Source organism: Stomoxys calcitrans, chromosome 5, assembly GCF_963082655.1.
Source record: "Stomoxys calcitrans chromosome 5, idStoCalc2.1, whole genome shotgun sequence".
Classification (NCBI taxonomy): Eukaryota; Metazoa; Arthropoda; class Insecta; order Diptera; family Muscidae; genus Stomoxys; species Stomoxys calcitrans.
The window spans coordinates 36,247,056-36,391,234 of NC_081556.1; the positions used below are offsets into that span (position 1 = coordinate 36,247,056).

Genomic DNA, 144,179 nt, shown 5'->3' on the forward strand with positions numbered 1-144,179 from the left:
CAAAGGCTATGAAAATTTTCAATTTTTGATGCGAAAAAATTTTTCGAGTTGAGTATGCAGTATTGAAGATTATGGCAAAAAAATCGGATTAGTGCAACTCCTAAGTTTTTTCTTCAAAAAACAAGCTCAAAATCGCATAATTAATATCCGAAAAATGGTAAAAAAATCGAGGCGAGTTTGAGATTGCTGTAACATCTTTAGTTTTGCGAATTTCAAAATTCTAAGGACACCGTTGGATTCGTGAGGAAAATCTCTTTCCGTAGAGGTGCTACATGAAGGAATAGTGTAAAGTTTTCCATGAAAAACATTGCAAAAACCAAATCTTTTTTGGCGTAAAAACTCAAGGTCATTTTCAAGGTCAAAAACGTTGTAACTCCTTCATTTTTTCGAATTTCGATCATTTTCCAGAATTCCGCAGTTCGAAATTCGAAAACAATTCGTACAATAAACAAAATTACATAAAATTTCACATTTTATTTTTTTTGCATTTTTTTCGCAAAGGCTAACCCTTTATGAAAATTTTAAATTTTTGATGCGAAAAAATTTTTCGAGTTGAATATGCAGTATTGAAGATTATGGCAAAAAAATCGGATTAGTGCTGTATATGGTTTAGATCGGTCTATATTTGGATATAGCCACCCAAAAAAGACCCATATTTTGTTCTACAAAATTGAACAATGACTTGTACTTATTAGACCACTCAATGTTCGTGTCAAAGCCGGATCATATTCCCATATAACTGCTATGAGGGCATATATTATGCATTCTTGACCGGATTATGAGAAAAGGTGGTTTGTATATATACCCTAGGTGGTGGGAATATATGCAAATCCCCACCATAGGATGGGGTCGTACTAATCTAGCCATCCCGTTTGTGCAGAATGTAGCTGATATATAGACCGATCTACCGATAAAAGGTCCGAAATCCGTAAAAGCTTTATTTATTACGATTTGGCTGAAATTTGAAACAGGAGGCACGTCTTAGCCGCTCTGGTATTCTCGTTGTATTCCCAATATACTTTCGATTTTTTACGACGTGCTCTGTTAAAAAGTCTGCGGACCTCTTTCCCAATGTTGCGAATTTCCCCTGTCATCCATGGTTTTCCTTGGGCTGATTTCCTTTCTCGAAGAGGACAACTATCTTCGAAAGACTCCATTAGGTGCAGTCGTAATACTGTTGACATTGTCGTCAATGTCTTCTATGCTTGAACAATTTAAATAATCTTGTCTTCTTCTGAGTAGTCTTCTGAATTGGTTTTCAACTTATTACTTATTATTATTATTATTATTACCAGTTGGTTTTCAACTTATTACGGAAGCTTATTGGCTTCGGCGCTGGCCGTGCTATTCTAAACCTAATGTAGGGAAGGTCTGAGAAGGAATGGTCCATGGAGACCCTCCAACCTGAACTAGATTTTCCGAACATTTCGTCACATGAAATACCTCCTCCCTAATCCACTTAACAAAGGTAGCGGTGGTACCAATATTAAGTGTTATTAGATCGTTAGTATTCAAGAATTCTGCCAGGGCTTGGCCCCGCTTATTAGTGTTGGTACTACCCCACGAAATGTGGTGAGAGTTTGCATCGCACCCTATTAGTACCTCGATTCCTGTCTGTTTTGCTTTCCTCACCAGCCGTTGCAGCTCCGACTTGGGTGGCGGTGTCGGAGAGTCGAAAGGCACATAAAGTGATGCCAGGTATGCTCCACCGTCTCCCTGTCTCACGGCTGTTGCATCTGACTTTGATTACTCTGGGGAAAATATATAATTCATATTTTATGACAAAAAACGTAGGTCCTCGGCCGAGTACCAGTGTTAGCATAGAATAATTGGAAGTTGATATGGTTCTGTCCCGAAACTTTGTTCCACGTCGTCCATGGCTCCTGAGTTAAAGCAATATGAATCTTGCCCTTGATGACTTTCTCCATCGGAGCATGTGTAGCTCCGGTGGAGGTTTATCTGGATGACCTCAATCATTGCTCCTCTATTAGATGGGCTTCTTGGGATTGGCCACGTCCGTCCGTCCATCTGTCGAAATTTTGCACAAATATATCTTATCAGTGTAGGTCAACTGGGACTGTAAATGAGCCAAATCGGTCCATGCTTTGATATAGCTGCCATCTAAACCGATCTAGGGTCTTGACTTCTTGAGCAACTAGAGGGCGCAATTGTTATCCAATTTGGCTGAAATTACTCATGTGGTGTTTGGGTTTCACTTTCGATAATTGTGCTAAGTATGGTTTAAATCGGTTCATAACCTGATATAGCTGCCGTATAAACCGATTTTGGGTTTTGACTTCTTGAGGTTTTAAAATGTGCAATTCTTATCCGATTTGACTGAAATTTTGCATATAACATTTAGGGATAAATTTCAACAACTGTACCTAGTATGGTATAGATCAGTCCATAAACTGATATAGTCACCATATAAACCGATTTCCCGATTAGCCTTCACGAGCCTCTAGAGGGCGCCATCCTTATCTAATTTGGTTAAAATTTCGCATACATCGTTTGGGTTTTGGTCCAACAACTGTGCCAAGTATGGTCTAAATCGGTTGATAACCTGATATAGCTGCCATATAAACTGATCTCCCAATTTGACACTCTGAGCCACTGGGGGGCGCAATTTTTACTCGATTTGCCTGAAATTTTGGGTGTTGTATTTTTCTATGACTTCTAACAGCCAAGACAATATATTGGAAAATATATATTGAACAAGTTATTCAACAAAATTTGACAAATGCCATTCATGATTGAGGGTATATAAGATTCGGCCCGGCCGAACTTAACACGCTTTTACTTGTTTTAATATTAGGATCTTTGCGTATCCTAGTCTTCTGAATCTTGAGAAAGTCGGTTATGGCTCCATCATCGGGTCCCTGTTCGTAAGCCTGTATTGATTCTACCGTCCCTGCACTGCCTGATGTTACGATATTAGGATCTTTGCCTATACAAGTCTTCCAAATCGTGAGTAAATGGGCTTCTTGGGAGTAGGTTATGGTCTCATCGTCTGCTCTCTGTGCTTTAGGCTGCAATGAGTACTTTTTCACTGCACTACTGGATGTTTCAGCATTAGGATCTTTGGCTGGATTGGTCTTCCCAGAGTACTTGAGCTCTCAACCGGGGAGCTCTCAACCTTCTCCCTTTTTATACCCTCCACCACAGGATGGGGGTATACTAATTTTTTCTTTCTGTTTGTAACTCCTCGAAATATTAGTCTAAGACCCCACAAAGTATATATATTCTTGATCGTCGTGACATTTTAAGTCGATCTAGCCATGTCCGTCCGTCCGTCTATCTGTCGAAAGCACGCTAACTTTCGAAGGAGTAAGGTTAGCCATTTGAAATTTTGCACAAATACCATTTCACAACTACACGTGGTGTTTTGGCATTATATCCGACAACTGTGCCAGGCATGGTCTAAATCGGTTCATAACCTGATATGGCTGCCACATAAACCGACCTTTGGCTTCTAGAGCTTCTAGTGGACGCAATTCCTATTAGATTTGGCTGAAATTTTGAATGAAGTGTTCTGGTATGACTTCCAACAATTGTTTCAAGTATAGTCTACATCAGTCCATAACCTGATATAGACGCCATATAAACCGATCTCCCGAATTGACTTCTTGAGCCTCTAGAGGGCGCAATTCTTATCCGATTTGGCCGAAATTTTGCATAAAGTGTTTTATTTTGACTTCCAACAACTGTTCTAAGTATGGTCTAAATAGGTGTATAACCTGATATTGCTGCCATATAAACCGATCTCCCAGTTTGATTTTTTGAGCCTCTGCAGGGCGCAATTTTTATTCGATTTGCCTGAAATTTTGGAGGTGATGTTTTTCTATGACTGCTTGTGTTCTATGCGAAAAAGTCATTTAAAGAACTTGTTTTAAGATTTATTTATTGAACTGATAAATGCTTTAGCTCTAAGTAAAACATTTAAACATTACAATCAATTATCCAACTTAAATAGAGCTTACAATTAATTTTTTAGTAATCTTAACTTTTTGTTTGTTTTTATCTTATTTAAAAAAAAATGTATTTCTAAAAAAAAATCAAATCTTTGTTGTAAAATCGTGCATGTGGGCGGTATATAAGCTACTGACATTCATACCTACATATTTACCTACCAGTATGTGTGCTGTGTGTATTATCTTTCTCTTGCACACGCACACACACACACACTAGTTCATAGATATGTGTATGTAAATGAAATGTGTTCATGATGTTGTAGTCCTTTGTTTCCGAAATGTTGTTTTATCCCCTCCAAGGTGTGGCTCAAAATTTGCTCCGGCTCAAAAGAAAGAACCCAATTTGGCCAAAACTTGTTCGCTGCATATGTTTTTGCCAAAAAAAGAACAAAATATAAGTTATCAGCCGTTGCCTTACGGAAACGTATCGAGCACCAGCCTTAATTATTGAGATCATGCATCATATACATGGGATTCGGTGAATCACAATCCACAATATCAATGTCATCGTTGTTGGCTGTCCAGCGTATGGTACGAACATCACTAAATCGAGATCTTCGTGGGTGCAAAAGGAAGCGAGAAGAAAAGAAACATTTGAAATAGTCAGATAAGATGAGAAAAGAAGTCTGTATTCATTTTTTTTGAAGCGTTCTTGTTGGTTTGATGGGTTACAACAAAAACAGAAAGTTTAATAACGAGAGAACCTGTTAGATGGCGGTGGCGGTGGTGGTGGTGCTGTACGAGGTGGTGTTCGTCGGGCTCTGAAAAGAAAGAAAGACAGAAATGAGGTTATGGAGAAACAATTAAAAAAGTGCCGAGTGCGGCCGGCCGGAATCTTGGTCGGCAACCTTTATCAGGAAGGATTTTCTTGATGACTCTCGATATAACTGGTGATTTACATTGAAATCTGTTGAGATTTAGATATATCTCCCATATATATATATATATATATATATATATATATATATATATATATATATATATATATATATATATATATATATATATATATATATATATATATAATCGCCCGATTTTTGTTCCTAGAGCCACTGCAAACGCATTTAATGACCAATCTTTGTCAAAAATTTTGCACAACACTTTCCTCGACGACTGCTACACATAACCGAAGTTTTGTCAAAATCGGTTTAGATTTACATATTGACGAACATAGCGTCATATTTTCGGTAGGTAACAATAATCTTGCCATTTGTCAACCGTAGTTATTACCGTTTGCACATATTGGCTCGAAATTTGATACGGATTGGTAATAACCCATCTGAAAACATCCGTCGAGGTTAATCAAAATTGGTTCAGAAATAAATATAGCTCCCACTTTGAACTTATTGGGTAGGTGTAGGGTATTATACAGTCGGCAACGACCGAATTTTGCTTTCCTTAGTGGTTTGGTTATGTATAAGTGCTAGAACATCCCTGTAGGAAATGTCAATAGTAAATCTATACTGACTTGCTATTGACTTTATCGCCTACTGACTACTGACAAATTGCACTCAAGCCCATGCTTTTTTATACCCACCACCGAAGGAAGGGGGTATATTCATTTTGTCATTCCGTTTGCAACACATCGAAATATCCATTTCCGAACCTTCCGACCGACGCTTGATCAGCCTAAAAATCTAAGACGATATAGACATGTCCGTTCGTCTGTCTGTTGAAATCACGCTACAGTCTTTAAAAATAGAGATATGGAACTAAAACTTTGCACAAAATCTTTTTTTTGTCCATAAGCAGGATAAGTTCGAAGATGGGCTATATCGAACTATATATTGATATAGCCCCCAGGCCCATGAAAGCCTCATTTATTATCCGATTTTGCTGAAATTTGGGACAGTGAGTTGTGTTAGGGCCTTAGATATCCTTCGTCAATTTGGTCCAGATCGGTCCAGATTTGGATATAACTGCCATATAGACCGATCCCCCGATTTAGGGTATTAGGCCCATAAAAGCCACATTTACTATCCGATTATGCTGAAATTTGAAACAGTGAGTTGTGTAAGTCCCTTCGACATCCTTCATTAATTTGGCCCAGATCGGTCTAGATTTGAATAAAGCTGCTATATAGACCGATCCTCCGATTTAAGGTCTTAGGCCCATAAAAGCCACTTTAATAATCCGATTTTGATGAAATTTGGAGCAGTGAGTTGTGTTAGACCCTTCGACATCCTTCATCAATTTGGCTCAGAACGGGCCAGATTTGGATATAGCTGCCATATAGACCGATCCCCAGATTTAGGGTCTTAGGTCCATAAAAACCACATTTATTATCCGATTTTGATTACATTTGGGACAGTGAGTTGCGTTAGACTCTTCGACATTCTTCGTTAATTTGGCCCAGATCGGCCTAGATTTGGTTATAGCTGCCATATAGACCGATCCTCCGAATTAGAGTCTTAGGCCCATAAAAGCCACATTTATTATGCGATTTTGATGAAATTTGGAGCAATGAGCTGTGTTAGGTCCAAATCGGAACATATTTCGATATAACTGCTATGCGACATGATGTATGCAATTTTCACCGGATTTTGATGAAAGGTGGTTTACATATATACCCGAGGTGGTGGGTATCCAAAGTTCGGCATCGCCGAACTAAACGCCATTTTACTTGTTCAACCTAACACTAACCTAGCACAGTTGTTGGGAGTCATAACAGAACACTATGTGCAAAGTTTCAGCCAAATCCGATGAAAATTGAGGCTTCCAATTTTCATCCAATCAGGCTATAGACAGATTTAGACCGTACATGGCACAGTTGTTGGAACATTCCATGCAAAATTTCGGGCAAATCGGTCCAAAATTGGGGCTTGTAACGGCTCAAGAAGTCAAATCGGGAGATCGGTTTATATGGAAGCTGTCAGGTTATATAGTGGACCGATTTGAATCATGCGTGATGCAGTTGTTGGAAGTCGTAAACGAACACTACACATAAAATTTCAGCCAAGACGAATAATAAACACTGCTTTGAGAGGCTTCAAATCGGGAGATCTGTTTATATGGGAGCTTTATCAGGTTATAGAATAATTTGGAAAATACTACCAATGGGTGTTGGATGTTATGTGCAAAGTTTTAGTGTAATCGTTTTAAAGTCCCGGATTCAAGGGGCTCAACAATTCAGGTTGAAGGACCACAACTTGACCGGGAACAATAATCAAATCTTAATCGATATGACCCATTTGCAATCCCCAGCGACTTTCAACAAAAAGAAGTATTCGAGCGAAATTTCAAGTGGCATAGTACCTCACAAATGTCGCCAGCATTAGAAGGGGATAACCACCGCTGAAATTTTTTTCAGTTGTTCTCGCTAGAAGGCGGGACAGGCTTATCTCTGCGCTACGGTGGCCTTTAGGAGTGTTGGTGGGTATAAAAGGGGACTAAAGACATTTGTATTATTGACTTACGCTTCTAAATTTTGCCTATTGTTTCTGGAAGTACTATAGGTAGCATTATCCTCATCCATATCGAAGTCTTCTGTGTCTCGACGTTGTCTGGAATTATCGAAATGCCTTCGCAATTAAATCATTTCGCAAAATCCCCATAAACTTACAAGCCTTTCTTTCTGCCTGCCTCACGATTTTTGACAATATTTGCCACTGCCCTTGTAGTCAACGAGACTCGTGATGATAGTTTGGGAGGTGTTCGTTGCCTAGGTTGAGCCGGTTGTGCATCTCGTCTTGCGGGAAGTATGGGTGTGACCGATCTTCTGGAACGTCCATCGCCACGCCTGTTTTGACTGGGGCTACGTTGATCCGGTGTGCGCCAGGTATTATCCTCTTCCTCCAAATTGAATTCTTGGGTACCTTGTCGACGCCTGTGAATAAGAGTATGCCAAGTTTAAATTTCTAAGTGTAGAGATTTCGTTGAAACTCTTAAGAAAAGAGTGTCTTACTAAAGTTCAACCTCAATTTCAAGCAGAATCTTTATGCTCACCATCATAGGATGGGGAGGTATACATGTCTAGTCATTCCATTGGTAACTCCTGGATATATTTATCCAAGTCGATCCAGTCTTATCCGTATTTCTGTCTGTCAAAATGGACGGAGCAGTCGTACGAATCAAGCCATTCACTTGAAATTTTACACAGAAACCTCTTATTGATGAAGTTCGTTGGGGATTACAAATGGTCTAAAGAAGAGCTGCAGAATTGGGACGTCTATAAGGCTGAGCTAAGAAAATACAAGGCCGAGCTGAGAAAGGCTCAGAACAAACCGTGGGTGGAATTCTATAGCTCCGTGGAGGATGCATCTGAGGCCACTAGGCTAAGGAAGATCCTATCCTCAAGACCTTCTGCAAATTTGCACATGAAAATTCTATTAGGGAACGTCTCACATATAAATGAATGCTGTCCCATTCAAGTTTTAAGCCGAGTCCGAACGGCGTGCTGCAGTGGGAACCCTCCAGGGGAGAAGTTTTTATACCCTCCATATACTTATATCGTCATCCAGTTTGTAACACCTTCAAATATGCGTCTTAGATAGCGCAAAGTGTATATATTCTTGATCGTTATGACATTTTGAATCGATTCGTCCTTCCGCCTGTGTGTCGAAAGCACGCAAACTTTCGAAGGAGTAAAGCTAGGCTCTTAAAATTTTGCACAAATACTTCTCATTAGTGTAGTTCAGTTAGGATTGTTAAAAGGCCAAATAGGTTTACCTTTTGATGTCGCAACCATATAAACCAATTTTGGGTCTTGACTTCTTGAGCTTATCCGATTTCCGATTCTTATCCGATTTGGCTGTGGAAAGGTGAAGTTGTCGTTGAGAGCAGACGTGTTAATTTAAGCTCTTAAAAACACATTCCAAATGACGTTAAAAACCATTTTTATACAAAATAAATCGCTTAAGTACATCAAATAATGCACCCTGTGTCTATAAACACTCATACAAACTCTGTACAAACGGTTGTTCAGTAAATAATTGCAAGTAATTTGGACAGAAAATTACCATTTATCAAAGTTCCAACAACAATTACAAATCAAAACACAACAAGTAAAAAGGCGTTAATTTCGGCCGGGCCGAACTTTGGATACCCACCACCTCGGGTATATATATAAACCACCTTTCGTCAAATCCGGGGAAAAATGCATACCTTATGACCCATAGCAGCTATATCGAAATATGTTCCGATTTGGACCAATGGGTCTAAGACCCTAAATCGGAGGATCGGTCTATATGGCAGCTATATCCAAATCTGGACCGATCTGAACCAAATTGACGACGGATGTCGAAGGGCCTAAGACAACTCACTGTCCCAAATTTCAGCAAAATCTGATAATAAATGTGGCTTTTATTGGTCTAAGACACAAAATCGGTCTATATGGCAGCTATATCCAAATCAGGACCGATCTGGGCCAGATTAAAGAAGGATGTCGAACGGCCAAACACAACTCACTGTCCCAAATTTCAGCAAAGCCGGATAATAAATGTGACTTTTAAGGGCCTAAGACCCTAAATCGGCGAATCGGTCTATATGACAGCTATATCCAAATCAGGACCGATCAGAGCCAGATTAAAGAAGGATGTGGAAGGGCCTAACACAACTCACTGTCCCAAATTTCAGCAAAATCGTATAATAAATGTGGCTTTTATGGGCCTAAGACCCTAATTCGGAGGATCGGTCTATATGGCACTATATCCAAATCTGGACCGATCAAGGCAAAATTAACGAATGATGTCAAAGGGCCTAACACAACTCACCGTCCAAAATTTCAGCAAAATCGATAATAAATGTGGCTTTTATGGGCCTAAGACCCTAAATCGGCGGATCGATCTATATGGGGGCTATATCAAGATATAGGACTTATGGACCAAAAAGGAATCTGTGCAAAGCTCAGCTCAATATCTCTATTTCCAAGAATATATATATACTTTATAGGGTCGGAAATGGATATTTCGATGTGCTGCAAACGGAATGACAAAATGAATATACCCCAATTGGGCCGAAGTAACTGGGTGGGCCGCCCCAACCCCAGAACCCCCTTAAATAGGTTTATTGGACGATCATGACAATATGGGACTCAAATGAAAGGTATTCGAGAATAGTTTGCGAAAATCGTCATGAAGGAGAAATAGGCTTTATAATTTGTTGATTTCGGAAGGGGGCGGACCCTCCCGCGTTACCCGAAATCTCCACCCAAAATCAAATGTGGACCGATTGGGACAATATGAGTACCAAATGAAAGGTATTGGAGAGTAGAATGCGAATATGGTATTCAATGTTTGGTCTAAGTACCTTATTTGGGACCAAGTACCCAGCGGGACGCCCCAAACCCAAATTTCCCCCAAACATATATATTTTACGTTCATGTCAATATGGAGCTCAAATGAAAGATATTCGAGAGAAGAGTAGAGTAGTACGAATCTGGCATACAAAATCAGATCGAAGTATAGGGGGTCACCTTACCCTCCAAAAACGTCTCAAATGGGCATATGACCCATCATGACTCTATGGGACTCTGTTTGTTTGTTTGTTCTGTAGAATCACAAACGTCTGAACTGATTTTCTTAAAATTTTCCCAGATTGTGTAAGTTTGTCTGAATGGAAAAATAGGCTATATAATTTTTAGATATGGGATGGAGGTGCTTTTCCTTCCAAAAATAAGTCAGATAGGTTGGTTGGTCCGCTATGACAATATGGCACTCAAATGGACAGTACTTGAGTGTAGAAAACGATTGTGATATCCAATTTTGAAGACAAGTATTTGGGAGTGCGCTATAAAGCACCCCCTAAACTGAATCTCATTTCCGATTATAGCACTATGGAGCTCAAATCAACGGTAGTTGGGAACTTAGCACGCTTTTACTTGTTTATTATATTTAGATAACATTTTTTACATGGACTTCACTCATGCCTTCTTTAGAACAATTTGTTATTGAAACTTACATGGGAGGTTTGGATTTTCCAATTTGTGGTTGATCTCGCTCTCTCGCTTGACCACGATATATTGGCTGATTTCGTTGCGGTTGCATTTGTCTGCTATTGCTAGGGGCCCTGGATTGACTTCGTTCAGGTTTACCCTCATCATCTAAATCGAATTCTTCAGTACCTTGCCTCCGTCTAATGGTGGTAAAATAAGAACAAAAGCCGTAAAGAAGAAATAATGGACAATCGAGTACAAATTTTGTTAGGAGTACAAGGAACTCAAAGAACTTACAAAGGTTTGGCTTTGTTACGCGGTTGAGATTGACCTCGCTCCTGTTGTGGTTGTTGTTGTCGACTACTGCTTACACCTCGCGTTTGACTACGCTCGCGAGCTTGAATAACGGGTCCTTCATTGTCTAAATCGAATTCTTCGGTGCCTTGGCGCCTCCTTTTATATAAGAAACAAATATAATAGGCAATAGTTAGGGGAGGTAACCATAGCATTGGAACCTTAAACTATTATTGAACTTTGACACGCTCTATATTTGATGATATATCGCTTGTTCTTTAAAAATAAAAAATAAAAAAAAAATTCTTAAATGTTAACTCTTACATGGGTGGTGGTCTCATGCGTGGTGTCTCACGTTCATAGGAACTGTGATCTCTTGATTGTCCACCACGGCTTGGACCTGGTGATCGCCAACTATCTTCTACATCAGATTCTGCACGACGTCTGCAAATATTTGAAAGTCAATAGTATTATAGCTGTTTTGTAGGGCTTAAGACTAATAATTACCCCTGACTACGACTCCGTACCGGCGATTGTGATGATTGGCGTGCTCGTATGGGTTCTCTATCAATATCATCTATATCTAAAGTTTCTTCAGTAGCTGAGCGTTTTCTGTATGATGTGATAACAAATAGATATGATTTAAGAAAATAAACTTTTACTTATAGAAAAGTTTATAGTTATTTAAGAATATAATCTTTTTTGAAGTAAATTTTTTTTGCAGTGCGTTTTTGACGTGGCGCACCACATCTTATGATGCAACATTTTCGGTGTCTTCTTTTTGACCCCAAATAGTTTGATGCCATATCTTTTGACGCTGCGTCTTTAAACGCCACATATTATGATGTCACATCTTTTGTTGCAATATATTATGACGGCATATCTTTTGACGCCGCCTCTTTTGACGCCAAATCTTTTAACACCACATCTTTTATTGCAAAATCTTTTGACGCCCAACTTTCGACGCCATATCTTTTGAAGCTACATATTAACGTCACGTCATTTTACGTTGTTTTTTTATGTTTTGACGCCACATATTTTGACGTTATGTATTTATAGCACGTCTTTTATAGACGGCACGTATTTTGACGTCACATCTTTTGATGCCATGTCCTTTGAAGCTACATCTTTTGACGCCACATATTTTGGCGTCACGTATTTTTACGGCACGTCTTCTATCGCCACATCTCTTGATGCCACGTCTTTTGACGTAACACTTTTTGACGCCACATCTTTTGATGCCATATCGTTTGAAGCTATATATTTTAAAGCCACGTCATTTTACTCTCTCACGTCACTTCATTTTACCAAATATTTTTGTGTTTTGACGCCACATATTTTGGCGACACGTATTTTTATGGCACATATTTTATCGACACATCTTTCTATGCCACATCTTTTGGCACCACGCCTTTTGACACCATGTCGTTTGAAGCTACATCTGTTGACGCCACCTCATTTAACGCTACCTCTTTTAAAGCCACATATTTTGGCGTCACGTAATTTTATGGCACGTCTTTTATTGCCACATCTAAAGATACTAATTCTTTTGGCGTCACCTATTTTTATGGCACGTCTTATATCGCCACATCTTTCGACGCCGCTTCTTGTGAAGTCACATCTTTTGACGCTTCATAGGTGAGCCACATCTTTTGACGCAACATCTTTTGAAGCCAAATTTTTTGACGCTATATCTTTTTTTAGACGCATCATTTGACGCTACGTCATTTTACGCTATCTCATTTGAAGCCACATATTTTGGCGTCACGTATTTTATGCCACTTCATTTGACGACACATTTTTTGGTGCCTCATATTTTGACGCCAGCTCAATTACATGGGGCCTACTTTTTTATGAATAGTCCGTACGGCGTGCCGCTTAGCGGCACATTTTGTTAGAGAAGTTTAACATGGCGGGAATCCTTATTAATGTCGCCAAATTTTGTAAAGGGATCAACACCACTGAAAATTTTTTTTCTGATGTTCAGGCCGGCATTTGAACCTAGGAATTCGTCGTCTTAGCGGACATGCTAACCTCTGCGCCACGGCGTGTTCCACATATTATGACTCCACATATTATAACGCCATATTTTTTGATGCCACTTCTTTTGGCGACACATTTTTGGACGCCACATATTTTGAAGCCACTTATTTTAGCACCACATCGTCAAAAAGCCACGTCATCAAATGTTATCTCTTTTGACGTTACATCTTTTGGCGTCACGTATTTTAATGGCATTTTTTTAACGCCACACCTGTTTACGTGAGATCTTTTGACGCTATATCTTGTGAAGCCATATATTTTGACGCCAAATCATTTGACACCACATTTTTTGATGCCATTTTTTTAGTTGATACTACATCTTTTGAAGCAACATCTCAGGTCTTTAAACGCAACAGCTTTTGATGCCATGTCCATTTACGCTACATCTTTGGACGCCAGATCTTTTGACGCAACATTTTTTGACGCCACATCTTTTGACTCGACGACGCAACATTTTTTTGACGCCAGGTCTTTAAACGCAACAGCTTTTGACGCCACGTCCTTTGACGCCACATCTTTGAACGCAACATTTGTTGACGCCGCAACTTTTGAAGCTACATCATTTGACGCGACGTCATTCTATGCTATTTCTTGTGACGCTACATCTTTTGACGCCACATATTTTGATGCTACGTCTTAAAACACCAAATCTTTTGACGCCACATCTTTTGCTACGTCTTTTGAAGTCACATCTTGTGTAGTCATATCTTTTGACGCAAAATCTTTTGATGCCAAATTTTGACGCGACATCTTTTGTAGCTACATCTTTTGACGCACGGCATTTTACGCTATCCGTTTTGCCCCACATCTTTAAACGCTATATCTTTTGACGCCACATCTTTTGACTCTACATCTTTAGGGCCACATCTTTAAACGCAACGTTTTGTAAAGGCTTATCTTTTGACGCAATTACTTCTAATGCCAAATCTTTTTAAGCCACATTATTTGAACCATATCTTCTGGTTCGACATCATTTGACGCCACATCTTTTAACGCCACGTCTTTAAACACAAAATCTATTGACGCCTCATCTTTTGACTCCACATCTTTTAACGTCACATCTTTTAACGCCGCTACCTTTGACGCCCCTTTCTTTTGACGTTACAGCTCTTGATTTCAAATCTTATGACACAATATATTATGATGCCACACCTTCTGACGCCACATCCTTTGACGCTACATCTTTTGATGCCACATCTTCTAACGCCGCATCTTTTGACACTACATCTTGTGAAGCATCATCTTTGATGCAATTTCTATTGATGCCTCATTTTTTGACGCCACATCTTAAGACGCCACGTTTTTCAATTATCAATTTTTTACCTTACTCTGAAATTCAAGAAAAATTTATGCCGAGTTTTTCTATTAACTTACAGTACTGGTCTTGATCTTCTCGTACTACTTGAGCTTCGATCTCTGCCGGAACTTGTACCCCGATCTCGTTTACGGCTACGATCTCCTCTTTCGGCCGCCCGCAAACGCACTCTCTTTATACTTGTTATCTTCCTTTGCAGTGTGATTAGATTCAAACCCACTGGTGTGGCTATGGACCACAGCAGCAAGGTGAGAAAGGTGAAAAACCACAGGGCATTGACGAAATCAATCATATTTCGGCAGAAAAATATGCGATTAGCATCGAAAATATCAAAAAATGGACGACATTTGGCTGTGGTATCGCCCAATTGTGAGGACATGGTTGCCTTGCTGCTGGTCAAATAGGTTTTCAGTCTGGCCAAGGAAGATAATGGAAAGAAAAACAAACAAACCAAAACGTAAACCAGGCATTTAATTACCGTTTTTGTAAGCAATCAATTGGAAAGGGCCAAGGGAATTGTGAATGAGAACTATGATTACCTTTCTGTATAGATACGTGTCTGATTGTCGCATATCTCGCCGGCTGTCTTCTCCAGATACTCCTGTATGTTGCGTAAATGGTTTAGTGTCTGATTGACCTGCTTGGCCCAGGGGTCCCTTTGCAATTCCAATGCTGTCAAATGATAAAGTATTTCGTTTTGCAATTGCTCCAGTGGCTGCAGTATGGAAGCTTGTAAACGTTTTGAACGACTGCCAAGTGTTGTCATACGTGAGGATGTTGCCACGTCTTGTATCTGCAGATAAATGGTTACAAGTTGTGTAGTAGTAGTAGTCGCACACATCGGAACCGGAAGCACCGACAGCAGTAGCAGTAGCACCAATAGCAGTAGCAGAAAAAATACAAAGACAATCAAAACAGTTACAAACATGAAATTATGTTTTCCAATAAGCTTAAGTGAGTGGGAAGAGAATGGAGGGAGGGGTTATCATAACACTATGTTAAAATTGGAATTTTTTTCTTAATCTACTCCTAGAATCCTGCAGCAATATTAACACACAACCACTGGTTCAACTCAAACATTTCTTGCAATAGCCAAACTATTATTTACACCGGAAAATTAATATGAAAATTCGAAGAATGTTCAATTTTAATAGAAATTTTTTAACAGATTCTTTTTTTTCTATCAACCAACTAGCAGGGGATGTCCCCTGTGAATGTACTGCATTGCGATGGCGAATGGAATAGGAATTGTTGGTGGGCCGAACAACCCACATTGCCGAAAAGAAAGACAATAGAGTTGGATAACCTACTGTTCCCATTCAACGCCTTCGCTCTCCTCTGTACACGGTCCAGTAGCTACAGGGTGGTCCAGAAGCTCCAGCCCATACATGGGAGTTGCACTCCATTTTCGACCATGTTAAAGTGGTATAGATGTTTAGAAGATCAGAAGGACTGAAATAACTCTTACACCGTTTAAGGAAGCCTAAGCACTTGAAGGCTTCTTTCGAGACTTCAAATACATGTTTAGCCAAATGGACATTACTTTGTATTTGTATGCCCAGAACATCAAGAGCTTCTGATTGTTCAACCTACAAACCGTTGATAGACAAAGATGATCGTAATGAGTCAGCGAATCATTTGTGTGATAACAAACAGTACTCAGAAATGGCCACCAAATCCTGACAGCGTGTATCATCCATAACCCGCCTCTTGTTCTCAATCTCTCGAAGACTCGGCTTTTAGTCGAATGAGTACGAATGACAGAGATTGCCGTCATACGCAAATGAGTAGATTGGATTCGATGTCTGACTCAACAGATCGTTGATGAATATAAGAACAAGAGAAGGAGAAAGAGAAAGAACAGAGCCCTGGGGTACATCTGCGGTCAATTTATGCTCATTGGATGAGAACCCATCTATAACGACTCGTATAGTCCGATCTCCGAGAAATCTCGTAGTAAATCAAATGAAGCTATTACAGACACCAAATGTGATAGTAGTGCACCGTGCCAGACCCTATCAAATGCCTTGGAGATACCCAGAGCCATAACCTTACTTTCACCACCCTGGTGGATTGAGCGATTCCAAAGTTCCGACAGAAATGTCATGAGGTCTCCCGTAGAGCGATTACTGCGGAATCCATACTGTTGGTCGCAAAGAAGGCCACTATACTCTAAATACCTCACAAGATGGTGATTAACCATACCCTCCATAACCTTGGCAAGAGCGGATCATATCGCAATTGGCCGGTAATGCGCAGGGTTGTTCGCCTCACGAATTCTTGGGTATGAGCTGAACGTTCGCAACCTTCCAACGCTCCGGGAAGACTCCCGCACGGTAGGCAAGGTTGAAAAGGTTGTGTAATGGACGAGCAAGCGTCAAAGAATATTTGGTTTTATTTATTTACGTCTACATTTTCAAGAACCCTTTTAACTTCATGAGTTCCAAAAAAACAACTGGGGCATGAGTCCAGATACATTTTCGATTAAGAGGAGTGGTTGATTGCTTTCCGACAGGAAAGAGTTCCCAGCAAATATATCAGCCAACAGGTTAGCCTTATCAACCGAGTCAGTGAATGTTTGATCATCGTTAACAAGTGTTGGGATAGATGAAGAACTACCCTTTAGCTTTTTCACGAACGACCAAATGCTTTTACTTTCTCGTGTAAAAGCTGGAACCTTATTACGTAGGCGTTGTTCGTAAAGAATGTTTGGCACACGAAGATTTAGCTTGCTTGCTCAATAGTATTGGCATTTTTATCCAAGCGCCAGTTCCTGAATGCCACCTTTTTCGATTTGACAGCATCTCTGCATGTCTGGTTAAACCAACTTATGTCGGTTTAGTCTTTACTTTAGTCTTCCATTTAGAATTATCTTCTCAATTATTTCAGCAGTAGCATTTATATCGTCATCTAGAAAACATAGTTTCCAAGTAAAATGCTAAAAAAAAATCCATTGAGCTCAGCCTAACGTGCTTTTTCGTATAAAGCCGCTTCGGGACTGGGGGCGAAACAGTACGAAGAGCAGAATAGGAAAAATATGACGAAACAATGCAGTGATCGGAGTATTAACTTCATACATTTGAGGGTGTGAAGTCAAGATAAGGTCAGGAGTATTATTTTAGTGCCCTTGGACACATGTGATATGTTTCGGTTCGTTCACTAGTTGCGCCAAACCATTATGCTCAGCGAAAAGCTCAACGTATTGGCCCTTAGGAGTCTTTTGGCTCGAATGGGAAAGCCAGGAGGAGTTGTTGACATTGAAATCCCCAGCGACAATGATTTCACTGCCCGAAAAATCCTCCAAAATATTTGTAAAGGAATCAGAAAGGGCGTCAGAGCCGTTCATAGAAGCCTCCCTTTCTGTGTTCCAATCCCGAATTTATCCCAAGGGGAGTTAAATTCAGCACCCTATCAGTCCAGGTGTTGTCGTCTTTGGAACACTACATCGTTACGTACATGTGCCACGAGGCCTCTGTGCGAAACAAAAAGAGACAGCTTGTGGTAACCAGGGATGTGAAAATCCTGATATTTTTTTTTTGTATATTTAGGTCGCTCTAGCCCCCTAACTCAGACTCCTTCGTCCCGAAAGGTTTCAGGTTCATCAAGTTTGTTGATAATAGGCCGCTGGCTTTCAAGGCCAAATCGTCTGGCCTTTCATTTCTTCTTAGTCCGGGGCGCCCAAACAATGGGGATCGTGCCATCCTTAGAGAAGTCGTTAATAGCCTTCTTACACTCCAAGACTGTTTGTGACCAAGTGCTAGTTGTTATAGCCCAGAGGCACAGTTAACTCCCCCTAAGGGTGTTCACATTCGAGGTTCTTACATAAATATCAAATCACTTGATGCAATCTGTAGTCGTTCGCCGGATATCTGTCAGCTGGACTGTATTTTGGTAAGACAGTCACACTGTGGTCTCACTTGTATGGAAAGAGTGGCCAGAATAGGTAAAAACCTAATTTTTTACCCGATTTTGCTGAAATGTGGAACGGTGAGTTGTTCTATACCTACCAAAGTCCAAACCGAATATGGTCTAAATTAGACTATATTTCGATACAGCTACTATATAGACCGATCAGCCGACTTTTATGCCGTTCGCCACCACAGTGGTTTGTGCTTTGTTTGCAACGCTAAGAAGGAGAAGAGCTGGACCCATTGATAAGTATACCGATTGAAGCAGAATCACTTTCTGATTCGATTTAGTCATGTCTGTCCGTCCGTCTGCCCGTTTGTCTGTCATCCGTCCGTCCGTCTGCCCGTTTGTCTGTCCATCCGTCTGTCCGTCCGTCTGTCCGTCCGTCCGTCTGTCCGTCCGTCCGTCTGTCCGTCCGTCTGTCCGTCCGTCTGTCCGTCCGTCTGTCCGTCCGTCTGTCCGTCCGTCCGTCTGTCCGTCCGTCCGTCTGTCCGTCTGTGAGTTCATGTATTCTTGTAATCAAAGTGCAGGCCGTATTTGTTGTCCCATCATCACGAAATTTTGCACACATTACTTTTTTGGCCCAAGGACGAACGCTATTGATTTTGGAAAAAATCGGTTCAGATTTATATATAACTCCCATATATATGTAACGCCCGATTTGCACTTAAATCGCCGTAGTAGCTACAATTTTCAACCGATCTGCACAAAATTTGGCACGAATTGTTTTGTTATTGATCTAAACATTTGTGCAAAATTTGAAAAAAATCGGCTCAGATTTAGATATAGCTCCCATATATATGTATTGCCCGATTTGCTCTTAAATGGCCGTAGTAGCTACAATTTTCAACCGATATACACAAAATTTTGCGCGGACTGTTTTGTTACCGGTTTTAACATATCTGCTAGATTTCATCAAAATCGGTTCAGATTTAGATATAGCTCCCATATATATGTTTACATACATTTTTATCGCCGGATTTGCACTTATATACCCGTAGCAACAACAACTTTCAAACGATTTGCTTGAAAGTCGGTTCAGATTTAGATATAGCTCTCATATACATATATATTCATATATTGCCCGAATTTATAATTGTAGGGTATTATATAGTCGGCGCCGCCCGACTTTTGCCTTTCCTTGCTGGTTAGTCTTAAGCCCATTATTGCCAAATTTATAACCAGATTTCGCTGAAATTTGAAACGGTCAGTTGTACTAAGCCTACTGATGTCCGAACAGAATATGGTCCAAAGCGGACAATTTTTTGAGGGGGTCTCAGGCCCAATGGCCCCCACCCTGGCTACGTCCCTGAGGGGAGCTATATCTAAATATGGGCCGACGTTGTTGAAATTTCGCACACGTATTGGAACGTCAAATAAAATATATCGTGGTGAATTTTGTAAAGATCGGACCAATACTGTGTAAAAAATATATAGGGGAGCATTAAAAGGTCATATCGGGTAAAAGGTGTATTGGGGAACTATATCTAAATCTGATCCTTTTTTTATAAAATTTTGCAAAATTTTGTCAAGATCGGACCAAAAGTGTTGCAACTACGGCCTTCAAATGCCATATCGGATGAAAGATATACATGGGAGCTTTATCAAAATCTGATCCGTTTTGTCCCAAAATTTATAGCGTTCGTCCTTGGACCACAAAGAAACTTGTTCAAAATGCCATGACAATCGGACAACAAATGCGATCTGAACCATGATCACAAGAATACATAGACAGACAGACAGACATGGCTAAATCAGAAAGTGATTCTAAGCCGATCGGTATATCTATCAATGGGTTTAATACCATGTATTAGAGTGGTGGTATAGGGTAGAAAAAACCAAAAATAAATTTTGCCCGAATTTTTATACCCACTACCAAAGGATGGGGGTAAACTTCGAAATATTCGTCTAAGACCCCATAAAGTAATAATATTCTCGATCGTCTCGAGGTTCTGAGTCGTTCTAGCCATGTCCGTCGATCCATCTGTCGAAATCACAATAGCGATCGAGCGCATAATGTTAGCCGCTTGAAATTTTGCACAGGTACCCAATATTGATGTGAGTCATTGAGGATTGCAAATGGGTTCAGATTTGGATATAGCTCCCATATAAACCTATCTCCCGATTTGACTTTTTTAACCCCTAGAAACCGGAATTTGGGTCCAGTTTGACTGAAATTTAGCATGTAGTGTTCTTTTATGACTTTCAACAGCTGCATTAAGTGAGGTCCCAATCCGCCCATAACCTGATATAGCTCCCATATAAACCGATCTCCCTATTTGACTTCTTGAGTCCTTACAAGCCGCAATTTTTTTCCGATTTGACTGAAATTTTGCATGTAGTGTTCTTTTATGACTTTCAACAACTGCGTTAAGTGCGGCCCAATTCGGTCTATAACCAAATATAATTCCAGTATAAACCGATCTCCTGATTTGACGTCTTGAGCCCTTACAAGCCGATTTGGCTGAAATTTTGTATGTGGTTTTCTGTTGCAGCTCCTAACAACTGTGCCAAATACAGTCCAAATCTATCTATAACCTGGTATCGCTTTCATGTAAACCGGTCTCTCGATAGTCCTTGTTCGGCTCCTAGAAGCTTTAATTTTTGCTGTTTTAACAGAAGTTTGGTATGTAGAATAAAATAATGCCCTTCAACTAAATGTATTTTGTATAAATTTTTACCAGAATCCATGGTGGTGGGTTTCCAAGATTTTTTTTTATCTTTACTTTATTAAAATTTTTCTCAGTGTATTTGGAATTTCTGAAAATGTCTCTAAAGATATTATGTTACCATTTGAAATGATGTGGACAGTTTGTATGTTGTGTTCGTATGCTGGGATTGCATTTCAGAGTATACCATGTAAAAAAGATCTTCCATATCAGCTTTGGCTTGTAATAATAGTCCCTTCGTTGAGGTTGATATACCCAAAGATTCCATATGCACACACACACACACCCACCCACACATGCGAATTAGTTTATTGATACAACACAAATATTGGTTTAGGGTTGGTGCTCCTCATTTGAGAGTAGACCTTCAATACCTATGTATGCGCCATAGGTTTCATTAAATCCCTCTGTCCATCTGTCCGCCTGTTTGTCACAATGCCATAATGTTTGTTGTAACTAGAAAAACTATTGGAGCAATTACATGCCAATACATGGTTCCAATCCTGTCATGAGCTACAGATGCGTTGTCACCAAGATTGCTTTCAATGTTTGTGTTGAGTTTTAATTGTGAAACGGGAAGGAGGGGGATTAGAAAAAATGTATTTTACTAAACATTTAGTGTCACCAGGAATTTTTGTATATAAAAGTAGAATAGGTAAAAAGACATAAAGGTCGCCTGGGTCGAATTTTGAATTTCCATTTCGTCGAATATATGTATGAATTTACCATATTTAGTCAAATCAGCTACATCGAAATATGGTCCAATTTGGACCAATACCGGTATGGATGGCGAGGGCTTTAACAATAATCATTTTCAAAATGTCAGCGTATTAGGGCGTCTATGATCGATTCTGCTCCAGCTCCCACTTCAGGCTCTAGGAAACTCCGCATCACTGGAGATGGTGGCCCTACAGCCACTTGGTCCCCAATTTTAATGTCAGATTCATACTCTACAGCCGTTTGAGTCCATATTGTGGCGATCGAACAAAGCGTTAGTTAAGGGGCCAAGGGTCAAATTTTTGTATCCGTTTCGTATTCAATATTCTACTCTCAAATATCATTCTTTTGATGGCCATATTTGGATTTTTTTAAAAGGCCGGCGCTCCAGATATTTGGGATCAAATTTGGATATAAGATTTGTTATATTTTCTTAAATATCTTTCATTTTATATCCATACTCCCACATTGTACATATAGGGTAGGTTTAGGGTATTACACAGTCTCGGCACCGCCCGACTTCTGCTTTTGAAATTTTGTACAAATATTTCTAACTGATGTAGGTCGTTGGGGATTGCAAATGGGTCATATTGGTACAGATTAGGCTATAGCCCCCATTTAAACCGATCCCCCGATTTGAGTTCTTAGCTGAAATTTGGAACAATGACTTGAGTTATGACTTCCAATATCCATGCCAAGTATGATATGAATCGGTCAATAAACAGATATAGTCCTCATATAAACCGATCCCCCGATTTGAGTTCTTGAGCCCTTAGAAGCCTCGATTTTCATCTGATTTGGGTGAAATTTGGAACAATTACATAGGTTATGACTTCCAATATCCCTGCAAAGAATGATGTGAATCGGTCATTAAACAGATAAAGCCCTCATGTAAACTCATGCCTGGATTTGACTTCTTCAGCCCTTAAAAGCCTAAATTTTCACCTGACTTGACTGAAATTTGGCCCAAAAGCCTATCTTTTGTCTTACAACATCAGTGCCAAGTTTTATCCGAATGGGCCAATATGGTGATATAGGCTCCCCTGAACTAAGCACGCCGTTTGATCTCAGCGCAGTAAGTCGTTAACTTAAGGTCCAGAGCCTGTGTGAGAGGGCTGCTATCTAAAGTGGGCAGACACACTAGAGTAGTGATTTGGTCATCCCTAACGAGTGAAAAAAGACTCCATTTGTAGCCACTCCACCGGAATGCCAACGCTACGTTATGACTATTCTTAGCTTCGTTGCTCACCCATAACCTTACCGGCAGGGGAAGCCCCACCAGTAGCAAAGCTACCACCGGCATCGCTCTTGCGTTCATAGCATTTACTGGGCCCCCTCATTGCGACGAGGTGACAGTCACCGAGGGGGTCTCAGATTCAGTGTTTGCAAATTTGCAAATGTTTCATTTCTTACTTTTTCAGTAACCGTTTGATCTCAGCGCAGTAGGTCGTTAACCTAAGGTCCAGAGCCTGTGTGAAGGGCTGCTATCTAAAGTGGACAGGTACACCAGGGTAGTGATTTGGCCATACCTAATGAGGGAAAACAGACTCCATTTGTAGCCGCTCCACTGGAATGCCGACGCTACGTTGTGGACTTTTCTTAGCTTCGTTGCTCACCCTCAACCTTACCGTTTTGGGAAGCCCTACCAGTAGCAAAGCTACCACTGGCATCGCTCTTAGGTTCATTGCATTTACTGGGCCCCCTCATTGCGACGAGGTGACAGTCATCGAGGGGGTCTCAGATGCAGTGTTTGCAAATTTGCAAATTTTGCCCATGAACATTCCACTAAGGAACAGGGGCAAACTTCTCTCATATGAATGAGTGCTGTCCGATTCAAGTTTAAGCTCAATGATAAGGGGCCTCCATTTTATAGCCGAATCCGAATGGCGTGCGACACCTCTTAGGAAAGAAGTTTCACATGGCATAGTACCTCACAAATGTTGCCAGCATTAGGAGGGGAAAACCACCGCTGAAAATTTTCTTCTGATGGTCTCGTCAGGATTCGAACCCAGGCGTTCAGCGTCATAGGCGGACATGCGAACCTCTGCGCTACGGCGGTCTCCATATCCATATGACTTCCAATATCCATATCAAGTTTGATCCGAATCGGACAATAATGAGATATAGCCCCCATGTAAACCGTTCCCCGGATTTGACTTCTTCAGCCCTTAAAAGCCTTCACCTGATTGGCTGAAATTCGGCGCAAAAATCTATTTTATGACTTACATCATCAGTGGCAAGTTTTATACGAATGGGTCAATAGGGTGATATAGGAACTAAGGAACAGGGGCAAACTCCTCTCATATGAATGAGTGCAGTCCGATTCAAGTTTAAACTCAATGATAAGGGGCCTCCTTTTTATAGCCGAGTCCGAACGGCGTACCGCAGTGTGACACCTCTTTGTAGAGAAGTCTTACATGGCATAGTACCTCACAAAACCAGCATTAGGAGGGGAAACCACCGCTGAAAATTTGAACCCAGGCGTTCAGCGTCATAGGCGGACATGCTAACCTCTGCGTTACGGTGGCCTCCAGGTTCAGTGTTTACCTATAATATTTTGGTTGCCCAGCGGTAGACGTTCTGGACATGCCTTAAGGAAGGCTTCGTTCGGGGATCCACTGTGGATTACAGTTCCCTTGCGTTTAATAATGGGCCCAAGGTAACTCAGCTTGCATACGCTCCCTAAACTTTTCTCAGTTGGACATGCCTTCAGAAAGTCTTCGTTCAGGCACATCGTAACAAGAGCCATTGCGGATTCCAGTTCCCTCGTGTGCGATAGGGCCCCCCAAGTAGAAGGCCTCACTATTATTTCCTTCGGTCTTCTTGTCTGCTTCTTGAACAAGACGAAGACTTTGCGATACTTTTAATAGCCCTCTGTCGTGCCCTCTTTCCACGCCTAATTGCCTCAGGTTCAGTGTTTCCCTATAATATTTTGTATTGCGCAGCGGTAGCCGTTTTAGACATGCCTTGAGGAAGGCTTCGTTTGGGGACTTCATAATTAGACCCACTGCAGATTATAGTTCCCTTGCGTTCTATAATTGGCGCAGGGTACCTCAGCTTCTGTATACACCCCCTAAACTTTTCCCAGTTGGACAAGCCTTCAGAAAACCTTCGTTCAGGCACACCGTAACAAGATCCACAGCGGATTTCAGTTCTCTCGTGTGTAATATTGGAGGCCACCGTAGCGCAGAGGTTAGCATGTCCGCCTATGACGCTGAATCCTGGCGTGACCATCAGAAAAAATTTTCAGCGGTGGCTTTCCCCTCCTACTGCTGGCAACATTTGTGAGGTAATATGCCATGTAAAACTTCTCTCCAAAGAGGTGTTGCACTGCGGCACGCCGTTCGGATTCGGCTATAAAAAGGAGGCCCCTTATCATTGAGCTTAAAACTTGAATCGGACTGCACTCATTGATATGTGAGAAGTTTGCCCCTGTTCCTTAGTGGAATGTTCATGGGCAAAATTTGTATTTGTTTGTGTGTAATATTGGGCTCCGGATTCTTCTCCCAGTACGTCTTTCTTGAATTTCTGTGCGACCTCCTTCTTCCTGACTTGTGCTTAACCCTGAACCATAAACTGTAATGGAAAACTCATACCGAAAAGGAGCAATGCGTGTAGACTTTCGGTTTGAGACTTAAACCGAGTCACTGCTTGTCATTGTTCAAATTTTTCATAGCAATTAAATTAGATAAATTAATTAATTTTCTCTATAGTTGTTAATGTGGGTATTTCAATTCCATTTCAAAAAAATGTGGGTTAGATTTTCACTTACCTGCAATGCCACCCGCTGCATTTGATCAATGAATGTGGCTAAATCTTTTTCCGGCGTTGGAGCTCCTATTGTGGCTCGATAGTTGGTCAAATTAAATGAAGAAGTCTGCAACATGCTCTCCAAAATGTCCTGTATGGTCTGAGTCAAGGACAGCAGAGTGCGTTCGGACACATCGATAGCATCAATTGCTTGGGTGACTTTGGGGAATTGTTTCAAATTGGATATTGCGGTTGTATTAACGAATGCATCCAATTGAAAGACATTGTACGATGCTTCATTTTTTTCACAACCTCTGTGTGTGAGAGAGCCACAGCGAGAGAGAGAGAGAGAGAGAGCAGCCAAGGTAATTTTTTGAGACCCCATGGGAATTTTTTTTTTAATTTACAATAACACATCAAAATGGGTGGTCGAATGTCAACATCAGTGGTTGTTGTTAGTGTTTTTGTATGGCAGCATGTGGACATTGTTATAATGAGTATCATAAAATGTTGTGGTTGTCGTTGTTGTTGTCGATGATGAGAGTTATTTGATTGTGATTAGTTTAAAAGACATAATTAAGCCAGCTCAGTTGAGTACGAAGACAGTAGCAGATATGTACACAGAGATAGGAAAAAGCATTAGAGTGGGGGTTGGGGGGTTCTCAAGAGCATTGGCATCATTATTTTAGTAGATTGCCAGATAATTGAGAGCAAGAGTAAAGGGGGTTTTGATCATTTTAATTATTGGAAATCTGAGTTTTGAAAGTAAATGGGGGGGGGGAGGTTTCAATGGCTTTCATTGGCTTAATTTGAGATAGGTCCTTGGTGCTACAGATTTTTTCTTTGTTATTTGTTGTTGGGATTTCTATAGCCGTGGCTGATAATCAATCGCCATCCTTCAATGGCCAACACCCACGTGGCAGAAAAGCTAATTGTATTTTCATAAAGGATATTCCATCTAAAGGAGTTCTAACGACCTTGGGGCAGGGTTTGATCGGGCAGGCAGTGGTGGGGCCATACACATTTATAGCTTGCTTAATATGGGCCACAGAAAAGAAGGAAACACGTACAGTATCATTGATAATTGGCATGTATTCACACTTCTAAGGAGAAAAGGAAATAGATTTACCATTGAGAAGTTAATTGTGAAGGTGCTATCATTGGTTTATAGCCACACATACATACTCGTACATAATTCATTTTGTTCATACAATTAGGCAAAGACAAACAAGCAACAATTGATTCAATTAGCAAGCATTTAATGGGAATAAATGTTGGTTGTGCTACAAGGATATATGGATACATGGATGGATGATTGAATAACGAACTAAATTTCTATGGGAAAATTTTTGAAAATTTGAAAAAAATTTCTAAAAAAAATCTAAGACAATAAAAAAACAAGTAAAAGCGTGCTAAGATCGGCCGGGCCGAATCTTATATACCCTCCACCATGGATCGAATTTGTCGAGTTCTTTCCCGGTATCTCTTTTTAGATAAACAAAGGATAGAAGAAAATAATTGCTTTGCTAATTGAATTGAATATTGGAGACCACAGTAGAAGTATATGTGTAAATCGAATGAGAATTAGGCCTTTAGGGGGCTCAAGAAGTAAAATAGGGAGATCGGTTTATAGGGCAGCTGTATCAGGCTAAAGACCGATTCAGACCATATTGGACAAGTATGTTGGAGGTCATGGAAGAAGCCGTTGTACAAGATTTCAACCAAATCAGACAATAATTAGAACTTCTTGAGGCTCAAGAAGTCAAAATTCCAGATCGGTTTATATGGTAGCTATATCAGGTTATAGACCGATTTCAACCATATTTGGTACAGTTTTTGGAAGTCATAACAAAACAACTCATGCAAAATTTCAGCCATATCGTATGGGAATTGTGCCCTCTAGTGGGTAAAGAAGTCCAGATTCATGATCGGTTTATATGGCAGCTATATCAGATTATGGGCCGATTTAAACCATACTTAGCACAGTTGTTGAAAGTCATAGCAAAATACGTCGTGCAAACTTTCAGTCAAATTGGATAGGAATTGCGGCCACTAGAAGCTCAAGAAGTCCAGATTCAAGATCGGTTTATATGGCAGCTATATCAGGTTATGAGCCGATTTGAGCCATACTCAACACAGTTGTTGGAAATCATAACAAAACACCTCATGTAAAATTTCAGCCAAATCGGATAAGAATTGGATCCTTTAGTGGCTCATGAAGTCAAGATCCCAGATCGGTTTATATGGCAGCTATATCAGATTATGAACCGATTTAAACCATACTTCGCACAGTTGTTGGAAATCATAACAAAACACCTCATGCAAGTTTTCATCCAAATCGGATAAGAATTGGGTCCTCTAGTGGCTCATGAAGTCAAGATCCCAGATCGGTTTATATGACAGCTATATCATTGGCCACCTATATGCCCAATTTACAATCCCAACTGACCTACACCAATAAGAAGTATTTGTGCAAATTTCAAGCAGATAGCTTTACTTCTTCGAAAGTTAGCGTGCTTTCGACAGACGGACGAAAGGAAGGACGGACGAATGGAAGGACGGACGGACGGAAGGACTTAAGGACGGATGGACTTAAACTGTCATGATGATCAAGATATATATACTTTATGGGGTCTTAGACGTATATCTCGAGGAGTTACAAACAGAATGACGAAATTACTATACCCCATCCTATGGTGGAGATACATTATGGGATACATTCTTTTAAGGTACCAGTTACACCGCAATTAGTAAGCTTTGTTTCACATGACGTATTTTTGTTAAGACTAACAAAATGTTTCTCAAATTGCTTATTTTGATCAGCCAGCGTTCACTGAAGGCCACCGTAGCGCAGAGCTTAGCATGTTTGCCTATGAGGCTGAAAGCCTGGTTTCGAATCCTGGCAAGAACATCCTAAAATTTTTCAGCGTTTGTTTTCCCCTCCAAATGTTGGCGACATTTGTGAGGTACTGTACTATTTGGTATGGCAGCCATGTAAAAACTTCTCCACAAGGAGGTTTCGCACTGCGGCATGCCGTTCGGATTTGGCTGAAAAAGTAGGCGCCTTGTCATTGAACTTAAAATTGAATCGGACAGCACTCATTGATATGTGAGAAGTTTACCCCTGTTCCTTAATGTAATGTTCATGGGCAAATTTGCATTTGCATCGTTCATTGCAGGCGAAGTTCAGCTTTTTCGCACTATTTTGCACTTTTTGGTATCAAAAATACTAATTTTGAGTGAATCATTTAGTCACCCATTGTATATTTTCTTCTTGTACTTAGATGCCAAACTTCAGACCTCTGGGTCCATATGTAAAGAAAGTACCAAATGGTACCAATAAGTATGAGTTGTGAATAGATTATTTAGTCACCCATCATATTTTTCCTAGTTGAACCTGCATGTCACATTTCAGATCTCTAACTACATCTGTAAAGAAAGTACCAAATGGTACCAATTTTGGTACCAAAATGTATGAAATTTTAACAGATAATTTAGTCACCTATCATATATTTCTTAGTTGTACCCACATGGCAAATATCAGACCCCCAGTTCCATTCATGAAGAAAGTAGCAAATGGTACCAATTTTGGTACCAAAATGTGCGAATGGTGAATAGATCATTTAGCTACCCATCATATATTTCTAAGTTTTACCTACATGCCAAGTCTCAGACCTCTAACTCCATCTCCAGTCCACCAAACTGCTGAGGCGTAAGTAAGTATTGGTCTAATCAAGCTTTTGTAATGCCAGTGGCCTTTTCTCGGGTACATGCCCCATTTCGAGCCTGCGACCGTCTACATAGTGCCCAGCATCTGTGAGCCTTCTCAGTACGCTACTGAATGTGAAACTCCCAATTTAGTTTCCCATCCATGATCACTCCCAAGTATTTGACCTTGTCAGACATCGAAATCGTTTTATTGAGGAAACGTAGTGCGTAAAAATGGCCCACTGTCGTCTTCCTCGTGCACAGGCATATTTAAGTCTTCTCTGGGTTAACATTGAGACCTCTGGGTCTAGCTCAGTCATATGCCATATGCAAGATCCTTTCGGCCCTTCTGCATAGTATTATAACATCGCTTGCGTAGGAGACGGGTTCAAATCCCTCCTCCGTCAGCATCCGTTAAAGGTCATTTATGGTGGTCACCCATAGGAGTGGCGATAAAATGGCCCCTGTGGCATTCTCTGCGCCACTTTCTCCCTTATATTTATGTCATGGGCCCGCAATTTATCCACCTGTTCCATAGCTCATGGTTTTCCAGTCTCTAAGGACCGGGTCCACCCGGTACTGGTCTAAGGTTTGGATCAATGACACATTGACCGACACGGTCCGCCCATTACTAAAAGCCCCCTCGATGTCAATGCAAACCGCCAATGTGTATGTCTTGGCATCGAAGGATTTTTCTATTTTATGCACAACCTTGTGCAGAGCAGTCTTCACCGACCTTCCCTTGACATAGGTATCCTGTTTGTATTTAAGCAGTTCGCTGGATGTCCCGCATTTTATCAAGGTGTCCACAATGTTCCATTGTTTGTAGTAGAAAGGACATAAGGCTTATGGGTCTATAGGCCTTTGGTGTCACATAACTTGCCTTGCCGGGCTTGGATATCTCCTTGCCTCCTGCCAGGCTATCGGAGTATATGCATGTCCTAGGCACGCTGTGAAAATATTGGCCAGATGAGGCGCCAGAAAGAACGTAAGGCTTATAGGCCTTTGGTGTTGCATAATTTGCCTTGCAGGCTTTGGGTATAAACATCACCCTTGCCTCCTGCCAGGCTTTCGGAGTACATGCAGGTCCTAGGCACGCTGTAAAATTATTGGCCAGATAGTCGGCCTCCTTTTGTAGTAACGCCAGAAATATTCCAACAGGTCCAGGTGACTCAAATGGTTTGAAGCTCCTCAAGGCTCCTTTGACCATAAATTCCGTTATGATAAACGTTCGATCAACCTCATTATTCGAAAATTCCGGTGTCTCCGTTAGTCCCGTCATATCCTGTGGAAAATGCGTTTTCATCAAAAGCGTCAACATATCTTTTGGTGTTTCTGCTCTCACTTCCATGTCGTCTATTAACATTTCAGTTTGGACATGGGTTTTTGAGATAAACTTTTTCATCTTGACGGCGTCAATAACGCTTCCTTGGCCATAAATTTTTCTTTTTTCATCTTGGCGGCGTCAATAACGCTTCCTTGGCCACAAATTCTGCTATGATAAACCTTCGATCAACCTCAAGTTTCCGTTGTCTCCGTGGGTCCCGTAGTATCCTGTGGAAAATTCGAATTCATCAAAAATTTGATTTCATCAAAAACCTCAACATGTCCTACGTTGTTGCTGTTATCCCTCCCATGTTTGAGACATGGGTTTCTGAGAGAAACTTTTTCATCTTTCCGGCGTCAATTACGCTATCGACCTGTTCGCAGAAAAGCTTCCAGATGGCACGTTTTGGCGCTCTGGTAATCTTATTGTATTCCTTGAGCCGTGTGTAATACACAACCCAGTAAACTTCCGATTTTTTAAGACGTACTCTGTACTCAGTCTGCGTACCTCTATCCCAATATTGCGAATCTCGCCGTTCATCCAGGGTTATTCTTGGGCTGATTTCCCTTCTCGAAGAAGACAACTATCTTTGAAAGACTCCACTATTGCAGTCGTAATGCTATTGACATAGTCATCAATGTCTTCTATGCTTGCACCACCTAAATATTTTCTAAAAAATAAATATTTTACCTTCTTCCTTTGGTTAGAGTAGCATAATTTTAAATCTTTGCCATTTACTTACTACTACATGGGCTTTTCTAGCTTTTCTCTACTCCACACACATCCGCATACACTAAATGGTCAGTCATAATGGAAAAGTCCTAAGTGAACATACCTTATTGCTGTGGCTAAGCTAACATTAACAATGGCACGATTCACACCATCCGGTCGCAATAGTTCCCCTATAATGCCCGCCTGGGGTTCCTCCTTATAGATGTAGCCCGGTTTGTCGAATAACTTACCCAGCAACTCATAGCCATCATTATTCGTCTCATACTGTGTAAGTATGGTGGCAGGTGGGGGTGCAATTCTATCCATGCGATTGCCCATATTATCACCTGCATCATACAGCGGCTTACAGAGAAACACCTCCGCATTGCCACCAATGGCCAAGGAGGTGATGCCAAAGATGACCACACCAATGCAACTCATGCATATGATGATCACAGCTGTAAAGAGTATAACGCCGGCCTTAACATTGGACTCGCACAGGAAGCAGCAGTAGGACATGACCATGAAGAGCAGAATCCATACAATGGCCATGCCGGCCACCCAACCGATGGTCCAATAGTTATTGGACCAATTTTGCAGTTTATCATAGTGCGGTCTCACCGAGTCCCAGACACCGTCCAGACGGCCCAGCAGGACATTTATGGTGGCTGTTAACATTTGTGCATTTGTGGTGGTGCGATGGCGTATGCTTTCCAATTGTTCCAGGGTATCTGTAGAGGAAACAAAAAACAAAAAAATTTATGTTAATAAAAAATTTATGATTTTTTTTAACCTATTTCTTATCAAGAAAAATTTTTATATATAAAAAAAATGTTTGCTTTTACTTTGGTTTGGGGTTAAAAAGTATTTTTTCTTCTAAAATAAATTTTAAAGAAAATCCTTGAATTTTTATTAGATTTTCCAATGAAATAATTGTATAAAAAATTTCTTTGGTGGAGCGGAAGTGTTTTTATTTCGCTCCTCAAATAAATATATCCGTATCTCGGAATAGGTACTACCTATTACGAAAAAATGCTTAAGCCTTTTTGGAGGAGGCTCAAAATGAACTCCAAGGACCCCTTCAGCTGCGGTGGTGGCGTCGTACCGCAGCATGTTGTCCTCTCCTCCTATAGGTGTGGGTGCCTTGGCACCTGGAGTCGAGAGTTATGCTTCAAGCCGATAACAAGTCGTCAAACTAATTAATGAGGAAGAGACGGATAAACCAGAGGGATGCACAGTTCGTCCCCAGCCTTTAAGTAAAGGGGGTGTTTCCGACTCGAATTCAGACAGCGACAGTGTCAATGAGGCAGTAATTGCAGCCGAAACAAGTGATGAGGGCAACGGGGTGACGGCAGAGGTGAGCAATGGCTTTGCTATGCTAACAAGCAGACCGGGAATGCGATCCAGGGCACGACAAAGGAGACAGAGGAGTATGCACCGGCAGCGCAATCGGTCGAGAGTAGAGAAGAAAAAGAGCACCCCGCTTTCAAGTACTCTGGGAAGACTCAAAGGTCTCACTGTTAACCCAGAGAAAACTGAAATATGCCTGTTCACGAGGACGACGAAGATGGGCCAATTTGATGTACCACATTTCCTCAATAAAACGATATCGCTATTTGACAAGGTCAAATACTTAGGTGTGATCTTGGACAGGAAACTGAATGGAAAGTGTCACATTTGGGAGCGTACTGAGAAGGCTCACAGATGTTGGGCACTTTGTTAACGGGCCACAGACTCGAAATGGGGCCTGAATCCGAGGATAGTCCACTGGCTCTACAGGAGCATGATTAGACCAAAACTTAGTTACGCCTCACTAGTTTGGTAAACTGCTATGGAGAAAAAGTGCAACGTTAGGACTGTGAAACAAGTTCAGAGAACATGTTGTCTTGGCATAGGCGGTGCGATGAGGACCACGGCCACTAGGAGATTTGAGACTATTCTAGATATCCGACCCATTGACATACAAATTAAGTGTGAGGCAGCCATTGCGGCTATGAGACTTAAGGCGATGGGAGAATGGATTGAGGATGGGAGCAGCTCATACCATCGCGGTATAATCGAGGCGGCGATGAGAAACCTGGAAGGAAGGGAATAGGTTTCCAATCGGATAACTGGGATGAACTTTGAGGTCGAGTGCGACGCACAGCTGCCATTGGCACAGTCTTGGATTGACGGAACCCTAGTATTGCCATCTGCAAGATCATGTTACACGGATGGATTAAAGCTAGAGGACAGAGTGGGCCTGAGGGTTTACATTGAGAACCCTGGGACTGAGATCTGTTTCAGACTGTCTGACCACAAAACGATCCTGCAGGCGAAGATACGGGCGACCACGGAATGCGTGAAGTGGTGTGGTGCTAACGCAAGGACGTTGAGTATAAACATCTTTACGAACCGTAAAATGGCCATAAGGGCAATAACAACAATGAGGGTAAGTTCACAAACAGTCTTGCAGTGTAAGAAGGAGATTAACGCCTTCTCTTAGGATGGCACAATCCGCATCGTTTAGGTGCCGGGCCATAACGGAGTAAGGGGGAACGAAATGGCAGACGATTTGGCAATGAAGGCCTGAGGACTAGCGTCAATAAACTTGGTAAACCCGAAACTTTTCGTGTCGAAGCAGTCCGATTAAAGGGCGTGGGCGACGAATGCGCATGCAACCCTGTAGAACAGCGAAATTGTCGATGGGATGGCGAAATTTCTATGGCGGGATACAGATCGTGAGAAGACGAGGCTATTACTGAAAGGAAGTAAAAAGGAGGTCAGTATAGCTATTGGTATCATAACGGGACACATAGGACTACAAGCTCACTTATGAAAAATCGGTGCGGCAAGTGATAGCTTGTGTAGGGCATTAAGCCCCTGAAAGCCGAAATTTTTTTTTGATTTGGCTGAAATTGTGCATTTAGTGTTCTGTTAAGACTTCCAACAGCTGTATTAAGTACAGTCCGAATCGGTCGATAACCTGATATAGCTCCCATATAAAGCGATTTGCCGGTTTTATTTCTTGAGTCCTTACAAGCCGCAATTTCGGTCCAATTTGGGTGAAAATTTGGCATGCAGTGTTCTGTTATGATTTCCAACCACCATACGGTCTGAATCCGTCTATAACCTGATATAGCTCCCATATAAACCGATCTCTCGAATTGACTTCATGAGGCCCTGAAAGCCACAATTTTTGTCCGATTTGGCTTACATTTATCCAATGCTGTTCTGATATGCCTTCCAACTACTGTATCAAGTACTGTTCAAATCGGCCTATAACATGATATAGCTTTCATATAAACCCGTCTGTCGATCATCCTTCTGCGGTTTGCTGGTTTGACAGAAGTTTGGTGTAGATTAAGTTATGTCCTTCAACTAAACTTCTTATACCCTACACCACTACTGTGGTACAGGATATTAAAACTTAGTGAATTTGTTTGTAGCACCCAGAAGGAAGAGAGATAGACCCATTGATAAGTATACCAACCAACTCAGAATCACTTTCTGATTCGATTAAGCTGTCCGTCTGTCTGTCTGTCTATCTGTCTGTCCGTTTGTCCATGTTAATTTGTGTACAAAGTACAGGTCGCAGTTTTCATCCGATCGTCTTTAAATATGGTGCAGGCAGGTTTTTCGACCTAGAGACGAAGTTTATTGAAATTGGAAAAAATCGGTTCAGATTTGGATATAGCTCCCATATATATGTTCGTCCGATTTACAGTAATAATGCAATAAAAATGTCATTTGTTAACCGATTTTCTCGAAATTTGGCAGGAAGGATTTTCTCTTGACTATTGGTGTTACTTGTGAATATCATGACAATCGGTTCAAATTTAGATATAGCTCTCATATATTTACTTATCGCCCGATTTTAACTTCTAGACTCACAGCAAGCGCATTTATTAACCCATCTTACCAAAATTTTGCACATCGCTTTCCACGACAACTGCCACAGTATCTGAGCACTTTGATCGAAATCGGTTCAGATTTCGGTATAGCTGTAATATATTTGTTCGTCCAATATCGAGAAATAAGTGCTGATTTTTTAACCGATTTTCTCGAAGTTTGACAGGAAGGAATTTCTTATGACTCTAGATATTACTGGTGAGTTTCATAGAATTCGGTGCAGATTTAGATATATTGTAGCTGTCATATATGTATATCGCCTGATTCTCACTTCTAGGATCACTGCAAGCGCATTTTTTGACCAATATTTCCAAAATTTTGCACAACGCTTTCCTCAGCACTATCCTCCACATTATCTGAGAAGCTTGTTTGAAATCGGTTCAGAATTAGATATAGCCCCCATAGCCAAGATTTTGGGTAATTTTGCTTGTTTTTTAAAAAAGGTCCTTGAATTTTTATTACTTTTTCCCAATTTTCCACGAATTTTCTTTTGTCATTCAATTCATTTTTGAAAAATTTTCTTTATAGAGTTTAATTTGCACCACAATTTGTTGTAAATAAAATTTCTTTATTTCATGTTTTAAACAAGGCATCTCGCACAATCCTTGAACATTCCATATAAAATTAATGAATCATCCCCTTAGCCCTGTTAATCCTTAAACAGTTTAAAAAATCAACTGCACTTGATAAACATTTTGGCATTTCCTTAATCTCACAGCATCACACTCGACAATCCTTGCAATTGACTTTATCGTAAGTGTGTTGTAAATGCCCGTTATCCTTGCACCAGTTGGTCTGTTTGCTCTGAATTCTTTGCGATTTTACAATTTCATTTCAATTTGTTTACTCTGCTGCTGGAGTCTTGGTCAGCAACAGAAACTTGGCTCAAATATTTATTTATCGTTGTTGTAATACTTACAATTCCGTTCGTATGCCGTATCCAGTTTGACTTGCTGGGGGAAATTACTGAATATCGAACGTGACATTCCAACTTCCGATGTTAAATTTTTAACTGTGGCCCCAAATTCAATCTCACCCAAATATCTCATGCGAAATATGGTTTGATCCTCTTGCAGCTGAATGATGATGATGAATGAGGACGAGAGCGGGCAGTCATACAGATGAGAAAGAAGAAAAAGAAAATTATCAAATGAATTGAAACATAAACAAGTAAAAGGCATTAAAATTGGTCTGGACGAACTTAGGATGGGCACTGTCATTGATCTTACCTATGAACATGTTACCTCTTTTTAACCAAAGAATTTTGTTTTGCGGGAATGACCCTATCTGACCCCCTATTCGGCACAGCTGTTAGGGGTTCTAATACAAGTCACTGTGCCAATTTTCCTATAAATCGGATTGTAAATGTGGCTTTTAAAGGACCAAGATTTAATATGGGTCTTTTAAAGCCACAATAACTCAAATAAGCAGATTTATGGGGCCAGGACTTTAAATCGGGAGAGTTTATATGGGGGCTGCAGCCACAGATGATCCAATATTGGCCATGCGCAATACGTCATCGAAATCGGATAATAAATGCGCTTTTCATGTGGCAAATGTAAATTTGCCCATGAACATTCCATTAAGGATCAATGGCAAACTGTCCGATTCAAGTTTAAGCTCAATGACAAGGTGCCTCCTTTTTAATGCCGAGTCCGAATGGCGTGCCGTAGAGCGACCGAAACCTCTTTGGGAGAAGCTTTTTGAAGTTCTCGCCAGGATTTGAACCCAAGCGTTCAGCGTCATAGGCGGACACGCTAACCTCTGCGCTTCGATGGCAAAGACCTTAAATTTGAAGATCGGTCTCCATGACAGCTATATCTAATTATGATACGAGTTTGATTATTTAGTCGCCTCCGTAGCCGAGTTAGTAGTGTGCTCAGATTACCAGTGCGGTGGTCGTGGGTTCGATTCCCCACCAGAAGCCTGGTCTGTCGCTGCTGTGGTATCACCATTGACTAAAACTTTTTAGGTGTTTACAATACACTGCTATTTTGTTTAGAATAGACTGCTACTTACGTCCATTATGATACCACAGTAGCGACAGACCAAGGCTTCTGGCGGGCATCGAACAAACGACCCCTGCACTGGTAATCCAAGCACGCTACCAACTCGGCTACCATGGCGCTTTTTATGGGAGCTAAATCAGGTTTTAAACCGGTTCAGACAATATTTGGTATGCATGTTGAGGGTCATACAGGAAGTCATTGTGCGAAATTTAAGCCGAATCAGTGCATTCAACTAAATCTGGTTTAAAACCGGTTCAGACCATATTTGGTACGCATGTTGAAGGTCATATAGGAAGTCGTTGTGCAAAATTTCAGCCAAATCAGTGCATTTGGGAGATCAGTTTATATGGGAACTGTAAATTGCAAATTTTGCCCATTAACATTCCACTAAGAAACAGGGGCAAACTTCTCACCTATCAATGAGTGCAGTTCAATTCAAGTTTGAGCTCAATGATAAGGGGTCTCTTTTTTATAGCCGAGTCCGAAAGGCGTGACGCAGTGCGACACCTCTTTGGAGAGAAGTTTTACATGGCATAGTACCTCACAAATGTTGCCAGCATTAGGAGTGGAAAGCCACCGCTGAAAATTTTTTCTAATGGTCTCGCCAGGATTCGAACCCAGGCGTTCAGCGTCATAGGCGAACCTGCTAACCTCTGCGCTACGGTGGCCCCTGTATGGGAGCTGTATCAGGTTTTGAACCGATGCAAGCGATAGACAAGTAAGAGCGTGCTAATTTCGGCCGGGCCGAATCTTATATACCCTCTACCATACCCTCTTATTGAATAAGAACTGTTGTGCTATTGGAGCTTTATCAAGTTGTAGTCCGATTCGGACCATAAATTAATGCTGAGCACTGTAGAAGTCATTGTGTAACATTTCAGTTCATTCGGATAAGAATTGCACCTTGTAGGGGCTTAAGAAGCAAAATCGGGAGATAGGTTTATATGGGACCTGTATCAAGCTATTGATCGATTCAGACCATATAAGACACGTATGTTGAAGGTCATGAGAGATTTGCGCCCTCTAGAGACTCAAGAAGTCAAGATTCCAGATCGGTTTATATGACAGCTATATCAGGTAAACTTAGCTTACATGTCGCTAGAGGCAAAACCACAGATTTCAGTATCCCTTGAATGTGTAGTGTAGTTCCTAATACCGCAAGCTCGTCCGCTTTACAATTCTTAGGGATATCTCTGCGGCCCGGCACCCAGAACAGGAGAATTTTTAACCGATCAGCCATCTCGGTGAGAAATCTACGACAGTCTAGGGCAGTTTTTGTGTTAAGAAGTACGTACTCCAGGGGTTTAGTGGCTGCCTGGCTGTCTGAGAAGATATTTATGCTAATCGTCGTTATGACATTATATCTTAGCCATTCCACCAGTTTCCTAATTGCAAGGATCTCCGCTTGATACACTCTGCAGTGGTCGGGTAATCTTTGCTATATGACCAGTTTTAGATCTGAAGAGTACAGTCCAAAGCCTACCTGGTAGTCTAGTTTGGTATCATCTGTATAGAAGTCTTATAACTTCTATTACCAGGGATATCGTACTTCCAATCAGTTCTATCAGGAATAGTGATACAGTACTTCTTATCAGAAAGCGTCTCAGGTAGTGTGTAATCTACACTGCCTGGAACATCGGACATTGTATCAAGGATAACACAGTGTCCGTAGCCGCCACATGAGCAAAGAGCTAGCTCCTTTAGCCTCACGGCAGTGCATCAGATGGTGTCGTCCTCATTGCGGCTGTGATGCACAAACAAACCATCCTATGGATCAGGCAGTGTGTAATCCACAATGCCCGGAATATCGGACATTGTATCAAGGATAACACAGTGTCCATAGCCGCCACATGACCAAAGAGCTCGATACCTTAGCCTCACGGCAGTGCATCAGATGGTGTCGTCCTCAGTGCAGCTGTAATGCACAAACAAGCCATCCTATGGATCCGGTTGAGTATCGAACAGTAGGTGGACTTTTGAAGCGCCGTCCACCAGACCACAACACCATATAGTATTATAGGTTTGACAACTGCAATATATTGCCAATACATGACGTGCGGTCTAAACCCCCAACTTCTGCCAATGGCTCTCTTGCTGGTGTATAGGGCAAGATTTGCCTTTGTTGCTCTTTCCAAAATGATGGATTTGAAGTTCAATTTCCTGTCCAGCTAAACACCCAGGTAATTAGCGCTTTCTGTAAATGGAACATTCTCTCCTCCCAAGGAGGCAGGTGCCACTGTAGGCAACTTGTATCTCCTGCTGAATAGAAATACTTCTGTCTTGCACTGGTTTACGCCTTTCGGTAGCCCAGTTCGCTGTTGCACGTGGATCTTCCTGTCGTATATCTCTTAGAGTGCTGGAAAACTTTTCCCTAACCGCAATTAGCACGTCATCAGCATACCAGACCACTTTTACACCTTTTTCTTGCAGAGACTATAATATATTGTTAATGGCTATATTCCAAAATAGAGGAGACAGTACACCTCCTTGAGGAGTTCCTCTGCTGATCCACCTGCCTGTTTAGATCCACAGATCCCAAGCCTGCCGTAATGCATCTTTTAGTAAGTAAGTTATTAATAAACTTTCTGACATTAGAGTTGATGCCTAGAAACTCCAAATCCTTCATGATTGACATCGGTGTTACATTATTGAAATCACTTTCAATGTCAAGAAATGCAACCATTGTACATTCATTGACAGTGAGAGAACCTTCTTGGTCGTGAAGGGCTGTTTCAGTAGATTTGCCTTTACCATATGAATGCTGCAGCCGCGCACAGGCGATCTCCAGGGATCTTTGCCCTAAGATATGTTTCTGTCAACCTCTGAAGAGTCTCAAGCATAAAGGATCACATATTAATAGGACGAAAATCGTTCGTCTTCGTGTGTTAAGGTTCTCCTGCTTTCTGAATGAAGTTGGCCTTCGTGTACCTCCATCCCACAGGTATGTACGACATTCTGATACAGGCAGAGTATATCTCCCTAAGCCAGGTCATCAGGCAAGCTAGTCTGTCAGACACAGCTGTAATTCAACCAGTGATAGATCATTAGGGCCAGGCGACTTAAAGGAGTCGAAACTTTTTATCGCCCAAAGGATTTTCGGGTCACACACAATTTCCCCAATAGCCTGCGACGAATGCATACCATTGACAACCTCTTCTGGCGCCACGTTGTCCGTTGGAGAATTTCCCGGCAAATGTATATCAACGAGTAGTTCTAGACATTGTCAACACATTCTCTGACTTCTGATTATACCCCAACGTAATAGGTGTCGAGGACAAAATCTTCCTTAGCCTAGAGGCCTCAGATGTATCCTCCACGGAGCTGCAGAATTCTACCCAGAATTTGTTCTGAGCCTTTCTCAGCTCGCTCTTATAATTCCTTAGCTCAGCCTTATAGATGTCCCAATCGTGTGGTGCTCTTGTGGCTTTTGCTCTGTTAAAGAGAGTTTTCTGCAGTCCTTCCTTAGACCAACCAGCTCTGGGTCCACCATGGTGATCGCTGTTTGCCGCTTGGCTTGACTCTAGGGCATGCTGACACAAGCGAGTCATTCAGGGCCTTCGTAATCCCCTTCACCTCTATATCTATATCCTCCATAGTTTCCACTTCCTTTTCTAGCCTGGCAGGGATAGACGTGCAGAATATGTGCCGAAATTAATCCCAATCCGCCTTTCTTCTGTTTAGCCGAGGGACCACTACTTCAGTATTTTCTCCAAGGCTGAAACTAATTTAATGAAGATCAGAGAAGCTGTGATCATGCAATACTTCCCAGTCGCATATTCTTCCACTTATATCTTCCGATACAAAGGTAATATCAAGTACCTTCTGCCTGTTCCTGGTAATAAAGATTGGTTTATCCCCTTTATTACAAATCACCAGATTGCAACTTATCATATATTCGATATGAAGCTCACCCCTTTTGTTGAGATCCCAACTTTCCCCTATCTGGTGATGTGCATTAGTATCACTTTCAACAATGTGGCTGTTCTTCCCTGCAGAAGCGGCCGCAACCAGCAACTTAAGGCGGCATCTCAGAATTGTGTTCCATATATATGGAAGCAAGCCAGTAATGAGACTTGTTTATTTCAACGCTGGTTCATGAATAAGAACCATGATTCCAGAATAAGAACCACGTCAAATCCCCCTGCCATCAGGAGCACCTTTACAATGGTAAAGATTTATCTGCAGAAACCGGACCATAGTCAGGATTCAGAACTTCCATCACTGTTGTGTTAGCCTCGTCTTCTGATTTCGATAGGAGTTCATCCTTATAAGTTTCGATAGACCTTGTCACGATGAGCTTCCGTAAGTATCCAGGTGCTGGTGAGAAAGCTGTGGAATTACTCTTCCACAGGACACTGGACATTTGTGGTGTGGATGATTCTTCACTAGCTGCAGCTGTCGATGTACTTTTTGAGTTCCTTGCTTCCCCGCTGGCGCACACCTTGAGCTCAGTCCAGCTGGATAACCCACCCACACTGGACTTGTCGGGTCCCTTTTCCATGCCACCCCCTCCTGTCTCGATTGTGGCAGGGGATTTTCACTCTCCTGCAATCGGCCACACTTTAGCGATGTGTTCGATAGTTCCTCAGGCAAGTGTTCAGCAACAACTGCTGAGTCGTCTCCTGATTCCCCAAACCCATCGCTTCTATTTCAACTTTCAGTTTCAACTTGTTGAATCCATAGGATGCAACTCCTTTAGACTTGTTGAGAGACAACAAGACAGTCGGAGCTTAGTACGAATACTGGATGTTTCCGGTCACCATCAGCCTCATATTATCTTTCAACCTTCCAGTCGGTGGTTGAAAGATTGGGATTACATTCCCTTAGTCTTCCAAGTATGGATTGCGGATCTGAGGGAATCCTTAGTTTCCAAGCATTCGCCATTGTTCGAGACGAAATGTCTTCTTTCTTGAATAAATCTAGTGCTGCACCTGGTCAGATCTCAGCAATCTTTTTTAGCGCACAACGATACATTTCAATTGAGGGTTGATCGCCGAAGGCAATTGGCCTGTATCGGCCTCGAAACCAGCCTGCATAGTCACAAACTGGAGGAGACCCAGGAAATTCCTTAAGGACATCGGAGTATTCTGATGACAGTCCGTTGACTATCCCACTTCAATTGTTCCCAGGTATGCAGCCCTGTTCTTCTCCTTGCCATTACAAAATTGTCCCTAGCGACATTAGCAGAGGTTGTTGGACCCATCTTACTATTGTTTGCCCTAGTTCTTTTAGGCATGGGATTCCCTCCAGGTGACCGCAACCTTTTGGCTGATTGCTGTGCAGTTTCCGAATCTAGACTAGTAGTCTTTGAGGTAGCCTTTGCAGCGAATTGTCGAACTCAATTTAGAGAGTCTCTCCCCCTGTTAGTGAGAGTCTTAGGATCATTCGTACCAAACCCCTCAATAAACCTGAGAGCGATGCGCCTTCTATTATTTAAACCTCCTAAAGAGTGCGTTGCGAGTGCGGGGGAAGGCCGATGGTCTAGGCAAATTATAGGCATGAGAAGATAGAATAGGTTCGGCCTTGTCCTTGAGACTCGAACCCGGTGCTGACCAGTCGTCAGTCGGCTAGTGGAGCCTGGAACAGCCGCTCTACCAGTCGAGGTTTCAGTAGCAGATAACATGCTACGGCCTAATACCACCACCGCAGCTGTTGGGTCTTTGGAGTCCATGAAAAGCCTACAACCGGGCTCTGAATTTGCCGTTCCACTGGAAACAGACGCAGATCATCAACCGCCTAATGGGTAACTCTATCGCAGCTATCCTTGAGTGACTTAAATTTCTCTTCCAAAAATAATGACCTATTACGAATTACAGAAAACTTCTTGCGGAGTGAAATAACAATACGTCTGCTCCCCTCAACGGTTCAAACAAGTTTGGTTGATATTTGGTATCAACTAAGGTTGTTTTGTATAAATTTTTAGCAGAGTCCATTGTAGTGGGGTTTCAAGATTTGGTCCGGCCGAACTTCCGCGCTTTTACTTGTTTTCAAGAATCATGTGTTTCTGTGATAATTCAAGTATAGAATAAAATTTTGTTTACTCACCGTTTTGAGAGCATCAATAATGCCATTCTCTTCAAAACTTCGTATGCGCAACGTATCACACAGTGGTCGGTCACGATACGTGCATTGGCGCTGCAGCACAGACAATTGTATTTGAAGTTCTTCCATGCGTGCGGAAGCCTCTTGGGAGATTTTCAAGGCTCGTCCAACAGTCTCCTGCAGCATAAGGACACGATAGATGAGTTCGGCATTTGCTTGAAAAGAAAGTATGAAGAATATGCATTTATTTAAAAAAAAAGAACATAAATCACCATAGAATTTTCTTTGGGAAGTGCCCCCTATAAAATCAACCATAAATGTGACTTATGCTAGGGAAATTGTAAAGTTTATCGATATTTTAATGGAAATGAACCGCGAAAATGCTTGAAGCCAAGAACGGTGTGTGTGAAAATACTGTTTATGGGATATCATTCCGGATTTAGTAGGTCAACTAGAATTGATTTATTTGTTTGAAATAAAAGGGAAAACAAAATTGAAGAGTAAAAAATATACAAAATGCCTTGAACAACTTTTGGTTACTAAAAACTACAAACAATTACAACTATTGACTACTTTCACCACCTTCCATTGCCAATAATTATATCCTACACCACTACTGTGGTACAGGGTATTATAACTTAGTGCATTTTTTTGTAACACCCAGATGGACAGACAGACGGACGGACAGACAGAGAGTCAGACAGACAGATGGACAGCTAAATCGAATTAGAAAGTGATCCTGAGTCGATCGGTATACTTATAAATGGGTCTAGATAAGTATGCCGATCGACTGACTGTCTGTCTGTCCGTCCATCTGTCTGTCTATCTGTCCATGTTAATTTGTGTACAAAGTACAGGTCGCAGTTTTCATCCGATCGTCTTGAAATTCGGTATGGGCGTGTCTTTCGGCCTAGAGACGAAGCCTATTGAAATTGGAAAAAAATCGGTTCAGATTTGGATATAGCTCCCATATATATGTTCGTCCGATTTGCAGTAATACTGCAATAATATGGTCGTTTGTTAACCGATTTTCTCGAAATTTGGCAGGAAGGATTTTCTTATGACTCCTGACATTACCGATGATTTTCATCGAAATCGGTTCAGATTTGGATATAGCTCACACATATATATATCGCCCGATTTTCACTCCTTGGGCCACTGCAAGCGCATTTATTGACCAATCTTGCCAAAATTTTGTACAACACTTTCCTCAAAGACTACCACAATGTTTGAGAAGTTTGCTCGAAATCGGTTCAGATTTAGATATAGCTCCCATATATATGTTCGGCCGATTTTGTGAAAAATTGCAATAAAGTGCTCATTTGTTAACTGATTCTCTCGAAATTTGGCTGGAAGGATTTTCTTATGACTGTCGACATTACCGGTGATTTTCATAGAAATCGGTTCAGATTTGGATATAGCTCATACATATATAAATCGCCCAATTGCAACCTCTAGAGTCACAGCAAGCGCATTTATTGACCAATCCTGCCAAAATTTTGCACAACTCTTTCCTCGACGACTACCACAATGTGTGAGAAGTTTGGTCGAAATCGGTTCAGATTTGGATATAGCTCTCATATATATGTTCGTACGATTTTCAGTAATACTAGAATAAAATGGTCGTTTGTTACCCGATTCTCTCGAAATTTGGCAGGAAGGATTTTCTTATGACTTCCGACATTACCGGTGATTTTTATAGAAATCGGTTCAGATTTGGATATAGCTCACACATATATATATATATATATCGCCCGATTTTCACTCCTTGGGCCACTGTAAGCGCATTTATTGACCAATCTTGCCAAAATTTTGCACAACTCTTTCCTCGACGACTACCACAATGTGTGAGAAGTTTGGTCGAAATCGGTTCAGATTTAGATATAGCTCCCATATATATGTTCGTCCGATTTTGAGAAATATTGCAATAAAGAGCTCATTTGTTAACTGATTCTCTCGAAATTTGGCTGGAAAGGTTTTCTTATGACTGTCGACATAACTGGTGAATTTCATAGAAATCGTCTCAGATCTAGATATAGCTGTCGTATATCTATATCGCTCGATTTTCACCAATCTTGGCAAAATTTGTACAACGTTTTTTTCGACGACTACCACAATATCTGAGAAGTTTACTCGCAATCGGTTACGATTTAGATATAGCAAATTATCCAAAATCGTCAGATTTTGTATAATTTGCAAAAGTGTTGTCATTTGTCAACCGTAGTTATAACAGTTTGAATATATTTGCGGGAAATTTGCTATTGTTTAATAACCCATCTGAAACATCCGCCGAGGTCCATCAAAATTGCTTCACAATTGGATATAGCTCCCACATTGTACTTATAGTGTAGGTGTAGGGTATTGTCCAGTCGGCACCGCCCGAAGTTCACCCATCCTTACTAGTTTATTTCAATTTTTGGCCCCAACAGTAAAAAAATATCAATTCAATTTTTTATTACTTACCCAAGCTTAAGGTTGCCAAAGAATCATAGGCCAACTCAATGCCAGTATGTGCTGAAATTTCCGCTTGAATTGGTTCCCCAAGTAAAACATCCACATCTGACGGCCGTTGAGATATGAAATGGCCCAGAAAAACAAACAAAGAAAGAAACGAAAAGAAGAGAGGAGAACAAAACACAGATGCATGATGATAGATAGCATTTACACCACGAAAGACGCTCATCTACGGTACATGGACCATCACAAGCAGTAAACACCATAATGCCAATATCGGCTATAAAACACACCCAGAAAACTTTGTAGCTCCTGGTGATGGCCACAATATTACCATGTATATGGCTTGTAATAAAAAATAAAATAAAAATAATAAAGTTATAAAAGTTTTAAAATAGTTTTTTTTTCAAGGGGATTTTTTGACCAGGGCTGCCAAGGTTTAAACAAAATTAAATAGAAACTTGTTTTCATCTATTTTGTTAAATAATATGGACAAAATTTCCCTTGAATATGAAATTTTGTGTAGATTTCCCTTTGGTATGAAAGAATGGGAAAATTTTTCCATAGAAATAAAATTTTGACATAATATAGCAAGAAATGAAATTTCTACAAAATTTCCCATGGAAATGATATTTTGATGATATTACACTTGGAAATTAAATTTTGATAAAATTTCCTATAGAAATGAATATTTGATCAATTTCTTTCAGAGATGACATTTAGCCAAAATTTCCTATAGAAATAAAATTTTGACAAAATCCCCATACAACACAATTTTGACAATAAATTCCGTTCCCTCATGTTGATGCATTTCCCTTTAGCAAAGATTTTATGTAAACATTTTCTTTATGATAAAATTTTTTTTTTATACTCCTACCCTCCAGTATAGGCCTCCGTAGCGCAGAGGTTAGCATGTCCGCCTATGACGCTGAACGCCTGGGTTCGTATTCTGGCGAGACCACCAGAAAAATGGTCAGCAGCGGTTTTCACCTCCTAATGGTGGCAACATTTGTGAGGTAAAAACTTTTCTCCTAAGAGGTGTCGCACTGCGGCACTCCATTCGGACTCGGAGGTCCCTTATCATTGAGCTTAAACTTGAATTGGACTGCTCTCATTGATATGTGAGAAGTTTGCCCCTGTTCCCTAATGCAATGTTCATGGGCAAAATTTGCATTTACACCCTCCAGCATAGGAAGGGGGTATACTTATTTCGTCATTCCGTTTATAACACCTCGAAATATTGATCTGAGACCCAACAAAGAATATAAAATCTTGATCGTCTTAGGTAAGGTTAGGTTGAAAAGAGGGTGCAGATATTAATCCGCTCTATGCCACTGTGGACATACACCTATGCCAATAATCGGCTTGTTGTACGCTCTAAATACAAAAACAGTAACCTCGAAAAAGAAAATCTAATTAAGGAATTCCGTGCTGCTTACAAAATCCTTAATTGTTTTTCATGCCACTCCCCTAAGTTGGTTCATATCTGGTACAGTGTCCCCACCTAAGTGCTGGTATCTGTTAGACGCGAAAGCCGAGCAATGCTCCAACGTCTCATCATCTTTCCCGCATGCCCTACATTTGCTATCACTTGCCGCACCGATTTTACACAAGTGAGCTCGACCGAAAGGCTTCTGGTTAACCAAGTTTATTGACGGCAGTTCTCAGGCCTTTACCGCCAAATCATCGTCTTGACATTCCAAGTCGATTTAACCATGTTTGTCCGTCCGTCTGTCGAAAGTATGCTAACTTTCGAAGGAATGAAGAGATTTTGTACAAATACTTCCCATTGGAGTAGGTCGGTTAAGATTGTAATTGGGCCATATCGGTCCATGTTTTCATATAGCTGCCATATAAACTGAAGCTTGGATGTAGAATACTTGGGCCTCCAGACGACGCAATTCTTATCAGATTTAGCTGAAATTCCAACAACTGTGCTTAGTATGATCCAAATCGGTTCATAACCTGATATAACTGCCATAGCAACCGATAACAGATCTTGACTTTTTGAGCCTCTAGAGGACGCAGTTCTTATCCGATTTGGATAAAATTTCGCATGAGGTGTTTCGATTTCCAATAACTGTACCAAATAGGGTCTGAAGCGATTCATAGCCTGATATAGCAAACATATAAGCCTCTAGAGGGAGCAAGTCGTATCCGATATGATGTACAACGACTTCTCCTATAGCCTTGAATAAACGTGCCAAATATGGTCTGAATCGGTCCATAACCTGATATAGCTGTCATATAAACCGATATTTCGATTTTATTTATTGAGCCTCTGTGGAGGCTGAAAGTTTGTTAAAATTTTGCACAGTGACTACTACTATGGTCTCCAACATCCATACCAATTATGGTCCGAATCAATTTTTATACCCTACACCACTACTGTGGTACAGGGTTCAAATTAAGATATGGCTCCCGTATATATATAGGTATATCACCCGATTTAAATTTAGATATGGTTCCCGTATGTATATAGGTATATCAACCGATTTTAATTTCTGGAGCCGTTATCAACGCATTTCTAAAAAGATTTTTACTAAATGCCTTTTACCTTGCCTTTTTTCTAAGATTTTTATTATGTGTACCGAATCGGTTCAGATTAAGATATAGCTCTTGTATACATTTTTGCCCGATTCTGACAAATATTGGAATAATTTGGTCATGACTTCCAACAGCTGCGCCAAGTACAGCCCAAATCGGTCTATAACCTGATATGGCTTCCATATAAATCGATCTTCCGATTATAATTCTTGAGTTTCTATAGGGCGTAATTCTTATCCGATTCGGCTGAAACTGTGCATAGTGACATCCTCTATGAGCTCTTACATAAGTGTCAAATATGGTTTGAATCGGTCCAAAACCTGATATAGCTCCCAAATAAACTGATCTTCTGAAACCCTTAGAGGGCGTAATTCTTATCCAAGTCGGAATCTTTTCACAGTGACATCTCCTATGTTCAGTGTTCTAACGCAGGTGTCAAATATAGTCTGAATCTGTCTTTAACCTGATATAGCTTTCATACAAACCGATCTTCCGATTGTACTTCTTGAACCTCTAAACGGCGTAGTTCTTTTCCAATTCGGCTGAAACTTTGCACAGCGACATCCCCTGTAAGCTCTAACACACGTGTTCTGAATCATATAAACCGATCTCCCGATTGTATTACTTGAACACCTAGTGGGCGTAATTCCTATCCGATTTGGCAGAAAATTTGCACAATGACTTCAGCTATGGTCTCCAACTTCTAACCCAAGTATGATCCGGTTTGGTCCATAACCTGGTATAGCTCCAAAAGCAGAGCTACCCATTATCCTTTGTCATACCCACCACCGAGGGATGGTGGGTATGACAAATATCCATGTTTGACCCCATTGAGTATATAAAGGGTGATTTTTTAAAAGCAATCGGAAAGTTCTTCAAACAAAAAATTCAGAAAAATGCACGAAATCTTTATTTAAGTCGACAGTACGGTCCATATACGGTCCGTGACTACGCCCCAAATTGTCCATCCGCTTAGTTCAATTTTGGCATACTCTTTCCAACATTTCAGCCGGTATCTCACGACTAAGTGCTCCAATATTGTCTCCCAATGCGTCTATTGAGCGGGCTTGTCTGTATAGACATGAGTTTTAACATAGCTCCCAAAAAAAATGGTACGATGGCAGCCAATTGACCGGTCTCGGGACCGTGAAATAAAATGTTTACCAAACTCGTCCCTGAATAAGTTCATTGTTACGCGTGCGTTGTGGCATGTGGCTCCGTCTTGTTGAAATCACATGTCATGCAAGTCAAGCTCTTGCATTTTGCGCAGAAAAAAGTTGGATATCATCTAACGGTATCGCTCACCATTCACAATTCACGTTACGATTCGCATCATATTTGAAGAAGTACGTTCCAATGATGGCACCAACCCATAAACCGCATAAAACTGTGACGTTTTTTGGATGCATTGGTAGCTCTTGCAATGGTTCTGGCTGAACTTTACTTCAAAATTCTGCTTATTAAAGCACCCATTGAGCCAAAACTGCTCTTTGTTTATAAAATTGAAGATGAACGCGACGAACTTTCTTAACAGAGAATGCATTTTGATAATGACATTCAATTCGGAGTGGCAAGGAAGCACAACAGAGATGAGATGACTTATGCAGTCATCGAACTCGGCTGTGCATCTGGTAGGATTCCACCAGATCGTCGGTCCCAGGTGAGGTATTTGGTAAACGATTGGATTCTCGAAATCTTAAGGGAGTCCACCCCTGCGAATTATGAGCTGCAAGGATAGAGGGGACATCTTAACGCTGCGCTTTGCGTCAGAGGAATGTATTGATATCGTTAAAAAGTTTATTGGAAGTATCAACACTCCCTGGGGCGCAAACCTCGACCTTGTGAGAGAGATGGACATCCCTCAGCTCACAAAGGTGATGGTCTCCATTAAGGATGTGGGTGGCGGAATCGCGACGGAACGCATGATGGAAGTCTTAAACAAGCAAAACCAAGATTTGGTCATGGAGAAATGGCAGGGTTTCCACAGGAAGGAGAAGGAGGAAGGAACTTTCCTTGTGGTTGACATTAATCAAGTCTCCGTGACAAGTTTGGCGAAGACTAAAGGCATGGTGTATTACGGGGCCACGTCAGTTTTTTCAAGATTGGGAAGACAAGGATAGGTAAATATCCTCATATTGAGTCATCAGGCGGTGCAGTGGGGGGACACTCAACAACGCCTAAAGAACAGGTTGCTGAGTGAATGAGGGGGGATTTGAAGCCGTCTGCTATGCAGAAGATGTTATAATACTTCTAAGGGGTAAGGATCCGAACCTGTTATGAAGAAGGCTCTATAGGGTCTTGCATATGGCATATGACTGGTTTTGACCCAGAGGTCTCAATATTAACCAAAGAAGACTGAAATATGCCTGTTCACGAGGAAGACGATGGTGGGCCAATTTAACGCACCACGTTTCCTCAAGACGATATCGTTATCTGCCAAGGTCAAATACTTAGGTGTGATCTTGAACAGGAAACTGAATGGGAAGTGTCACATTTGGGAGCATACTGAGAAGGATCACAGTTGTTGGGCACTATGTAGACGGGCCGTAGGCTCGAAATGGGTCCTGAATCCGAGGATAGTCCACTGGCTCTACAGGAGAGTGATTGGACCAATACTTACTTACTTCTCAATAGTTTGGTGGACTGCTATAGAGAAAAAGTGCAACGTTAGGACCATACAAAAAGTTCAGAGAATATGTTGTCTTGGCATAGGCGGAGCGATGAGGGCCACGCCGCCTAGGGAACTGGAGACTATTCTTGATATCCGACCCATTGATATACAGATTAAGTGTGAGGTAGTCACTGCGGCTATGAGACTTAAGGCGATGGGATAATGGATTGAGGATGGGAGCAGTTCATATTATCGCTGTATAGGAAGGAAGGGAAAAGGTTTCCAATCGGATCCCTGAGACGACATTTGAGGTCGATTAGGAAACACTGTTGCCAGCGGCACAGTCTTGGACTGACGGAATCCTAGTATTGCCGTCCGGAAGATCATGTTACACGGATGGATCAAAGCTATGGGACAGAGTGGGCCTGGGGGTCTACATTGAGAATCCAGGGACTGAGGTCTGTTGTAGACTGCCTGACCATTATACTGTCCTACAGACGGAAATCCGGGCGATCACGGAATGCGTTAGGTGGTTTGGTGCTAACGCGAGGACGTCGAGTGTGAACCTCTTTACGGACAGTAAAATGGTCATAATAAGCAACAACCAGGACAGTAAGCTCACGAACAGTCTTACAGTGTAAGAAGGATGCCTTCTCTGAGAATGGCAAAATCCGCATGGTTTGGGTGACGAGCCATAACGGATTAAGGGGAAATGAAAGGGCGGACGATTTGGCAGTGAAGGCCAGAGGACTGCCGCCAATAAACATGGTTCACCCAAAGACAACGCAGTCCAAGTTAAGGGGTTGGGCGACAAAAGCACATGTAATACTGTGGAACAGCGAAACAGTCGATAGGACGGCGAAAATGCTTTGGGGTGATCCGGACCGTAAGAGGACGAGGCTATTAATGGAAAGAAGTAAGAAGGAGGTCAGTATAGCTATCTCAAAATAGTGCTATATTTGAAAATTGTCCAAGTTTCTTAGCTTAAAGTTTTTATAATATGTCAACTCTGTCGCTTTCACTCCTTTTTTTTTTCTTTGCAACTTTCTTACCTTCCAAATCTTTGACAACTTTTTCCACGGACACATGAAAACCATTATCAAGTTTATGCTTTATTTGTAAATGGGTGTCCTTTAGAAATACCTCCATGTCATGCACTGTGGACTTGATCATTTCGGGAGTCATTTCCACGGTGCTGGCCAAACGGCTGTTGGCATAAAAAATACACAAATCACTGAGGCTGTAATAAAAGTAAACCAAGAAGAAAACAAAATCTTTAAAGCAGATCATCAACAGCAAGTTAAATGGAATTGTTGTCAAGGGAGCAACAAGCAGTCGACCATGGTTTTAAAACCAGCTTACCTTAAGAATATGAAAACTATCCATAATGTGGTTATGGAGGCATTTTTACGACATTGCAGACTCTCCTCCAGGGACTCATTTGTCATGGCAGCATTTCGGGCAAATTCCTCATCATCGCCTGGTCTACGGCTGCAGCAGCACCAACAGCAGGAAGCCAATATGGGTACCAAAGCCAAGATCACAAATATGCTCATCAAAGCTATAAAGCCGGATTCGACTTTTATGGCCTTTCATTGCAAGTTGCACCAAAAAAAAAAAAATCCCCAAAAGAAAGAAACATATATAGGAACACCCGTAAAATGGTATACCAACTACAAAAGTACCTACATTTGTGATAAACTCATATATGGTGAAATTCGAGTGTAGTAACTGCCTAACTTGACCTAGATTAAAATATAATTTTGTTAAATATTTTTAAAATCTTGTATTAAATGGCCGAACTTACCTAAGGGCAATTCATCGGGTGTTATCACTCCCAAAAATTGACTTATAAGACTGAAAATCATGGACCCACTACTTATGTCCATACCCGGTATGGTATAGGAATAATATGTCCCCGTTGTGGTGGCTACTGTGGGCAGTGTTTCATTGTTGTAGGCCATTTTAAAGTTCTGTAAATAAAAATGAAGAGGTTTAAAGTTTTTTATAAAAAGGTTTTGGTAAGTCCATTGTGTTCGCCCTGGAAGAAGTTAGAAGAGAAAAGAGGACGGAGCAACACAGATAGAGATACTCTAGAGGCTAAAAACCATATTTGGCACAGTTGTTGGAAGTCACAACAAAACATGGCATTCAAAATTTCAACTAAATCGGATAAGAATTGCTCCCTCTAGAGGCTCAAAAAGTCAAGACCCCAAATCGGGTTATATGTTAGCTATGTTAGGTTATGAACCGATTTGAACCATATTTAGCACAGTTGTTGGAAGTCATAGCGAAAAACGTCGTGCAAAATTTCATTCCAATCGGATAAGAATTGCGCCCTGTAGTGGCTGAAGAAGTCAAGTTCCAAGATCGGTTTATATGGCAGCTGTATCAAAACATGGACCGATATGGCCCATTTGCAATCAAAACCGACCAACACTAATAAAAAGTATTCGTGAAAAATTTCAAACGACTTGTTCGAGAGTTAGTGTGCTTTCGACAAAATGCCATGCAATTTCGAGGAGACAGAATGACGAAATTGGTACACCCCCATCTTATGATGGAGGGTATAAAAATAAAACTAGCAAGAAAATCTCACCGGTGAGATAATGGCCTAGTCAGCCTATTCAAGCCTCTACAGAAATTCAGAATGACGAGAGGACTAAGTGCCTGAAGGGAATCCAGGAGCGAAAAGAGATAGGGTGAAAAAAAAGTGACAAAAATGTGTTCGACCGTCTCCTTGTCATCGCACATCCTGCAGAAATCGTCTCTCAGAGTCGCCTAACACAACTTACTGTCCCCAACTTCGGCGACATCGGACAATAAACTCGCCTTTTATGGGCCTAAAACCTTAAATCGAGAAATCGATCTATATGGCAGCTATATCCGAATCTAAAACGATCTGGGCCAAATTACAGATAGATATTGAGGGGCCTAACACAACTCACTGTTCCAAATTTTGGTGACATCGGACAATAAATGCGCCTTTTATGGACCTAAAACCTTAAATCCAGAGATTGGTCTATATGGCAGCTATATCCGAATCTGGACCGATCGGGGCCAAATTGAAAAAGGTTGTCGAGTAGCCTAACACAACTCGCTGTTCCAAATTTCGGTGACATCGGACAATAGATGCGCCTTTTATGGACCTAAAACCTTAAATCGAGAGATCGGTCTATATGGCAGCTATATCCGAATCTGGACCGATGGGGCCCAAATTGAAAAAGGATGTCGAGTAGCCTAACGCATCTCACTATCTTAAATTTCGGCAAAGTTGGACAATAAATGCGCCTTCTTTGGGTCCAAAACCTTAAATAGGGACATCGGTCTATATGACAGCTATATCCAAATCTAAACCGATCTGGAACAAATTCAAATGGAATGTCGATGTACTTAACACAACTCACTGTTTCGAATTTCAGCGAAATCGGACAATAAATGCGCCTTCTTTGGGCCCATAACCTTAAATTGAGACATCGGTCTATATGGCAGCTGTATCCAAATCTGAACTGATCTGGGACATATTCAAATGGAATGTCGAACGACCTTACTCAACTCAATATCTGATATTTCGGTGAAATCGGACAATAAATGCGCCTTTTATGGGCCCAAGACCTTAAATCAAGAGTTCAATATATATGGCAGCTATATTCGAATCTAGACCGATCGAGACCAAATTGAAGAAGCCTACCACAACTCACTGTCTCAAATTTCAGCAAAATCGGATAATAAATGTGGCTTTTATGGGGCTATGACCTTAAATCGGCAGATAGGTCTATAATGGGTCTATATCAAGATATGGTCCGATATAGCCTATCTTCGAACTTAACCTTAACTTAACCCCGGAAACAAAGGATGACTTGTTTGCGCCTCATAGCCGCACTGAGGACGACACCTTCTGATGCGCTGAATTTAATGCTACCTCTAATACCTCTGGACATTGTGGCTAGGCAAATTGCTGCGACCACTGCCGTGAGACTAAAGTAACTTTCTCTTTGGTCTTGTGGCTCTGTTATCCTTGATACTAAGTCCTATGTTCCAGGCAGTGTGGTTTTCGCCCTGCCTGAACTACTTTTTGATAAAAAGTACTGTACCACAATTCCTCACAGAACCGATTGGAACTACGATAACCCTGGACATGGAAATTAATAGACTTCTATACGGATGGTTCCAAACTAAATGACCAGATGGACTTTGGGGTGTACTCCAAAGTTCTAGAACTGGTCATAACGAAATGGGTACCAGACCACTGCAGTGTGTATCAAGCGGAGATCCCTGCAATTAAGAAAGTGGTGGAACGGCTAAGATATAATGACATCACGACTATTGGCCTTAATCTCTTCTCAGACAGCCAGGCAGCCATTTAATCCCTGGATGACGAATTTCTGAACACAAAAACCGCCCTCGACTGTCACAGATCTCTCAACGTGATGACTGAGTATTTTAATATTCACCTGTTCTGGGTGCCGGGCCACAGAGATATCCTAGGGAATTGTCAAGCGGACGACCTTGCGAGACTAGGAACTACCCTAGACATTCCAGGGATATTGGAATCTGTGGGTATAACTCTAGCAACATGTAGGCTAAGTTTTCAGGGCCGGTTCATTGCCCGGTATAGCTCCCATAAAAACCGATTTCGGATTCTACCGATCGTTTCGCTGTTCCACAGGATTGCATGCGCATGCGTCGCCCACACCCTTTACTCGATCTGCATCGACCCGAAAGGCTTCGGGTTAACCAAGTTTATTGATGGCAGTCCTCTGGCCTTCACCTCCAAATCGTCTGTCCTTTTATTTCCACTTACTCCGCTATGGCCCGGCACTCACACGATGCGGATTTTGCCATTCTCAGAGAAGGCTTTAATATCCTTCTGACACTGCAAGACTGTTTGTGAGCTCACCGTCGTGGTTGTTATTGCCCTTGTGGCAATTTTACTGTCGGTAAATATGTTCACACTCGACGTCCTCGCGTTAGCACCACACCACCTCACACATTCCGTGATCGCCCGGATCTCCGCCTGCTGGAACGTACAATGGTCAGGCAGTCTAAAACAGATCTTAGTCCCTGGGTTCTGAATGTAAACCCCCAAGCCCACTCTGTTCCCTAGCTTTAACACTATCCGTGTAACACAATCTTCCAGATGGCAATACTAGGGTTCCGTCAATCCAAGACTGTGCCATTTGCAACAGTGCGACGCACTCGACCTCAAGTGTCATCTCAGGTATACGATCGGAAACCACTTCCCTTCCTTCCAGGTTTCCTATCGATGCCTCGAATATACCGCGATGGTATGATCTGCTCCCATCATCAATCCATTCTCTTATCGCATTAAGTCTCATAGCCGCAGTGGCTGCCTCACACTTAATCTGTATGTGTATGGGTCGGATATCTAGACTAGTCTCCAGTGCCCCAGTGTGCGTGGTTCTCATCGCTCCACGTATGGCAAGACAACATGTTCTCCGAACCTGTTGTATGGTCCTTATGTTGCACTATTTCTCCATAGCAGTCCACCAAACTACTGAGGCGTAAGTAAGTGTAGGTATTATCACACTCCTGCAGAGCTAGTGGACTTTCCTAGGATTCAGACACCATTTCGAGCCCACGGCCCGTCTACATAGTGCCCAACATCTGTGAGGGTTTTCGGTACGCTGCTGAATGTGACACTTCCAATTCAGTTTTCTGTCCAAGATCACACCTAAATATTTGACCTTGTCAGATATGGAAATCATTTCGTTGAGGTAACGTGGTGCATCAAATTGGCCCACCTTCGTGAATAGGCATTTTTCTGTATTCTCTGGGTTAACATTGAGACCTCCGGATCTAGCCCAGTCATATGCAAGACACTTTTGGCCTTTCTGCATAGCTGGTTCGGGTCCTAACCTCTTAGAAGCATTATAACATAGTCTGCGTAGCAGACGGGTTCAAATCCCTCCTCAGTCAACATCCGTAATAGGTCATTTATGGTGGTCACCCATAGGAGTGGCGATAAAATGCACCCTGTGGCGTGCCCTGTGCCACTTTCTGCCTTATATTTATGCCATGCGACACACAATTTATCCACCTGTTTCTTAGCATATTGTTTAACCAGTCTCTAAGGACTGGGTCCAGCCGGTACTGTTCTAAGGATCCCTTGACACGTCACGGGATAGCTGTCAGCACCACACAGAACGGAACATTGAAGTCCGATCTGTATGGTGTTCATTGCTATCACGAGAAGCTTGGCTGCGAGTTACCGGGCGCGTCCATAGGTTTTGGATAATGGATTGTTACATACGGAGTAGTTGCAATGGCAGTCGCGAACAATCAGCGGTATCGAGCGGAGAGTCTTAGTGAGAGGTCAGGCGCCACCGGCTCTTGCACAAATACTGAGTGCCTATGATGCTCGATATGACAAGATGAGTTATTGGCGCTTTTAAATTACCAATGGATACACGATTCCGCGCCGATCGGTGGTTTGGACCGGAACGAGCCGCTCACCTACAGGAGCTTAAAGAGGATCGCCACCTTCACATGAAAAACCTTCCCTTGACATAGGCATGCTGTTTGTATTTGAACAGTTCGCTGGATGTCCTACTCCTTGTCATGGAGTTCACAATGTGTTCCATGGTTTCGAGTAGAAAGGACGCATGGCCTTCGGTGTCGCATAACTTGCCTTGCAGGGCTTGGGTAGAAATACCACCCTTGCCTCCAGGATTTCGGAGTATATGCAAGTCCCAGACACGCTGTGTAAATATTGGCCAGGTGGGGATCCAGATAGTCTCCCTCTTTCTGTAGTACAGGCATTACTAATTTTCATCAGGTCCGGGTTACTTAAATGGTTTGAAGCCTCTCAAGGCTTCCTTGACCATAAATTTCTGATTATCCCAGGATTCCGGTGTCTCCGAGAGTCCCTTCGTATCTTGTGGAAAATGCTTTTTCATCAAAAGCCTCAACATGCCCTCAGTTGACACTGCTCTCACTCCCATGTCGTCTACTAAAGTTTCAGTTTGGACATGGGTTTTTGAAAGAAACTTTTATATCTTGGCGGCGTCATTAACGCTATCGACCTGTTCGCAGAAAAGCTTCCAGGTGGCAAGTTTTGCCGCTCTGCTAATCTTATTGTATTCCTTGAGCCGTGTGTAATACACATCCCAATAAACTTCTGCCTTTTTACGACGTGCTCTGTTAAATAGTCTGTGGACCTCATCCAGGGTTTTTCTTGGGCTGATTTCCCTTCCCGTACAGTACAGTCGTAATCCTGTTGACATTTTCGTCGCTGCTTGGACAATATAAATTATCTTGCCCAAGTCTTCTTCTCAATAGTCTTCCGAATTTTGTCCAGTTGGTTTTCAATTTATTCCGGAAGCTTATCGGATTCGGCGCTGGCCGTGCTATTTTAAACCTAATATAGCGATGGTCAGAGAAAGAGTGTTCCATGGAGACCCTTCAATTCTGAACCTCATCGATCAGATTTTCCGAATATATTGTCGCATGTAAACCTCCTCCCTAATCCTATTAACAAAGGTAGTGGTGTTACCAATATTAAGTGTTATTAGGTCGTTAGTATTCAAGAACTCTGCCAGGGCTTGGCTCCGCTTATTAGTGTTGGTACTACCCCACGAAATGTGGTGAGAGTTTGCATCGCACCCTATTAGCACCTCGTTTCCTGTCTGTTTTGCTTTCCTCACCAGCCGTTGCAGCTCCGACGTGGGTGGCGGTGTCGGAAAGTCGAAAGGCAGATAAGCTGATGCCAAGTATGCTCCACCGTCTGACTGCCCCACCACTGTTCCATCCGACGTTGACAACTCTGGGAAAAATATATAATTAAAATTTTTATGACAAATAACGCAGGTCCTCGGCCGAGTAGCAGTGTTAGCATAGAATAATTGGCAGTTAATATGGTTTAGTCTAGAAACTTTGTTCCGGGTCGTCCATCGGTCCATAATTAAGGCCATATGAATCTTGCCCTTGTTGATTTTGTCCATCAGAGTGTATCACCGCAATCATTGGTCCTCCAGTAGATGGACGTCTTGGGAGTTGGTGAAGATCTCTTCGTCTGCTCCCTGTTCTATAGACTGCGTTGACTTTCCTGTCACTGAACTGCCTGATGTCATCGTATTAGGTTCTTTGCCTAGTCTAGTCTTCCGACTTTTTATAAAGTCGTCGGGTCCCTGTTCGTTAAGCTTTATTGGGTTTCCATTCCCTGTACTGCCTGATGTTTCAATATCAGGATCTTTGCCTATCTTAGCCTTCCAAATCTTAAGTAAATGGGCTTCTTGGGAGTAGGTGATGGTACCATCATCGGCTCCCTGTTCTTTAGGTTGCATTGAGACTCCGGTCGCTGCGCTGCCTAAAGTTTCAATGTTAGGATCTTTACATATCCCAGTATTCCGAATCTTTAAGTAGGTGATGGGTCCGTTTTCGGATTCCTGTTTGTTGGGCTGTGTTGGGTCTCTCGCCACTGCACTGCATGATACTCTTTCGAAATATTGAGAGATGCCGTCGGGTTCCTGTTTGTTAGGCTGTGTTGTGTCTCTCGCCACTGCACTGCATGATTCTCTTTCCAATATTGAGAGATGCCGGGATTGTCTCGTTGTCGGCTCCCTGTTTGTTGGGCGGTGTTGAGTCACCTGCCACTGCACGGCCTGATGTCGCAGAACGAAAATTTCTTCCCAATCTTGAAAAAGACAGAATGGTCTTAATCGTTTCATAAACTGATATAGCTCCCATATAAACCGATCACCCGATTATCCTTCTTGAGCCTTTAAAAAGCGCAATTCTTATCCAAGTTTGCTAAACTTTTACACAATGACTTTCACTTTGTTTGCACTTCACTTTTGCACTTAACTCCCGTCTGAAACCAAGGAATTACATCTTTTCCCTTTTGGTGTTGTTGTATGAGATGCTTAACCTCTTAAGAGTTAATGTATACATATTTGGTACCAAACATTAGACTTTAGTTTTTTGAATATTGGTTAGGGTGGGCCTGGAAGTCTACATTGAGCATCCAGGCATTGAAATCTGTTTCCGACTGTCTGACCATAACACAGTTCTGCAGATTGAGATCCTGGAGATTACGGAATACATGAGGTGATGTAGTGTGGTGTTAACGCATGTAGGACCTCCAATGTGAACATTTTTATGGACAGTTAGGTGTTGTGGCCATTTGGGCCACTGTACATCATCACAGTTTGATTAAGTGAATCTGAATACGAAATGTCACAATAAACCCTAACCAAAGCTGTTAAACATTGAAAAAATGTTTAACTCAATTAAAATTTCCTTAAAATGACAGTCGATTTATTTCAATATTGTGATTTGGGGTCTACGAATGGTCAATCGTTCGTATCAAATGACAGCATAATTTAAGCTGCAGAGCAATTGAAGTCTAGTTGGACAAGTGGTGTGTGTGTTGATTGTTTATAACAACCATAAAATGACATTTGGCAGTATGGCCTTTGCCTAAAAGGGTGAAATAAATGTTCACAAATAAAAAAAATACTTAAATTTCCAAATGACCAAACCTCATCAAAAAAACTTTTCGAATTCAATTATTAAATTTGAGTTTGTTTTTCCACTGACCAAATGGTCAGTTTTAATGCTAAATGCAATGAAGGTTTTTGGTGGTCATCAGAACATACAATCGGGATATGCCAAAAATATCCCGCTGTACAACATGTCCTTGTTCATGCGGTGGCTGTTTTATTCAAATTTGTGGTTCGTACTTATGGATGCTCCAATTGTAGTTGTGGCCAATGCTAATGCTATCTGCCACCAGCAAATTGAATGAAATGAACAATTTTATGCTGTTTATTTTCAGCTTCAGCGACATCACTTAGCAATTAGTAAATTTAATTGAATATTTTTGAGCTGAAGTAGAATGAATAGCAGAAATTCTAAATTGTTGCGATTAGTAGAGTAGAAAACTAATGAGCGGATTTTGGAGCATTTACAGAAGAGATTGAAGGTTCAATTGTATCAGCATGCCATATATAAACCTGTGGGATCTAAAAGTCATTTTCATTGTAAAAACACAAAAACCTTGACAAACTTAAGCGAAAGACTATGGTCCTATTAGACGGACGTTTTTTTATACCAAAGACTCTAGTGAGGTTATTAGAAACATATCTTAGCGCAAAGATCTCTGGAGATCTTGTGTCTCGGTAACAGCTTGGGGAGCTCCCAATGGTCGTTATGACATCAACCTTAAGTTAACTGTATGAAGTAAAGAAGGAAAATCTTCCAAGTAAGTCGGAAAATCTTCCAACTCGAGTAGATTGTAAAGCACACATCTAAATTTGAACAGGGCTCTTTAGTAGATTCAGATGTGTGCTTTACAATCTACTCTAGTTTGGATGGATGTAAACCACCACGATCCACGTGACATCGTCCGCTGATGGTATTTCTCGGTCGAAATTGAAATCACGATACGCATAGCCAGTCAAATACTTCTAACAACAAAACACTTTTGCTGACCTTTATATGTTTTTTGCAAGGTAAGTTATGCGACACAAAACGCCTACAGACCTAAAAGCCTTACGTCCTTTCTACCATGGAACGTATTGTGGACACCATGATAAAGAGTAGGACAACCAGCGAACTGCTCAAATACAACCATCATGCCTATGTCAAGAGAAGGTCGGTGGAGACTGCCGAGCATGAGGTTGTGCACAAAAGAGCAGAATCGATACCAAGATGTACACATTGTCGATTTGCATTGACATCGTGGGGCGTTTAATAATGTGCGGACAGACACATTAATCCAATCCTTACAGCAGTACCGGGTGAACCCGGTCCTAAGAGACTGGATAAACCATATGCTTAGGAACGGGTGGATAAATTGAGTGTCCCATGGCATAAATGTAAGGGGAGAAAGTGGTACAAGGCACGCCACAGGGGGCCATTTTATCGCCACTCCTATGGGTGACCACCATAAATGACCTATTACGGATGCTGACTGAGGAGGAATTTGAGTCCGTCTGCTACGCAGACTATGTTATAATACTTCGAAGGGGTAAGCCACTCCTAAAAGTTAACACCCTAAATGACCTATTACGGATGCTAATTAAGGTGGGATTTGAATCCGTCTGCTACACAGACGATGTTATAATACTTCTAAGTGGTAATGATTCGTACCAGCTATGTAGAAGGGCCGAAAGTGTCTTGCATATCGTATATGACTGGGCTAGACCCAGAGGTCTCAATGTTGACCCAGAGAAGACTGAAATATGCCTGTTCACGAGAAAGATGAAGGTGGGCCAATTTGAAACACCACGTTTCCTCAATCAAACGATTTCAACGTCTGACAAGGTCAAATACTTGGGAGTGATCTTGGATGGACAACTGAATTGGAAGTGTCACATCCAGGAGCGTACTGAGAAGGCTCACAGATGTTGGGCACTATATATGTAGACGGGTAGTAGGCTCGAAATGGTTCCTGAATCCGAGGATAGTCCACTGGCTCTACAGGAGCGTGATAAGACCAATACTTACTTACGCCTCAGTCGTTTGGTAGACTGCTGGAGAAAAAGTGCAACGTTAGGACCACAAATTAGATGAATTGTGTGTCCCATAACATCAATATAAGGGAGAAAGTGGTACAAGGCACGTCACAGGGGCATTTTAACGCCACTCCTATGGGTGACCACCATAATGTTAACCCAAAAAAGACTGAAATATGCCTGTTCACGAGGAAGATGAAGGTGGGCCAATTTGACGCACCACGTTTCCTCAATAAAACGATTTTAATGTCTGACAAGGTCAATTACATGGGAGTGATCTTGAGCAGGGAAATGAATTGGAAGTGTCACATTCTTTAACGTACTGAGAAGGTTCACAGATGTTGGGCAATGTGTAGACAGGCAGTAGGCTCGAAATGAGGCCTGAATCCAAGCTATGGAGAAAAAGTACAACGTTTAGACCATAAATTGTGTGTCCCATGACATCAATATAAGGGAGAAAATGGCACAGGGCACGTCACAGGGGGTCATTTTATCGCCACTCCTATGGGTGACCACCATAAATGACCTATTACAGATGCTGGCTGCGAAGGGATTTGAACCCGTCTGCTACTCAGACGATGTTATAATACTTCTAAGAGATAAGGATCCAAACGAGCTACGCAGAAGGTCCGAAAGGGTCTTGCATATGCCATATGACTGTGCTAGACCCAAAGGTCTCAATGTTAATCCAGAGAAGACTGAAATATGCCTGTTCACGAGGAAGACGAAGGTGGGCCAATTTGAAACACCATGTTTCCCCAATAAAACGATTTTGATGTCTGACAAGGTCAAATACATGGGGGTGATCTTGGATTTGAAACTGAATTGGGAGTTTCACATTCAGGAGCGTACTGAGAAGGTTCAGAGATGTTGGGCATTATGTAGGGGACGTAAGCTCGAGATGGGGCCTGAATCCTTGGATAGTCCACTGGCTCTACAGGAGCGTGATTAGACCAATACTTAGTTACGCCTCAGTAGTTTGGTGGACTGCTATGGAGAAAAAGTGCAACATAAGGACCAGGGCGGTTTTTGTGTTCAGAAACACGTTCTACAGGTATTAAATGGCTGCCTGTCTGTCTGAGAAGATATTTATGCCCATTTTTTGTTTTGAGATTAAATCTTAGCCATTCCACCACGTCCTTAATTGCATGGTCGGGTAACCTTTTCGATATGTTCCAGTTCCAGATCTTTAAAGTGCAACCAAAGGCCACCTGGTCGTCTAGTTTAGAACCATCCGTATAGAAGTCTAAGTAACTTCTATTATCAGGGATATCGTAGTTCAAATCGGTTGTATCGAGAATAGCGGTACAGTACTTTATATTAAAAAGCGGTTCAGTTAGGGTATAATCCACAGTGCACAAGACATTGTAACACGAATAACACAGTGTCCGTAGCCGCCTCATAACCAAAGAGAAAGCTCCCTTAACCTCACGGCATTGGTCGCTGCAATTTGGTTAGCCACAATGCCCAGAGGCATAAGATGTAGCATTAAATTAAGTGCATCAGATGGTCGTCCTCAACGCGGCTATGATGCACAAACAATCCTTCATTTGGATCCGGTTGAATATTGAACCATAGGTGGACTCTTGAAGTGCCGTCCACCAGATCAAAATACCATATAGCATTATAGGTCTGACAAGGAGAATAATGCAACTTGAGGACTATACAACAGGTTCAGAGAACATCTTGTCTTGGCATAGCCGGAGCGATGAAGACCACGCCCACTAATGCACTGGAGACTTTTCTAGATATCCGACCTATTGATATATACATTAAGTGTGAGGCAGCCACTGAGGCTATGAGACATAAGGCGATGGGAGAACGGATTAGGGATGGGAGCAGCTCATACCATCGCGGTATAAACGAGGCGACGATAGGAAATCTGCAAGAAAGGGAAGAGGTTTCCGATCGGATACCTGAGATAAACCTTGAGGTCGAGTGAGAAGCACTGCTGCCAGCGGCACAGTCTTGGATTGACGGCCTCGTCAGACTGCTATGCCACCAAAAGCTTACATGCTTCCACCTACCCACTAATTAGTGAGCAGTGCAATGGTAGAAGCATGTATTTGTCATCTGGAATATCATGTTACGTGGATGGATAAAAGCTAGAGGACAGTGTGGGCCTGTGAGTCTACATTGAGAACCCAAGGACTGAGATCTGTTTTAGACTGCCTGACCATAATACGGTCCTGCGGGCGGAGATCAGGGCGATCACGGAATGCCTGAGGCGGTGTGGTGTTAACGCGAAGACTTCGAGTGTGAACATCTTTCCGGACAGTAAAATTGCCTTAGGGTCAATAACATCCAGGAGGGTAAGGTCAGGCACACTCTTGCAGTGTAAGAAGGAGATTAACGCCTTCTCTGAAGATGGCAAAATCCGCATCGTTTGGGTGCCGGGCCATAACGGAGTAAGGGGGAATGAAAGGTCGAACGATTTGGCAGTGAAGGCCTGAGAACTGCCGTCAATAAACTTGTTTATACCAAAGCCTTTCGGGTCGACGCAGTCCAACTTAAGAGCGTGGGAGATTAATGCGCATGCAACCCTGTGGAACAGTGAAACGGTCGGTAGGACGGCGAAAAACCTATGGGGTTATCCAAATCGTGAGAAGACGAGGCTATTACCGAAATGAAGTAAAAATGAGGCCAGTAAAGCTTTTGGTATCATAACGGGACACATAGGACTACGAGCTCACTTATGTAAAATTGGTGCGGCCAGTGATAGCATGTGTAGGGCATGCGAGGAAGGTGATGAGACGTTGGATCATTTCCTATGTCATTGCCCACCTTTCGCTTCTAACAGATACCGGCACTTAAGTGGGGACACCACACCAGACAAGAACCAACTTAGGGGAGTTGTATGCAAAACAATTAAGAAATTTGTAAGTAGCACAGAATTCCAAATTTAAATTTTTTTTCGATATTACTTTTTTAGTTTTTAGAGCGCACAACAAGCCGTTTGCTGGCTTAGGAGTATGTCCATAGTGGCATGGGTCAATTAATATCTGCACCCTCTCTGCATCCTTACCAAACCTACACACTTATCAATATTACCACAGAACCGCATACATGAGGACTTTACTATGAGCCAATTGTCTGGGGAGGTCGTTTGCGTATTCAGAAAATAATAGAACTCTATTATCAAACCATGTGGCACTCCGTTGGGCAATGATAATGGCTTCGATTTTCTATTTCCAATGCACACGGATTGCAGCCTATTACTAACGTAGGGAATTTCACAGCCGTTTTGCTGAAATTAAAAGAAAAACTCTGGAGCTTGGTACATAGATTCAGATGATTGACAGAATCGAAGGCTTTGGAATGGGCAAGAAGTATCAGAAAAGCAACCCTATTTTCATCTTTCTCACTTCTTATGGATTCTGAAACTTTAGGCAAAGCACTGATGCAACTGTGATCTGCTCGAAACACACTCTGCGTATCAGACAGCAGAGATGCCCGGTTGAGATATTCAGACATTTGTTGGTGCACAATTTTTTCAAATACTTTTAAGAGGTAACAAAGAAAGGAAATCGCCGGGATTCAGTACCAGATTTAGGGATAGGAATTATATTGGTTTGTTTCCAAATGGTTAGTTAAGTACTAGAAATCGGAATGGAATTAGAAAGGTATGTAAAGCAAGGAAGAAGGTGGGGAAGAATTATGCGAATAAATTTTGAGTCTATACTATCTAGGTCCACAGCATTAGACTTAGGTTAGGTTAGATTAGGTTGAAAAGAGGGTGCAGATATTAATCCGCCCCATGCCACTATGGGCATACACCTAAACCAGTAATCGGCTTGTTGTGCGCTGTTTGTGACCTTACCGTCCTGGTTGTTATTGCCCTTATGGCAATTTTACTGTCGTTAAAGAAGTTCACACCCGGCATCCTCGTGTTAGTACCACACCACTTAACGCATTCCGTGATCGCCCGGATGTCCGCCTGCAGGATCGTATTATAGTCAGGCAGTCTAAAACAGAACTCAGTCACTGGGTTCTCAATGTAAACCCCCAGGCCCACTCTGTACTCTATGTAACATGATCTTCCAGATGGTAATACTAGGGTTCCATCAATCCAAGACTGTGCCGATGGCAGCAGTGCCTCGCACTTGACCTCTATGTTCATCTCAGGTATCCGATCGGAAACCTCTTCCCTTCTTTCTAGGTTTTCTATCGTCGCCTTGATTGTACCGCGTTGGTATGAGCTGCTCCCATACTCATTCCATTCTCCCATCTTCTTAAGTCTCATAGCCGCAGTGGCTGCCTCACACTTAATCTGTATGCCAATGGGTCGGATATCTAGAATAGTCTCCAGTGCCCTACCGGGCGTGGTCCTCTTCGCTCCGCCTACATGTTCTCTGAACCTGTTGTATGGTCCTTATGTTGCACTTTTTCTCCATAGCAGTCCATCAAACTACTGAGGCGTAAGTAAGTATAGGTATTATCACGCTTCTGTAGGGCCAGTGGACTATTCTCGGATTCAGGCCCTATTTCGAGTCTGTGGCTTGCCTACAAAGTGCCCAACATCTGTGAGCCTTCTCAGTACGCTCCTGAATGTGACGTAGTGTCATAATTCAGTTTCCTGTCCAAGATCACACCTAAGTATTTGACCTTGTCAGATATCAAACCAATTTAACGTGGTGCGTTAAATGTAAGCCAGTTTAACGTCTTCCTCGTGAACAGGCATATTTTAGACTTCTCTGGGTTAACTTTGAGACTTCTGGGTCAAGTCCTGTCATATGCCATATGCAAGACCCTTTTGGCCTTTCTGCATAGCTCGTTCGGATCCTTAGCCTTTAGAAGTATTATAACATCGTCTGCGTAGCACACGGGTTCAAATCCCTCCTCAGTCAGCATCCGTAATAGGTCATTTATGGTGGTCACCCATAGGAGTGGCGATAAAATGAACCCCTGTGACGTGCCTTGTACCACTTTCTCCCTTATATTTATGCCATGGGACACCTAAGTATTTGACCTTGTCAGATATCGAAATCGTCTTATTGAGGAAATGTGGTGCGTTAAATTGGCCTACCTTCGTCTTCCTCGTGAACAGGCATATTTCAGTCTTCTCTGGGTTAACATTGAGACTTCTGGGTCTAGTCCAGTCATATGCCATATGCATGACCCTTTCGGCCCTTCTGCATAGCTCGTTCGGATCCTTAGCCTTTAGAAGTATCATAACATCGTCTGCGTAGCACAAGGGTTCAAATCACTCCTCAGTCAGCATCCGTAATAGGTCATTTATGGTGGTCACCCATATGAACCCTTGTGACGTGCCTTGTACCACTTTCTCCCTTATATTTATGCCATGGGACACACAATTTAACCACCTGTTCCTTAGCATATGGTTTATCCAGTCTCTAAGGACCGGGTTCACATGGTACTGGTCTAAGGATTGGATTAATTTGTTGGTCCGCACATTGTTAAAAGCCGCCTCGATGTCAAAGCATACCGCCAGTGTGTACGTCTTGGCATCGAAGGATTCTTCTACTTTATGCACAACATCGTGCAGGGCAGTCTCCACCGACCTTCCCTTGACATAGGCATGCTGTTTGTATTTGACCAGTTCGCTGGATGTCCTACTCTTTATCATGGTGTCCACAATACGTTCCATGGGTTTGAGTATAAAGGCCTGTAGGCCTATGGTGTCACATAACTTGCCTTGCCGGGCTTGAGTATAAACACCACCCTTGCCTCCTGCCAGGCTTTCGGAGTATATGCAAGTCGTAGGCACGCTGTGAAAATGTTGGCCAGACGAGGCGCCAGATAGTCTGCCTTTTTCTATAGCAACGGCAGAAGTATTCCATCAGGTCCGGGTGACTTAAATGGTTTGGAGCTCCTCAATGATTCCTTCACCATAAATTCCGTTATTATATACCTTCGTCAACGTCCAACGTTCAAAGTCATTATTCCAAGACTCCGGTGTCTCCGTGAGTCACTTCGTATCCTGTGGAAAATGGGGTTTCATCAAAAGCCTCAACATGCCCTCAGTTGTCACTGCTCTCACTCCCATGTCGTCTACTAAAGTTTCAGTTTGGACATGGGTTTTTGAAAGAAACTTTTATATCTTGGCGGCGTCATTAACGCTATCGACCTGTTCGTAGAAAAGCTTCCAGGAGGCACGTTTTGCCGCTCTGGTAATCTTATTGTATTCCTTGAGCTGTATGTAATGCAAATCCCAATAAACTTCCGCAATTAAAAAGCATTAGACATAGTCATTGAAAAACTTTTCATTGCTGACACACCAAAATTCAAAACTATTATCCTTATTCATGTTATCGCTATTAGCAAGAAAGGATATGTCTGTCTGTATGGTGGGAATATCGATAAAACACTCATTAAGTTCTTCTATATCTCCATGGTGTGTAAAATAGACCTAGATTTCCCAACTCCAATCTCATATATGACTTTCCATAAGCATTTTGTTTCTGCTGCAGAACTGAATTTCGATGAATAATATTCAAGTTTTGCTCCTTTGATCGTCCTATTAACTATTCTTCTTGCAGTACGAAATTCATCATGAAGCTCAGGAGTTCTGAAACGCTGCCATTTAGAGTATGAAAGGTCTCTCTCTCTCTCTAATGAAATTTGAATTCTAGGACTAAACCAAGGTTTGATATTCGAACTGATATTTTATCTCTTACAAGGACAATTGCATCGTTAAGTTTAGTTTTTTACAGGATCATGTAACAATTATCCTGTAAAAAAACTAGTCTGTCAATCAACAGTGATAAGTGTGTAGATTTCGCTCCAATTCACCTGACATATGTATCCTATCACGCAAGACTGTTCTATTCATGTCGTTCTGTCTATTCGTTCGTCCATCTGTCTGTGGAATTCATAATAATGGTCGAACGCGCAAAGCTAGCCGCTTGAAGTTTTGCACAAGGACATTCCAATTGGGTTGAAATGTTGCACGTAGTGTTCTCTTATGACCTCCAACAATCGTGACAAGTAAGGATCAAATTGGTGTTTAACCTGCTGTAGCTCCCATTTAAACCAATCTCCCGATTATTCGTCAACGGCCTCAAGAAACTGCTATTTTGGCTATTTTGGAAGAAATTTTGTATGTAGGTACACATGTGTCCTTCAACTAAGTTTAATTGTGCAAATTTGTAGTAGTTTCCATGGTGGTGGGTTCCAAAAATTTGGCCGGTCGAACTTTGCAAATTTTTACTGGTTATCTCTAAGCCTAGATAAGGTTAATGATCAGAGAAGCTGTTGTCATTCAAGCTATTCATTTGGCTTATCCTTCCGCTAATATTCCGCAAAAAACAAAGATACCATCTAGTATCTCCTGTCTGTTTCTGGTCATGTCGTAAAAAAACAAATGCGAATATTTTACAACGTTTCCTGTCAACCATAAAAATTATTAAAAATGCCCCAAAACCAAAGTGTCACGTACATTAAACGCTTCAATTCTTCGAAATACCAATCGCCTGGGACACAAAAACATGAATTTTTTGTTATAAAAACATAACAAAGCCCCCCTCTGGCCACGGCATAAATAATAAAATCAAGTAAAATCGTGTTAAGTTGTGCCGTGCCGAAGAGCGTGCCAAGTTCGGCCGGGCCGAATCTTATATACCCTCCACCATAAATCGTATTTGTCGGGTTCTTTGCACGGTATCTCTTTTTAGACAAACAAAGAATAATGGATAAAAATTGTTATGTCATTGGAAATATATGATTGAAGACCAAAGTAGAAATCATTGGGTTATATTTCAGTCCAGAAGAATTGCGTCTTGTAGGGGCACAAAAAGCATAATCGGTTAGTCGGTTTATATGGAAGCTGTCTCAGGCTATAGATCGGTTAAGACCATATTGTACGTGTATGTTGAAGGTCATGGGAGAAGAAGTTGAACTAAAAATTTCAGCAAAATCGGATAAGAATGGCGCCTCTTGTGGATCAAGAAGTCAAGATCCCAGATCGGTTTATATGACAGCTATATCAGGTTATGTACCGATTTGCATCATACTTAACACAGTTATTGGAAGTATTACCCAAATACTGTAAAATTTCAGCCAAATCGGACGAGAATGGCACCCTATAGAGGCTTAAGAAGTCAAGACCCAAGATCGGTTTATATGGCAGCTATATCAAAACATGGACCGAATTGGCCTATTTACAATCCCAACCGACCTACACTAATAAGATGTATTTATGCAAAATTTCAAGCGTCTAGCCTTACTCCTTCGGACGGACGGACGCAGGAGCGGGCAGACGGATGGACATGGCTGGACACAGAGCTGGACATGGCCCGCTTCGCTGCGCCTTCTTTAACTCTCTAATACCTATTTAGGGTGGCGACATTTCGCCCTGAATGTGGATAACGTGCTACTGTAGCCTATGACGCTGAACGTCTGCGTTCGAATCCTGGCGGAACTTTGGACAAAATTTAAAGCGGTGGTTATCCCGCCTTAATGCTGGCAAGGAGGAGGGTCAGCCATCATCCGATATCTAAAAATTATATAGCCTATGTTTCCTTTTTTTGATTCTACGGAACAAACAAACAAACCGAGTCCCATATAGTCATGATGGGTCATATGCCCATTTGGGAAGTTTTTGGGAGGTGGGGTGACCCCCTACACTTCGATCTGATTTTGTTTGCCAGATTCGTAATCTACTCCCGAATATCTCTCATTAAAGCCCCATATGGATATGGACGACCAATTTGTCTGTTTTTGGACATTTTGGTGTTAGGGAGACTTCCTGGGTACTTGGATCCAATTTTTAATACTAAATTCGTATTCTGCTCTTCAATACCTTTCATTTCATATCCATATTGTTTTTATCGGTCCACTTGTGATTTTTGGGTAACGGGGAGGGTCCGCCCCCTTCTGATATCAACAAATTATACAGCATATTTCTTCTTCCTGACCATATACGCAATCTACTCCCGAATACCTTTCATTTGAGTCACATATTGTCATGATCGTCAAATAAACCTATTTTAAGGGGTTTTTGGGGCTGGGGCGGCCCCCCAGGTACTTGGACCCAACTTTTATTATGAAATTCGTACTCTACTCTTGAATACCTTTCATTTGAATTCCATATGGTCCCGATCGCTCCACTTTTAATTTTGGGTAGTACTTTTGGGGTAAGGGGGAGAGTCATAATCTGTGAAAATTTTCAAGGTAATCGGTTCAGCCGTTTTTGAGTCTATACGGAACAAACAAACAAACCGACAAAGAAACACAAATTCAATTTTATATACAAGAGTATGGGGTCTCAGACGAATATTTCGAGGTGTTACAAACGGATTGACGAAATTAGTAAACCCCCCATATGGTGCAGGGTATAAAAAGCCGTTAAACCCGGCCGGATCTATATGGCAGCTATATCCAATTTTGGACTGATCTGAGCCAAATTGCAGAAAGATGCCGAGGGGCCTAACACAACTCCCTGTCTCAAATTTCAGCGAAATCGGACATAAATGCGACTTTTATGGAGCCAAAACCTTAAATCGGCGGATCGGTCTATATGGGAGCTATATCCAAATCTGGAAAGATCTGGGCCAAATTGAAGAAGAATGTCGAAGGGCCTAAAACAACTCACTGCCCAAAATTTACCAAAATCGGACAGTAAATGCTCGTTTTATGGGCCCAAGACCTTAAATCGGCGGATCGGTCTATATGGCAGCTATATCCAAAGCTAAACCGATCTGGGCCAAATTGAAGAGGGATATCAAGGTGTCTAACACAACTCACTGTCCTAAATTTTAGCGAAATCGGACAATAAATGCGACTTTTATGGCCCAAAACCTTAAATCGAGAGATCAGTCTACATGGCAACTACATCCAATTCTGGACCGATCTGGCCCAAATTGAAGAAGAATGTCAAAGGGTCTAACACAGCTCACTGTGCAAATTTCGGCGATAATTGGGCAATAAATGCGCCTTTTATGGGCCCAAGACCTTAAATCGAGAGATCGGTTTATATGGCAGCTATGTCCAAATCTGAACCGATCTGAGCCAAATTGCAGAAAGATGCCGAAGAATCTGACACTACTTATTATACCAATTTTCGGCGAAATCGGATTATAAATGCGACTTTTATGGGCCCAGGACCTTAAATCGAGAGATCGGTCTATATGGCAGCTATAGTCAAATCTGAACCGATCGGAGCCAAATTGAAGCAGTACGTCAAGTGGCCTAACACAACTCACTGTCCCAAATTTCAGCAAAATCGGAAAAAAATCTGGCTTTTATGGGTCTAAGACCCTATATCGGCGGATCGGTCTATATGGGGGCTATTTTAAGATGTAGTCTGATACATCTGGCTTTTATGGGTCTAAGACCCTACATCAGCGGATCGGTCTATATGGGGGCTATTTTAAGATGTAGTCTGATACAGCCCATCTTCGAATTAGACCTGCCTATGGACAAAAGAAGTACCTGTGCAAAGTTTGAGTTCAATATCTCTATTTTAAAACACTGTAGCGTGATTTTAACAGACAAACGGACAGACAGACGGACATGGCTAGATCGTCTTAGAATTTTACGATGGTTCGAAATATTTTTACTTTGTAGATTCGGAAGTGGATATTTCGATGTGTTGCAAACGGAATGACTAAATAAATATACCCCCTATCCTATGGTGGTGGGTATATAAGCGTGAACAATAAAATTTGCTTTGAGGCAGATTGGAAAATATTGGTCAGAGACAGACATTTGATGAATGGAATTCGATTTCATTTTGTTTGGACATCCTTGAATTTGGCAATGAACAATTGCCAGAGGGTTCGGATGTGCCTGTTGGTAAGGGTGATGTTCAAGCAGGGGCAATGTTTAGTCTTAAAATTTTTTAAAATGGTTAATTCTATTAACAACATGAATTGCAACATGAATGACAGCGAGCATGGCATTTCTATTAAAACAAACGTAGTTAGGCGGCAAACCGATGGACAAATGGTCGAATACCCAAATGCCTAAATGCCTTTTTGCTGTTGTGGGGTTTGGAAGTGTTAACAATTGCCAATGATGGCCATTTTGGCTTAAAACAAATATCATGTCGTAAAGGTTTTAAATCATCCATTTCGTTCAAAGTGTTGAGTGCTTGCTGGTGGTTGCTTGAAATGTTCGTCGCGTCTGGCTTGTCCCATGGTTTCACTGACCTTTGGTAACATAGATTTTCGCTTTTGTTAACTTTTTGTTTTTTTTTTCTACTTTTTTGCATTTGTGCCCAAAAGTTGACTCAGTCCAGAGGTCAGTTTTTATGTTGAATTTGGTAAAACCGCGGTAAATATTTTCTTTGCTTTGGTCGATGGCAACTTGAGAACTAACAAAGGGCGCCAAATAAATCTCTTTGACATTCAAAAGGGGCAAAAGTGTGTCAAGGAAGTTTGATGGGAAATTCATTATGGTTTGGGGGTTGCAAAAGGGCATGTAAGACAATTGTTTTTGACCAAATTAAAAGCGCATAAAACACGGCTTGGAGACTAAGACTAACGGCCTCCAGAGGAACCAGAAATATATCTAGGAGATGGGCTTATATTAGGAGCTATATGAGGTTTTTGACCGAGTCGGGCCATACTTGGTACATGTAGAAGAAAAAACTATCGTTCAAAATATCAGCCAAATTTGTTAGATCTGAGCCGTCTATAGGCTCAAGAAGTATAGTCAGGAGATCGGTTTACTTGGGAGCTATTTCTGAACATGGACCGATTTGGTCCAACCAACTTTTATTTATAAGAAACTAGCTGAAGCGGGGCCGCTCTGCTGCACCTTCTTTTATTTTATATGGAACAAAACTATCCTTTAAATATTTATTTTCGACAATTAAGAGCTTTTAAAGAATTACAATGCTTCGAAAATAGTATGTGCCTTATCTGAATCCCATATGATCTATATTGGTGTCTGAATTCGCTCAGAGGGTTTAAGGTCATTTAAGTTTGGATGTTTGATGTAGCCCATTCTTAATAGGCCTTTATATGGATACTGACAAGAACCCCAGGGTGGTGGTTGGTGGGTTTAGGGGGTGGTGTGCACCAATAGAAACTTGGTTCCGAAAGTAGGTACGAATATCGTGCTCTACTCCCAAATACCTTTCATTTTAGCCCCATATTGCCATGGTTGGAAAAATTTCTCCAATTATGTTCAATTTAGGGGTGTTTTCTGGTGTGAGTAGGTCCCCCAGACACTTAAGTCCCCCAGACACTTTAAAATATCAGCATCGTGCTCTACTCTCAAATAACAATTTATTTCAACCACATATTGCCATTGGTTTTGAGGAGGAGTTTGCAGGAAGAGGAGTCCCCCCAACCACATGGCCCCAAAATTGGTTATCAAATTCGTTTGCTAATCTCAAATACCTTTCATTTGAGCCACATATTGGCATGGTTGAAAAATTTTTAACCTTTGAGGAATGTTTTGGCGAAGGGGTGATGCCCTAAATACATGGTCCAAAATTTGGATATCAAATTCGTATTCTACTCTCAAACATCTTAATTTGAGCCCCATATTGCGATAGTCAGTAAAAAATTGCTGTTTGTGGGATATTTTTGGAAATGTGTAGACCCCCAGAAAATTGGTCCTGAAAGTGGGTATCAATTCTTGCTCTGCCCTTTCATTTAAGCTCCACATTGGCATAGTCGGTAAATATGCCCGATTTAGGGGTGTTTTGGGGAGTGGGGTGGTCCCCCAAATACTAAGCCCTGAAAATGTATCAGCAACGTGCTCTATTCTCATACATTTGAACATCATATTGCCATTAACCTCAAAATTGGATATCAAATTCGTTGTCTAATCTAATCTAAAAACTAATCTAAAAACTTTGACTATCGAGCTCCACTGTCTTGAAGATCCAAATTGTCTTGGTGAGCAAATAAGTCCTAATTGGGGGGTTGTTGTGGTGGTGGGACGTCCCCTAGACAGTGGGTCCCGAATGTTGAAGTCAGATTTATGGTCTACTCCCAAATACCTTTCATTTGAGCCCCATTTTTCTATAGGCGGCAAACATGACTGGTTTGGGGGGTGTTTTGGGGGATGGGGTGGCCACTCAGTGACTTGACTTTGAAAATATATATCAGATTCGTGTTCTACTCTAAAAAACCTCTTATTTGAGCCTCATATTGCAATGGTCATCAAACACTTCCTATTTGGGGGTGGGTGGCCCATAGACACTTTTCCCAAATATTGATATCACATTTGTGCTCTACGCCCAAAGACCTTTCATTTGAATCCCATATTGCTATGGTCGTAAATTCCTGTCCCCTTTGGGGGATGTTCTCGGGGATGGGCGGACCCTCAAACACTTGGTCCCACATCTGGATATCAGATTCGAATTCTACACTCAAATACCTTTTATTTAAGCCCCATATTCCCATGGTCAGTAAATAAGTCCTGTTGGGGGGGGTGTTTTGGGGAATGGGTGGACTCCCAAAAACTTGGTCCCACATTTGGTTATCAGATTCGTATTATCCTCGCAAATACCTTTCATTTGAGTCCCATTTTGCCGTGGTCGGTAAATATGTCCGATTTAGGGGTGTTTTGGGGGTTGCGGTGGTCACCCTAACACTTGGTCCGACAATTGGATATCAGATACGTTTTCTTATTCTAAATACCTTTCATTTGAATCCCATATTGTGGTGATTGGTCTATATATATATTTCGTTGGGTTTAGGGTGGGGCAGTCCCCCTAGGTACCCCATCCAAAATTTGGATATCAAAATTTTTTTTTAGGGTACTATATGAGAGCACACAAAATTTCGCTTAAATCGCATCACCCTTTCCGAGATCTGGCATTTCTGAAAATTAGGGTAAGGGGGAGGGTCCGCCCCCCCTTTAGATATCAAAAAATGTAGTACCCACCACAGTATCATTATGCATAATCTGTAAAAATTTGAAGAAAATCTGTTCAGCCGTTTCTGAGTCTATAAGGAACACACAAACAAACAAACACAAATTGGTTTTTATATCTAAAGAAATTTTCGTTCACACTTTCAGGCGCCTAGTTTTACTCTTTCAAAACTTAAGGTGCTTACGACAGATGGACGGATAGACATGGCTAGATCGACTTAAAATTTCCTGGTGATCAAGAAGATATATACTTTATGGGGTCTTAGGCAAATATTACGAGGTGTTACAAAAGGAATGACGGAATTAGTATAACTCGCCCCCCATCCTATGGGGGAGGCTATAAAAACTGTTGCTTGCATCATTACTGAATGGTTCCACTTAGAAATTTCTCATTTGGCTTAGCCATGTTCGTCTGTCGTCATATCTTTTCGGTGCCGTTTGTCCATCTGAGGTGTTTTTGTAGTTAAGGGGGAGATCTCATTTGTTACTCAATCATCACAAAATTCTTCACATACAACTTTTTTCGACCAAAGAGAAAAGCTATAAATTTTAGTAAAAAAAATCGGTTTAGATTTAGTTATTGCTCCTATATGCATACATATTTCGTCCGATTAGGTTAGAGTAGGTTGAAAAGAGGTTGCTGATCTTAATCCGCCGTATGCCAATATGGACATACACCTTAGCCAGTAATCGTCTTGTTGTGCGCTCTAAATACTAAACAAGTAAAAGCGCGCTAAGATTGGCCGGGCCGAATCCTGGGAACCCACCACCATGGATTCTGCTAAAATATGGGAACTATATCTTCTTATACACCGATTTGGACCGTGCCTTGTTGAGAGTCATAATAGAACACTGTGTACAAAGTTTCAGCCAAATCGGATGAAAATTGAGGCTTTAGCGGGCTCAAGAAGTCAAAGCGTAAGATCGGTTTATATGGGATTTATATGTGGTTATAGACTGATTTTGACCGTACTTGGCAAACTTATTGTCTCTGGAAGAAAAAGACGTAAACATGGTCGCGTATGCTGATGACGTAAAAATAGCCTTTAGCGGAAGTTTCCCAGCAATCTAAGAGATATACTTCAGGAAGTTCTACGTGCAACAGCAAAGTGGGTTACCGAAAGTGGTCTAGGTATAAATTCGTGCAAGACAGAAGTAGTTCTTTTCAGCAGGAGATACAATTTGCCTACAGTGGAATCTGTCTCCTTGGGTGGAGAAAATGGTCCATTTACAGAAAGCGCAAAATACCTGGGTGTTTTGCTAGACAGGAAATTGAACTTCTAATCCAACATCTTTGAAAGGGCAAGAAAGGCCTGCAAGAGAGCAATTGGCAAAAGTTGGGGATTTACACCTCATGTCATGCATTGGGTATATACTGCAGTTATCAGACCTATAATGCTATATAGTGTTGTGGTCTGGTGGACGGCGTTCGAAAAGTCCACCCACTGCTCAATACTTAATCGGATCCAAAGGTTGGCTTGTTTGTGCATCACAGCCGCACTGAGGACGACACCATCTGATGCACTGAATTTAATGCTACATCAAATGCCAAATTGCAGCGACCACTGCCGTGAGGTTGAGTCGATCTGAATGGTTTAACGGTAGGAACTAGAAGGCATCTTCCTTCATCTTCTGTTCCTGTGGTATCACAATGGACAAAAACGAAAGTGAATGTGATGGCAGACTGCCACTTAAACCTTACCTAACCTAACCTGGCACACATCTTGTAAGTCATAACGAACTATATGTGCAAATTTTCAGCTGAATCAGACAAAAATTGCGGCTTCCTGGGGCTCAAGAATTCAAATCGCGAGATCGGTTTATATGGGAGCTGTATCATGTTATAGACCTATTTCGAGCGTACCTGGCACAGTTGTTGAAAGTCATTACGAATACGTTGTGCAAATTTTCAGCTAAATCGGACAAAAATTGCGGCTTGAAAGGAATCAAGAAGTCAAATCGGGAGATAAGTTTATATGGGATCTATTTCTAAATCTGAAACGATATGGCCCATTTGCAATTCCCAATTACCTACATCAATATGAAGTATCTGTGCAGATTTTCAAGCGTCTAGCTTAACGCGTTCGATCGCTATCGTGATTTCGACAGACGGACGGACGGACATGGCTAGTTCAAATCAGAATTTCGATTTCGATACCCTCCTATCGAGGAGGGTATAAAAATGGTGGCATGGTTAGCATAAATATCGTCTCTGACACCAAGACAGCGACTAAATTTCTGGAGAACTTATTTCTGAAGTCAAAAAGCAGCACCTGAAGTCATGGATCTCCCAACAACACAGTTAGAAATTTATTTGCTCTGGATGCCGAGCTACAGAAATACTACAGGCAAATATAAAAAGGACACTGACAACACTGGAATCCTATTAAGAATTTCTGCAGGAGCTTTGATAAGGTTGTGTAGGAGGAAACAAAGAACGTCTGATGTGTGTCTGTCTGTTTGCACTGGCAAACAGAAAAGTTACCCTTTAGGTTCTTATTTCTATGAAGACCTGTAGGAATTAGCGAAGCAGAACAAGCAGAACAAGAACAGAAAGATTTTTTCCTTCTACTGTTTTTGTGTCATCGCCATGGCCTTTTATTGTCTAAGTGAGTGAGTCTGATTGCTGGCTGTCACTAAGAGTTAATCAACCCTTCTTTAAGCTATTCAACAGTTTGTCCAAAAGCCCCTTTGCTTAAAAAATGATCCCAACAAACGTGTTATTAATTTTATTTGCCAACAATCAATTGTCGGACAGAGTCAACATTTGTGATTTTTGGGTCTATTCATTCAAGGGGTAAACCATCACATGTGTGTGTGTGTGTGTGCGTTTGTTTGTGTTTTATATCCCTGCTTTATTGGCTGAAATGTTTCTAATGACAATGGTTTTTAAATTTAACCCTAACCCACTCTACATAGCCTTGTTGAAATGATGGTAGAGGGGTTTTTTTATTTGTTTTGAGTTGGCGGTGTGTGGTGTAGTTGAGGAGTAGAGTAACCTTTTGCTTTGGCGCTCGCACATTCTTTGGACTAGTCATTCTCACACACCTTCAAACAGAAACCTTAAAAGTTATATGAGAGTGGGAGGTGATTGGTTGAGTAGGCAAGTGTGTGAGAGAGAGAGAAAGAGAGAGAGAGGCCTCCGTCTCTGTGTATTCAAAAAGATTTGTTTACTTGGGAAGCAACAAATAGCCTGTTACGCTTTTATTTTTGTTATTTTGGGATCTTTTGTTTTCTTGCCATCATCACTGATTTCCTTGGCCATTGGGTGTGTGAGTGTGTATGGATGTAATTGTTTATGCTTGAAGTGGGTGTTTTGTATTGTGGGTGATGTTACATTTTTATTCATTGTCTGTGTGTGTGTGTGTGGTGTGTGCGTGTTTTCTTTACGGCCAAAGGCCCTTGGGGTATCTTTGCAGTTTTGTGTGTGTGTTTTATTTTGTTGCCTTTGGGTTCAAAATTAGCGCAAACCAATAATGGTGAATGCTCGCTCCATAAAGCCATGGCGAATAAAAATGTATAAGAAAAGAAGACAAACATCAGCAAAAACCAAAAATAAAACAGAAAACAGAAAACCACAGACAAAGACAATAAAATAACAAAAGCAAAGAATACAATCCAAAGCAATCCCAAAACTGGGTCATTAAAAATTCAATACAAGTCGAGGTAGTTTTCATGTCTTAAGGTTTTCTCGTTTGGCGTTTATGCTAACGCTCGCTCATCTCTCGCCCTCGCTCTCTTGCCAAGCCAATTTTCTTATTCAATGGTCACACAAAATGGTCAGGGTGTATAGTAAATGGCAAATGGTATAAGCCAACAGGAATTGGCTCTAATAAGCAGCATTTCTTAAATGTGTTAAAGTTTTTCTTTGCAATATTTTGTGTGGTTTTCTTTTTACTCCTTGGGGTTGTTTGTTCTTCTTATTCTGCACAACAAGGACATTTGCAAAAAATGTTTTTTTTTCACTTTTATTTTCGTTTGGGTTAAAGAAACATGTTTTTGGGTTTTCCAGATTTAATATTTAAATTATGGTAAATATTTATTTTTATCTTTTAGGAGTTTATTTTGGCAAAAAGTTTACCGAGAACAAGGTGAGGGATGATTTTCTTTCCTTTTTCACAGGAATTTGTGAAGATATTTTTCGCACATTTACTGTAACTAACTTGATTATGACTATGGTCTGTGGTTACTTATTCTTGTCCCTTGTTATAGAGGGATAATGGTATTCCTAATCAAGGGTATAATTCCATAGTATTAAAAGTATTTGATTGAAGGAAAACATTTTGTTGTCCTTTTTTTGGGGAGTGACAATGGGAATAAATTGAACCAGAAACTGTATGGGTGTGAAGAAAAAACATTAGTTTTAGATTTTGTGTAAATGCAAATTTGCCCATGAACACTACGTTAGGAAACTGGGATGAACTTGTCACATATCAATGAGTGCTGCCCGATTCAAGTTTAAGCTCAATGATAAGGGGCCTCCTTTTTATAGCCAAGTCCGAACGGCGTGCCACAGTGCGATACCTCTTTGTGGAGAAGTTTTTACATGGCCGCTATACCAAATGGTACAGCACCTCCCAAATGTCGTTAGCATTAGGAAAGGATAACAACCGCGGGAAATTTGAATGATATTCTCGCCAGGATTCGAAACTTGGTGTTCAGCGTCATATGCGGACAGTGAGTTGCGTTAGGTTCTTCGATAACTTTCTTCAATTTGGCCCAGATCGGTCCAGATTTGGATATAGCTGCCATTTAGACCGATCTCTCGATTTAAAGTCTTGGTGCCATAAAAGGCACATTTATAATTCGATTTCGCTGAAATTTGACACAGTGACTTATGTTAGGCTTTTCGACATCCGTTTCGTATATGGTTCAGATCGGTATATATTTGGATTTGGGTACTTAAAAGCCCAATATTTTGTTCCACCAAATTGAGCAATGACTGGTCCGAATCGGAACATATTTCGATAAAGCTGCTATGGAGACATTCGACACGTTCAGCCATGCCAAACTATTTGAGGACATCGCCAACACGTCCCTCCAGCCAGGCCTGAAACGCGGTGTAGCGAATTATTTGTATGGTCGCTAGTTATTTGTGGAATTTAGGGAGTAGAGTGAAACCGTGAGTTCCTCAAGGTGGGCTGAACTAACCTCTACCTATCCTCCATTAACCCCCCCCCCCCCCCCCCAAATGACTGACTTCCAATAACTGTATGGCGTACATCGGTATATAACCTGATATAGCTGCCATATAAACCGATCTGGGATCGTGACTTCTTGAGCCTCTATCCGATTCTGCTCAAATTTAGTACAACGGCTGATACATATGGTCTGAATGGATCAATAGCTTGATACAGCTCCCATATAAACCTATCTCCCGATTTTGCTTCCTAAGCCCATACAAAGAGCAATTCTTATCCGAATGAACTGAAATATTACACAATGACTTCTACAATGTTCAGCATTCATGTATGGTCCGAATCGGGAGGTATAACCTGATATAGCTCCAACAGCATAACAGTTGTTGTTCAATAATCTTTGCTTGCCTAAAAAGAGATACCGCGCATAGAACTCGACAAATGCCATCCAAGGTGGAGGGTATATAAGATTCGGCCTGGCCGAACTTAGCACGCTCTTACTTGTTGAAGATATCTGCCACTATTCCTTCAGCCACATTGTACACTACATACTCGCATGAGGTGCGTAATGAGCTGAAAGTGATGGTCGATGAAGAAATTTTTCTGACCATCAAGTGTCCCAAATCACTCGGCGTCAAATTTGACAGCTCTTACATATTCTCCCCACATGCCACACTAATTTGCGATAAAGTCAAAAGTAGAAACAAAGTCCTCAAGTCACTTGCCGGCAGCACTTGGCGTGCAGTCAAAGAAGCCTTGTTGACCAGGTACAAAGCAATTAGCCGGTCTGTGGTAAGTTATGCAGCGCCAGTGTGGTTTCTTCAGCTATGCAACATGCAGTGGAATTATATTCAGATATATCAGAATGCCGCCCTTCGAACTGCGACGGGCTGTCTCCCCAGATCTCATGTGGACCACCCCCATCAGGAGACAAATACCCTACCAGTGCGAAGACATAACTACACGCCTTCTTAGCAATATCTCTTGGGCTGTTATCGCAGAGACCATCCAAATCATCATCTTGTGAATAGATATCCTTAAGGTAGATCTACATGATCTAGAGCGTGAGGTGCAGCGCTGCAAGAGAGAACCTCTAGATCAAGCGGCATATGATGCGCGGCTAGACAACATTCATACAGACACGGCAGCAGATGCGGTAAATAGCTACCGCATGAATGTAGTCCTAGGATAACGACCGCCTCTAGGTGCACCAGAAGAAATAGACCTCCCCCGGCAAACCAGAGTAGTTCTGGCCCAATTTCTTTCCGGCAGATGCAGCCGCCTCAGCTCCTACAGAGCAAGAATTTGTGGCGACGAGCAAGATCTATGTCGTGATTGTGACCAGGGACCCCACAATAAACGCCACATATTTAGCTGCCCAGCCAGACCCACTCGACTCAGACCCAGATCCCTCTGGACACACCCCATCTTAGCCGCAGAGTTCCTGGATCTTGACACTCAACAGAATCAAGCAGACGAAAGATAGAACACAACAAACTGCTATAACAGCAACAACGATCGGACAAAAAATAGATCTGTACTTTGTATACAAATCAACATGGACAGACAGACATAGCTAAATCGAATCAGAAAGTGATTCTGAGTTGATTGGTATACTTTTCAATGGGTTTAGCCCTCTTCCATCTGGGTATTACAAACAAATTTACTAAGTTATAATACCCTGTACCAATGTAATGGTAAATCTTTTGCATTTTTTACCCACCACGAAGGATGGGGGTATATTCATTTTGCCATACCGTTTGCAACACATCGAAATATCCATTTCCGACCCTATAAAGTATATATATTCTTGATCAGCGTAAAAATCTAAGACGATCTAGCCATGTCCATCCGTCTGTCCGTCTGTCTGTTGAAATCACGCTACAGTCTTTAAAAATAGAGATATTGAGCTGAAACTTTGCACAGATTATTTTTATGTCCATAGGCAGGTTAAGTTCGAAGATGGGCTATATTGGACTATATCTTGAATAGGCCCCATATAGACCGGTCCGCCGATTTAGGGTCTTCCATAAAAGGCGCATTTATTGTCCGATTTTGCTGAAATTTGGAACAGTGAGTTGTGCTAGGACCTTCAACATTCTTCATCAATTTGGTTCAGATCATTTCAGATTTAGATATGGTTGCCATATAGACCGATCCTCCGATTTAGGGTCTTAGGCCCATAAAAGCCACATTTATTTTCCGATTTTGTTGAAATTTGAGACAGTGAGTTTTCTTGGGCCCCTCGATATCTTTCTTCAATTTGTTTCAGATCGGTCCAGATTTGGATATAGCTGCCATGTAGAGCGATCTCTCGATTTAGGGTTTTGGGTCCATAAAAAGCGCATTTACTATCTGATGTCGCCGAAATTTCGGACAGTGAGTTAAGTTAAGCCCCTCGACATACTTTTGCAATTTTGCGCAGATAGGTTCAGATTTGGATATAGTCGCCATATAGACCGATTTCTCGTTTTAAGGTTTTAGACCGATAATAGGCGCATTTATTGTCTGATTTTGCTGAAATTTGGTTAAGTGAGTTGCGTTAGGCTCTCCAACCTCCCTGTTTAGTGCAGCATAGATAGGTCCAGATTTGCATATAGCGGCCATATATACCTTTCTCCTTATTTAAGGATTTTTTTCCATAAGAGGTGAATTTATTAACCGATTTCACTGAAATTTAGCACAATGACTGGCATTAGACCCCTCGACATTCGTACCGAGTATAGTTAAAATCGGTTTACATTTCGATGTAAGACCGATCTCTCAGTTTAAGTTCTTGGGCCCATAACATGCGCAGTTTTTGTCCAATTTCGCTGAAATTTTGTATAGCGAGTTGTATTAAGCTCCTCGATATCCCTGTTCAATACGACCCAGATAGGTCCAGATTTGGATATGGCTGCCATATGTAACGATCTCCCGATTAAAGGTTTCAGGGCAGACGAGTTGGCGCTGAAGGCCAGAGGACTGCCGTCAATGAACTTGCCCGAAGCTTTTCGGGTTGACGCAGTCCGAGTTGAGGCAGTGGGCGACGAATGAGCATGCAACATTGTGGCACAGTGAAACGGTCGGTAGGACAACGAAAATCCTATGGGGGGATCCAGATCGTGAGAAGACGAGGCTATTACTGACAGGAAGCAAGAAGGAGGTGAGTATAGCTATTGGTATCATAACGGGACACATAGGACTACGAGCTCACTTATGTAAAATCGGTGTGGCAAGTGATAGCATGTGTAGAGCATGCGGGGAAGATGATGAGACGTGGAGCATTTCATTTGTCATTGTCCGGCTTTTGTGTCTAACAGATACCGGCACTTAGGTGGAGACACCATACCAGACATGAACCAACTTAGGGGAGTGGTATTGAAAACAATTAAGGACTTTGTAAGTAGCACGGAATTCCTAACTTAAAATTTTGTTTTTAGAGGTTACTTTATAGTTTTTAGAGAACACAACAAGCCGATTACTGGCTTAGGTGTATGTCCATAGTGGAATGAGGCGGATTAATAGATGCACCCTCTTTTCAACCTAACCTAACCTAATATTGTTGTAAATCGTTGGGGAATGCAAATGGGTCCTATCGATTCAGATTTAGACAAAGCCCCCATACAAACCGATCTCCCGATTTGACTCCTTGAGCCCTTGCAAATCGCAATTTTTGTCTACTCTGACTGAAATTTTGCATGTAGAGTTCTGTTATGGCTTCCAAGAACTGTGCTTAGTACTATCTAAATGGGTCTATAATCTGATACAGATTTAAATATAGCTCCCATATAAACCGATCTCCCGATTTGACTTCTTGAGCGCTTGCAAGTCTCAATTTTTATCCAATTTGGCTGAAATTGGTCATGTAGTGTTCTGTCCTGACTTCCAACAACTGTGCCAAGTATGGTTCAAATCGGTCTATAACCAGATATAGCTGCCATCTAAACCCTTCTTCTGTTTTGAATTCTTAATCCCCTGGAAGTCAAAATTTTTGTCCGATTTGCCTGACATTTTTCAGATAGTGTTCTGATGCACCTTCCAATAACTGTACAAATGAATAATTCAAGTCAGTCTTTATACTGATATAGCAATTTTTGTCCTATTTGGCTGAAATTTTGCAAGCGTGTTCTGTTATGACTTCCAACAACTGTTCTTAGTACGGTTACAATCGTTCTATAACCTGATATAGCTTCTATTGGGTTGCCCAAAAAGTAATTGCGGATTTTTCATATAGTCGGCTTTGACAAGTTTTTTCACAGCTTGTGACTCTGTAATTGCATTCTTTCTTCTGTCAGTTATCAGCTGTTACTTTTAGCTTGCTTTAGAAAAAAAGTGTAAAAAAAGAATATTTGATTAAAGTTCATTCTAAGTTTTATTAAAAATGCATTTACTTTCCTTTAAAAAATCCGCAATTACTTTTTGGGCAACCCAATATATAGACCGATCTCCCGATTTCACTTCTTGAGTCCTTACAAGCCGCTCTTTTTTCCAATTTTGATGACACATAATAACTTCGCCCAGAGAGACGTATTCATATAGAATATAATTTTCGATGTATTCTAAAATGGTAGGTGAGCAACACATGTTTTTGTTCTTCCAGTGTAGAAGAGATTGACAAACATAAATTTCTTATTACCTTTTGAGTATAAGAGTATAACAGACTGTACAAGGCATACGATAGGGAAATCAGAACAAATTGTAAATCCTAAAATCAATAATCGAAACTGAAAGTTAAATCAAAAACTATAAAAAAAAAAAAAATTATTCATATTTCGGTTTTACTTGAGTTCCTTGACCCATGACTACAGTCAGTTTTCAAAAGTTTTAAATAATGGCTGTTTTTAATGGCCATAGTGGACCACGCCCTAGGAGAATTAAAATGTCTTCAAAGTTTTTCTTATATAACTTTTTTGTTACATTTTTCTTTCATATCCATACACCACCTTTTATTATCCAACTTTATATCCTGGCAGGCAACAATTGGCAGTTTTGTTTCACAAGTTTCGTTTTCCACGTTTCACACATTCACTAGGAAAAATTTTTATTTCCTTTTACTTTGAAATTTGTTTTATTTTTTATTTTTTTTTTAATTTTTTAATTCGTTAATCGAAAATTTCGTAAATACATTTTTCCCTTGTTGTCCTTTTGGTTTTTTTTTTTTGTCAGATTTCTTTAAAGAAGTTTCTGTAATGTTTGCCTTCAAAACGTTTAAGTTTTTCAGCACTGACTTGAAAGCAAGAAAAATTGATTTTTTTTCCTTTGGATGGGGAATTTTTTTTCTTAGTTTTTTCTTCTGTCTTCCCAGACTTTAATGCTATTGTCCGCTAAAAGCCAGCCATAGGTTTAAATGCCTTTAAAGTCTCTTCGAAACTAAAGTGAAAATTTTGCATATTTTTGCTCAACCTTATAGCGAGCACTCAAAGGGAAAAAATAGTGAAAACTTAGAAATTCCAAGTTTTGTTTGATTCTACTTACCTTCCACCCTGGGTTTGGTTAAATGGACAAACGACTATGAGTTTTCGAATGAATGAATGAAATTTGTTTACTTTTGTAGTATTTAACGCATTTCTAGTATCACCCACTTAGGCACAGGCCTATTCGTATTCCCTCTTTAGAGGCGGCTGGCCCCCAAGTTGTGTTGTTTGTGAATTTCTTTTGGTGCAAATATTCGTCCATCATAGTAGGCAACCGGCAAATTTGTGGTTTTGTTTTGTATCATTGTTTGTTTCACAACACCTACCATGTGCTGGATTTGTATACCCACCACCATAGGATGGGAATATACTAAACTAGTCATGCCGTTTGTAACACCCTTCGAAATATTCGTCTAAGACCCCATAAAGTGGATATATTTTTGATTGTCTCGACGTCCCAAGTCGATCTAGCCTTGTCCGTCCATGCGTCCATTTGTCGAAATCACGATAGTGGCCGAATGTGTAAAGCTAGCCGCTTGAAAATTTGCACAGATATTTAAAATTAATGTAGGTCATTGAAGATTTCGAATGATCCATATCGGTTCAGATTTAGATATAGCTCCCATATAAACCGATCTCCCGATTTGGCACCTTGAGTCCTCAATTTTCGTTTGATTTTACTGAAATTTTGCATGTGGTGTCCCGTTATGACTTCTAACAAATGTGCCAAGTATAAACCGATCTTCCGATTTAACTTCTTGAGCCCTTAAAAGCCGCATTTTTTTACCCACCACCGAAGGATAGGGGATATATTCATTTAGTCATTCCATTTGCAACACATCAAAATATCAATTTCCGACCCCACAAAGTATATTTATTTCGGATCGTCATAAAATTCTAAGACGATTTAATGACGTCCGTGTGTCTGTCCGTCTACCCGTCTGTCCGCCTATCCGTCTATCCATCCGTCTGTTGTAATCACTCTACAATCTTCAAAAATTGAGACATTGAGCTGAAATTTGGCATAAATACGTCTTTTTTGATGCACCCTGGTTAAGTTCTTGAACGGGCCAAATCGGACCATATTTCGATATAGCTGCTATATAGACCGATTTTCCGATAAAGGGTCTAATGCCCATAAATGCTTTATTTTTCATCCGATTTCGCTGAAATTTGAAATAGTGAGTAGTTTTAGGACTCCCGACATCCGATCCAAATATGGCTCAAATCGGACTATATTTATATATAGCTGCCATATATACCGATCTGCCGATAAAGGGTCTGAAGCCCATAAAAGTTTTTTTTTAATACCCGATTTCGCTGAAATTTAAAACAGTGGGTAGTCTTAAGCCTTCTGATATCTGACCTAAATATGGATAAAATCGGACTATATTTAGGTATAGCTGCCATACAGACCGATCTCCAGATAAAGGGTCTAAATCCCATAAAAGCTTTATTTTTTAGCCGATTTCGCTGAAATTTTGAACACTAAGCAGTTTTACGCCTTCTAACATAGGACCCAAATATGCTGCAGATTGGACTTTATTTTGATATCGCTGTCATATAGACCGATCTGCCGATAAAGGGCTTGAAGCTCATAAAAGCTTTATTTATTACCCGATTTTGTTGAAATTTGAAATACAAAATTCAACAGTGAATTATATTGGGTTGCCCAAAAAGTAATTGCGGATTTTTCATATAGTCGGCGTTGACAAAATTTTTCACAGCTTGTGATTCTGTAATTGAATTCTTTCTTCTGTCAGTTATCAGCTGTTACTTTTAGCTTGCTTTAGAAAAAAAGTGTAAAAAAGTATATTTGATTAAAGTTCATTCTAAGTTTTATTAAAAATGCATTTACTTTCTTTTAAAAAATCCGCAATTACTTTTTGGGCAACCCAATATTTATTACTAGCCGAACCGGGCCCGCTCCGCTGCGCCTTCTTTAACTTTCTAATATATTTTTAGGGTGGGGATACTTCGCCCTGAATGCGGATATTCGTGTTATTGAAGCCTATGATGCTAAACGCGTTCGAATCCTGGTGCGAACATCCGACAAAGCGGTGTTTATCCCTTCTTAATGTTCGCGAAATTTGCCAAGCATGGCCATTTAAAAATTTATCCCCAAAGAGGTGTCGCACTGCCGGACGCCGTTCGGATTCGGCCATAAAAAAAAAATCCCTTATCATTGAATTTAAACTAGAATCGGAAACCACTCATTGATGTGTGATAATTTGGCCCTTCCCGATTCCTTCCTTAGGGTAATGTTCTCATAAGGGGGGGATGGCACCTCAGACATTTCGACTCAAATATGGATATCAAATTCGTGCTGTACTTCCAAATCCCTTTAATTTGAGACCCATATTGCCGTGGACATGAACCGGACGCAATTTTGGGCCTGGGGCGGCCTCCGCAACTTTGCACTGAAAATAGATTTCAAATTCGTTTTTATTCCAAACAGAAATGAAGTTCAGTTTAGGGGGTGCTTTTTGGCTCCAAAATTGGATATAAAATTCGTTTTATACTTTCAAATACCTTTCATTTGAGTCCCATATTGTCCTAATGGGTCAAATAACCATTTGACGTATCTTTTTGAGAGGAAAAGCGCCACCTAGATTTGAACGCAAATTTTAATGTCATATTCGTAAATGGCTCCCAAATACCTTACATTTGAGTGCCATATGGCCATGGTCGGCTAATTTGCCCATTTGGGGATGGGGCGACTTCCCATTACTTGGACCTAACGTTTTATCCCATATTTGTAATCTACTGCCTAATACTTTTCACTTGAGTCCCATATTGATATGAACTTCGAATATACCTGTAAAGAAAAGTTTTTGGGTTGGGGAGGCCCGCTGGATACTTGGCCCCAAATTTTAATACCATATTCGTTTTCTGGTCTACAATACCTTTTATTTGATACCCTTATTGTGCCCATCGGACCATCTTCGAATATGGGTGGCGTTTTTTGGGTCAGGGGGAGGGTTCGCCTCCACCCGATATCTTAAAATTATGAAACCTATGTTTAATTCCGGACAAACGTACACAATCTATGAAAATTTTAAAAAAATCGGTTCAGCTAAATATTATATAGTAATAATGGGTCCAATGGCGTTTTTGGGCGGTGGCATGACCCCCTATACTTCGAACTGATTTTATATGCCAAATTCGAAATCTACTCCCGAATACCTTTCATTTGAGCCCCATATTGAAATGAATGGCCTATATGTCCGCTTGGGGAATTTTTGGAGTTGGATCGCCCCGATTGGTACTAAGACCCAAATTTTAATACCATATTCGTATTCTACTCTACAATACCTTTCATTTGATACCCTTATTGTGCCCATCGGACCACTTTCGAATAAGGGTGGTGTTTTTTGGGTTAGGGGGAGGGTCCGCCTCCACCCGATATCTAAAAATAATATAGCCTATGTTTCATTCCAGACAAACGTACACAATCTATGAACATTTTAAGAAAATCGGTTCAACAAAGTATTATATAGTCATAATGGGTCTAATGGCGTTTTTGAGCGGTGGCATGATCCCCTATACTTCGATATGATTTTGTATGCCAGATTTGAAATCTTCTCCCGAATACCTTTCATTTGAGCCCCATATTGAAATGAACGGCCAATATGTCCGCTTGGGGGAGTTTTGGAGTTGGGGCGCCCCGATGGGTACTTAGACTCATATTTTAATACCATATTCGTATTCTTCTCTACAATACCTTTCATTTGATACCTATATTGTCCCGATCGTTTCACTTTTGAATTTGGGTTTTGTTTTTGGCATAAGAGGGAGGGTGCGTCCCCCCTTTCGATACCGAAAATGTATATAGCCTATGTTTCCTTCCAGACCAACCTGCACAATATACGAAAATTTCGAGAAAATCGGTTCTGCCGTTTTTCAGTCTATGCGGAACAAACAAACCGAGTCCCATATATCCGTGATTTGCTAATGTGCCCATTTTGGGCGCTTTTGTGGGGGTGCGTGGGGGTGACCCCCTATACTTCGACAGATTCGTTATCTATTCCTTTATACTTTTCATTTGATACCCATATTGTTCTTATCGGTCCACTTTTGATTTTAGGTAGTGTTTTTGGGGATAACGGTGGGGGGTCTGCCCACTTCCGTTATCAATAAATAATAAAGCCTATTCCTACTTCCTGACCATATTCGTAATCTACTCCCGAATACCTTTCATTTGAGTCCCATACTGTCATGATCGTCAAATAAAAATATTTTAAGGGGTTTTGTCGCTGGGGCGGTCCCCCAGGTACTTGGACCTAACATTTATTATGAAATTCGTACTCTACTCTTGAATACCTTTAATGTGAATCCCATATTGTACCGATCGGTCCACTTTTATTTTTGGGTAGTACTTTTGTGGTAAGGGGGAGGGTCCGCCCCCCTCCCGACATCAAAAAATTACAATCTGTGAAAATTTCAAGGTAATCGGTTCAGCCGTTTTTGAGTCTATATGGAACAAACAAACAAACCGACAAACAAGCAAACATACAAATAAACATAAATTGAATTTTATATGTAAGAAGAAGAAGATAAGATACCACTCACTATCCGTGTCGAATTTGGGTGCCTAAGTTATCCAATTTTCACCGGATTGTGACGAAAGGGGGTTTTCATATATACCCGAGGTGGTGGGTATCCAAAGTTCGGCCCGGCCGAACTTAATGCCTTTTTATTTGTTCCTGATTTGGCTGAATTGTTGTGTTATGACTTTCAATAACAGTGCCTAGTAAGGTCAGAATCGGTCAAAAACCTGATATAGCTCCCTTATAAACCGATCTCCCGATTTGAATTCTTGACCCCTTACAAGCCTCAAATTTTGTCCGATTTGGCTGAAATTTTGCTTGTATTGTTCTGTTAGACTTCCAACAATTGTACTAATAACGGTCGGAATCGGTCTATAACCTGATGTAGCTCCCATGTAAATCGGAAGCTTTACTTTGGTCTCTCGAAATTTGGAATGTAGAATAAAACTATTTCCTTCAACTAAATTTATTTTGTATTAATTTTTAGCAGAATCCAGTTTGGTGGGTTCCCAACATTCGGCCCGGCCGAACTTACCACGCTTTTACTTGTTTCTCTTCTCTTTGTTGTTATCGACAGGTTTTTTTTCTTCATTTCTGCTTTTTAGAATTTCTATTCGTCTTGGGTTTTGCTTGTATCATCCATTGCTATGAGTTTTGCTTCCGCCTTTTAGCCCAGCAGTTTAGTAATTTTTTTAAGAATCTAGTTACACTTTGCTTCTTAAAAATTTAAGCCTATTAGACTCCAGCCAACAGCAACCCACCAACTGAAAGGTAATTTAAGGCCTTTAGAAATGGTGGGAAAAAAGCATTCTTAGAGCTAAATATTGCTATAACTAAGGTTTTTTCCTTTAGATCCTAGGGGAAAGTTGAATGTCATGTGGTTATGGAGAGAGTCAAAGGGTAAATGGCTCAAAAGATTCGCAAACTATAGAGACACTAACCATTTAATGGTTCTTATAGAGTGGGTTAGACTTTCAAGAGTTATTATTGTGGGGTTATGTAAGTTTTTTACACCCTACACCAAAGGGTGGAGGTATAGTAATTTTGTCATTCCGTTTGTAACACTTTGAAATATTCCTATAATTATATAAATTCTTGATCGTTATGACATTTTTAGTCTATGTAGCCATGTCTGTCCCTCTGTCCACCGTCCGTGCGTCCGTCTGTCTGTTCGTCCGTCCGTCCGTCCGCCTATCGAAAGCTCTTTTACTTTTGAAGAAGTAGAGCTACTCGCTTGAATTTTTGCACAAATGCTTCTTATTAGAGTAGGTCGGTAGGGATTGTAAAAAGGCCATATCGGTCCATGTTTTGATATAGCTGCCATAAATACCGATCTTGAACCTTGACTCCTGGAGCCCCTTGAGGGCGTAATTCTTATCCGATTTGGCTGCAAATTTGCATGAGTTGCTTTTTATGGCTTCCAACAACTGTGTTAAGTATAGTAGAAATCGGTTCATTACCATATATAACTGTCATATACCGACCTGGGGTCATGACTTCTTGACCCCATAGAGGGCTCAATTATTATCTGATTTGGCTGAAACTTGGCACGACGTGTTTTGTTATGACTTCCAACTACTGTGCCAAGTGCAGTCCAAATTGGTTCATTTACTGGTATAGCTGCCTTATAAACAGATTTCGTATCCTGATTTCTTGAGCCGCAAGAGGGCGCAATTATTAAACGATTTGACAGATATATTGCACGTAGTGTTTTGTTATGACTGCCAACAACCGGGTCAATAATGGTCTAAGTGGATTCATAACCTGATCTAGCTCCCATATTAACAGTAATCCAGATTATACTTCTTGAGCTTATAGAGGGCGAAATTCTTATCCAATCTTGGTGACATTTTTCACAATGACTTCCACTTTGGTCTCCAACAGCCAAACCAATTACTCCAATAGCACAGCAATTCTTATCCATTATCATTTTCATTAACTTGACAAATGCGATCCATCGTGGAGGGTATGTAAGAATTTAGCACGCTTTTACTTGTTTTTATATCCAGCACCGAAGCATGGGGTATATTCATTTTGTCATTCCGTTTGCAACACATCGAAATAACCATTTTCGAATCTACAAAGTACAAATATTTCGGACCATCGTAAAATTCTAAGACGATCTAGCCATGTCCATCCGTCTGTCCGTCTGTCTGTTGAAATCACGCTACAGTCTTTAAATAGAGATATTGAGCTGAAACTTTGAACAGCTGCTATTTTTGACCATAAGCAGGTTAAGTTCGAAGATGGGCTATATCGGACTATATCTTGATATAGCCCCCATATAGACCGATCGGCCGATTTAGGGTCTTAGGCCCATAAAAGCCACATTTATTATCCGATTTTGCTGAAAGCCACATTTATTATCCGATTTTGCTGAAATTTGGTACAATGAGTTGCGTTAGGCCTTTCGACATCCTTTGTCAATTTGGCTCAGATCGATCTAGATTTGGATATAGCTGCCATATAGACCGATCCTCCGATTTAGGGTCTTAGGCCCATAAAAGCGACATTTACTATCCGATTTTGCTGAAATTTGGGACAGTGAGTTGTCCTAGGCCCTTCCATGTTCTTCGTCAATTTGGGTCAGATCGGTAAAGATTTGGATATAGCTGCCATATAGACCGATCATCCGATTTAAGGTCTTAGGCCCATAAAAGGCGCATTTCTTGTCCAATGTCGCCGAAATTTGGGACAGTGAGTTAAATTAAGCCCCTTGACTTACTTCTGCATTATGGCACAGATCGGCCCACATTTGGATATAGCTGCCATATAGACCGATCTCTCGGTTTTAGGTTTTGGGGCCATAAAAAGCGCATTTATTGTCTGATGTCGCCGAAATTTGGGACAATGGGTTGTGTTAGGCCCTTCGATATCATTCTTCAATTTCCCTCAGATCGGTCCAGATTTGGATATAGCTGCCATATAGACCGATCTCTCGATTTAATGTTTTGGGACCATAAAAGGCGCATTTAATGTCCGATGTTGCCGAAATTTAGGACAGAAAGTTATGTTAAGCCCCTCCACATATTTCTGCAATTTGGTCTAGATCGATGAAGATTTGCATATAGCTGCCATATAGACCGATATCTCGATTTAAAGTCTTGTTTTTTGATAATTTTTTTTTAGCAATTTCAAACAAAACAACAAATATTACCCATGAACATTCCATTAAGGAACAGAGGCAAACTTCTCACATATCAATGAGTGCAGTCCGATTCAAGTTTAAGCTCAATGATAAGGGGTTTCCTTTTTAGAGCCGAGTCCAAACGGCGTACCGCAGTGCAACATCTCTTTGGAGAGAAGTTTTACATGTCATAGTACCTCACAAATGTTGCCAGCATTAGGATGGGAAAACCACCGCTTTACATTTTTTCTGATGGTCTCGCCAGGATTCGAACCCATTGTCATAGGCGTACATGCCAACCCCTGCGCTAGGGTGGCCTGTTATCAATTTCATTGATTTGAATATTGCTAAGGCTACCTTTGAGCTTAGAGTGGAACTCAAGCCTTTGACAGAACATTTCCATATTTTAGCTGATTGATGTTTTTACTACGTTTTCAATTTCATTTCATTTCATTGTAATGCAAATTGAAAACGCTCTGCTATTACGTTTTTATTTATCTTATTCCCTATACCTTTTGTATTATCATTGCGTTTGTAATGGCAGTCAACAATTTAATTTGAATTTTGTAGCTGTGACTATGCCAGCGTGTTGGAGTACCTGCTGCACTTTTAGCCATTTCTAATTTTTTCCCCCAATGCGATTTGTTTTCATTTCCGTATCCTTTATAATGCAACAACAATGACTGAATGGCGTAAGCAACGATATGAATGGTGGGGGAATAAAAAAAATGAACAGAGTCCCCTGCAAGAGCTTCGTTTTGCATTGTGCTGGCTGGTAATATTGACAGTGCTGTGAATCCTTTTCGAGGTAGGAAATAACTAACAAATGTTTTGTATTTCATTTTTTATGGCAGGTGTGCACAGTCGATAGAAGAAGATAGGCTTTGGTTTAGTCATAGATGAATAAAGGCAGAAATGAATGAGTTACATATTGAGAGACAGGGCGAGTTGTTGAACCTCCACCGAAAGCATGAGAAGTAGAATGGGTCAATTTCGACGATAGTCACAATCGTAATCAAGGACAAATTATAAATTTTTTTTTTCGGGAAGTCATGGGTTTTTAAATAAAAATCTAGCTTCTGGATTTAAATGACAAAATTGAAAGTTTATTTAATATTGGCTCAAACCAAAAGTTGGTCGTTAAAAACCGGAAGCTCGACTTCCGACTACTCGACTCTCTACTCCACTTTCACTACAGGTAGGTAAGGCGAGGTTAGGTGCCGTTAGCTTTAACTGGCAGTCTGCAATTAGATTAACTTAGACATTTTCATGATACCACGGGAACAGGAGGAGGAAGATTCCTTCTAGATCCAACCATTAAACCATACAGATCGCTTTAAAAATCCCAACAACTTGGGAATGTTCACATCCGCTTAGTCAGACAAGTCCTCAAAGAGGAAGTTCTTCTGCTTGCCCTGGGAATTGGAGATAGAATTTAAACTGTTCAGACATCTCGTTGAGAGATCTGTGACAATCTAGGGCGATTACTTGCTAAGCATGCTTTGTTCGGCCGGGCCGAATCTTGGCCCGCACCACCATGAATTCTGCTAAAATCCGATTTCGACCGTACTTGGCACAGATGTTGAGAGTCATAACAGAACACTACGTGCGATATGGCCCATTTACAATACCCAACGACCTACATCAACATTAATAACCTGTGCAAATTTTTAAGCGGTTAGCTTTACGGACATGGCTAGATCGACTCAAGATGTCCGGTCATCAAGAATACTTTTTGGGGCCCTAGATCAATATTTCGAGGTCTACAAAACGGAATGACTAGACTATTATACCCCCATCCTATGGTGGTGGGCCGAATCTTATATACCCTCTATCACCGATCGCATTTGCCAATTTGTGTGCGTGAACTCTATTTAAGGACAAACAAAGGATAATGGAAAATTACCATGCTATTGGAGCTTTATTAGGTTATGAACCGATTCGGGCCAAATATCATTTAAAAGTTGCGCCGTATAGAGGCGCAAGAAGTATAATCGGAAAATCGGTTTCCACGAATAAAGGAAATGCGCAACCGAAAGTTGCCTAGGTATAAATCCGTGCACGACAGAAATAGTTCTCTTCAGAAGGAGAAACAAGTGGCCTACAGTGGCACCTGTTTCCTTGGGAGGAGAGAATGTTCTATTTATCAGGGTGTTTTGCTGGACAGGAAATTAAACTTCAAATCCAAAGTTTTGGAAAAGGCCAACAGGGCCACTCCTGCCCTATACACCTGCAAGAGAGCCATTGGCAAAAGATGGGGATTTAGACCGCACCTCATGCATTGGCCATATACCGCAGCTGTCATACCTATAATGCTAAATGGTGTTGTGGTCTGGTGGACGGCGCTTCAAAAGTCCAGCTACTGTTCAATACTCAACCGGATCCAAAGGATGGCTTGTTTGTGCATCACAGCCGCACTGAGGACCACTGCTGCGACCACTGCCATGAAGCTAAGTTAGCTTTCTCTTTCGTCATGTGGCGACTACGGATACTAAGTTAACCTGGATACGATGTCCAATGTTCCAGACAGTGTGGATTACACCCTACCCTACCAATTTTTGACAAAAAGGACTGCACCACTTTTCCTGATAGAAACAATTGGAACTACGATATCCCTGGCAATAGAAGTTACATAGACTTCTATACGGGTGTTTTCTAAAGACCTATTACTGATCATACCGAAAAGGTTATCCGACATCCAGGCAGCCATTAAACCCCTAAATAACGTATTTCTTAGCACAAAAATCGCATTCGACTGCAGCAGAACTCTCAACGAGATGGCAGTTCAAAATTCACCTGTTCTGGGTGCCGTGCCACAGAGATATCCCAGGGAATTATTGTTGTTGTAGCAGTTTGTTGTGTTCTGTCTCTCGTCTGCTTGATTCTGTTTAGTGTTATGATCCAGGAACTCTGCGACTAAGATGGGTTGCGTCCAGAGGGATCTGGGTCTGAGTCGAGTGGGTTCGGTTGGACAGTTAAACAGATGACGGGCATCGTGTGGTCCTTCGTTACAATCAGGATATACTTCTTGCACCTCGACATCAATCCGTCCCCTGTAGAAGTTGAGGCGGCTGCATCTGCCGGAAGGCAATTGAGCCAGAACTACTCTGGTTAGCCAGTGGGGTTAATTTTTTTGGGTGCAATGGGTGCCGGTCGTTCTCCAAGAAATACATGCACCCGGTAGCTATTTAGCGCATCTGCTACCGTGTCTCCATGAATGTTGTCTAGACCCGCTTGATATGTCGCTAGATCTAGAAGTTCTCTATTGTAGCGCTAAACCTCACACTCTAGATCATGTAGATCTACTTAAAGGATTCTGGTCGGTGGATATCTATCCACAAGTGATTTGAGGACCTTGTTTCTACTTTTGACTGTGGCATGCGGGGAGAACATGCAAGAGCTGTCAAATGTCACATCAAGTATATTTTGACACTTGATTTTCGGAATTGTCACTCCATCGACCATCGCTTTGAGCTCCCTACGCACCTCATGCGTGTATAAAGTGAACAAAGTGGCTGAAGATTTGGTGGCAGATATCTTCGAATTTCTTGCAGCGAAATAATAGGCAAATTCGTTGAGGTAGATGTAGATGTCGTCAATGGGTGGGGAACCTGATGTCATGATCCTACAATCGTCCGCGTAAGATACGACCTCTATGCCGACTGAAGGCGGTGGATTGGAGGATAGGTAGAGGTTAAACAGTGTCGGAGATATCACTCCGCCTGTTTCACTCTACGGTGTTTCGATTTCTTATCCCTAAATTTCACATATGACTGTCTGGCTGGAGGAGCAGAGCAGTTGTTGTGCTATGCAGTCTTCAAAATCCATGCTGATGCTCGGCGAGTGGAAATTCTCCAACGAGGCTCAAGCGTCTTGGCTACTGGTGAGAGTAGGGACATCTGTCTGTACCACTCCCACGTACTCAGATCCTTTCCAGGCTTCAGTAGCGGTATCACTTTGCCCATCTTCCAGATACAATCCCATGGTAGCCGGTTGTACGCACCAGATTGACCCAATGGAATCTTTCATGGGCAAGGGCGGCCTCCTCGACATGAAAGAGGCACATTCCAGAGTGCCTTCTCCGCACTCTTCTGTTCCGTGACAGACCATTGCATAGAACCCTAGACCCTTGTGCTGTTCGGTTTGCCAGAACCGCCTCCATCATCGGTCGGTGAGGTGCAACCAGTGCATGGAGTTGGTACATTTCCCATCTTGCTCTAGTCTTACATCACTACGGGAGTATAGTCACACTGAATATGTGGCAAGGTGCTGTGTGAATATAGACAGCAGTGGGTTACAAGCGTCGTCGTCGCCGTCGCCTTTTGGGTCCTCGTCGTCGGATTATGTGACCGCCCGACATCTCCCGTTCGGCAATTTATGCAACAGCAGCATCCCAGCCCCAATATTGCCAGGAAAGTGTATCATTTTTGCAATTGAATTACAATGGTCGCCGTAGCAAGAGAGACGAGATTGTGGATTTTATGAGTCGGAGGCCACCGTAGCGCAGAGGTTACCATGTACGCTTGGGTTCGAATCCTACCGAGACCATCAGAAAAATTTTTCAGCGGTGGTTTTCCTTTCCTAATGCTGGCAACTTTTGTGAGGTACTATGCCATGTAAAACTTCTCTCCAAAGAGGTATCGCAATGCAGCACGCCGTTCGGATTCGTCTATAAAAAGGAGGCCCCTTATCATTGAGCTTAAACTTGTATTGGACTGCACTCATTGATATGTGAGAAATTTGCCCCTGTTCCTTAGTGGAATTCCAGGAGACAACGCTGACCAACTCCTGCAGCTTGCACAGTTGTCACGCATACAATGTGCTACGTAAGGTTCGCTCAAGGAACTGAGGAGAGAGATTGGTCTTCGTGAAACACCGTTCCATGCAGTATAGACCCATCTCGCCTACGCCTGGCGCTAGTGACCCCTCCATGGACTGGAGATAGCAGTGAGGTCCGGTACTGCCTATACTGTATATAGGTTGGTGGTCGTGTCCCAATTAAAGGCCAAGCTTACAAGTCAAACATAAGTGGGCTACTATATGGCCATAAAAGTCTGGTTCTAGGAGACTTTAATGCTCATTACGCTTCGTGGCATTCTCCCCCAGGTAACGACCAGCATAGGTTTTTCAGAGCAGATTGAATGCTCCACGTTTTGCATGGTGAATGATGATGCCCCCACTAGGATTAGAAGGAACCTGACAAGCCTTCACTTCTTTGGGATCAGACCACCTCCCCATAATTCTCACCATCAATCGACCACCCGAATTTACAACCTCTAAGCGCCGAAAGTTTCTCAATCAAAATAAGGCCGATTGGGTCGGCTTCTGGGAGTACACCAATCGCCGCTTCAGTGAACTGACAACCCCTCTAATGTGGTAGTTGCTGAGTGAGTGACGTAACCTGACAAGCCTTCACTTCTTTGGGATCAGACCACCTCCCCATATTTCTCACCATCGATCGACCACCCGACTTGATAACCTCTGAGTGCCGGACGCTTATCAATTAGAAGAAGGCCGATTGGGCTGGCTTTAGAGAGTATACCAATCGCCGCTTCAGTAAACTGACAACCCCCTCTTATGTGGTTGTTGCTGAGAGAAAAGTCCTAGACATCATTAACGCAGCAGCCGCTCGCTTTATACCAGCCTGTAGAATACCCCAAGTGGGGCCCAATTTCTCTGCGCAAGCGGTGGTACTCGCAAACGAGCGTGATGGGATTCGTTGCTCGGACCCCACTAAACCCAGAAGCAAGCTGCTGTTTTTGGAAATTAACAGGGTAGTCAACGAACATAAGCGGAATTTGTGGTTGGAACACTTGGAGCAATGTAACTTAAGAGGGCGGAATCTGGAAATAAACAGGGTAGTCAACGAACCCTAGAACACTTGGAGCAACGATACTTGGGCACTGGTTTAGGCAAGCTGTGGTCTACTATGGGACGACAGGACCTCCGATCCGAAGAGGTGCACCAGGTGGTTCAAATGCCAATTTATTATGCATACCAAGAGTGACAGGGCTAAGAGGAGATCCATACGTCATATCCGTGGTCTCCAAGCCGGAAAGCAGCCATCGCAATTTACAGTGGGCGAAGTTACGAATGTCATCCGTGGCGCCAAGTCGTCCAAAACCGTTGGACCCCACGGAATCTCTACACTGATGCTGAAGCATATCGATCGACCTGAAGTCGAGTACCTTACCACTATGTTCACCCAGAACAGTTTTGTTAAACAGTTTAACACTATTGTTGAAAAGTTTGAACAAAACATCTCGTACAAAATTTTAGTCAAATCGGATAAGTATTGCGCCATCTGGAGGCTCAATAGGTCAGTACCCAAGATCGGTTTATATGGCAGCCATGGTTTATCTTGAGCAGCTGGAACCAGCAATTTTTGTCCGATTTGGCTGAAATTTTGCATGGGGTGTTCTGTTGTGACTTCTAATAACTGTTTTTAGTATGGTCCAAATGGGTCTTTAACCTGATATAGCTCCCATTTTTTCAACATAGTGTAAAATTTTAGCCAAATCGGACGATGTGTTCTGTTATGACTGGAGGCCACCGTAGCGCAGAGGTTAGCATGTCTGCCTATGACATTGAACGCCTGGGTTCGAATCCTGGCGAAACTATCAGAAAAAATTTCAACGGTGGTTTTCCCCTCCTAATACATTTGTGAGGTACTATGCCATGTAAAACCTCTCTCTAAAAGAGGTGTCGCATAGCGCCACGCCATTCGGACTCGTCTATAAAAAAGAGGCCCCTTATCATTGAGTTTAAACATGAATCGGACTGCACTCATTGATATGTGAGAAGTTTGCCCCCGTTCCTTAGTGGAATGTTCATGGGCAAAATTTGCAATTTTGTTCTGCTATGACTTCCAACATCCCTGCCAAATAGGGTCCAAATGGGTCTTTAACCTTTTATAGCTCCCATATATACCGATCTCCTGATTTGAGTTCTTGAGCCCCTGGAAGCCGCAATTTTCGTCCGATTTGGCTGAAATTTTTCATGGAGTGTTCTGTTTTGACTTCCAGTAACTGTTTTTAGTACGGTCCAAATCGGTCTATAACCTAGTATAGCTCTCATATAAACCGATCTGCTGATTTGACTTCTTAAGCCCCTGGAAGCCACAAATTTCGTCCGATTTGGCTGAAATTTTGCACATAGTGTTCTGTCATGATTTCCAACAACCGTGCCAAATACGGTCCAAATGGGTCTGAGTACGGTTCAAATCGGTGAATAAACTGACCTCCTAACTTCCCATATAAACCGATCTCCCGGTTTAACTTCTTGAGCCCTTACTAGTCGCAATTTTTTTCCGATTTGGCTGAAATTTTGCATGAGGTGTTCTATGACGACTTTCAACAACTTCAACTTTCAAGTACGGTCTAAATCAGTCTATAACTTGATATCGCCCCCATATAAACCGGTTTCTCGATTATCCTTGTTTGGTTCCTGGAAGCTTTTTTGCAGGTTTGACGGAAGTTTGGTTTGTAGAATAAAACTACGCCCTTCATCTAAATTTAGTTTGTATACATTTTTTGCAGAATCCCTGGTGGTGGTTTCCAAAGTTTCGGCCCCGGCCGAACTTAGCCCGCTTTCACTTGATTTACCCTCATCTAATGGTGGAGGGTATAAAAAGCTCTGACAAAATCTTATCGTTTGGATTTCTATAGCCTCTTCTGTCAGGCTGTGAGATTTTCCCTATATATGCCCCATAGTGCGATATTACTATTATCCATGAGGGTCTATGATTTCTCCTAGGTATCCTGCTTCTTCTACGTCCTAACTGGACAAGCTTACTTAAGGGCTGGTGTCATTTCATCTTCATTGATCCAGTTATGAATCGTTCTCAGTCAATTGACGCCTTCAAGTCCCCTCAATTTGGTTATTTTGATGTTCCTTAATTGAAATCTGAAGCCCAACCATATTCACTTGTTTGTTTGTTTATTCGAAACTCCCAAAAAGTAGCCTTCCTTCTGAACTTACTGTAGTTCACTTGACAGTTGGGATCCTCATGATTTTGTTTGCCATCATCATCATCATCCTCATCGCTGTCATCATTTGCTTTAACTGGATTTTTAATATCGCCTGGTGAATAGATGCATGAAGGGAATACACTGCACTTCAGTGTCTGTTGGCGTTGCATCACGGGTATTATTTATTCAGCACGGCCCATGGTGCACCAGCAATTGCTGCAGCAGCACTGGAGTAAAGGTAATAAAAGGATAAAACGATGTCATTTCGCCTATTACATTTTGTGTTGGCTTTTTGTGCATGATAGAATGAATGCGTTTTTTCATTCATTCCGGCTCGCCGACTATATGAAAATCCAGGCCTCTAAAGTAAGCCTGTATGTTTTCCAGGAAATAAACTACACTCTAGAGGTGGGCTTGAGGCAATACAATGTCTGTGTGGGTTCTTCTACAGGGCTGGCTCGGTTGTTATAGGGTGGCATTTTTTAAGGGTGATGACATTTTGTTTGGAGGCCATCGTAGCGCAGAGGTTAGCATGTCCGCCTTTGACGCTGAACGCCTGGGTTCAAATCCTGGCGAGACCATTACAAAAAATTTTCAGCTGTGGCTTTCCCCTCCTAATGCTGGCGACATTTGTGAGGTAGTATGCCATGTAAAACTTCTCTCCAAGAGGTATCGCACTGCGGCACGCCGTTCGGACTCGCCTAAAAAAGGAGCTTAAACTTGAATCGGACTGCACTCATTGATATGTGGGATGTTTGTCCCTGTTCCTTAGTGGAATGTACATGGGCAAAATTTGCATTTGCAAGGGTTCAAGAAGTCAAATCGGGAGATCGGTTTAAATGGGAGCTTTATTTAAGTTTGAAGCGATATAGCCCATTTGCAAACCCCAATGACCTGTATCAATATTAAGTATCTGTGCAATATTTCAAGCAGCTAGCTTTACGTGTTCGACCGCTATCGTGATCTCGACAGATGGACGGACATGACTATATCGACTCAGAACGTCAAGACGATCAAGAATATATACTTTTTGGGATTTTGAACTAATATTTCGAGGTGTTACAAGCGGAATAATTGGATTAGTATACCCCCATCCTATGGTGGTGGGTATAAAAAGTATTTTTGCGAAATACCAAGCTCCGAGCCTTACACCTTCGAAAGTTAGCGTGCATTCCTCAGACAGACGGACGGACATGGCTAAATCAAGTTAAAATGGCATGACCAGAGTTGGCCTGTTGGAAACTACGACGTATGTGACATACATTTCCGACTTATATTATGTACGTCGTAACGCTTGCCAGAAACCAGTAAGGAAAGGCTATAATCCGGCGGTGCTGACTGTAGAATACCCAATACCTACCCTATAAGTACAAAGTGGGGAACAATATCTAATTCTGACTAAATTTTGATGAACCTCGGCGGATGTTTTGAGATGGCTTATTAAACAATCCTTATCAAATTTCGAGCAAATATATTGAAACTGGTGTAACTACGGTTGATATATAACAACATTATTGCAAATTTCCCAAAATCTGAGGAACATGTATATGGGAGCTATATCTAAATCTGAACCGATTTCGAGCAAACTTTAGAGATATTGTAGTAGTTGTGATAAAAGTGTTGTACACAATTTTGTCAATATTGGACAATAAATGCGCTTGCATTATCTCTGGAAGTGAAAATCAAATGATGTACATAAGTGTCAGCTATATCTAAATCTGAACCGATTTTGAGCAAATTTCTCATGGTGGTTGAGGAAAGCGTTGCTCAAAATCTTGTCAAGATTGGTCGGTGTTTATCCCGTCTTAATGTTGATATACATTGCCATGCATAGTCATTTAAAAGATTTTCCCCAAAGAGGTGTTGCACTGCGGAACGCCGTTCGGACTCGGCTTTAAAAAAAGGACTCTTATCATTGAGTTTAAACTTGAATCGAAAAGCACTAATAGATGCGTGAGAATTTGTCCCTTCTCGGTTCCTAGTGCTAATGTTCTTCCTTAGGACAATCTTCTCATTAGTGGAGTGATGGCACCTCAGACATTTCGACTCAAATATGGATATCAGATTCGTGCTGCACTTCCAAATCCCTTTAATTTGAGCCCCATATTGCCATGGCCGGTAAATATGAACCGTTTGGAGGTTGTTTTGGCTTCAAAATTGGATATCAAATTTGGTTTCAACTCTCAAAAACCATTCATTTGAGTACCATATTGTCACATTGGGTCAAATAAGCCATTTGACGTATCTTTAGGAGGAAAAGCGCCACCTAGACTTGAACACTGTGTACTTGGATCCAAATTTTAATACCATAATCGCTTTCCGGTCTCCAATACCTTTCATTTGATACACTTATTGTGCCCATAGGACCACTTTCGAATGTGGGTGGCGTTTTTGGGGTAAGGGGGAGGGTCCGCCCCTACCCGATATCTAAAAATTATGTAGCCTATGGGGGGTGACCCCCCATACTTCGATCTGATTTTGTGTGCCGATTCGAAATCTACACCCGAATACATTTCATTTGAGCCCCATATTGAAATGAACGTCCAATATATCTATTTTGGGTAATTTTGGGATTGGGGCGACCCGATGGGTACTTAGATTAAAATTTTAATACCATATTCGTATTCTACTCTGCAATACCTTTCATGTGATACCTATATTGTCCCGATCAGTCCACTTTTGATTTTGGGTTGTGTTTTTGGCATAAGGGGGAGGGTCCGTTCCCCTTCCGATATCGAAAAACTATACAGCCTATATTTCCTTCCAGACCAACTTACACAATATGCGAAAATTTCGAGAAAATCGGTTCTGCCGTTTTTCAATCTATACGGAATTAACAAACCGAGTCCCATATATCCGTGATTGACCAATGGGCCCATTTTGGGCGTTTTTGTGGGGGTGGGTGGGCGTGACCCCCTATACTTCGACATGAATTTGTATGCCTGACTCGTTATCTACTCCCGGATACTTTTCATTTGATTCTCATATTGTCCTTATCGGTCCACTTTTGATTTTGGGTGGTGATTTTGGGGTAACGGTGGAGGGTCCGCCTCCTTCCGTTATCAATAAATTATAAAGCCTATTCCTACTTCCTGACCATATTCGTAATCTACTCCCGAATTCCTTTCATTTGAGTTCCATATTGTCATGATCGTCAAATAAACCTATTTTAAGGGGTTTTGGGGCTGGGCGGCTTCCCAGGTACTTGGACCCAACTTTTATTATGAAATTAGTACTCTACTCTTGAATGCCTATCATTTGAATCCCAAATGGTACCGATCGGTCTACGTTTATTTTTGGGTAGTTCTTTTGGGGTAAGGGGGAGGGTCCGTACCCCTTCCGATATCGAAAAATTATACAGACTTTGTCAGGCCAACCTACACAATCTGTGAAAATTTCAAGGTAATCGGTTCAGCCGTTTTTGAGGCTATACGGAACAAACAAACAAACCGACACAAAGCGAATTTTATTTATAAGATGTGGCAGCTTTATCTAAATTCGAACCGATTTCGACGATTTCCCTGTAGTATTAGAGGGCAAAAGAAAATTCTTCCTGCCAAATTTTGATAGAATCGGTTAACACATGACCACATTATTGGAATATTTGTCCAAATCGGACGAACATATGTATGGAAGCTACATCTGACCGATTTTTTCTAATTTCGGACAGACTGAAAGATAGGCCAACGGACGTAGCTAAATTGAATCAGAAAGTGATTTTGAGTCGATCCGTATACTTATCAATGGGTCTTTCTCCCTTCCATCGGGGTGTTACAAATAAATGCTCTATGTTATAATACTCAGTACCACAGTAGCGGTGTACGTTATAAATTCTGTGCTGCCATGAAATACTCAAATTTTGCCAGTGAGTCGGTTTAAGACACTGCCATTCCATTGAAACCTCACTTTATTTTAATTCACAGATTCCTGTCACTCTGCAAAGCAACACCCCTATTGATTGATGGGGGAAATCTTGTAACTGCGTCATTTTCCCAGCGGTTCATCAAGCCTTAGTTTAAGATATTCTTCCATCAATGAGATAACCTGCTTTCCTTTCGTTGCAACAGTAAATGTATAATTTTACTAGGAGGATTGTGTGTATAAAGTAATGAATTTTCTAAAAGATGTTCTGCCTCTGCCTGGGGCTTTTCTATTGGGAAAAAGTCTCACAAAAGAAAAAAACCTGAAAAGGAGGATGTAATTTATTCGTAGTAATAGAAAATAGGGCATAACTATTAGCCATAGAATACACTTGACTACAAGGAAATATTAGCTGTTGTGATTTGGATAAAGGTTTTGCTTAATACAACTGTGTAATGCAGTGTAGCAATGTGTCTTACTATGTACTAGGTGTCGTATAAGTACCAATCTGTATATGAAGTATACGCACCCCCGTAAAACTAATGTTAAGTTAAATACAATAAAAATGCCATCTGGAAGATCTTGTTACACGGATGGATCAAAGCTAGAGGAAAGAGTGGGCCTGGGGGTTTACATTGCGAACCCAGGGACTGAGATCTGTTTTAGACTGCCTGACCATAATACAGTACTACCGGCGGAGATCCGGGCGATCACGGAATGCATAAAGTGGTGTTGTGCTAACGCGAGGACTTTGAGTGTGAATATCTTTACCGACAGTAAAATTGCCATAAGGGCAATAACAACCAGGATGGCAAACTCCGCATCGTTTGGGTGCCGGGCCATAACGGAGTAAGGGCAAATGAAAGGGCAGACGATTTGGTGGTGAAGGCCAGAGGACTGCCGTCAATAAACTTGGTTAACCCTTTCGGGTCGACACAGTCCGAGTTAAGGGCGTGGGCATGCAACATTGTGGAACAGCGAAACGGTCGGTAGGACGGCAAAAATCCTATAGGGGATCCAGATCATGAGATGACGAAGCTATTACTGAAAGGAAGCAAGAAGGAGGTGAGTATAGCTATTGGTATCTTAACGGGACACATAGGACTACGAGCTCACTTATGTAAAATGGGTGCGGCAAGTGATAGCATGTGTAGAGCATGCGGGGAAGATGATGAGACGTGGAACATTTCCTTTGTCATTGCCCGGCTTTCGCGTCCAACTGATACCGGTACTTAGGTGGAGACACCATACCAGACATGAACCAAGTTAGGGGAGTGGCATGGAAGACAATTAAGGATTTTGTCAATAACACCGAATTTTTAGTTTAGATTTAGATATAAAGGGTGATTTTTTTGAGGTTAGGATTTTCATGCATTAGTATTTGACAGATCACGTGGGATTTCAGACATGGTGTCAAAGAGAAAGATGCTCAGTAGGCTTTGACATTTCATCATGAATAGACTTACTAACGAGCAACGCTTGCAAATCATTGAATTTTATTACCAAAATCAGTGTTCGGTTCGAAATGTGTTCATTCACCGTAACGTTGCGTCCAACAGCATCTTTGAAAAAATACGGTCCAATGATTCCACCAGCGTACAAACCACACCAAACAGTGCATTTTTCGGGATGCATGGGCAGTTCTTGAACGGCTTCTGGTTGCTCTTCACTCCAAATGCGGCAATTTTGCTTATTTACGTAGCCATTCAACCAGAAATGAGCCTCATCGCTGAACAAAATTTGTCAAAATTTGAACACATTTCGAACCGAACACTGATTTTGGTAATAAAATTCAATGATTTGCAAGCGTTGCTCGTTAGTAAGTCTATTCATGATGAAATGTCAAAGCATACTGAGCATCTTTCTCTTTGACACCATGTCTGAAATCCCACGTGATCTGTCAAATACTAATGCATGAAAATCCTAACCTCAAAAAAATCACCCTTTATATAGCTGGTATATAGACCGATCCCTCGATTTAAGATCTTGGGCATATTTATTGTCCGATTTTGCCAAAATTTGGGACAGTGAGTTGTGTTAGGTCACTCGACATCCCCCTTCAATTTGACTCCGATAGCTGCAGATTGGGATGTAGCTGCCATATAGACCGATCTCTTGATTTAAGGTCTTGGGCCTATAAAAGGCTCATTTATTGTCCGATTTCGCCGAAATTTCCGACAAAGAGTTGTGTTGGGCTCCTCGACATCCTTTTATTTGGCCCATATCGGTCCAGATTTGAATATTTTAGGCCCATAAAAGGCGCATTTATTGTCCGATTTCGCCGAAATTGGGGAAAGTGAGTTGTGTTAGGCTCTTCGATATCTTTCTGCAATTTGGCCAAGATAGGTCTGGATTTGGATATAGCTGCCATACAGACCGATCTCTCGATTGAAGGTTTTGGGCCCATAAAAGGCGCATTTATTGTCAAATGTCGCCGACATTTGGGACAGTGAGTTGTGTTAGGTCACTATATATCCTCCTTCAAATTGGCTCAAATCGGTCCAGATTTGGGTATAGCTGCCCTGTAAACCGATCTCTAGATTTAAAGTTTTGGACCAAAAAACAGCTCATTTATGGTCCGATGTCGCCGAAATTTTGGACGCTAGTTTTTATGAGGCGCCTCGACATCCTTCTTCAATCTGGGACAGATGGGTCCAGATTTTAATATAACTGCCATATAGACCGATCTCTCTATTTTAAAGACTAGGTTCCATAAAAGTCGCATTTATAATCCGATTTCGCTGAAATTTGATGCAGTGACTTATGTTATGCTTTTCGTCATCCGTGTTGTATATGGTTAAGATAGGTCTATATTTGGATATAGCCACCTAAAAACCAATATTTTGTTCTAAAAAATTGAACAACGACTTGTACTTATTAGAGACCACCCGATGTCCGTGCCGAATTTGGTCCGTATCTGACCATATTTCGATATAGCTGCTATGGGGACATACATTTTGCATTTTTGACCGGATTGTGATGAAAGGTGGTTTATATATAAACCCTAGGTGGTGGGTATCCAAAGTTCGGCCCGGCCGAACTTAACGCCTTTTTAGTTGTTTTCTATGTGTTTCACTTGACGAATATCATCATATCGTTTAAGTGAAATACATATTTATAACTTTACTTCAAGTACCATTGCCATCGTCATCGCCATCATCATCATCATCAGCGAGTGAACTGATGAGGACTTTTTCGAAGAAGTGTGCCAAGAACGTCTGGCAAAAAAATGTGTTCAACAGCTTCTTAGCATGATGATATGTTAAGAATTTCCACAACATCTATAGGTGCTTGAAGTTTTGCTTCAAGTGAAAAGTGAATGTAAGCGCTTTGAAAATAAGCAACCCGTGTATGAGACCAGTTGGAGCTGGTGAAATCAAATTTGTCATCATAGTGCCATAGATGGGAATGTCTCTGAGTTAAATGAAATTTAAAAGAATATCATAACCTTGCTGGGTAATGAAAGTCTCTTTAAAAACAAGTTTTGTTTCATTTCTCCTCCGAGTCACCTTGATCTCTTGTTTTTGAGTTTTATTATAACTTGATCCTTAAGAAATCCTTTGCATTTGCAATGTTTATCCTTAATTATGCATTCAAGTCTGCTGGCAGTTTATTTACCATGACTTTGTGTCTCTTTGGCAATGACAACACATTTAACATTTAGGATTCAAAGGATTTCGCTGCAAACAAGCTGCAAGCTACCAGCCATTGTCTTGGTTTACCCAAGAGGTCTTTTAATAAACCGACATGACATTTGCATATAAAGCCCAAGACAGTGGGGTGTATTTTGAATTGCAATTGTGATGGCCTCCACAAATGTCAGAGATTTGGTTTGTAGGGTTTGTGGGCTGAACTTTAGTTGGGGCTATAGCCTTTGGCTCAACAACAAGCCATGGCCAGCATAAGTTTATGCTAACTTCTTTCGAATTCAAAAGGCATTGTTTTTTTTGGTAAATTTTGACCAACAAAATTTTGGTAGCCACCTTGGAACTTGCTGTTAACCGAAGAAAAACTTAAGCAATTGAAGCGAATGTTCAAACTAGTAAAACCAAATAGCCAAAGTTCTTTAAGAAGAAAAATCCTCCTTTGTCCGAGATGGCTTTAACTTGACATTTAGCTTTAGCTTTTTCAACCGCATGAGACAGAAATAAATGGCCCATATGGTGGCATCATTTATTATGGGCACCTCCAAACACCACAAAGGACCAATGGCCCATGAAATATCAATACCAAGCTATAGGGCCATAAATGTTCATGTGTCAAAGACAACATTATACCAATGGCCAGGAGACTTCATTCCCTTAACTTTTCCTATTTGCTCATTCCACTACAAAGTGACAGGCAGCAAACTTGACCCTCATCCACTCCTTTGGGGAGTTGAATAGTTTTTTCCTCCTCACTTTGCTCTTTTCATTTTTCTCTTGGTGTCTTCATAAAATTTTCCACATAAAATTCAATTGTATGATATTTTGCGACATTTAACAGTTATCAAGTTTGTCACAACATAGGGTTGGGAGTCTTCGACCAACTTTAATTGAGACGTGACTTTTTGGGTTAAAATTTGTTTTGGGCAATTGCTTCTAAGTTACAATGACACATGACACTTTGTAACTGCATGATGAGTTTAATATTTATGAGCGTCGAAATGGCGATGATGGTTGACGTACAATAGTAGGAAGCAACAATGTAGCATTTACAGAGCTTGAAATAATATAAAAAGAAAACCAATCCAATCGTATTTGCAGTAAAACTTGTGCAAGCTTCACAAATTTCTAAACCCTTAAATATCAAAAAATTGACGGCAACCTTGAAGAATTCTAGGATGAGTTTTCCAATTTTTTCTAAATTTCAGAATAAAGACACTTACAACTGGCATATTCCCCACGTGTCCTACACATGCTATCACTTGCCGCACCGATTTTGCATAAGTGAGCTCGTATGTGTTCCGTTATGATACCAAAAGCTATACGTCCTCCTTCCTGCTTCCTTTCAGTAATAGCCTCGTCCTCTCACGATCCGGATCACCCCATAAGATTTGAGCCGTCCTATCGAATGTTTCGCTGTTCCACAGTGTTACATGGGTTTGTCGCCCACGCGCTTAAATCGGACTGCGTCGATCCGCAAGGCTTCGGGCTAACCAAGTTTATCGACGGCAGTCCTCTGACCTTCAGTGCGAAATCGTCTACCCTATCATTCCTCCTTACTCCGTTATGGTCCGGCACCCAAACGATGCGAATTGGGCCATCCTCAGAGAGGGCTTTTATCTCCTTCTTGTTGGAGTATCAATCGACTTTGAATAATTAACTTTATTATTTCTTTTATTATATTCACATAGATAGCATTGATTTTCAATATATTATACATGCTGTCAATTCTAAAGAATATTTTTTCATTCTCAAATAAACCTTTGTATCATTCAATTCTTATTAACTCAATTCCACATATATAGAAGCATTTCCAATAGGTTATGGGCCCAGCGCTATGGAGTATTTAAGAACATCTTTCGCGAAATTAAACGAGGACAACTACCATTTGTGGAAATTTAAGTTATAGTTGATTCTACGTAAGGAAGGTTTGTGGGAATTTGTAACAAATCCGGTCCCAAGCGAACCAGACGAAATTTGGAAGAAAAAGAATGAGGAAGCCACGGTCATTATTGGTTTATCCGTGGAAGATAGTCAACTTATGCTCATTAAAAAGGCTGGAAGTGCCAACGAATCCTGGGGAATATTGCGTTCTCATCATGAAAAGGACACGCTCGGAAGTAGCGTACGTATTATGAGACAAATTTGCAATTTGAAATATTCAATGGATGGTGATATAAATGAGCATATAATGGAAATGAAACTATTGTTTGAAAAACTGGAAGCTGTGGGTGAAAATTTTTCAGAAAGATGGCTAGTAGCAATGCTACTGAGTAGCTTACCACCGTCATTCGATACGCTCGTCACAGCTTTAGAAGTTCGGAAAAAGGAAGAACTTACAGTGAAAGTCGTGGAAACTTCCTTGATTGAAGAATGTTTGAAAAATAAGGAAAATGTAGCTTCGAATTCAATACTTAAGATTTCAGACCGTGAAGGCGAACATCATGTGAAACGTTGTCATTTTTGTAAGGCAAAAGGTCACCTTAAAAAGGATTGCTGGAAGTTCAAGAAAGCAAAGAATAACTATAAAGTCAACGAAGCAAAAGAAGTTAATTCATCAGAGGGAAACTTTTGTTTTTCAACTGGAAGTGATGCTTCATCGTGGGTAATCGATTCTGGTGCAACTTGCCACATAAGTTCACAATGCTCGTTTTTCTCATCGCTGGATGCAAGTGTTCGAGAATTAGTGACTGTTGCAAATGGTGAGTCAGTTTATTGTGAAGGCAAGGGAACTTGCGTTGTTCAAACTGTGAATTCCAAGGGCGAAAGTTTTAACATAACTATACATGATGTGCTGTTCATTCCGTCTTTTCAAGGCAATTTATTGTCTGTCAACAAAATGTTAAAGAAGGGCTTGAAGATAGTTTTTGAAAATTCAAATGCAAGTATCGTAGCGAAAGACGGAAAGGAAATTGGTTTTGCGGAAAGTATATCAGGGCTTTTTTATTTGCGTCAAAAACAAAAACAAAAAGCTTTGACTGCCTCATGTGATATGAACAAATGCCAACATTATTGGCACAAGATTTTTGGCCATAGAGATATCGAAGCACTGAAGGAAATGCAGAAACAGAATCTTGTAAGTGATATGAAAATAAGAGATTGTGGCACAAGCAAACTTTGTGATGTCTGTGTCACATGTAAAATGTCCAAGAAGCCTTTTAATAAGAAATCTGAGAAAAACTCAAGTCGAGTTTTGGATTTGATTCATACCTGTGATGAAGATGAACGCGAAACAGCTGAGAGAAGATCTGAAAGGAAAACTAAAGGTAACCCTCCTGATAGATATGGATACAGCGTACGCGCCGATGACAACTTAATTGAACCAAAGGCATATAAGCAAGCTTTAGAATCCCCACAACGTAAACAATGGATCAGTGGTATGGAGGATGAAATGTCATCTCTAAAGAAATTAGAAACGTGGGATCTGGTTGTACCCCCAGAAAATGCCAATATCGTCAGTTGTAAATGGACGTATAAAATAAAAAGAAATGCCGATGGAAGAGCCCATATATTTAAGGCACGACTGGTGGCTCGCGGTTTTTCTCAAAAGTATGGGGTTGACTATGACGAAGTATTCGCTCCTGTTGTCAAACAGACAACCTTTCGAACCCTTTTATCTGTAGCAGGTGCAAAGAAAATGACAGCGGTTCACTTCGACTTCAAATCAGCGTTTCTAAATGGCGATCTTGATGAATCCATTTACATGGAGCAACCTGCAATATTTGAAGAAGGCGGAAAAAATCTGGTATGTAAATTGAAAAAGAGCATATGTGGTCTTAAGCAGGCTGCGCATGTTTGGAATGCAACCCTTCATAATGTCTTGTGTAAAGGAGGGTATAAACAATCTGTTGCGGATCCTTGTCTTTATACAAAATGCACCAACGAGGAAGGGATCATATATATTCTTGTATACGTTGACGACATTTTAGCTGTTTCAAAAAGCAAATCAGATATTAGAATGTTTGAAAAACTGATTCAATCGCATTTTGAGATAAGTAATCTCGGAAATGCAAAACACTATTTGGGCCTCGAAATTTTTCAAGACAAGAATTTTAACTTTTGCATACGCCAACGAAAATATATTACTGATATATTGAAGGAATACAGTATGGAAAATACAAAAGAATCAAAATATCCGTTGGATCCTGGCTATGGAAAAACCGAGTCTAATCTTCTGATAGACAACACCAAATACCAAAAATTGATCGGATCGCTTTTATACCTTAGTGTTAATTCAAGGCCGGACATTGCTGCGAGTGTTTCCATACTTGCGAGAAAAGTAAGCTGTCCCACTCAGGAAGATTGGGCAGAGTTGAAACGCATCCTGAAGTACCTCAAGGGAACAATAAATCACTTTTTAAAGTTAAGTTACAACAATTCTGAGGACAACATATTGATTGGATACGCCGATGCGAATTGGGCCGAGGATAAGATAGATAGGAAGTCCAATTCTGGATATGTGTTCCAAATAAATGGTGGTTCAATAAGCTGGGCTTGCAGAAAACAAACTTGTGTTTCACTGTCCTCTACGGAAGCTGAGTTTATTTCCCTTTCTGAAGCTTGCAAAGAAGCAATCTGGCTAAGACGGCTATTGAGTGACATGAAGATAATTCAAACTTCACCAACAATAATCTACGAAGACAATCAAAGCTGCTTGAAACTTATTAAAGAAGAAAAACTCAGTAACAGAACGAAACATATTGACACAAAGCTCCATTTTGTAAAGGATCACATCAAAAAGAAAGATGTTGAATGCAATTACTGTCCAACGGAATCTATGGTGGCGGATATAATGACTAAACCTTTAAAACCACCTCTATTTGCAAAATTTCGAAAATCAATTGGCGTTGAACTCGATTGAGGAAGGGTGTTGGAGTATCAATCGACTTTGAACAATTAACTTTATTATTTCTTTTATTATATTCACATAGATAGCATTGATTTTCAATATAAAGGGTGATTTTTTTGAGGTTAGGATTTTCATGCATTAGTATTTGACAGATCACGTGGGATTTCAGACATGGTGTCAAAGAGAAAGATGCTCAGTATGCTTCGACATTTCATCATGAATAGACTTTCTAACGAGCAACGCTTGCAAATCATTGAATTTTATTACCAAAATCAGTGTTCGGTTCGAAATGTGTTCATTCACCGTAACGTTGCGTCCAACAGCATCTTTGAAAAAATACGGTCCAATGATTCCACCAGCGTACAAACCACACCAAACAGTGCATTTTTCGGGATGCATGGGCAGTTCTTGAACGGCTTCTGGTTGCTCTTCACTCCAAATGCGGCAATTTTGCTTATTTACGTAGCCATTCAACCAGAAATGAGCCTCATCGCTGAACAAAATTTGTCAAAATTTGAACACATTTCGAACCGAACACTGATTTTGGTAATAAAATTCAATGATTTGCAAGCGTTGCTCGTTAGTAAGTCTATTCATGATGAAATGTCAAAGCATACTGAGCATCTTTCTCTTTGACACCATGTCTGAAATCCCACGTGATCTGTCAAATACTAATGCATGAAAATCCTAACCTCAAAAAAATCACCCTTTATTATACATGCTGTCAATTCTAAAGAATATTTTTTCATTCTCAAATAAACCTTTGTATCATTTTAATTCGTGTGTGTTCTTATTAACTCAATTCCACATATATAGAAGCATTTCCAATACTTCTTACACTCCTTGGTGACTGTAAGAATGCAAAAAAAAAAAAAAACATATAAAAAGGCATTAAGTTCGGCCTGGCCGAACTTTTGATACCAACCACCTCGGGTATATATGTAAACCACCTTTCATTCCGAATCTATACCGATCTGGACCAAATTGACGTAGGAAGTCGAAGGCCTTGACACAACTCACTGTCCCAAATTTTAGCAAAATCGGATACTAAATGTGGCTTTTTGGGCCCTAAGACCCTAAATCAGAGAATCGGTCTATATAGCAGCTATAACCAAATCTGAACCGATCTGGGTCAAATTGAAGAATGATGTCGAAGAACCTAACACAACTCACTGTCTCAAATTTTAGCAAAATCGAATAATAAATGTGGCTTTTATGGGCCTAAGACCCTAAATCGGTGGACCGGTCTATATGGCAGCTATATCCAAATCTAGACCGATCTAAACCAAATTCAAGAAGGATGTCGAAGGGCCTTACACAACTCAATGTCCCTTATTTGTAATCTACTGTCTAATAATTTTCATTTGAGTCCCATATTGACATGAACTTCGAATATACCTGTTTAGAAAAGTTTTGGGGTTGGGGAGGCCCGCTGGATACTTGAACCCAAATTTTAATACCATATTCGTTTTCTTGTCTTTAATACCTTTCATTTGATACCCATGTTGTGCCCATCGGGCCACTTTCGGATAAGGGTGGCGTTTTTGAGGTAAGGGGGAGGGTCCGCCTCCACCCGATATCTAAAAATTATATAGCCTATGTTTCCTTCCAGACAAACGTACACAATCTATCAAAATCGGCCTAGACTTCGATCTGATATTGTATGCCAGATTCGAATTCTACTACTACCGAATACCTTTCATTTGAGACCCATTTTGAAATGAACGTCCTATATGTCTGTTTGGAGGAATTTTGGGGTTGAGGCGACCCGATGAATACTTAGACTCAAATTTTAATACCAAATTCGTATTCTACTCTCCAATACCTTTCATGTGATACCTATATTGTCCCGACCGGTCCACTTTTGATTTTGGGTTGTGTTTTTGGCATGAGGGGGAGGGTTCGTTCCCCTTCCGATAACGAAAAATTATATAACCTATGTTTCCTTCCAGACCAAACTACACAATATGCGAAAATCTCGAGAAAATCGGTTCTGCCGGTTTTCAGACTCGTTATCCACTCCCGCATACTTTTCATTTGATACCCATATTGTCCTTACCGGTCCACTTTTGATTTTGGGTGGTGTTTTTGGGGTAACGGTGGAGGGACCGCCCCCTTCCGTTATCAACAATTTATAAAGCCTATTTTTAGTTCCTGACAATATTCATAATCTACTCCCAAATACCTTTCATTTGAGTCCCATATTGTCATGATCGTCAAACAAACCTATTTTAAGGGGTTTTGGGGCTAGGGCGGCCCCCAGGTACTAAGACCAAACTTTTATTCTGAAATTCTTACTCTACTCCTGAATACCTTTCATTTGAATCCCATATTGTCCCTATCGGTCCACTTTTATTTTTGTGTAGTACTCTTGGGGTAAGGGGGAGGGTCCGCCCCCCTCCCGATATCAAAAAATTATATATCCTATGTTTCCTTCCAGACCATCCAACTTAATCTGTGATAATTTCAAGGTAATCGGTTCAGCCGTTTTGAAGTCTATGGGGAACAAACAAACAAACACAAATTCATTTTTATACCCACCACCGAAGGATGGGGGTATATTCATTTTGTCATTCCGTTTGCAACCTCGAAATATCCATTTCCGACCCTATAAAGTATATATACTCTTGATCAACGTAAAGATCTAAGACGATGTAGCCATTTCCTTCCGTCTGTCTGTTAAAATCACGCTATAGTCTTTGACAATAGAGATATTGAGCTGAAACTTTGCACAGATTCTTTTTTTTTTCATAAGCAGGTTAAGTTTGATGATGGGCTATATCGGACTATATTTTGACATGGCTCCCATATAGACCGATCCGCCGATTTAAGATCTTAGGCCCATAAAAGCCATATTTGAGACATTGAGTTGAGTTAGGCCGGTCGACATCCTTCTACAATTTGGCCCAGATTGGTCCAGATTTGGATATAGCTGCCATATAGACCGATCCGTCGACTTTGGGTCTTAGGCCTATAGAAGCCACATTTATTATCCGATTTTACTGAAATATGGGACAGTGAGTTAAGTTAGGTCACTCGATAGCCTTCTTTAATTCTACTCAGATTGGTCCAGATTTGGTTACAGCTGTCATATAGACTGGTCTCTCGATTTGGCCCTATAAAAGACGCATTTATTGTTCAATGTCACCGAAATTTGGGACAGTCAGTTGTGTAAGGCCCCTCGACATCTTTCTGCAGTGTGCCCTAGGTCGGTTAAGATTTGGATATAGCTGCCATATGGACCGATCCTCCGATTTAGAGTCTAAGGCCCATAAAAGGCGCATTTCTTGCCCAATGTCGCCGAAATTTGGGACAGTGAGTTAAATTAAGCCCTTTGAAATACTTCTGTATTATGGCACAGATCGGTCCAGATTTGGATATAGCTGCCATATAGACCGATCTCTCGGTTTTAGGTTTTGGGGCCATAAAAAGCGCATTTATTGTCCGATGTCGCTGAAATTTGGGACAGTGAGTTGTGTAAGGCCCATCGACATCCTTCGATAATTTGGCTCAGATCGGTCCGGATTTGGATATAGCTGCCATATAGATCGATCCTCCGATTTATGATGTAAGGCCCATAAAAGCCACATTAATTATCCGATTTTGCTGAAATTTGGGACAGTGAGTTGTGTTAAGACCTTCGACATCCTTTGTCAATTTGGTTTAGATCAGTTCAGATTTGGATATAGCTGTCATATAGACCGATCGCGCGATTTAAGGTTATGGGCCCATAAAAGTCGCATTTATTGTCCGATGTCGCCGAAATTTGGGGCAGTGAGTTGTGTTTGGACCTTCGACATCCTTCTTCAATTTGGCTTAGATCGGTGCAGATTTAGATATAGCTGCTATATAGACCGATCTCTCGATTTAAGGTTTTGGGGCCATAAAAGGCTCTTTTATAATCTGATTTCACTGAAATTTGAGACAGTGACTTATGTTAGGCTTTTCGACATCCGTGTCGGAACATATTTCGATATAGCTGCTATGGGGCATAAGGTATGCATTTTTCACCAGATTTTGACGAAATGTAGTTTACAAATATGCCCGTGGTGGTGGGTACCCAAAGTTCGGCCCGGCCCAATTTAACGCCTTTTTAATTGTTTTTAATCATGTATTTTGTTATTAATTTGCCTAATAATTGATTTGTACGCAGGACAAGAATATACCTTTAGCAACATTTTAGCAGAAAGAACTACTCATGACGTATTTTTCGCAGTTTGGTGATCATGTGTAAAGACTTTTCACTGTCCTTGTATGTAAATTCACTAATCCAAATAATTTGAATATGATTGAAGTTTCAGTTTCCTTCTACTTTTCTCCTTAATTTAATTGAATTTTTAATTTAGTATCAATCATGCAAAGCACTCAATTAAGGCCAATTACACAAAAACATGCATATCAATTAAGTTTTTTTTTTCGCCCAACTTGTTTCTGTGAATGGTCTTTCTTTTGCATATTTAGCACATTTTCTTCTACTTCTTTGATTTTCCTTGTATAGTATCAGCAATTTATTTTTTATTTCTCTTAATAGCTTACCATTATTTCTTATTTGTTTGTATTTCCCTGGGCCAAAATGTAAGTGTGATTACTCAAGTGTATCCAGTAATTGAAATTATTACCTCAGTAAATAGATTGGCTTAGTTATTGTGCAATAGTTTTACTAAGATAACTGCATGACTGAGCCAAGTTAGTTACAAAATATTTACCACAACGTAAACTATTCGGACCAGCAACCATTCTTGTTGCAGATTTTATATAAAAAGCTTTTCTATGAATTTTAAAAATGCAAAATTAAATCAAATTTGCATTTAATGTAATAACTATCTGAAGGAGGATATTTTGTTGATGCATATTTGTATATGCACATTAGAGTGTCCGAAAAAACAAAAAGTATTTTTTTTGAAATGAATGAAAGATATATTATGGCTATGGGTTGACGATAACTCGTGCCAACATGACGTCCAAAGTTGTATGAGGTGTTTTTTAAGAAATCCAGTGATTATTTTGGCATAAACTTGGTATACAAAGGAAACATTTGCAGGGAATTTACCATAGCAACCTAAACGGTACCCTATACCACTAGCAAATTGCAAATTTTGCCCCCGAACATTCCGTAGTGACAGGGGCAAACTTTTGTACATATCACTGAGTGCAGTTCGATTCAAGTAGAAGCTCAATGAGAAGGAGCCTTCTTTTTATAGCCAAGTCCGAACGGCGTGCCGCAGTGTGACACCTCTTTGGAGAGAAGTTTCACATGGCATATTACCTCACAAATGTTGCCAGCATTAGGAGGGGAAAACCACCGTTGAAAAATTAGCTCTGATGGTCTCGTCAGGATTCGAACCCAGGCGTTCAGCGTCATGGGCGGACATGCTAACCTCTGCGCTACGGTGGCCTCCACCCCAAACTACTACTGCGGTTATCACAAAATGTGCGGTTTGACTTAGAAATTTCTTTTGATTCGTCTTGGCCATGTCCGTCTGTCCGCATATCTTTCCTGTGCGGTTTGTCCGTCTATTGTTTTCTCTTCCCACCACCATAGGATTGGAGTTGTGCTAATCTAGTCATTCCGTTTGTAACACCTCGAAATATTGATCTACGACCCCCTAAGTTATATACTATTCTTGATCGTCTCGACATTCCGTCCCGTCCGTCCGTCTGTCGAAATCACATTAGCTGTTTCAAACGTAAAGCTAGCCGCTTTCTTATAGATTTAGGTCGTTGGGGAATACAAATGGGTCATATCGGTTCAGATTTTAATTTAACTTTCATGTAAACCGATTTTCCGTTTTGACTTTTTAAGCCCCTACAAACCCTGCTATGTGTTCTGCTATGACTTCTTTCATTTCCTTATTTTATATGAGGCCTATACTGGCACGGCCAGGAAATATGTTTTGTTTGGTGGTGCTGGTACCGCCTTTCAGATATTTCGCCCCAATGTGGATATCATATTGGTGCTCTACCCCCAAATACCTTTTATTTGAACCTTATATTGCTATGGTCGGTAAATATGTCCAGCATCGGTGCATTTTTGGGGGTGTGGTGGACCCCCATATATCAGATTCGAGCTATAGTCTCAAATACGTTTCATTTGAGCCCCATATTGTCATTGCAAATTGCAAATTTTGCCCTTGAATATTTCACTAAGGAATAGAGGCAAACTTCTCACATATCAATGAGTGCAGTCCGATTCAAGTTAAAGCTCAATGATAAGGGGCCTCCTTTTTATAGCCGAGTCCGAACGGCGTGCCGCAGTGCGATTCTTCTTTGGAGAGAAGTTTTACATGGCATATTACCTCACGAATGTTGCCAGCATTAGGATTGCCATTATTGGTTTATATTTCCATTTGGCGGGATTTGTAGGTGGTGCGGGCGCCCAAGATATCCCACCCTAAATAAGAATACCAAATTTCTGTTTTTGAGTTATTAAAAACCAACCAAATTTGGCTTAAATCGCTCCAACCATCTCCGAGGTCTGTCGTTTTTAAAAACAGGGTAAGGGGAGGATCCGCCCATTTAAGTTTGGATATGCGATCTACTTCATTCTCTTGGTTTTGGTGGTAGTTTTGAGTTGCCAAACCCTTTGCCCTGAAAGTGGAAATCATATTCTTACTCTACTCCCCAAACACTTGGCCATAAAACGGATATCAGATTTGAGCCCCTTTTTGCCATAGTCCACATATATGTTCCGTTTGTGTGGTTTGTAGGTCAGGGCGGCCACCCACGCACTTAGCCCCGGAAAAATGTCAGCATAGTGCTTAACTCTCAAATTCGCTTTATTTGAGCCCCAATTGCCAATGGTTTAGGGGGAGTTTATGGGGTGCGACGATCCCCAAACACTTCAAAATTGGATATCAAATTCGTTTTCTACTATCATGTACCTATTATTTGGGCCACTTATTGAGATAGTAGGTAAACATGGCTGCTTTGAAGGGAGTTTTGTTGGAGCACCCATTATGTCGAGCATTTTGAATGTGGTGATCACGATATTTAGGGCTACAGGTCTCGCTCGGAGGCCACTGTAGCGCAGAGGTTAGCATGTCCGCCTATGACGCTGAACGCCTAGATTCGAATCCTGGCGAGACCATCAGAAAAAATTTTCAGTGGTGGTTTTCCCCTTCTAATGCTGGCAACATTTGTGAGGTACTATGCCATGTAAAACTTCTCTCCAAAGAGGTGTCGCACTGCGGCACGCCGTTCGGACTCGGCTATAAAAGGGAGGCCTCTTATCATTGAGCTTAAATTTGAATCAGACTGCCATCATTGATATGTGAAAAGTTTGCTCCTGTTGCTTAGTGGAATGTTCATGGGCAAAATTTGCAATTTACAGGTCTCATTCTGACCCACACTTGTTAATGTTATTTGTATTCACTACCACTTGGGATACCACATTTTTATACCCTCCACCATAGGAGGGGGGAATACTAATTTCGTCATTCTGTTTGCAACACCTCGAAATAAGCGTCTAAGACCCCATAGAGTATATATATTCTTGATCGTTGTGACGTTGAACTAGCCATGTCCGTCCATCCGTCTGTCTGTCTGTCGAAAGCACGCTAACCTTTGAAGGAATAGTGCTAGCCGCTTGAAATTTTGCACAAATACTTTTTATTAGTGTAAGTCGGTTGAGATTGAAAAGGGGCCAAATCGGTCCGTGTTTTGATATAGCTGCCATATAAACCGATCTTGGGTCTTGACTTCTTGAGCCTCTAGAGGGCGCAATTCTCATCGAATTGGACTGAAATTTTGCACTTGGTGTTTGATCTTACTTCCAACAACTACGCTAAGTACGGTTCAAATCGGTTCATGCTTTGATATAGCTCCCATATAAACCGATCTTGGGCCTTGACATCTGGAGCCTCTAGGTTTGGCTGAAATTTTGTATGAGGTGTTTTGTTATGACTTCCAACAACTGTACGTAGTATGGTCCTAATCGGTCCATAACCTGATATAGCCGCCATATAAACCGATCTTGGGTCTTGATTTCTTGAGCCTTTAGAGAGCGCAATTCTCATCCGATTTGGCACAAGTTTTGTACAACGGCTCCTCTCATGGCCTTCGACATACGTGTGCAATATGGTCAAAATCGATCTATAGCTTGATACAGCTCCCATATAAACCGATCTCCCGATATCGCTTTTTGAGCCCCGAATCGGACTATAACTTGATATAGCAGCTCCTCCGTCCTTATGCATTTCGACCAAACTTCTACCAAACTTCTTAGATATTGTCGCTGTCATCTAGCAAAGTGTTGTGCAAAATTTTGGGAAGATTAGTCAATAAATGCGCTTGCATTAGCTCTAGAAATGAAAATCGGGCTATATGCATGCGTTGGAGCTTTATTCAAATCTGAACCGATTTTTATGATATTCAACAGCCATGTCAAGAGTCATGAGAAAATTCTTGCTGTTAAGTTATGGGAGAATCCTGATGAAACCCATGTGGGAGCTATATCCAAATCAGAACCTATTTTTCCAATTTCAATTAGATTCGTCTCTGGGCTAGAGGAAACGCCTCTGGCAAATTTGAAGATGATTGGATGAAAATTGCGACCAGTACTTTGTTCACAAATCAATCATGGACAGACAGACAGAAGGACAAACATACACAGACAGCCGCACTAGCTTTATCAAATCAGAAAGTGATTCTGAGTCGATCGGTATTTGTCCATCTCTCTTCCTTCTGGGTGTTACAAAGAAATGCACTAAGTTATAATACGCTGTGCCACAGTGGTGGTGTAGGGTATATAAACTTCAGACGGTCAAACGCCACATGCAGACAAGCGGACATGGATAAGCCAAATCTAAAGAATTTATGTACTCAGTTTTTTGTTTTCATAACAAAAATTTCACATAAAAAAACATATTTAGTTTACCAATATCATGCTAGGACCTTAAATACTCAACTAGATTCCATAGAAAGCACTACATCCAACTTTGGATGTTATCGTTATCGTAATCGTTACAGATCGCCATAATACTTACTTAGTACTCTGCTTTTTGGGATCAAAAGAAAGAATGATGAAGGGTATGCGTTTTACTAATTGCAAGAAAAAAAATCTGCCTTATAGCATCGGACAGTCTAATGTATACATGTTTGCTTTAGGGTCAATATTTGAGGTTTGTATACAAAAAGTTTCAAAGGTAAAATATAAAAATTTGCTTGTGCAATTTGCCTGGACCATTATTCACCTATGCATGTGAAAGTAACATTTTTGTTGTTGTTGTTGTTTTTTGTTTACCACAAATATAGACAGAAACAGATAACAGCTTCATTGATATCATAGGGGACTAAGTCGATGTAAAATATTTCTCTAAAGGACGTGTTTGCTTAATGCGTGTACATGTGACTCAGTTGTTGTTGTTTCACAAAGGATTCATAGACCCATAACTATCGTCATTATCTATCGGTGAAGTGAATACTGAGCAATCAGACGCTCTTGATGTTGGAGGTTGCAAATTGACTTGGAACGAATCTCATTAACCCTACACCATGGATTACATTTGTCAAGTTCTTCAAACGGAGTTTCTTTATAGGCAGACACTAAACAAGTAAAAACGTATTGAGTTTGACAGTGTCGAATCTTGAGAAACCGCCTCCATGAAATCTGCTCAAAGTTTAGACAAAATAAACTTAATTAAAGAGCAAGGCAGTACAGAAAGTGCTAAATGTTTGTCAAACAAGTTGAAAGGCATTAAGTTCGCCCGGTACAAACTTTGGATACCCACCACTTTTTATAATAATCTGGTGACAAATGCATAGCTTATGCCTCCACAGCAGCTATAGCGAAATATGGTCCGATTTGGATGAGTGGTCTGATATATATTGGGTTGCCCAAAAAGTAATTGCGGATTTTTTAAAAGAAAGTAAATGCATTTTTAATAAATCTTAGAATGAACTTTAATCAGATATACTTTTTTCACTTTTTTTCTAAAGCAAGCTAAAAGTAACAGCTGATAACTGACAGAAGAAAGAATGCAATTACAGAGTCACAAGCTGTGAAAAAATTTGTCAACGCCGACTATATGAAAAATCCGCAATTACTTTTTGGGCAACCCAAAGCAAGCCATTGTTCAATTTTGTAGAGCAAAATATTGGTCTTTTTGGCAGCTGTATCCAAATATATATGGAGGCCACCGTAGCGCAGAGGTTAGCATATCCGCCTATGACGCTGAACGCTTGGATTCGAAACCTGACGAAACCATCACAAAAACCTTTTCAGAGGTGGTTTCCCTCCTAATGCTGGCAACATTTGTGAGGCAACATTTGTGCCTTGTAAAACTGCTCTCCAAAGAGGTGTCGCACTGCGTTGCGTCATTCGGACTCGGCTATGAAAAGGAGGCCCCTTATTATTAACCTTAAACTTGAATCGGACTGCACTCATTGATATGTGAGAGGTTTGCCCCTGTTCCTTAGTAGAATGTTAATGGGCAAAATTTGCAACTTGATATCCAAATATAAACCGATTTAAACCATAAACGACACGGATATCGAAAAGCCTAACGCAACTAACAGTCGCATATTTCGGCGAAATCGGACAATAAATTGTGCCTTTTATGTGTCCAAACCTTTAAATGTAGAGATCGGTTTAGATGGCAGCTATATTGAAATCTGAACCGATCTGGGCCAAATTAAAGAAGGATGTCGAAGGGATTAACTCAATTCACTGTCCCAAATTTCAACGACATTGGATAATAAATGACCCTTTTATGGGCCCACGACCTTAAATCGGTCTATATAGCAGCCCAGGAAGATCAACATCTGGACCGATCTGGGCCAAATTTTAGAAAGATATCGAAAGGCCTAACGCAACTCATTGTACCAAATTTTGGCAAAATCGAACACCAAATGCATTTTTGTATTCGCCAAAGATCTTAAATGTAGAGATTGGTCAATATGGCAGATATATTTAAATTTGGATCGATCTGGGCCAAAATACAGAAAATGGTCGAAAAGCCTAACTCAACTTACCGTCGGAAATTTCCGCAAAATCGGACAATAAATTGTGCCTTTTATGGGTCCAAGCCTTTAAATTGAGAGATCGGTTTGGATGGCAGCTATATTGAAATCTGGACCGATCTGGGCCAAATTACAGAAGGATGTCGAAGGGATTAACTCAATTCACTGTCCCAAATTTCAACGAAATTGGATAATAAATGACCCTTTTATGGGCCCACGACCTTAAATCGGTCTATATAGCAGCCCAGGAAAATCAACATCTGGACCGATCTGGGCCAAATTTTAGAGAGATATCGAAAGGCCTAACGCAACTCATTGTACCAAATTTTGGCAAAATCGAACACCAAATGCATTTTTGTATTGGCCAAAGATCTTAAATCTAGAGATTGGTCAATATGGCAGATATATTTAAATCTGGATCGATCTGGGCCAAAATACAGAAAGTGGTCGAAAAGCCTAACTCAACTTACCGTTGCAAATTTCGGCAAAATCGGACAATAAATCGAGAAATTGGTCTGTATGGCAACTATATTCAAATCTGGACCGATCTGGGCCAAATTAAAGAAGGATGTCGAAGGGCCTAATTCAACTCACTGTTCCAGATTTAAACGAAATTGGACAATACATGACCCTTTTATGCACCCACGACCTGAAATCGAGAGATCGGTCTATATGGCAGCCCAGAAAGGTCAAAATCTGGTCCCATCTGGGCCAAATTTCAGAAAGATGTCAAAGGGCCTGACGCAACTCATTGTCCCAAATTTTGGGAAAATCGGACACCAAATGCGTTTTTATGGGCCCAAGACCTTAAATCGACAGATTTACTCCCCCCCCCCCCCTCCCCCATCCCACCAAAATAAAATCCTGACTACGTCCCCGTCTCATATTTAAAATGATCCCGAGTTTTGACTTCTTGCGCGCTAGAGGCTTAAATTTTCTTCCGATTTGGCTGAAATTTAGCACAAGGATTTGTAGCCTGACTTGCGGCATCCTTGCTAAGTATGACTCGAATCGGTCTATAAACTGATAGCCCCCATATGAACCGATTACAAGTTTTGACTTCTTGAGGCCCTACAGGCATTAATTTTTATCCCATTTGGCTATACTGACCTCCTTCTTACTTCCTTTCAGTAATAGTCTCGTCCTTCCATGATCTGGATCTCCCCATAGGATTTTCGCCGTCCTACTGACCATTTCGCTGTTCCACAATGTTGCATGCGTAATCGTCGCCTGCGCCCTTAACTCGTACTTCGTGAACCCGAAAGGCTTCGGGTTAATCGGGTTTAGTGACGGCAGTTCTCTGGCTTACACTGCCAAATCGTCCGCTTTCTCATTCCCAGTTACTCCGCTATGACTCGGAACCCAAACGATGCGGATCGTGCCATCTTCAGAGAAGGCCTTAATCTCCTTCTTACACTGCAAGACTATTAGGGATCTTACCGTCCTGGTTGTTATTGCGCTTCTGGCCTGTTTACTGTCCGTAAAAATGTTCATACTAGACATCCTCCCGTTAAAACCACATTACCTCACGCATTCCGTGATCGCCCGTGACCTCCCAAGGATTTCTGATTTGACTTTCAACATCTGGAAATTGAATTGGAAGTGTACTGAGAAGGCTCACAGATGTTGCGCACTAAGTAGACGGGCCGCAGTGACTGGCTCTACAGGAGGGTGATTAGACCAATACTTACTTACGCCTCAGTAGTTTTGTGGACTGCTACGGAGAAAAAGTGCAACATAAGGACCATACAACAGGTTTAGAGAACATGCTGTCTTGGCATAGGCTTGCATAGGCTGAGGACCATTCCTTCTAGGGCTTTGGAAACCATTCTACATATCCAAACCATAGACATACAGATTAAGTGTGAGGCAGCCATTGTGACTATGAGACTTAAGGCGATGGGCGAATGGATTGAAGATAGGAGCAGCTCATACCACCTTGAAGCAAGAGAACAAATTCCCGATTAAATACCTGTGATGAGTTTTTAAGTAGAGTGCGAGGCACTGCTGCTAGTGGCACAGTCTTGGATAGACGGAACCCTAGTATTGTCATCTGGAAGATCATGTTACACGGATGTATCAAAGCTTGAGGACAGAGTGGACCTGGGGGTCTACATTGAGAACCCAGGGACTGAGATCTGTTTTAGACTGCCTGACCATAATACGGTCCTGCAGGCGGAGATCCGGGCGATCACGAAATGCGTGAGGTGGTGTGGTGACAACGTGAGGACGTCGAAAGTGAACATCTTTACTGACAGTAAACTGTCCATAAGGGCAATAACAACCAGGACGGTAAGACCATAAAAATTCTTGCAGTGTAAGAAGGAGATTAACGCCTTTTCTGAGGATGGCACGATCAGCTTCGTTTGGGAGTTGGGCCATAGCGGAGTAACTATGAATGAGAAAGCAGACGATTTGACGGTGAAGGCCAGAGAACTGCCATCAATAAATTTGGTTAACCCGAATCCTTTTGGGTTGACGCTATTAAGGGCGCCGGTGACGAATGCGCATGCAACCCTGTGGAACAGCGAAACGGTCGGTAGGACTACGAAAATCCTATGGAGAGAACTGAAAGGAAGTAAAAAGGAGGTCAACTTAGCTCTTAGTAACATAACGGGACACATAGGACTACGAGCTCGCTTATATAAAATTGGTGCATGTGTAGGGCATGCGGGGAAGATGATGAGTTGATGGAGCATTTTCTGTGTCATTGACCGGCTTTCAGGTCTAACAGATACCGGGACTTGGGAGGGGAAACTATACCAGACATGAACCAGCTTAGGGAAGTGGCTGGAAAACAATTAAAGTTTTTGTTAGTAGCACGGAATTTCTAACTTTGATTTTCGTTTTCGAAGTTACTCGAAAAAGAATATCTGAGGTTAGCATGTCCGCCTATGACACTGAAGGCCTTGGTTCGAATCCTGGCGAGACCATCAGAAAAACAAATTTTCAGCGGTGTTTTTCCCCTCCCATTGCTGGTAACATTTGTGAGTTACTATGCCATGTAAAACTTCTCTCCAAAGTGGTGTCCCACTGCGGCACGCCGTTCGGACTCGGCTATAAAAAGGAGGTGCCTTATCATTGAGCATAAACTTGAATCGGACTGCACTCATTGATATGTGAAAAGTTTGCGCCTGTTGCTTAGTGGAATGTTCATAGACAAAAATTGGAATTTTACTCTTTTGGTATTTAGAGCTCACAACAAGCCGATTACTGGCTTAGGTGTATGTCCTAACCAAACCTAACCTTCAACATCCATGTTTAGTTTGGTTTGAATCGGTCTATAAGCTGATATAGCCCCCATATAAGCCGATCCCTGGATTTGTCTTCATGAGCCTCTAGAAGCCTCAATTTGCATCCCATTTGAAACAAGGACTTCTGTTATGACTTCCAGCATACGTGTCGAGTATAATCCGACTCGGCCTTAATATTGATATAGGCCCTCTTAAGTACCGACACCTCGATATGAATTCTTGAGGCCATAGAAGCTGCTATCAATTCCCAATTCGATTGTTTCAAAATAATTAAAATGCAAAATGTGTTAATATCGAAAAATTTTTGGGGACATACATAGGGATGGCTATCCAAGATTCGGCCCAGCCGAACTTAGCACGTTTTTACTTTTTATACCCTCCACCATAAGATGTGCGCAATTCTTATCCGATTGGAATGAAATTTTGCACGACCTATTTTGTTATGATATCCACCAACTGTGCCAAGTATGGTTCAAATCGGTCCATAACCTGATATAGCTGCCATATACACCGATGTGGGGTTTTGACTTCTTGAGCCTCTAGAGTGCGCAATTCTTATCCGATTGGAATGAAATTTTGCACGACGTGTTTCGTTATTATATCCAACAACTGTGCCAAGTATGGTTCAAATCGGTCCATAACCTTATATAGCTGTCATATAAACCGATCTTGGGTCTTGACTTCTTGAGCCTCTAGAGGGCACAATTCTTATCCAATTTGAATGAATTTTAGCACGTAGCATTTTGATATGATATCCAACAACTGTGCTAAAAATGGTTCAAATCGATTCATAACCTGATATATCTGCCATATAAACCGATCTGGGATCTTGACTTCTTGAGCCTCTAGAGGTCGCAATTATTATCCGATTTGCCTGAAATTTTGTACGACGGATTCTCTCATGACCATTAACATACGTGTTTATTATGGTCTGAATCGGTCAATAGGCCGATACAGCTCCTATATAAATCGATCTCTCTATTTTACTTCTTGAGCCCACAAAGGGCGCAATTATTATTCGAATTGGCTGACATTTTACACAGGTCTCCAACATATAATTTAATTGTGGTCCAAACCGGACCATATCTTGATATCGCTCTAATACCAGAGCAAATCTTTTCTTATATCCTTTTTTTGCCTAAGAAGAGATGCCGGGAAAAGAACTCGACGAATGCGATCCATGGTGGAGAGTATATAAGTTTCGGCCCGGACGAACTTAGCACGCTTTTACTTGTTTCTATTACTTTATATCCTAACAATTTCTTCTTGATGCTAGATATTTTAAATTTCAACTATCTGTCCATCCGTAAGCTCTTGTAAAACTCTACCTATTGCTCAACTTAATTACAAGATAAACATTTCAAGGAGAATTATTGTAGGTGCAAAAACCACATGTCCCAGTGAACAAGTACTAAACATAACAAACTGTCACATATACAACTGTGTGTGTGTGTGGAGCAAGCATATGAATATTCTAGAGAGAAATAAGGTAGACTAACACATACCAAATGTTCGAGGTTTGTGCTATGCCCCATACACACTCACCCACACACACACAACAACTAAGGAATATATGTGTGTTTCTTTGTTACATGAGTGGTTTGTGCGTTGCAAATGAAGAGGAAAATCTAGCAGGAGATGGCAGAAATGCTGTATTAAAGACTTTGTAAAAACTAAACCAAAAATCAAAATGAAACATTCCAAATAAATACATGGGTTTACATGGAATGCCAAACACTCGCACATACATACACGAGACTCTCTGTGCACACATCAAACTCCTCGACATGGATGTGTAAATATTATTTTTGCATTCATTTAAATTGTTATCCTTTTTAAATACGTGCTCTGGTTACAGGGTGTCTGATGTAAATACGGGTGAAAAACTTTCTTTCTTTGAATCTAGCACTTGGAATATTTAAATACAGATAGACAAACGAGCCGAAAGACAGACATAAAGCTTTATAAGCAATGCAATAACAATGTGGCAAGTAAACATTTTCATGTGTATTTCTATGAGTGTATCACACACTGCAAGAAGCACTGCATTATAGTGGCACAGTAGTAAGAGTTTTAAAAATTGAGAAACGGATCAACCAAAAAGGCTGTGGTGAATCTTCTACACCTGCCACCATGGATGGGAATTGTAAAATCTAAATAGAAACTATACATTCAAATGTTGTATACAAACGGGACATTTATTACCCGATTTCGGCGAAATTTGGGGTAGTGAGTTTCATTAGGTTCATGGTTATACACCATATTCGTTTCGAAATGGATAGAGACCATATTCGTTTCGCCGAAATCGGTGAATATATGCCCCCTTTTATAAATTTAAGACCATAAATCAGATCGGTTCATATAGCAGCTATATCTAACTATTCCCTCCACCAAAGCATGGGGGTATACTAATTTCGTCATTCTGTTTGTAACACCTCGAAATATGCGTCTGAGACCCCATAAAGTATATATTCGTCCTTCCGTCCGTCCGTCTGTCTGTTGAAAGCACGCTTACTTTCGAAGGAGTAAAACTAGCCGCTTGATATTTTGCACCAATACTTGTTATTAGTGTAGGTCGGTTGGAATTGTAAATGGGCCAAATCGGTTCATGTTTTGATATAGCTGCCATATAAACCGATCTTGGGTCTTGACATCTTGAGCCTCTAGAGGGCGCAATTCTCGTTCGATTTGACTGAAATTTTGCACCTAATGTTTTGGTGTCACTTCCAACAACTGCGCTAAGTATGATTCAAATCGGTTCATAATCTGGTATAGCTGTCATATAAACCGATCTTGGGTCTTGACTTCTTGAGCCTCTAGAGTGCGCAATTCTTATCCGATTGGAATGAAATTTCGCACGACATGTTTTGTTATGATATCCAATAATGGAGCTAAGTATGGTTCAAATCGGTTCATAACCTGATATAGCTGTCATATAAACCGATCTTGGGTCTTGACTTCCTGAGCCTCTAGATCCTTATCCGATTGGAATTAAATTTTGCACGACGTGTTTTGTTATGATATCCAATAACTGTGCCAAGTATGGTTCAAATCGGTTCAAAACCTGATATAGCTGTCATATAAACCGATCTTGGGTCTTGACCTCTTGAGCCTCTAGTGTGCGCAATTCTTATCCGATTGGAATGAAATTTTGCACGACGTGTTTTGTTATGATATCCAATAACTGTGCCAAGTATGGTTCAAATCGGTTCATAACCTGATATAGCTGTCATATTAACAGATCTGGGGACTTGACTTCTTGAGCTTCTAGAGGGCGCAATTCCCATCCGATTTGGCTGAAATTTTGCATGACGTATTTTATTCTTACTTTCAACAACTGTGTCAAATAAAGTTCAAATCGGTTCATAACCTGATATAGCTGCCATATAAACCAATCTGGGATCTTGACTTCTTGAGCCTCTAGAGGTCGCAATTATTATCCGATTTGCCTGAAATTTTGTACGACGGATTCTCCCATGACCATCAATATACGTGTTTATTATGGTCTGAATCGCTCTATAGCCTGATACAGCTCCCATATAAACCTACCTCCCGATTTTGCTCCTTGAGCCCCTACAAGGGGCTATTCTTATCCGAATGATCTAAAATGTTGCACAATGACTTCTACAATGCTCAGCATTTATTTATGGGCCGAATTGGACTACAACTTGATATAGCTCCAATAGCACAACAGTTCTTATTCAATATTCTTTGTTTGCCTAAAAAGGGATACCGTGCATAGAACTCGACAAATGCGATCCATGGAGGAGGGTATATGAGATTCGGCCCGGCTGAATTTTTAATTTTTTCTCTTACACCTTTATCCATATGAAAAATTTCATCCCATTGTTCGGAAACAGTCAATACGATCATAGGACAAACAGACATGCAGACGATTTCTAGCACATCTACAATGGTAAATATATTTTAACACATCGTACAACAAATACACATTACACGCATACACACTATGTTATGATGTCTTTGACTTAAATTCTCTGTTAGTGTTTCATTCACAATGTGAAACTAAGAGGGAGATGCAATTGAGATTTTTTAAGTACTAACGAAGAATATTTTTACTATTTGGTAGCAGTGTTGCCACAAATGAATTTTAAGCATTTTGATTTTCATAGAAAATTTTGTTTAATATTTCCCAACACTATAGGAAGGAGGTTTCACCGTTTGTAATACATAGGAATACGTATATGGATGTTCTAAGCGATTATTAGTCAGCAAAATGTTAGCAGATCTCAATCTGTGCCTTTAGGATCTTTTTTCAGTATTTGACGTATTGGGTCTGTTATGGCAAAGGCTCAGATTTCATTCACTTACACACAGTTCACTGGCAAGTATCTTGTATGCTATGGGTAAGAGCTTTATTCCTTTGTAGTTACTTTATATCGTCTTGTCTTCTTTCTCATGTATGCTACTTGCTGGTTGTTTTTCGCCAGAATTGTCCTTATACTGGCATCGCAAGGAGGTATGAGACACATTATTAGCCACCATCAACGGATATAGCTGGGAAAAAAATGTCGTTTCTTAGTCCTAAGTACACCTCTACTTCATTCTGCGAAGTAGATGTTTCTTCCCTTTCCTTTTCTCCCAAACCTCTACTTTTCTCTCAAACCTCTTCTTTGTTACCAATGGCATGGTGAATACAGCATTCACATTTCGACCATGGAATCCTTGAGGAACGCTCAACTTATCTAAGTGCAGATTTTGCGGATTTGTTTCCTGCAGTGGACCATGGTTTGTCATTATTTCGCAAAATCATAAGTAGGCGGAACGCTTTCTTCAACCAATTGGTTCAGTCGAGTGGACTATGCCGTTTGCTGTTTGATGAGTTGCAGCTTTGCAATGTCCAGTTTACGTACAGTGTCCTATTTGTTCCTCGAATCGATCTTACATCCGCAAACATGACGAAGTTGGTTTCTCGTCGCATTTGCATGATTCGGAAAAAGTAGTTGCTAGCTGGAGGCCACCGTAGTGCAGAGGTTAGCATGTCCGCCTATGACGCTGAACGCCTGGGCTCGAATCCTGGCGAGACCATCAGAAAAAATTTTCAGCGGTGGTTTTTCACTTCTAATGCTGGCGACATTTGTGAGGTACTATGCCATGTAAAACTTCTCTCCAAAGGGGTGTCGCACTGCGGCTCGCCGTTCGGACTCGGCTATAAAAAAGAGGTCCCTTATCATGGAGTCATAAACTAGAATCGGACTGCACTCATGTGTGCCTTAGTGCAATGTTCATGGGCAAAATTTGATAAAATATCACTCAGCACTATGACATGATTAGTAACCGGAGATTGTACGATAGGGAATCGGGCGGCGCTCATAGGAATAACGCAATACTCTTACTCTAGTGCTGGTGTAGATCAGAATGGGGAGGGGACGATTAAGTATGTTTTTAAATGATTGGTGTTTAAAGCGTTGATGCTGCTACTCTCCCATTGGGGCGAATTATTTGCAAAAAATGGAGGAAAGAAAGCCAATTTTTCAAGAGTAGTATTGAACGCAACTCTTGGGATACTACACCTTGCTCTCCACCTCCTCGAGAATCTTGCGGACAAGCCCTCATGTAAAATCTCAATACTTAACTTCTTACTATCAGTTTGCCACAGGAGTAGAGTAGATTTAAGCTTAACATGACTTTCTGCTTAATGTTCATTAATAACATGAGGGCTTGTCCGCAAGATTCTCGAGGAGGTGAAGAGCAAGGTGTAGTATCCCAAGAGTTGCCTTTAATACTACTCTTGAAAAATTGGCTTTCTTCGAATTTTGGTTACTCGTTGATTTAGCTCAAAAGGACTATGAATACGGCATGGCTTCGGGGTATGTATGGCGCAACGGACTAACTTCTGAATTTTCTTTCAAGAAAGAGAATAGTAATCCGATGGATGCATTAATTAGCACTCGCTGCGCACCTGCTCGCAAGATGCACGGCAACAAGAAGATTCCCGGAACACTAAGGTAGTCAATAATTTGGCGCTCTTCTAATTTCGGTTACTCGTTGATTCTACTGGGGACTGCGGCAAAGCACTGCTGTGGCACGGCAAACCACTATTTGGGAGGATGTACTAAAAGAGATATGAGTTGAGGGCATGTTGGCCTTTTAGGACTTCGATATATACTAAAGGGAATACTCTAAGCCATATAAAATAAGAAAGAGCGTGCTTCGGCCGGGCCGAATCTTATATACCCTCCACCATTGATCGCATTTTTCGAGTTCTATGCGCGGTATCTCTTTTTAGACAAACATAGAATATTGAATAGAAACTGTAATGGTATTGGAGCTATATCAAGTTATAGTCCGATTTGGACCATAAATGAATGCTGAACATTGTAGAAGTCATTGTGTTATATTTCAGTTCATTCGGATAAGAATTGCGCCTTAAAGGGGCTCAAGAAACAAAATCGGAAGATAGGTTTATATGGGAGCTATATCAAGCTATTGATCGATTCAGACCATATTATACACATATGTCGAAGGTCATGAGTGAAGCCGTTGTACAAAATTTCAGCCAAATCGGATGAGAATTGCGCCCTCTAGAGGTTAAGAAGTCAAGATCCCAGATCGGTTTATATGGCAGCAATAACAAGTTCTGTACCGCTTTACGCCATTCTTAGCACAGTTATTGGAAGTCATAACAAAGCATCTCATGCAAAATTTCAGCCAAATCGGATGAGAATTGGCCGCTCTATTGGGTCAAGAAGTCAAGTTCCAATATCGGTTTATATGACAACTATACCAGATTATGTACCGATTTGAATCATACTTAGCACAGTTGTAAGAATACCAAAAACAAGTAAAAGCGTGCTAAGTTCGGCCGGGCCGAATCTTACATACCCTCCACCATGGATCGCATTTGCCGAGTTCTTCCCCCGGCATCTCTTCTTAGGCGAAAAAGGATATAAGAAAAGATTTGTTCTGCTATTATTATATTATTATTATGTTGGAGACCTGTGTAAAATTTCAGCCAATTCGAATAAGAATTGCGGCCTTTGGGGGCTCAAGAAGTAAAATAGAGATATAGATTTATATGGGAGCTGTATCGGGCTATAGACCGATTCAGATCATAATAAAAACGTATGTTGATGGTCATGAGAGGATCCGTCGTACATAATTTCAGGCAAATCGGATAATAATTGCGACCTCTAGAGGCTCAAGAAGTCAAGATCCCAGGTCGGTTTATATGGTAGCTATATCAGGTTATGGACCGATTTAAACCATACTTGGCACAATTATTCCAATCCGATAAGAATTGCGCACTCTAGAGGCTTAAGAAGTCAAGACCCAAGATCGGTTTTTATGGCAGCTATATCAGGTTATAGACCGATTTGAGCCTAATTTAGCACAGTTGGTGCAAGTTATAGCAAAACACATCGTGCAAAATTTCATTCAAATCGGATAAGGATTGCGCCCTCTAGAGGCCCGAGCAGTCAAGAAGTCAAGACCCAAGATCGGTTTATATGGCAGCTATATCAGCTTATTGACCAATTTGAACCTTATTTTGCACAGTTGTTGGAGGTCATAACAAAACACGTCGTGCGAAATTTCATTCCAATCGGATAAGAATTGCGCCCTCTAGATGCTCAAGAAGTCAAGACCCAAGATCGGTTTCTATGGCAGCTATATCAAAACATGAACCGATATGGCCCATTTACAATACCAACCGACCTATACTAATAAGAAATATTTGTGCAAAATTTCAAGCGGCTAGCTTTACGCCTTCGAAAGTTAGCGTGCTTTCGACAGACAGGCGGAGGGACGGACGGACGCGGACATGGTTAGATCGACTTTAAATGACATGACGATCAAGAATATATATACTTTATGGGGTCTCAGACGAATATTTCGAGGTGTTACAAACAGAATGACGAAATAAGTATGCCCCCATCCTATGGTGGAGGATATAAAAACAGTAAGAAAAGGCAAAAGTCGGTCGGTGCCGACTTTATAATACCCTACACCTACCCTATAAGTATAACGTGGGAGCTATATCCAATTCTGAACCAATTTTGATGGACCTCGGCAGATGTTTTCAGATGGGTTGTTAAATAATCCGTTTAAAATTTCGAGCACAGCAAATATGTTCAAACTGTGAAACTTAGGTTAACAAATGATAACATTATTGCAAATTAGGCGAACATATATATGGGAGCTATATCTAGGTTAGGTTGAATGGGTTGTCCACCAAAGGTTAATTCACTCGAAAAGAAAGAGAGAGAGAGAGAGAGAGTGAAGAGAAAGAAAATGCGAGACCTCGGGCTAGAGGTCATACACGAATAAAATAAAAGCCAGGATGAAGATCTGCCCGTCCCTACGCAAGCATGGATTTACCTACGCCGGAGCTTGTGGCACCCCCCGTCGAACCCATCCCCCCGTCGGAACCAGAGGTACGTTTGTAAGTTCACCCAGATCACAGAAGAAACGGCTTCCCAGAAAGGAGAGCCTACGTCTCTGCAGAAACACAGCAAATGCTTAACAGTCTCCTCCTTATCTTCATCGAGGCAAATCCCACAGAAGTCATTGTGCGATAACCCCATGCGCGCCGCCAAGCGGCCTATGGCACAGTGTCCGGTTATGACCCCTGTCAAAGTACTCATCGACCTCTTATCGAACGTCAGCAATTCCCTCGTCCTCCTCTGGTCGATGACCGGCCATTGCGGCTTCGCAGTCTGGCGCACTCGTCCGCCCTCTCATTTACTGAAATCAACCCATGACCTCGTCACATCGTGGGCCTGGAGCCTATCCTGGGATTCCACGCCACGCATCTCGATCTCACCATTATCGACTCAAAGGCCTTGAGCGCCGCCATACTGTCCACATAAATTCTGAGTTTTGAGGGAGGTAAGCCCCTTACCTGAATTTCTCTTGCGGCCACTGCAATGGTACTGGGAGTCACCCCCACTTCCTATCGAATATCCTCCTGCAGGAGTAAAAATCGCACAGTGCCTTACGGCCTCTTTCCTCGGTGTTCCTCTTCCAGAACAGTTTCGAATCGAGGACTATGGCTAGGTACTTCGCCCCCTTCGACAGACGCAAAATGACTAAGGATGGGTTTCTGATCTCCCGAGAATCCATCGTAGTAATGCTCGCAAGTCAATGTTGTCTTGTTGTTGGGCCAGTGTGCCTGTTTGTTGAGTGTAACATGAGGTTGGGACCTGCAGATACTGCGTCCCTGCCGAACGTGTTGCTTCAGATGGATTCACGGTACTGGACCGCTGACCACCTGCCGAGTTACTCCTCGTAATGTTGTCACTCGAGATTGTCTTTATGGGGATAACTTTTAGTTAAGGTTGAATCCGGTGTCATTGCATTCACCTAGGCGCCCTTGGGCACAATGATGGGGCATCAGGTGAATGTTCCGACCCTAGATTCAGCCCTTAAGCCCCTGCGGTTTGAAGAACCCAAAAAGTCAAATCGGGAGATCGGTTTATATGGGAGCTATATCAGGCTATAGACCGATTCGAACCGTACTTAGCATAGTTGTTGGAAGCCATAACTGAACACTACATGCAAAATTTCAGCCAAATCGGACAAAAACGGCGGCTTGTAAGGGCTCAAGAAGTCAAATCGGTAGATCGGTTTATATGAGAGCTATATCTAATTTTGAACCATTTGCAATCCCCAATGACGTATATCAATATTAAGAATCTGTGAAAAATTTCAAGCGACTTGCTTTACACATTCGACCGCTATCGTGATTTTGACATGGCTAGATCGACTCAGAACGTCGATACGATCCAGAGTATATAAACGTTATGGGGTCTTAAACGCATATTTCAAGGTTTTACAAATGGAATGGCTAGATTAGTATACATTAACCCTTTTTATGAATTCCTCTCTTGATATTTAACGATTTCAAATCTGTCAGTTTTTATACCCTCCACCATAGGATGAGGGGTATACTAATTTCGTCATTCTGTTTCTAACTACTCGAAATATTCGTCTGAGACCTCATAAAGTATTCTTGATCGTCGTGACATTTTATGTCGATCTAGCCATGTCCGTCCGTCTGTCCGTCCGTCCGTCTGTCTGTCGAAAGCACGCTAACTTCCGAAGGAGTAAAGCTAGCCGCTTGAAATTTTGCACAAATACTTCGTATTAGTGTAGGTCGGTTGGTATTGTAAATTGGCCATATCGGTCCATGTTTTGATATAGCTGCCATATAAACCTATCTTGGGTCTTGACTTCTTGAGCCTCTAGAGTGCGCAATTCTTATCCGATTGGAATGAAATTTGGCACGACGTGTTTTGTTATGCTATCCAACAACTGCGCCAAGTATGGTTCAAATCGGTCCATAACCTGATATAGCTGTCATATAAACCGATTTTGGGTTTTGACTTCTCGAGCCTCTAGAGGGCGCAATTCTTATCCGATTTAAATGAATTTTGGCACGACGTGTTTTTTGTTATGATATCCAACAACTGTGCCAAGCATGGTTCAAATCGGTTCATAACCTGATATAGCTGTCATATAAACCGATGTGGGATCTTGACTTCTTGAGCCTGTAGAGGTCGCAATTATTATCGACGGATTCTCTCATGACCATCAACATTCGTATTTGTTATGGCCTGAATTGGTCTATAGCCCGATACAACTCCCATATAAATCGATCTCTCTATTTTACTTCTTGAGCCCCCAAAGGGCGCAATTCTTATTCGAATTGGCCCTCATTTTACACAGGTCTCCAACATATAACTTTATATCGCTCTAATAGCAGAGCAAATCTTTTCTTGTATCCTGTTTTGCCTAAGAAGAGATGCCGGGAAAAGAACTCGACAAATGCGATCCATGGTGGAGGGTATATAAGATTCGGCCCGGCCGAACTTAGCACGCTTTTACTTGTTTTTGTATATATGCATGTCCATGTGCATAAGATGTTGCTCTTTCATTGTTCACTCAGAAGATGCAACATTCACCAAGTTAACTAAAGTCACGTCACAATAATGTTTGAATACCAACAATTGTTGTCAAATAGATTGACAGAGAGCTAGACAAACACACATACACACACCTTCACTGGGGAAACTCCATTCATTGTCTGCTGCTTGCTTGGTCTGTCTGCTGGCTTTCGTACTCATGTAAATACATGTAAACACATTTAAATATGTTTACTTGAGTGTGTATGCGAATAGAAATGAGAATGCTGGAGAGTGCTTGAGAGTTTACATGCATGATGAAACCATGCTAAGATTTTATTGTATCGCTCTTCTTTAGTAATAGGTTGCTGTTGTTATTGCTGTTGCTATTGCTATTGAGGGTGCTTATGTGAGGAATATAATGAAAGAAATATTGTTTGTTGTCTGCTGCCATAGCATTTAACTTTTTGCGGGAGCACCTCTTCAAGGTGTGTGTGAGTGTGTAGTTATGTAACGGCAAAAACACCTTTGCACTTACATCTTCACTTAGATATTTATGCAGACAGATGTTCGCCACATATTCCTTCTAATACCTTTAGATATGAGGAAAGATCAAAAAAATATTCTGGCAACGGTATAGAATGCAACATTTTCACAGGTATTACAATGTGGATTTTGGAATGGATGACTGACTATTCGTATAGGGGCCACACTTTGTCGGCAGTTTGTATGTAGACATATGCAAAAATTCTAAAGGTATAGAATTATTGCAGAAATTTATAATGGTTAAGAAAGAAGATGAAAAAAATGAATATTCATATATTCGTTTTTCAAATTTGACTCAATAACGCCAGATCCTCGATTTCCTTGTCCGATTTTTATACCCACCACCGAAGGATGGGGGTATAAATTCCGTTTGCAACATATCGAAATATCCATGTACGACCCTATAAAGTATATATTGGTTTGCCCAAAAAGGCGTTGACAAATTTTTCACAGCTTGTGACACTGTAATTGCATTCTCTCTTCTGTCAGTTATCAGCTGTTACTTTTAGCTTGCTTTAGAAAAAAAGTGTAAAAAAAGTATATTTGATTAAAGTTCATTCTAAGTTTTATTAAAAATGCATTTACTTTCTTTTAAAAAATCCGCAATTACTTTTTGGGCAACCCAATATTTCTTGATCAGCGTAAAAATCTAAGACGATCTAGCCATGTCCGTCCGTCTGTCTGTTGAAATCACGCTACAATCTTTAGAAATAGAGATATTGAGCTGAAATTTTGCACAGATTCCTATTTTTGTCAATAGGCAGGTTAAGTTCGAAGATGGGCTATTTCGGACTATATCTCGATATAGCCCCCATATAGAACGATCCGACGATTAATGATCTTAGGCCCATAAAAGCCACATTTATTAACCGATTTTGCTGAAATTTGAGACAGTGAGTTGTCTTAGGCCCTTCGACAGCTGACTTTAAATTGACCCAGATCGGTTCAGATTTGGATACAGCTGCAAAATTGACCGACGTCACGATTTAAGGTCTTGCGCCCATAAAAGCCACATTTATTATCCGATTTTGCTGAAATTTGGGACAGTGAGTTGTGTTAGGTCCTTCCTATCCAAATCTGGACCAAATCGGATATAGCTAGCATATAGACTGATCTCTCGATTTGAGGTTTTGCGCCCAAAAAAGGCCCAAAGGCCCGTCCCTGGAAGGGATCACCCTGCAGCTGTCAAAGGAGGCAAAGTAACTTGACATAGTCCTCGATTTGAAGCTGTCCTGGAAGAGGAATTACGAGCTGAGAGGCCGTAGGATGATCAGTAGGAAGTGAGGGGTAGCATCTAAAATGATTCATTGGATGTTTACAACCATCGTGAGACCAGTACTGATCTATGGACTACTGGCATGATGGAGATCCGTCTAGAGGAGGACTCGTAACGAGTTAAATCCAGAAGGTCCAGAGACTGGCCTGTGTCGGGATCACAGGCTCACTGAGATACGCACCACGGCAATTCTGAAAGCGATGCTGGATATGCAGCCCATTGGGACCTATATTCGGAACTGGGCCGCCAACGTCGAACTAAGGTTGAGAACGCTCGGCATGATGAAAGAGGACAGTTGCGGCCACAGTTCGATCTCTGAGGAGCATCTTCCTTTTCCTGGGTGGGATGAATGGATGGAGAATGCTGTGTTTAAGGAGGGTGAGACCTCGATCTTAACCGGCATCTCTTCTTAGGCAAAACAAGAAAAAGGGTGCTAAGCTCGGCCGGGCCGAATCTTATATACCCTCCACCATAGATCACATTTGTCGAGTTCTTTTCCCGGCATCTCTTCTTAGGCAAAAAAAGGATAAAAGAAAATATTTGCTCTGCTATTAGAGCGATATCAAGATATGGTCCGGACCACAATTTATATGGCAGCTATATCAGGTTATGAACCGATTTTCACCATACTTGGCGCAGTTGTTGGATATCATAACAAAACACGTTGTGCGAAAAATCGGATAAGAACTGCGCCCTCTAGAGGCTCAAGAAGGCAAGCTATATCCTGTTATAGACCGAATTGAACCATACTTGGCACAGTTGTTGGAAATCGTAACAAAACACGTTGTGCGAAAAATCGGATAAGAACTGCGCCCTCTAGAGGCTCAAGAAGTCAAGACCCAAGTTTGGTTTATATGGCAACTATATCAAAAGGTGGACCGATATGGCCATTTACAATCCTAAAGCTAAATTTCAAGCGGCTAGCTTTACTCCTTCAAAAGTTCGAGTGCTTTCAACAGACAGACGGACGGACGGATAGACGGACGGACATGGCTTGATCGACTTAAAATGTCTCAGACGAATATTTCGAGTAGTTACAAACAGAATGACGAAATTAGTATACCCCCATCCTATGGTGGAGGGTATAATGATAAAACCCAACTAAATATCTGTCTTAATTGACCCACAGCAGGAACAAAACATATACTGCATAAAAAATTTTATGGAATATGAGTTGCCTGGGAAAATTTTATAATACAATTTTCCTTAGCAGATTTTTGGGAATAAAATTTTGATAATATTTTGTATTTTTATTTCCCCCAACATATGATTATTCTGTAGGAATACAGGAATTAATTTTCTATTCACCTTAAACTGATCATTTTCCATGAGGAGTTTTTGCATAAATTGCATGAAACATATTTCGGAATTTTTAGGAAAGTGTACGAAAGAGAGTGAGGGGAATGGAGAGATGCTAACATTTATGCATGCCATTTGGTATTGTCCTTGCCACAACACAAGTCTGTTAGTCCTTTCCCTCAACGCAGCACCATAATGGTTTGTATCGTAAAGTGGCAATGGTGGCTGTGGTTTTTTTTTGTATTCTACAGAATAACCTCATAAGGCTGAGCATTTTATTCAGTCGCCTGTCTTGCATAACACCTTAACAATGGCTGTTCATTGCAGCTATGGCAAGAAGGACAACCATTTTTTAAAAGGTAAGGAAAGCTGAAGTTATAGGAAACACAACCAGATGGCAACAAAATATTAGGAAATCAGTTGTTGGCAAAAATATTTACATATGCAAAAATTAAAGATTTTTTTTTGAAGCACCTACTGTGTCGAAGACGATATATTAAATAGGAGGTTTATTTGGTGACATAAAAATTCACTAACTACTTCTATTGATATTCTAGAATATTTTAACATTTTGAATGAAGCTAAACTTTTGATAAAAATCTTCGCAGCTAACCCAGTAAATAAAGGTATCCACGCTCCTTGGGAGGGTGCAAAGCTCGACCTGGTGAGAAAGATGGACATCCCCCAGCTCACAAAGGCGACGGTCTTCATCAGGGGGTGGGGCAGAAAACTTGCGACAGAACGCATGTTGGGAATCTTGGAAAAGCAAAATCAAGGTTTGGTCTCAGAGAAGTGGGAAGTCTTCCACAGTGACGAGAAGGACGAAGCAATTCTCCTTGTGGTTGGCATTGTTCAAGTCTCTGTGACAAGTTTGGCTAATACTTAAGGCATGGCGCACTACAGGAGGTTGGGTGTCTTCTTCAAGTTTGGGAAGACTAGGATTGGCAAAAGACATCATATTGAGACATCAGGCCGTTTGGTCGCAGAGAAGTGGGAGGTCTTCCACAGGGAGGAGAAGGACGAAGGAACTCTTCTTGTGGTTGCCATTGTTCAAGTCTCTGTGACAAGTTTGGCTAAGATTAAAGACATAGAGCACTACAGGAGGTAGGTAGTCTTTTTGAAATTGGGGAAAACTAGAATAGACAAAAAACCTCATATAGAGACATCAGACCGTGCATTGGCAGGTGACTCTATTCCGTTCAACAAACAGGGGGCTGACGATGAGACAATCACCGTTTCTCTTAATATTGGGAAGACTAGGATAAGCAAAGATCCTAACACTAAAACAACAGGCAGTGCGGGGACGAGAGACCTAACCCAGCCTAACGAATA

At 41.1% G+C, this 144,179-nt stretch overlaps 1 protein-coding gene across 2 annotated transcripts; it reads right to left on the minus strand.

Moving 5' to 3' along the window:
* Positions 1 to 3,884: 3,884 nt before the first annotated feature.
* LOC106092939 (prominin-2) lies at positions 3,885 to 86,586 on the minus strand. Of its 2 annotated transcripts, XM_059369473.1 has the most exons (20): positions 86,177 to 86,586; positions 52,647 to 52,812; positions 52,529 to 52,584; positions 52,202 to 52,428; positions 51,892 to 52,079; positions 45,691 to 45,786; positions 43,231 to 43,442; positions 36,096 to 36,252; positions 31,410 to 32,016; positions 25,562 to 25,853; positions 15,034 to 15,287; positions 14,554 to 14,907; positions 11,644 to 11,748; positions 11,461 to 11,580; positions 11,140 to 11,295; positions 10,869 to 11,042; positions 7,534 to 7,797; positions 7,388 to 7,474; positions 4,676 to 4,732; positions 3,885 to 4,526 (listed from the first exon to the last, which is right to left on the minus strand). In XM_059369473.1, exons 2-20 carry the CDS (start codon positions 52,801 to 52,803, stop codon positions 4,412 to 4,414), a joined length of 3,678 nt encoding a protein of 1,225 aa, XP_059225456.1. In that variant the 5' UTR covers positions 52,804 to 52,812; positions 86,177 to 86,586; the 3' UTR covers positions 3,885 to 4,411. The 2 variants fall into 2 exon arrangements, with proteins under 2 accessions (XP_059225456.1, XP_059225457.1); XM_059369474.1 differs by lacking the exons at positions 7,388 to 7,474; positions 7,534 to 7,797.
* Positions 86,587 to 144,179: the final 57,593 nt, after the last annotated feature.

Bases quoted from the DNA above. Each gene is read 5' to 3' on its own strand.
- LOC106092939 (XM_059369473.1), bottom strand. From the start codon at position 52,803: ATGGCCTACAACAATGAAACACTGCCCACAGTAGCCACCACAACGGGG. The intron at 52,585-52,646 runs GTAAGTTCGGCC...ATTTTAATCTAG, and splicing joins ACCCGATGAATTGCCCTTAG to GTCAAGTTAGGCAGTTACTA. The intron at 43,443-45,690 runs GTAAGTAATAAA...TTTCTTTTCAAG, and splicing joins TTTGGCAACCTTAAGCTTGG to CAAATGCCGAACTCATCTAT.